Genomic DNA, 144,179 nt, shown 5'->3' on the forward strand with positions numbered 1-144,179 from the left:
CTGCTCCTGGCAATACCACCTGCATCAGAAAGGAAGATGGACATTGAAGAAATACATTATGGAGTTTGCTTCCAATATGGCAAGACTAGCCATTTGGACAAGATACTGCTCTTGTCTGAACTATTTGACTTTATGCTGTATAAACTGGACATGCAGGACCCACAGGAAAGTGACTGCTGATACAAAGTGGACATTGCTACAGGATTCCTGCTTTATGGAAGAGTCTGCCAGACATTCTGCAGGACACAGAGAAAAGTGACTGACAAGCTGCCAATATAGGTGGACAGTTTAACATTTCCTGCTTTGGCAAGGAGTCTGCCAGACACACTATGGCCTATAGGCTGAAGATGGAACATTACAGAAGAACTTCAGGTGACTGACCAAGCAAGTTGTCTCTGTCAATTCTAGAGTTTATATATCATCCTTCTGTGGTCTTTGATAGAGTTGAAGACAGTTATGGTCATAGTTAGGATTAAATATAAGTTACATATAGGACTTTAGACTCACAAAGATAGGATAGATGGTAAAATATTTTCTTTAAATCTTACTGTTAATGGACTGAACATTGTTAACCGTGGTTCTTGTTTGATAACTGTTTTGTTATATATTTTGCTATGTTAAGGTTAAAATCCTTCCTTTTATTTTAGACAGAAAAGAGATGTTGGGAGATGTCATTCTGTAAATATGTTTCTCATATTGGTTAATGAATAAAGCACTGTTAGCCAACAGGAAAGCAAGATAGGCAGGACTAGGAGACAAGGAAGATTTGGGAAGTAGTAGGAAGGAGTTTCAAGATGTAGAACCAACAGGGTAGAACTCCAGGCCCTCTCTCTGATAAGATGAGACCACGTGGAAATACTTAGATTGATAGAAACAGGTTAATATTTAAGACAGAGCTAACCAATAAGAAATGCTAATAACAGGCTAACAGCATTTATATCTAATACAGTGTCTCTGTGTGTTATTTGGGGCTGGCACAGCTGTGAGACCAGGCTGGCCAGAAAACCTACTCGTAACAATACTCCTCAAATTATTGCAAAAAAATAGAAACAGAAGGAACACTGATAAATTCATCTTATGAGACCACAGTCACTCTGATATCCAAACCACAAAAACTCAACAAAGAGAATTACAGATCAATTTCCCTCATTAACATAGATGCAAAAATACTCAATAAAATACTAGAAAATTGAATCTAAGAACATAGCAAAAAGATCATCCATCACAATCAAGTGGACTTCAACCAAGAGATGAAGGAATGATTCAACATACAAAAATCTTTCAGTGTAATATACCATATAAACAAACCCACATGATCATCTACTAGATGCTGAAAAAGCCTTTGACAAAATACAATACCCTTCATGATGAAAGTCTTGGAGATATCAGGGATACAAAGGACATACCTACATATATTAAGGCAATGTACAGCAAGCAGATAGCCAACATCAAATTAAATGGAAACTTTAAGCAATTCCATTAAAATCAGGGACAAAATAAGGCCACTCACTCTCCCCATATCTATCCAATATAGTACTTAGAGTTTTAGCTAGATCAATAAGACAATTTAAGGAGATCAAGGGGATACAAATTAGGAAGGAGGAAGTTATGGTTTAGCTATTTGAAGATAATATGATAGTATACATAAGCAACCCCAAAATTTCCACCAGGTAACTCCTACATCTGATAAACACCTTCATCAAAGTGGCTGCATACAAAACTAAGCTTAAAAAAATCAGTAGCCCTCCTATATACAATCAATAAACAGACTGAGTAATAAATCAGAGAAACAACACCCTTCACAATAGCCACAAATAATATAAAATATCTTGATAAAACTTTTTTGAGTAAGTAGGATTAACACACTATAAATGACAATCTTACCAAAAGCAATCTACATATTCAACACAATCCCAATCAAGATCCCAACACAATTCTTTACAGATCTTGAAAGAACAATACTCAACTTCATATGGGGGGGGACAGGATAGTTAAAACAACCCTGTACAATAAAAGAACTTCTATAGGTATAACCATTCCCAATTTCATTCTGTACTATAGAGGAATAGTAATAAAAACTGCATGGTATTGGCATAAAAACAGACAGGTCAATCAACAGAATCAAATCAAAGATGCAGAAGTAAATCCACATACCTTTAGACACAATTTCTGACAAAGAAGCCCAAATTATACAATGAAAAAAAAAAAAGAAAGCATCTTCAACAAATGGTGCTCATAAAACTGGATGTTGGCATGTAGAAGAATACAAATAGATCCATATCTATCACCCTGCAAAAAACTCAAGTTCAAGTGGAACAAAACCTCAACATAAATCCAGATACACTGAGCCTGACAGAAAAGAAAGTTGTGAATAGTCAGAATGCATTGGCACATGACAACTTCCTGAAGAGAGCATCAATCATGCAAGTTCTAAGATTGACAATTAACAAATGGGACTTCATGAAACTGAAAAGCTTCTCTAAGGCAAAGGACAGCATGGAAGCCCACAGAATGGGAAAAGATCTTCACTAAACCCACATCTAACAGAGAGCCAATATCCAAAACATATAAAGAACTTGAGAAACTAGACATCAAAAAACAATCCAATTTTTTAAAAAATCTAAACAGTATTCTTTACAGAAGAATCTCAAAAGGATGAAAAATCACTTAAAGAAATGTTCAACATTTTTAGCCATCAGGGAAATGCACTGAAATTCCATCTAACCACCTGTCTGAATGGCTAAGATCAAAAGCACAAGTGACAGCTCAGCTGGAAAGGATGTGGAGTAAGGAGAACACTCCTCCATTGCTGGTGGGAGTATAAACTTGTATAGCTACTATGGAAATCAATATGGAAGTTCCTCAGAAAATTGGGAATCAATCTACCTCAAGACCCAGAGTTATACCACTCCGGGGCATACACCCAAAAGTTGCTCTACTAAACTGCAAGGACACTTGCTCAATATGTTCATAGCAACTTTATTCATAATAGCCAGAAACTGGAAACAACCTAAATGTCCCTCAACCAAAGAATGGATAAAGAAAATGTACATTTACACAATGGAATATTACTCAGCTATTAAAAACAATGACATCAGGAAATTTGGAGGCAAATGAGTGGAGCTAGAAAAGATCATCCTGAGTGAGGTAACCCAGACCCAGAAAGAAAAACATGGTATGTACTCACTCATAAGTGGATATTAGCAGTAAAGAACACGCTATAATCCACAGACCCAGAGAAGCTAAGTAATAAGAAGGGTTCAAGGGTGGAATGTATAAATCTCACTGTGGAAGATTAATAAATAGACATTACAGGAGGATGGAGTTGGGAGAAGGTCTGGATGGGAGGTGGGTATGGGAAACAGCAGGGATCAGGTGCAGGGAGGATGGAGGGAGAGAGTACTGGAAGAGGTAACTGGAATCTGGGGCAACTCTGAGATGTACTAGAAACCTGGAGTAATAGAAACTCCCAGGGATCTATGGGGGTGAGTCTAGCTAAAACTCCTAGCAATAGGGCATATTGAGCCTGCATTAGTCATCTCCTGTAACCAGGCAAGATTTCCAGTGGAGGGACTGGAACACCAACCCAGCCACAAAACCTTTAACCTAAAATTTGTCCTGCCTACAAAATGTGCTGAGGGGAAGATGGCACAGAAATTGTGAGAGTGATCAAGCAATGACTGGCTCAGCAGGAGACCTATACCCTGAGAAGAGATGGAATATCCCAGAGACCTAGTATACAACCAAGCACAACTGGCAAAAAAAAAAAAGTTAATGAAATGATTCCTAATGATATTCTGCTATAATAGTAGATTGGTGCCTAGCCTAACTATTATCAGAGATGGTTCACCCAGCAACTGATGGAAACAGATGCAGAGATCCACAGCCAAGCATTAGGCAGACCTTAAGGAATCCTGCAGAAGAGCAGGAAGAAGGATTATAAGAGCCAGTGGAGGGAGGGCAGCATTAAAAAAAAAAAAACAAAACACCACAGAACCAACTAACCTGGGTTCATGGAGGCTCACAGAGACTGAACTAACATCCAAACAGTCTGCATAGAACTGACCTGGGCCTTCTGTATATATGTTACACTTGTGAGACTCCTAACAATGAGAGCAGGGGCTGTCTCTGACTCTGCTCTCTGCTGCCTGCTTTTGGAACCCTTTCCTCCTACCAGGTTGCCTTGTCCAGCCTTAATAGAAGAGGTGACTAGTCTCACTGAAATTTGATATTCCATGGCTGGCTGATGTCCACGGGATGCCTGCCTATACCTGAAGAGAAACAGAAGAGGAGGATTGAATAGAAGTGGGAGCACCAGATGGCAGGGAGGAACTGGAGAGGAGGGAGGGGAAACTTTGGTTGGGATATTTTAAAATATATATTTTTTTTAAAAAAATGAGAGGAAGGACAACAATGAAATTTGATGTGATAATGAGAATTATCTGTGTCTTCTTAGGTGTAGTTACACCATGAGTGTAACTAACAATCTAAGATTGTTTAGATGTGTTCAAAGTAGAAGTATATTCTGCGTATTTCATTTAAAAAAGGGGGGAAGGGAATACTTCCTTAGTCCCTTACACTCTTTAGGCTTTTCCTTTCCCTACTAGCCCCCTCTTTCTTATGTAACCCATTTTCAGACTTCTTGCTTCAAGCTCTAGTATTAACTCCTTTCTATTCTATAATTACATATTCATTATCTGTAGAAAGTGCTTCCAGTCCAAGACTTGATTTTTTTTTGTTTTGTTGTTTGTTTGTTTGTTTGTTTCAAGACATGGTTTCTTTGTGTAGCTTTGGAGCCTGTCTTGGAACTCACTCTTATAGACCAGTCTGGTCTCAAACTCACAGAGATCAGTCTGCCTCTGCCTCCCAAGTGTTGGGACTAAAGGTGTGGACCACCAATGCCCAGCCAAGATTCAATTTTCAAAGGTTTTGTTTTATTCTCTGTCTCTTGGTCTCTGGGTCTCTTGGTCTCAGTCTCTTTCTCTCTCTTCCTCCACCCCCCTCTCTGTGTGTGTGTCTGTGTTTGTGTGTGTGTGCGCGCACGTCTTCCTCCACCCCCCTCTCTGTGTGTGTGTCTGTGTTTGTGTGTGTGTGCGCGCACGTGCGTGTGTGCGTGGGTGTGTTGTATGTCATGAATACAAGAGCTCATAGAGACCAGAAGAGGCAGTAGATCCCTTCAAACTGGAGTTCCAGGAAGTTGTACGCCTCCTGATATTGATGCCAGGAACAAAACTGGGGTCTTCTGGAAAAGCATCAGGCATTGCTAACTTCTGAGCCATCTCCCAGGCCCTGGTCCAAGACTTTAAATGGCACCTGTATGCCAATAATTACTAAAAAAATGACCCTTCTGGAGTATTCAAAATTTATTTGTCTAACATTTCCACTTCATAGCTGCGATGTCTCTAACATTATACATGACCAATAATACTTCAGATTCAGTTTCTTCTGGCTAGAGATGTAACTCATTGGTAGACTGTCTGACTAGCATGTATGAAATCTTGGGTTCTGTCCCTGTATTAGTTACTTTTCTATTGAGGTGATAAAACACTAAGACCAAGGCAACCTACAAAAGTAAAATGTTATTTGGGCTTACAGTTCCAGAGGGATAAGAATACAACATGGCCAGAGGTGGAAGGCATGGTAGGTAGGCAGCAAACTGAGAGCTCACATCTTGAAGAGAAAGTGAACCAGAAATGGTGAAAGTCTTTAAACTAGGAAAGTCTGTCTCCAATGACACACTTATCCCAATAAGACTACACCTTTTAAGCTTCCCCAAACAGTGCCACCAACTTGGAACCAAGTATTTAAATGACCCAGGGCATCTCTCATTCAAACCATCACAACCCCAAATACAGACAAAGAAATTAAAATTCACATTCTCCTCTCATTCTCCTCTAGCAAGTCCTTTTTTTGGAGTCTGTAACTCTTCTACAAAGCCTGACAACCAAAGTTCAATCTTTATGCCCCAAATGGGAGGAGAACCAATTTCCGTACATGTACAATGGCATGTACACTCTCTCTCTCTTTCTCTCTCTCTCTCTCTTTCTTTCTCTCTCAATAAATAAATAATGTAATAAAAATGTAAGACAAAACCAGTGACCCCTGTAAATATAAAGTTACTATAGGCTTCAATGACATGGGAGCTCTTTAGAAGGGTATGATCAGATACTACCACCAAAGTCACATCAGAGATTCAATAATAATAATCAGGTTTAGTTCCATTAAAAGCTAATGTATTTCCCTCACAAAGTAGCCATTGTATTTATCAAAATATTTGGATTTTCTAATAGTCTTTTAAATTAAAGGTATCCCTTCACAACAGAGTCACCTTTCAAGCTGCACTGTAAAAGTCACAGCATGGGTCAGAGCATGAAGACACAGCAAGAATCTCCAACACCAACAGACACATAAAAGAACATGTATCCCTAAGCCCAGCTCATCTAAACTTTTTTTTTTTTTTTTTTTTTTTTTGGTTTTTCAAGACAAGGCTTTTCTGTGTAGCATTGAAGTTTGTCCTGGAGTTCAGGCTGGCCTCAAACTCACAGAGATCCACCTGCCTCTGCCTCCTGAGTGCTTGGGATTAAAGGCGTGCACCACCAGCCAGCTCATTCTAAACTCTTAATCAAATGAAGTCAATTCTTTAAAGTAGTTCAAGACAAAAGAAGTTTCCAGCCAGCCAAAAACAGAAGCTTCTTCCTAAAATAATCTCTAATACACTTAATTTCTTAAATCATTAATAATAAAAAATAGTATAAAATTTTAAAATTAAGTAATCAAATTTAAATTATCTCATTTTCTTACAATCCACCCAGGTCTTCTTCCCCACTGCATCTATCCTTTATCTGCCCTGTGACTAATTCCATTATCTTGTGTCTCCAGCCAACTCTCCTCCCTTTCATGCAGCTATTTCATTTCTACAGCAGTTCAGGAGGGCTTTGTAGCAGGCCAACACTGTCCCCTACTGTTCACACCCTTTACTGTTCCTCTCTCCCCTCCCCCATCTCTGGATTTTCCTTTTTCTTCCATTCTCTTTTCTCATACCCACTCCAAATACTGTTATCTCCAGAAACAGACCTGGTTTATGACTTCTGGGTACTTTCTTTACCTCCTCTTTATAGGTCATATATTAGAACACACAGCAAGTCTCAAAAAATACAGGAAAATTGAGATTACATATTTTATCTGACTGCAGGGAGATAAATTTAGAAATCAACAGCAAAAGAAACTACAAAAAAACATACAAACTAATACAGAGTAAACACTAGTCTAATGAATGGTAAGTGGGACATTATAGAAATCAAGAAGGAAAAGTTTAAAGTTCCTAAAATTGATAATGAAAACACAACATATTCAAATGTATGGAATATAATAAAGATAGTACTAAGAAGGTAGTTTATAGCTCTGTGGTGGTTTGAATGAAAATGCCCCCCATACGTTCCTATATTTAAATGTTTGGTCCACAGCTGGTGGAACTGTTTGGGAAAGATTAGAAGTATGACTTTGTTGGAGGAGGTATGTTAATAAAGTGGACTTTTAAGATTCAAGAGCTCTAGTTACTTCTCTCTCTCTCACACACACACACATACACACACACACACACACACACACACACACACACACACACACACACACACACACAGCCTTGTGGTTGTTACCTCAAAGATATGAGCTCTCAGCTACTACTCCAGAATCTTGCTTGCCTGCCTGCTTCCATGCTCCCCTTCATGACAGTCATGAACTCTAATCCCTTGAAAACTGTAAACACATCTTTTATAAGATGCCTTAGTTATGGTGTTTTGTCACAGCAATAATAAAACTAAAACAGAAGTTGGTACCAGGGAGTGGGCAACAGGCCTCATCAAGCTACTTTTCGGAGGAATATGAAAGACTAGGATTTTTTATTAGGAAAGTGGTAGAACACTGGAAGTGAGGCTTAATGAACCATTCTAATAAAAGTGTAAAAGTGGTGTTGAGACCTATGAAGAATGTGAAGGCCAATTTTAAGAGGTTTTCAGAGAGGAACAGTATTAGCAATTGGACTAGAGACAATTCTTGTCCTAAGGCTAAATTGAAAAGTTTTAGAATAATTTTATTGGCAAAAGAGATCCTTTTCTAAAATTTTTATTTTATCTTACATACCAACCACAGTTTCACCTCCCACCCCTTCTCCCACTCCCCCCACCTACTCCCAACCCACCTCCCATCCACCCTTCTGAAAGGGTAAGGCCTCCCATGGGAAGTCAATAAAGCCCAGCTCATTAAGTGAAGGCAGGACCAAGGCCCTCCCTGTTGCATCAAGGCCAAGCAGGGCAACCCATCATAGAGAAGGGGTTCCAAAAAGCCACCTCATGCACCAGAACAAATCCCCTAAACAGACTAAGCCACACAAATGTCACCCACATGCAGAAGGCCAGTTCCATCCCAAGCAAGATACACAACTATCGGTCTAGAGTTTGTGATCTCCCACAAGCTTGGTCCAGCTGTCTCTATAGATTTTCCCATCATTGTCTTGATGTCCCCTCCCCTTGCTCATATAATCTCTCCTCCCTCTCTTCAACTAGACTCTCAGAGCTCAGCTTGGTGCTTGGCTGTGGACCTCTGCATCTGCTTCCATCAATTACTGGATGTAGGTTCTATGATGACAATTAGGGTACTCCCCAATATGATTACAGCTCAGGCATCCTCTCCACTATTGCTAGGAGTCTTAACTGGAGTCATCTTTGTGGATTCCTGGGAATTTCCCTAGCACCAGGTTTCTCCTAACCCCATAATGGCTCTATCAAGATAATGCTGTCATTGCTCTCCTACTCCATTGCTCCAACTCACCATCCCATTCGCTCATGTTGTCATCCTTCATCCCCTCCCCTCTACTCCCCTTCACCCGTTTACTCAGATCTCCTCTATTTCCACTTCCCAAGACTGTGTCCCTCTTAGGATCTTTCTTGTTACCTAGCTTCTCTGGAGCTGTGGATTGTAGTTTGATTATCCTTAGCTTTACATCTAATATCCACTTATGAGTGAGTACACACCATGTTTGTCTTTCTGAGTCTGGGTTACCTCACTCAGGATGGGTTTTCCTAGTTCCATCCATTTGCCTGCAAATTTCATGATGCCATTGCTTTTACAGCTGAATAATGCCCCATTTGTGTAAATGTACCACATTTTTTTTATCCATTATTCAGTTAAGGGGCATCTAGGTTGTTTCCAGGTTCTGGCTATTACAAATAATGTGATTATGAACACATTTGAGCAAGTGTCCTTGTGGTATAATTGAGCATCCTTTGGGTATATGCCAAGAGGTATCACTGGATCTTGAGATAGATCAATTCCCAATTTTCTGAGAAATTGCCATACTGATTTCCATAGTGGCTGTACAAGTACATTCCCACCAGCAGTAGAGGAGTGTTCCCTTATTCCATATCCTCTCCAACATAAGCTGTCCTCAGTGTTTTTGATCTAAGACATTCTGACAGGTAGAATATGGTATCTCAAAGTTGTTTTTATTTGCATCCCTGATGCCTAAGGATGTGGAGCAATTCTTTAGATGTCTTTCAGCCATTTGAGCTTCTTCTGTTGAGAATTCTCTGTTTAGATCTGTACCCGTTTTTATTGGATTATTTGGTCTTTTGATGACTAGTTTCTTGAGTTCTTTATATATTTTGGAGATCAGCCCTATATCAGATGTGGTAAAGGGCTTTTTCCATTCTGTAGGCTGTTGTTTTGTCTTATTTACCATATCTGGCAAAGGAGATTTCAAGACAGACTAATATTGTCTCTGTTGTTTGGTTATTAACAATCATATTTCTGTAGATTTACAATAAAAAGTTGAGCAAAAAGAAAAAGTTTGAGAAAAAAACAAGCACCAAGAAATTTAATGTTGGAGGCATGTTTGTACTGGAAGATATAAAAAGAAATGGAATGAAGGAGTGGAGTTCTAAAGGCAAGACCCCACCCAGCTAATCCTGTAATTTGTAAAAGTAAAAGGCTTAAGTAATTATCTGTTCCTATAGAGCAATGACAAACCACATTTATGAAAGTATAAATAATGGAGAAGGCTGTAGCTGGAATTTCTTGTCCTACCAGGTCCCACAGCTGCTTCAGCCCCAAATAAACAAACAACGACTTAAATATTAAACTGTTGAGTGATGGCTAGGGCTTTTTATTGGCTAGCTCTGTCTTAATTATTAACCCATAACTACTAATCTAAGTATTTCCACATGGTCTTATCTTATCAGAGAAGGGTTCGGACCTGTTACTCCTTCCTTGGCTACATGGCATCTCCTCAAGGCACCTCTCTCTGCCTATTTTTCACAGAATTGTAATTTCCTAGTCTCACCTATCTTCCTGCCTCTATTGGCCAAACAGTATTTTATTCATCAACCAATAAGAGAAACATATACAGAAGGACATTCTCCATCAGAGAGGGCCAGTTTCCATCACAAACAGGCTGTAGAACTTAGCAGCATAGACTATATGGTTCTGGCTTTAGAACCATGAAGGATACTGAAGTAAAAGGGTTGTGGAATTCTCCTCTGCAATTAAGTAAAGTATCTAAGGTCAGGCAAGTGGAAAATGAGTCCCTGCATAGTGATGGGAGATGTCATTTTGTAAATATGCTTCTCTTATTGTTTAATAAATAAAGCTGTTGGCAAATAGGAAGGCAAGATAGGTGGAACTAGGAGGATTCTGGGAGATGTAGTAGGAGATTCAAGATGTAGAGACTTAAGAGGTCCAGACCCTCTCTCCGGTAAGATAAGACCACATGGAAATACTTAGATTAATAGAAATGGGTTAATATTTAAGACAGAGCTTGCAAATAAGAAACGCTAGTAACCAACAGCTTTATATCTAATACAGTGTCTCTGTGTGTTATTTGGGGCTGATGCAGCTGTGGGACCAGGCTGGAGGGGACAAACTGTAGGTAACAGCATGTAGGCCAAACAAGGTCATTGCATGAAGCTGTAAAATTGAAGCCTGGAATGCACTGCACGCCTCAGAATTTTGGAGGTGCCAGAGCCGTGAGATAATGGCCCACAAGAGCTGCACACAGGGAATGGAACCAATCCAAGAGAGAGACCTATATTGCAGTCAGCAAAGCAGGAATGGAAGGGCTATCTAAACCCTTTGACATCAGGGCTATAGGATTTGGAGTTTGTCCTTCTGGGTTTCAGTCTTGCTATGGTCCAGTATTTCCTCAATGTGCTCCCTTTCCCTCACTTTTCAAAGGGCAATGTATATTCTGTACCACTGTATGTTGGAAGTATGATTTTTGATTTTACAGAGGGTTACAATTAAGAGCTTCCCTTGAGTCTCAGAAGGGACTTTGGATTTTAAACTGTGTTGAGGCTGTTAAAGACAATGGAGTTTTTTAAGTCAGGTTAAATGCATTTTGCATTATGATATGGTCATGAGTCCATGGTGGTTAGAGAGTGGAATGTGGTAGTTTGAATGAGAATGGTCCCATAGACGCATATTTAAATATTTGGTCCAGAGTTGGCAGAACTATTAAGAAAGATTAGAAGGTCTGGCCTCCTTGAAAAGGGTGTCACTGGAGGTGGGCTTGAGGTTTCAAGGGCCCATACCATTCCCAGTTAGCTTTTTTCTCTTTCTACATCATAGTTGTTGCCACAATATATGATATCACAGCAACTGCCCCAGCATAATTCCTGCCTGCCTGCTGCTATATTTCCCATCAGGATGACCATGGACTCTAACTCTCTGAAACTATAAGCAAACCCCCAATAAAGACCGTCTTCTATAAGTTGCCTTGGTCATGGTGTTTTGTCACAGCAATAGAAATGTAACTAAGACATGCTCTAAATACCTACATTCAAAAAACAAAAAAGAACCCACACAGCTGATAACCATCTGTAACTCCAGTTCCAAGGGATCTGATACCCTCTTCTGGCTCCTTGAGCACTCACTGTACATATAAAGCATCCATAAAAACAATGCAATATTTTTTTAAACAGAAAGATCTCAAACAACTGGTGATGAACCTTAAAGCGTCAGAAAAACAAACAGCAATATATAATAGATAAATAATGGAGATTAGGGAAGAAATTAATGAAACAAACAATAAAAAGAATCAATGAAACAAAGAATTGGCCCTTTAAAAAAATTGAAAACCCTTAGCCTAATTAACCAGAAAAGAGAGAAGACCCACATTAATAAAATTAGAGATTGAAAGGGAGATTAACAACAGACACTAAGGAAATTCAGAGAATCATTAAGGGCATACTTTAAAATTTTATATTTCTGCAGTACATTGAGCTCTGTAGACACAGCACCGGGGCAAGTGTGAGCCGGTGACTCTGTACCTCGCGGGCAAAAATCAACTAAACATGGGCAAAAGAGATCCTAAGAAGCCGAGAGGCAAAATGTCCTCATATGCATTCTTTGTGCACACTTGCAGGGAGGAACCCATATGCTTCTGTCAACTTCTCAGAGTTCTCCAAGAAATGCTCAGAAAGGTGGAAGACTATGTCTGCTAAAGAAAAGGGAAAAATTGAAGACATGGCAAAAGCTGACAAGGCTCATTATGAAAGAGAAATGAAACCTACATCCCCTCAATGGGGGGACCAAAAAGAAGTTCAAGAACGCCAATGCACCCAAGAGGCCTTCTTTGGCCTTCTTGATCTGTTCTGAGTATCGCTCAAAAATCAAAGGAGAACACCTGGCTTGTTCATTAGTGATGTTGCAAAGAAACTGGAAGAGATATGGAACAACAATGCTGCAGATGACAAGCAGCCCTATGAAAAGAAGGTTGCCAAGCTGAAAGAGAAGTACAAAAAAGGATATTGCTGCTTACAGAGCTAAAGGGAAACTCAATGTAGTGAAAATGGGGTGGGTGGTCAAGGCAGAAAAGAGCAAGAAAAAGAAGGAAGAGGAAGATGATGAGTAGGAAGAAGAATAAGAAGAAGATGAAGATGATGATGAGTAAGTTGGTTTTAGACAGGTTTTTTGGGGTTTTTTTGTTGTTGTTGTTTTTGTTATTGTTGTTTGGCTGGTTGGGTTTTTTTTTTTTCCTATAAAACATTTAAACCCCCTGTATACCACTCACTCCTTTTAAAGAAAAAAAAATTAACATGTAAGGCTGTGTAAGATTTGTTTTTAAACTGTACAGTGTCTTTTTTTGTTTTGTTTTGTTTTTGTATAGTCAACACACTACCAAATGTATCTTTAGATAGCTCTGTCCTAGTGGTATTTTCAATAGCCACTAACCTTGCCTTGTACAGTCTGGGGATTGTAAATTGGCATGGAAATTTAAAGCAAGTTCTTGTTGGTGCACAGCACAAATTAGTTATATATGGTGATGGTAGTTTTTTGGGGTTTGTTTTGGTTTTTTCTCATCTTCAGTTGTCTCTGATGCAGCTTATACGAAGATAATTGTTCTGTTAACTGAATGCCACTCTGTAATTGCAAAAAAAAATTGCAGCTGTTTTGTTGACATTCTGAATTCTTCTAAGTAAATACAATTTTTTATAAAAAATACAATTTTATATTTCACTAAATTTGAAAATCTAAAACTGAATCAATTTCTAGATGGATGTAACATACCAAATTTAAACACAACATGAAATAAACAAGTTAAGCTTCTATAGAAAATGAGATTATAGCAGTAATTTAAAATCTCACAACAAAAGCCCAAGTCCTGATGCAGTCAGTACAGAATTCCACCAAACCTTCAAAGAACCAAGATAACTCAAATTATTCTGTAAAACAGAAATGGAAAAAAAACATTTTTAAACTTTTTTACAAAGCCAGTATTACCCTAATACCAGATAAAGATCCAACAGCAAACAAAAAGAGTATTATACACCAATCTCTCCAATGAACACTGACACAAAAATTACCAATAAAACACTTTCAAACCAATTCAAGAATACATCCAAAAGAATCATTCGATACTCAGGGCGTTGGTAGCATATGCCTTTAATCCCAGCACTTGGGAGGCAGAGGCAGGAGGATCTCTATAAGTTCGAGGTCAACTCGAGAGTTCCAGAACAGGCTCAAAAGAAATACAAGGAAACACTGTCTCAAAAAAAAAAAAAAAAAAAAAAAAAAAAGGCTCCCTGCCACCCCCCCAAAAAAACAAACATTCGCTACAATCAAGTTGGCTTCATTCTAGAGATCCAGAGTGGTTCAACATACAAACACTAACGCGGTTAAATAAGGATTAGGATAAACAAATAGGCCAAATAGATGTTTATTCAGGGAGAAATAACTTACAACCTAGACAGATGAACACCAGGAAATTCAACCCGATCCTCTCCTGTCCTCTCCTGTCCGAGTCATGCCAGCACGAGGGCCTTTTCTGGCTCTCCCTCCGACCTCCTTCCCCAGGTCACTCCGCCCATGGCTCCACCCCCAATGGGCGTGGTCAGTGCCACAGAACTATCTCACTACAAAACACAAACACAATCCATGCAGAAATCACATTATCATTTCATGTGATGCCAAAAAGGCCTGCGACAAAATCCAACATTCCTCCATGATAAAAAACCCTTGGAAGACTAGGGAAGGAGGAAACATACCTCAACATAATAAAGGCTACCTGTAACAAACAATAACTATCATCATAAAAGGAGAAAAACTAAAAACATTTCCATTAAGATCTGGAATATGATAAGGGTATCCATTTTTACTATTCCTATTCAATATTGTATCTAGCTAGAGTAGTAAGACAAGGAAATAAAAGCCGTACAAACAGAAAAGAGAAAATATTCTTACTTGTAGATAACATGATTCCATACATAAGAGATCTCAAAGATTCCCCCTAGGAAACTCCTAGAGCTCTAGGAGTGAGAGTTCTCTATTGGAACAGAACTGATAGAATTAAAATGTAGTTTATTAGACTGTGGTCTGGGTAGTCTACCAATAATGGAAATACAGAGAATCTGGAAGTAATTCAGTCCATGAGGATGACGTCTTCAATCTAAGTTAAAATCCTGAAGAAGTTGGCAGCAACAGGCTTGCCAGTGAAAGCGAGGGCAAGCAGTTTCTTTCATGTTTCAAATAATCTGATTTAAAAAAAAAATCCCCCTACTGGAGTGCCCAGTATCCTGAGTCCCAGTTAATCACTGACATAGTCAAGATGGAAAGCACGATTAGCCATCACAAACAATTAGGGATCAGGTAAAATAGTGGAAGAGGGGATAGAAACACTGTAAAGGCCTATCACTGGATGCAGATTCACAGATTAAGATACAAGGGAATAGGTTTAATATAGGTTATTAACTTTATTCAGGAAGAAATCATTTACATAAGAAACCAATGACCTGCAAGTTTCCCCTCCAAGGGTCCACACCCAGACTGCTCTCTGTGACCAAGAGAGAGCGCTGGGGTCTGGACCCCAGACCTAACCTAACCCTCCACCAAGTCCGCACCTGTGACCATGCCAAACAGGCGTGATCAGTGCTACAGGTGCAGGCGGGGTGGACATCTCACTACAAGTGTCAGCAAAAAAACACTGTAAGAGCCAGAATGCCAGTTGTGAAATAGTCTTCTAGACATGACAAGGAACCTGCACCAATAAAATTTCAGCAATATGGTCACCTAAACAAGACTGGCATAATGACACCAGGTGAAATCCCAATGTGGATGGGGAAATTTTCACAGGGTCCCACACCTAAATACTGAGCTACAGAAAATCAATGACTGCTGAGAAAGAATCCGTCTCCAGAGATGAGCCACGAACACATTATCCATTCCAAAGTGATCAGCTTTAAACATGTGTATATATGAGCAACACTAAATGGACTCAGAGGTGTGTATGTGCGTGCGTGCGTGCGTGCGTGCGTGCGTGCATGTGTGTGTGTGTGTGTGTGTGTGTGTGTGTGTGTGTGTGTGTGTGTAGCAGTGAAAAAAGGTCATGAATTTGAGAGGGGAACATAAGTTTGAGGGGGAAGAGCAGAGTAGTAATAATCTAAATATAGTACCCAAATGAAATTCTCAAAACAATAAAAACTTTAAGTTAAGCTAAATATCACATTTTAAAGATTTATTTAATCCTCAAAAGTGGCTTATGGGGACTAATTATGAAGTTTTAATTAAAGAGATCAGAAATGCTAACATCATAGCTAAATTATCCAAGTACCTACAGTTACATGAATTGAAGGAACATAACTTCTGTAACTTTACAGAATTTCTAAATTTTTCTCTTGTAGATGGCCTTTAATGGCTGAGCCATCTCTCCAGCCCCTGCCTAGCCTTTCCTACCAAAACAAAGGCCACCCCATATGGGGACTGACTGTATGTTCCATGAGACTATAATTATTTGCACACAGCTCCAAAACTATTTTACTTTCCTCCTTAAAATCCTTCATACCCATTCTCCTCTCAATTGTCAATATTTTCACTCATAGTAAATGGCCCTAACTCCTATATTCTTGTCTTACCTTGGTTTCTATTGCTGTGATAAAGACTATGACCAAAAGCAACACTAGAAGAAAAAGATTTATTTCACCTTATAGTTTGTAGTCCATCATGAAGGCAAATTGAGGAGGCAACTTAAAATAGGAGCCTGCAGGTAGGAACTGAAGCAGAGACTATGAAAGAGTGCTCCTTACTGTCTTGCTCTCCATTGCTTGCTCAGTCTGCTTTCTTACATGACCCTTGAGACCACATGCCCAGGGGTGGCACTGCCCCCAGTGAGCTGGGACCTCCCAGATCAATCATTAATCAAGAAAATGCCCTACAACTTGCCTACAAGCATTCTGATGGAGGACTCTTAACTGAAGTTCCTTTTCCCAGATGCCTCTAGCTTGTGTCAAGTTGACAAAAAAATACTAACCAGGATAATCATTATAGAAACAAGATGTAAAACTAAAAATCCTACAAAATTTCATTCATTTAGCATCACTTTGTGTCATAAATTACTTCCTCTTACCTGTTACTATTGTAGAAATTCTTTCTAATATTCAACCCTTTACCTAACCAATAAATTCTACCCTTCTTGCCTATTGTAAGACAGTCTACAAAAACCTTTGCCTCTGCTAACCCACTTCCCTCTTTAGTAACTTCACCATTTATCATCTTCCTTGAAAGTAGGACCTCTTGAACTTCTTATACTTAGTAGCAAAAGTTGCCGACATTTCTTTTCCATCATTCTCTTCTCAAATTCTTCCAATCACTGAAATTACTGGAAAAATTACCAATGATCTCCCATCAATTTAATTGTATCTCTGAGAAATATTTAATATAATTTATCATTCCCTTCTCTAAAAGTTATAATGATCAAAGACTCTCAAAGAATCCATAAGAAATATTTGTTTGCATCCAAAATATTTTAATAGTAAAGAATGAATTATAAATCTCAATAATGCATTTCTAATAATCAAAAGATCAAGTTGAAAAACTTGGAACTTTAATATCCAATGCAAGTAAAAGCAATGAAATGTAATTATCTGAATATAAAATTCATATAACATATACTTATATCTAAACCAAAAATATAATAACATGAACACAAATTATTTAATAAAGTAATTTTAAAGTCTAAATTTCTGGGTACAGTTTGATTCTCTGGTAAATAATAAAATAGTTAAACATTTAAAGTTATTAGACTCTACAATCAGCACTGATTTCGTGAAATTAAGCAAATAACTTTTCTGCTTCCTTTAGTCTTCTTTTCCTATCAATTTTAGCAATTGTTGCCCAACGGTCCTCTCTCATTTTTCCCACACCTCCAAACGTCACAAAAGATGAAGGAGTTGATAGTGATAAAGGAGTCTAAATACAAAATAAAGTAAAACAATATCTTAGTATTTTTTAAAAAAGAAATCAGCTTTTATATTTTGCTTTCTGAAATAAAATTTATAAGCTACCTGTTTGGGGGTTAGATGAGAATGTGGTGAATTATTACTGTAAAGTCTGTTTGATATCTCTTCCTCTGAAACCATGCTCTACATAAAAACACAAAAATGCAATGTTACAGTTATTAACAATGTTATATTAGTAAATTTTTTTCAACATAACACCTATAAGGAGAATAAGAAGTACAGCAAGTAGAAAAACAGGAGGATTAGCAAAAAGAAGAAGGAGAAGAAGGAGGAGGAGGAGGAGAAGAAAGATGAAGAGAAGATAAAAAGGGAAATAGGGCTTGTAACATTTGCACTTTGAGATATGAAAGTAAAGTACATATTATGCGCAAAACTCTAGAAAGCTATACCAAAAACATGTGGTTGTCTGCTACAAGTCTGTGGATTGGTTGGGGTGTAAGGCTGAACTTGACCAAAAAAATCAATTGCCAGCCAATATTACCTTTGGAAGATAGAGGAATTAAAATAATACTCCAGAGTTACAAAACAGTTATTTCAGTTCTTCCAACATAATTGTTGCCTAGGAGACAGAGAGGTTCCTGGTCCATCCCACTTTACAATGTTCTCAAGGTCATACACAATAATTTTATTTATTTTAATTTTTCCATAGTTTTTCAGTGCTGGGCATTAAAGCTAGGGCAACAATAATAGACAAATACTACCACTAAGCTATAACCTTACCCATAGAACTCTTCTTTTAAAAAATGAAAATGTAATAATTTAAAGTCGTTTTGAGTATCACAGTAGCTAAGAAATTGGCCAAGATCACCCTGCTAGAATTATAACAGAAATTAAAGCATTGGAATGCTTACCTCCAAAGTACAGGCTATTTCTAATCATTCTTACTACATTTGTATGTGTCTGGACTGAATTTTTCACTGGAAGAAATTACATATAATGACTTCCATAGCTATGGTACCAAGCTGTATTCAAATTCTGGTTTCATGCCTTACGGTATGATCTTATAAAAGGAACTTAGTTTCCTCAACTATAAAACAAAAATGACAACATTCTCTACACTTTTACAGAATAAAATTGTAATATACAATTAAAATAATCTATGGAAAACATTTTAAATAGGTCCTAGTTCATAATTTTAATTATTGAGATGTCAATCATTATCTATAAGATTCTGGGACTCCATATGTTTACTTCAGTAACAGGGTTCTAATATTCAACTACTCGGTATTACGAAACAACCAATTAGAGGCTCTTAAGAAATAATAACCTTTAAATATATGATAGTTTTAAGAGGAAATAATGAAACAAGGAGGCAGAAGCAGGTAAATTCTGTTCAAGTTCAAGGCCAGCATGATCTACATAGTGAGTTCTAGTACAGCTAGACAGCTATGTAGAAAGATCCTGTCTCAAAAAAAAAAAAAGAAAAGAAAAAAAGAAATGAAATAATGGATCAGTTGACTTTAACCAGAGTTTTATCACAAAGGATAGATAAAATTTATTGCAAGCTGAAATAGCTCAGTTGGGAGAGCGTTAGACTGAAGATAAAATTTATTGCTCAATTTAGTGTAGTTCTCTTAAATCATTCTACAATTTAATTTTTTAACCTTTATCATCCTTTAAGAAAGTATTTGTATGCATAAATTAAAGTAAATATTCCTATAAAATAGTAGGGGAAGTAGTTTCCTTAAGCATGCTCTCCTTACTACATTACTCCTTAGGATTGACGTAATGTTTCAGTTTCCAATCAATACTATAATATGAATATCAACCATTAGTGGTATAAAATAAAGCAACATATATACATTACGCCTTAGGATTGACATAATGTTACAGTTGCCAATCAATACTGTAATATGAATATCAATCATTAGTGGCATAAAATAAAGCAACATATAACACGAAAGAAATGAGACCCTTAATAACAAATTTGGCTGTAAAACTATTAAAATGTTAATTCTACTTCTATGGTTTTGATTTTGTTGTTTTGGGTGTTTTGTTTTGTTTTGTTTTGCTTTTTCAAAACAGGGTTTCTCGGTGGCTTTGGAGGCTGTCCTGGAAGCAGATCTTTGTAGCCCAGGCTGGTCTCAAACTCACAGAGAATCGTCTGCCTCTGTCTCCCAAGTACTAGGATTAAAGGTGTATGCTACCCGGCTTCCATGTCTATGTTTTAAATGTAGAAAAACTTCATAATATTTTTCTGGAAAATAAGACAATGATTAGTCATCTCATATGCCAAGTATGTGAGATGGTGTGTGTTTTAAGTATCATGTTTTTGGAAATTTAGACAAAAATTGTTTGAACTTTAATGTCTGTCAAATGACATGAAAAGATATGATTCTATGCTGTGACAATTTTGTTGTATTTCATTACCTCAATAATAGATAACTATGCACATATGCTATACATTTATATCAAGAAATAACACAAATAATATGAGCAAGTAAAAATGTTCATATTTTTACCAAGAGATCAGTAGTTTCCGAACTATCTGAATTAACATCAAATTCAAAGACTGTTTTTCTCTTTTTATTACTTCTTCCAGTAGGTGTATATTTGTTTTCTCTTTGATATACTTTCATTTTAGTTGGTGTTTTCACTGTATATTCCTGTGCAAAAATAAAAAACCATATATAAGTGGTTAATATGGCAGGATACACCTGTAATCCCCCCAGGGACTCTTAGGTGTCCATGTAGAGTATATGACAGGGAAAAGTTCCAGTAGAGGAAGAATGGTCATCAGCAATAATACATTTTTTTGAAACTGTGGAAATGTCCATTAGTGTAAATAGTGTTCTTAAAGTTTTCTAAAAGTTAATCTTCTGATAAAGTATTTTACTGATAATTCAAAAGTTGTAAAGTTGCTTATATATAGACTGTTTACTACTGGTTGACTTTGGAAGACTTGCAAGAAGAAGCAAAACTTTAAATAAGCAAACATCTTATGAGCAGGATGCAATTTAACCCATCATTGTTTCAACATTATCATCGATTTTTTTACAGAAAGACAATCATAAAGATATACATATCTAATAGTACAGATACTAATTTGCTGGATAGATCACTATGATGTACCAAAGCTAAAATATTTGTAATTTTTCATGATTCATCCAGCATACTTCAAAATGTTCCCATACATAGCCAATGAAATATTATATGTATTTTACTGCCTTACAATATTTTTGACATAACTTGCTAATTGTAAAATGAACTATTATCTTCAGAATGTTGAATGAACCTACAAAATAATTTACACTTTATTAAAGAATAGTTACATGGGGAGTAACCTTAACAATAATTGGATTATTGACTACTTTCACTCATGTCTCCCACTGTCATTCTTGACAATGGATCCCTCTATAACTTGCAACATCACCTTTCTCCAAATAAGATTACCTAGCTTGTTTTGTAAATTTGTATGAGGCCTTATTTTAAATTATTTGGATAAGAGGCCAAGAACTTGAAAATATCAGGCCCAGACCCCAATTGCCAGTAACAGTATCCTTCACAAATGAAAGAGAACTTAATATATAATGTATTAATGTGAAATATTAATAAATATGTAATATAGTGTAACAAATATGTAATTTCTAGATAAAAAACTTGTCAGTCATGGATTTTTTTCATACTAGAAATACTAAGGTGAGACCCTTCAGTCTAAAATAAAAGGGTGCTAGCTTCAAATCCACAGAAAGAAATTCAAGGTACTAGGGTGACAACGGCTGTATAGGAAACTATAAAAGATAGTATAAATTTTATTTGTAACTTATTTATTTTCCTATATGATTTTAAACACAAATAAAGTAACAATTGCAATGCTATATAATACCTACAATGTATTAACTACCACATGGTTTACCTCAAAATGACATAATAAAAGAGGAGAAAGGGAATAAAACTATATTGGAGCAAATGTTTTCAACACTGTTGAAATTACATTAATACTAATTCAAATTAAATAATTTTAAAGTACCATCAAGCAATGACTCTAAAAACAGTAAAAAAAAAAAAAAAAAAAAGAAAGAAAAAAAAGAAAAAAGAAAAAAACAACTCAAAAAAAAGATTTCACTCTAAAAAAGTACCTACTTAATCTAAAAGGAAGGAGCAATACAAGAAAAAACTAGATGTAAGATTCAGCATAAGCAACAAAATGATGGAAGTACTTTCTACCATCTCAGTAATTAATTCAATGTCAATAATCACTCTAACCAAAGAACAAAGACTAGGATATTAGGCTATGTGGAAAAGATGTGGATTGTATGCTGCTCACAAAAGGCAAACTTTAGGTCTAATAGCAAAGAGATTAACAGTAAAAAGTAGAAAGTGATGAATTGTATTAAGATAAAGAATGGCATTTTTTGCTAAGTTGAGTGAGTAATGCTATTTATCATGCCAGAAATACCCAAATTCAAATGCTAGCTTTGCTACTCAACATTCAGAGTAACCTGCTTTAGCTTCTTTCTTTCTCTTCTTTGGTGGGGGAGATCCTTCTGTTTGTTGTGAATACATGTTTCTCTTATTGGTTGGTGAATAAAGCTGTTTCGGCCAATGGATAGGCAGGACATAGCCAGGCAGGAAGTATAGGCAGGGCTACCAGAGTAGAAAAATTCTGGAAAGAGGAACACAGAGAGGAACCTACAGGCAGATGCCATGTAGCTGCTGGGAAGTTAGGACACTGGCATTCTCCTGTAAGATAAGGTAATGTGGAAATTCATAGATTAATAGTTATGGGTTAATAATTAAAGAGAGAGCTAGCCAGTAAGAAGCCTAAGCCATCAGCCAAACAGTTTATAATTAATATAAGCCTCTGTGTGTTTATTTGGATCTATGGGACCAGGCAAGACAGAAACCTCCATCTACATTTCTTTACTCGTTGAATAAAAACTTCTTAAAGGCTTTTCAAACACCTGAAGGACTTCAGGTACATCTAAAATACATAATATTGTGTTTTGCTGAGCACAAAATAGTTCATCAACAAAATCTGCTATTAAAAAAAAAGAATGTCATTTTTAAGAGCTCAGTCTATCAAAACATGTTATAAGCAGACAAGCAGAGCCCCCCCAAAAAAACCATATGAGCTTATAACCAGGAAAAATAGTGAATTCAAATTTACACTTTTACTAATTAGTAGATCAGCTAAACAGACATTAAGGAAACAATGTCTTAAAGATTCTATAATGCAACAAATGAATATTAAGGAAATTCATAGATGTGCATATAGCACATTAATAAATATCTAATGAGTTAAGAAGAGTTACAAGATCCAGACATGCTGGCACACACCTTCAACACCAGCCCCCAGGAAGTAGATCTGTATTTGAGGATAACCTGGTCTATGGAGCAAGTCCCAGGGCACCAGGGCTATACAGAGAAACCCTGTCTCAAAAAAAACAAAAATTAAAATAAAAAAAAGGAGTTAAAGGAAGCTTGAAGACATATGAAAATCTACAGCATATAGTAAAACCAATGCTTGGAAGAAAAACTGTAGCTATAAATGCCTCCATCAAAAAATTAAGATCAAGAAACCAGGCATGATGGCTCACAACTATACTCCCAGCACTCAGATATTAAGACCAGCTCAGGTTATATATCAAGTAGTCTTGGCTATAATGCAAAATTCTGACTCAATTTAAAAAAAAAAAAAAAAAAAAAGGCAAAGGAAGGACTAGAGGTACAACAATTTAATACATTGGTTACATAACTTGTATCTTAAATAGAAAAGATGAAAAAGCTGTAAAATCTCATTTAATTCGTAAGTAATATATTAACGTAAGCTTTTTGGTTTTAACAAATGTGTTATGATGTGGGGAAACCTAGATGAAAGATACACAGAATTTCTATATATTACCTCAGCAAGTTTCTGAAAACACAAAATAAACTGCAGTTAATTAAAAAGATAACTACATCCACTAGAATGACTAGAATAAAAAGGCTAAGAATCCCAGATGTTGGTGGCACATGCCTTTAATCCCAGCACTGGGGAGGCAGAGGCAGGTGGATTTTTGTGAGTTCAAGGCCAGCCTGGTTTACAAAGCTAGTTCCAGGACAGGCTCCAAAGCCTTGAAAAACCAGAAAAAAAGGGGATGGGGGAGAAGAAGAAAAGGCTAAGAATAGAGTACCATTGGAATGCTCATTAACTCTAGGTATAATGCAAATTACTAAAAACTGAGTGGCAGTATATACTAAAATGCATATATCTCCACAATCTAGCAATTTCATCCCTTTATGCATATATAACTAAAGTGTGTATGTCAGGTACTAGAACCTGAAAACTATCCAATATTCATTAACACAACTGAACAAAAAACAGTAACACAATCACACACTAGAATGTTATATATGCAAAATGCTCTATAACTTTAAGCTACAACATAGATGAACCTAGTAAACATAATATTCAATAAAAGAAATCCAGATAAAGAATATGTGCTACATGAGGAGTTGAGATTAATAACTGATCTTGGAAGGACTAGTGATTAGAGATTTTCTGAAATAACAGTAATACTCTATTTTAATCTAAGTCTTGGTTAGGTTACAAAGTTGTGTTTGGTTTAATTTAAGGTGAATAATTAAGATCTGTATTTTTTCTTAGAAGTATTTAAATGAAGTTTTAAAACTGAAGTTATTCTTTAACATTGTTTCATATTTTAAACAATGTGGTTGTGGATAATTTAATATAAAGAAAGGCTTTTCTAAGCTATATAGTCATGCTGGCTCATTTGTTGTCAATTTGACACAAGCTAGAGTGATCTAGAAAGAGGGAACCTCAATCAAAACAATGCCTCCATAAGCCTGGACTATAGGCAAGTCTTTGCATCAATTTCTTGATTAATGTAAAGTTCAGTCCACTGGGGGAGTGCAACCCTGGGCAGGTGGGCCTGAGTTGTAGAAGAAAAGATGAGCAAGCAATGGGAATCAAGTCACTGATCAGCGTTCCTCCTTGGCTTCTGCTTTAGTTCCTGCCCTGACTTTCCTCCATGACAGACTTTGTCATAACAATAGAAAGAACACTAGAACTAAAGTTGACTAATTCTCATAAGCTGAATAATATTTGTATTTATCAGATTTGGACTGAACATTTTTTTCTTTCTTGCTGGAATGGTCAACAACAACACATATCATAAAGAATATGAAATATATTTGAAGCCAAATCCATCTCTGTGTCTTATTTAAAAATGAAAGAACTGATCCTATGATGAACAAATACTTCTTCCCATTTATTTCAAGGAAATGAAGAAAATAAGACAAAATTTTCAATTTAAAAGAGTGGAAACAGGTTCAGATACTTTGCACCTCAACTTGCAAAAGAAGTGTTCTTGTATAGATCAGTCTTCAATACTGGGTAGGAATGTCTCATTCTCTTAAGTTATAAACCTGGGTAACAAATCTATTTAGTCATCTGTGTATCTAGCTGAGCAGGGGAAAGAAAACGTAAGAGTTGAACAACATATAAAGGAGGGGTTTATCAGAATAAAATTCTGCACTTATACTTAGTGTGGCAAGGTTGTATGAGTTTCCTGCAAATTAAATAAATGTGAGCTAGGTGTTATCGTGGTAAATAAGGATCAGGATAAACAAATAGGCCGAATAGATGTTTATTCAGGGAGAAATAACTTACAACCTAGACAGATGAACATCAGGAAATTCAACCCGATCCTCTCCTGTCCAAGTCACGCCAGCAAGAGAGCTCCTTACTTGGCCCCCTCCGACCTCTTTCCACAGGTCACTTCCGCCCATGGCTCCACCCCCCAATGGGTGTGGTCAGTGCTACAGAAGGACTATCTCACTACAGGGTGTGGTGGAACATGCTTTTAATCCCACTTCAGAGGCAGAGGCAGGAGAATCTCAGTGAGTTCAAGACCAGCCTAGTCTAAATAGCAAGTCAAGGATAGCAAAGACTACAAAGAGACCCAGGTCTCAGAATACCAAAAGAAGTAAACATGCAGAAGGGAGCTAAAATTGAGTCATCTTGCTAATGACAATTACTCTAAGGTACCTGCTAAATAAAAGGCAGAAAAATGATGTACAACAAATAGTAATTTGGGTGATAACTATAGCAGTCCAGAAAGCATCAAATCAGAACCAGATCTCCCATATCAAGACTTTTCATTGAAAAATGACAAGCCAGTTATGGAATCTGCCCAAGATGCCATTAAGTTTGGACAAATAAGACAAAATGATTTTAAAAATGAAACTATTTCATGCTGATACCATAAAAAAATGGTCTTCACAAAAGGGAGGGGTATATATGTATGAATCTATGGCATATAATACCAAAACATTTTTATAAAAAAAATTACTGTTAATTTATTATCAACCAACCTTTACGAATGCTGTAGATAAAATTTTTTTGGCAGATGTCTGCATACAATCTCTGTTTTCTTTGGATTTGCCACTATCCATTGATGAAGAAATCCGAGATTTTTGTGAAGGAGTTGTTTTAGAATCAAATTTCTGACAAGTGGTTTCAGCTGATTCCAGTAAAGATACCTGTATTTTCTACATTAGACAAAAATGAATACACCATATTAGTTTGTTTTTTAAAATAATTTGTCAGTATGAAGTCCGTGTTTGCCTCAAACTCCAAAATACACTTTTCAGGCGCATTCGTCTTTTAATGGGAGGGAAACATGCCAACAGGGAAATTTTCAGAAAAACAAAACCTGAAAGAAATGGGCATTTGCTCCATTTTTGAGAGTAAATATGTTACAAATTTACTCAACTCAATGATTTTTCTCAACTCTTATCTTTGTATTCACATGATAAATTGCTAGCAATTTCTTTCCATATACATTACACATATAACCTAGTAAATGATAAAAATTTCCTAGTAAAACACACACACACACAAGAAAGAGAGAAACGGAGAAAGAGAGAGAGTGCATGTGTGTGAGTGTACTGGGATCAAACCTAGAGCTTTACACAAGCTAGGAAGTCCCCTATGACTGAGTTACATCCTAAGTCCTCAAAGGTAGTAATAATTACTTTAGTGGAATATTATATGAACTCCAAGTACATCATATTCTATTCTATCTCTTTCTTTGCTCATATCATCTCCATTAATACAATTATGGAAAATACTCAACTGACAGAATGAAATACACACAGCTATGCTTATGTACACACACACAGGATTAAAGTACCATATTTCAAAAGTTGGGTATTTGAACTTGGAGAATGAGTTTAAACTAGGCGTATAAGGTGAATGACTAAAAAGTGTTTGCAAAAGGCTGGAGAGTTTGCTCAGCGATTAAGAGCACTGGAGGTAAGAGCACTGGATGTTCTCTTCTAGAGTATCCCAGTCCCATTCCCAGCACCTGCATAGTAGCTCACAACCAATTTTAACTCCAGCTGCAGGGGAGCCAATGCCCTCTTCTGGCCTTCTTGGGAACTATAAGCACATAGTGTGCAGACATGAATGAAGACAGAAAACCCATGGGGTCATACAAATCTGAGTGGCCTGTGATGCTACCCAGTGCTATGGTGATGATGACTGTGCCAGAGCTGCAGCAGAGGGCCAAGTCTGGATTTGTGGCACTACTGCAGCCAGGGTCTGTGCTGAGGCCTGAGGCTCCTGTTTCCATCCAAGTCCAGGGTTTGGGCTGCCACCTAGAGCCACGTTACTGTCCCAGGGCTACACTGCACAATGCCACTTGGGCCATGCCCTTTTGAGTAGCCTGCACTGACACCTGAGGCAATGATGACTTCCAGATCTGGCTGTTGCCAAAGACCATGTCTGGGTCTGTGGTCCTACCACAGCTGGGATCAGTGTTGAAGTCCTAGGCCTGTGACACCACTAGAGATCACATGGAATCCCAGGGTCTGGACCACGACCTTGGTCTCTGGGGGCTGTACTGGCACCAGAGTCATGTCAACCAGTCCTGAGCGGCTGCTGAGGGCCTATCTGAGTCTGTGATCCTGCTGCACCTGGGATGGGGGGGGGGGGCTATGTTTGACGTCTGTGGCCCCTGTTACCACAGGGGGCCATAGGAACCATTCATGATGAAATTAGAGGGTCATGCTGAGCTGGCCCCACCCTTCGATGGCCCTGGAAAAGCTGGCCTTGATTTTCACTGTAGCAAAAGAGCTGGCCCCCACATTCAGGAGAGAAGACCACACCCCTCATAGGCAAGGGAGAGCTGGTCTTGATGGCATGGCATGGAAGTGCTGGCTCTGTCCCTTGCCTGAGGGGCTGACCCCAGTGGACTGGACTGACCAGCTCAAGACCCTGGCCTTGAGTTAGACTACCATAACATCTACCCCATCTAGAACCTGCTGGAGCTTATAAAAGGGACTGATCCTATGAAAGAAGACCCACAGGATCTCCATGACTCAGGGTGGCCACAGTATATCCGAGAGGAGTTTCTGTGAGGATCCATTGATGATGGTGTACCAGAAACCAGAGACCTTGAACCAGATCAATGACTCACTGCAATGAACATTTCCAAGTAGAGCTGATTGTACAAAAGAGTACACTGTAGGACACACACTGAAGCTTCCAATACCACTAGGACAAATGAAGAGGTAATGAAGAGGCAGGAAAGATGAAGAGCAAAGGATTTGTTTGTTTGTTTTCTTTTTCAGGATGTTTAGTTAGTTGGTTTGATTTTTTTTATTCTTTTGGGGGTCAGATGGAGGGATAGGGAGGTGAGCAGAATTGGAGTATAGGATTTGAAATTTCCAAAGAATCAGTAAAGAAATTATATTACATAAAAATAAAAAGTTAAAATTTAACTGACTACAGGTTTGTTAAAATTTAAGTGACTACAGGTAATATTAAAAAAATTAACTAAGAGCACATAATATTCTCTTCTCTGGATATATTATTATCTTACCAGGTAATTACAAGCACATCTCTAGACTTAAATTTGCATATCTAGAAAAATCGAGCTACTAAATGGAAATGATTCGGTTACTGACTCATGTTAATGATCTATCACTTCACAACCATTTTTCCAGCCGGTAGGAATTTTTCTGGACTTTTTATGAGAATTGATTTGGGACACCTATGTATATCAAGTTGTCTTTGAACCTGCAGCATCTTAGCCTCCCAAAAGCAGAAGTAAAGGCCTGGCACTTTTTTTTTCAATTGTATTTATGTATCTTTTTCATACATGTTTCTACCATTAACTGAAAGTTCATGTTTTTTCTGCTCTCTGGATTGAATTCATCAGAGGACATACTTGGACTATTATAGCTTTTCCAGGACAGATTCTCCCCAACTAAATCTCAGAGTGGCAATTTAAAGTCACTGTTCCACCACCTTGTGGCCATGTCAGGGAAATGCCATTTATCTGACTGTTTCAAAGACAACCCTGGCTTTCCCAAACATATCCCTTGAAGAGTACATCTTTCTTCATAATAATGGAAATTATCAAAGAAACATGTATTTCTATAAACACCATAATTTTCTGAATATTGTATTTCAAATGATACAGAACACACACTGATTCTCTGTTATATTTACCTTATATGGCATTTAGTCTATGCCAAAGATTAAATAGTTTATAAATACCATCTCAATCCTCCTAAAAAAATTGAAACTATAAATAAAATAATCTCTTTAGAAATGAGAAAACTAAGGTATGAAGAATTTAAGTAACTTACACAAAGTCAGAAACATTTGATCAATTAGATCGATTAGAATATCATATTAGATATATGATATTCTAGCATGATTTTAAAAAGTATAATTCTCAAAGCCCTAGTTAAATTTCTTCAATTCTATAATGATTATTTTTAGGTTGTGCAGCATAAATAACATGCAGACTCCCCAGATAAAAGATATAGCACTTACTAATCTATCTGATAACACATATAATTGTGTATATTATAAAGTTAAACATGAATCAGCATATCTCTAGGAAAACAACATATATTTTAATTATATGAATAGTCTATATTTACAAAAGAATATCAGTGATTAAATATTTTTTCATCTTTATCATATAGGGCACTGACTACAACCTTGCTGAATAATTTTATTATGATGATAATTTCTCCAGTGATAATCTTTTCAAGTGTCTGGTACAGTTTCTGGGAAAATAAAGCATCAAGTACTCTCAAGAGATCCCTGGAGCACAAAAGGACTTTGCGAACACATCCCCCATGGAGGGATAACTGCCTTAACCTAGAGACAGGAGAGAAGCCCTAGTCCCTACTTCACATGACCTGTCAGACCTACATGACCCCTACTGGATGACATTCCCCTACATATGGAATTGGGGTGGGGGATGGGAGGGTGATTAGAGTGCATGTGAGAGGGCAGAGAGGGTAAAAGGGAGGGAGGAAGGGAGGGAGTGAGGGAGGTTGAGAGGGAGGGAGTGAGGGAGGGAGAGGGAACTGGGATCAACATGTAAAATAATAAATTAAATTTAAAAAAATGCTTTGACTCCAAAATTTAAGTTCAAGGACAAGTTACTGGGGGAAAGGATTTCTATTTTTGTTTCCACAGAAAATGAAAAGCAGTGGATTCCTTCCAGACTAATGTGGTTTGATCAAGCCAGACCACCTGAAACAGAGTACCAGGTGATCCTACATTCAAAACAGCTGGACAAAGCAGCCTGACAGACTACAGCCAGGATTTCTGAATCTTCTTCAAATCCCCCATCACAGCGCCCCTTATCAGCAGGAAGTAGTTTGGAAAGAACGATGCCCAAATTCCCAAAGATTGTCTATAAATGTTTGTTTTCATTTAAATGGACTTGGTTATATAAAATAAATTTAAAAAAAGAGAAATTCAATACTTCCTTTTTCTCTTTCTTTAACTCCAAGGTCACAAAGTTATTCCAAGATTAATCTGTTTCTCATTTCAGTGTAACTATAATAATAGTAATGTTTGTTAGAAGGTGTCACCATTATTTATAAAATAACAGCTTAATCCCAAAACTGGTAAATTAGAGGCTCTGGATTAACTCTTCTTCCCTACAATGGCACTTCCTTCCACTTTAGAGAGTTCTACTAATATAACATTTTTATTACTATTATTTTATTATGTTTGTATGTATGGTGAGATGGCTCAGCAAATAACCTACCAAACTTCATCTGATCCAAAGGACACACATGATGGAAGGAGAACCAGCCAGTGCCCACAAGTTATCCTCTGACCTCCACATTGGCACAGTGGCAAACACACACACACACACACACACACACACACACACACACACACACACCACCACACACAGAATAAATGCTATTAAAAGTTTTTAAATAATTATATTGAAGCTATTTCTAAGTCTCCAAAACAAAACAAAATGAAAAATGTTTTAAATTTTTAACTAATACCTTTAATATAGTAAGAAATAATTTTGGAAATGAAATTGTATGACATTGAGTTATTTTCCTTCTTATGAGTAACAAGAATTATTTCTAAATAAATGTTTGAAAAATGAGTTGGTGCTGAGATAAACCCCAGTGGCAGAACATTTGCCTAACCACAAAAGACCCTGGGTTCAACATCCTGAACTGAAAATAAATTGGTTATAATGAAAACAGAACAACATAAAACTCTTTCTTACCTTGTCTTTTTTATCTTTGAGAACAGCTGTGTTTTCTTTTGCAAGTTTTAGTTTTTCCTGTTAAAAATGGCAAATTATATATACCGATAAATACTATTAATACAAAATAAAGCAAACTTGTAAAAATATTTTCTAATAACCATAAAAGAGTAAATAAAACTCATTTCTATAGAGTCATTATTTGACTTTATCTTTTGATTCTATCTCTTGTATATCTGTGGAATCATTAGTGAGTTTCTTTTACTTGTAAAATGAAATGGATGAACAAAACTATGGAGTAAGGGAATTAGACAAGTAACTAAACAACAAAGAGCTGCAAAGAAAATCCAAATCATGGTCTGTCGTGAGAGATACAATCATCTTTTCCCTCAGATATTAACAAAGTATTAACAATGGTATTTTGAATAACGAACTAACTTTTAACATGAAATAAAGATGATGTATAAAATAATATTCTGAACAGCAAAATGTCATATTCGCATACAAACTTAACAAACATTATCTACCTTTGCATAAAAAGGGTGTGTGTACAGAACAGAAACAGCCAAAAAAAAAAAAAATGAAGACTATGATAAAAGTGTAACAAACTAGGCTATAGTGTTTATTCAGTAGTTAAAATAGAAAACCTAAGTCTTGCTTACAGAATTGAAAATGCACTGTGCTTCTGGCTAGTTTTATGTTAACATGACACAGCTAGAGTCCTTTTAGAAGAGGAAACCTCAACTGAGAAAATGCCCCCACCAGGCTGGCCTGTAGGAAAGCCTATGGTACATTTTCTTAATTGAAGATGTAGAAAGGCTCAGCCCATTGTGAGTGGTGCCATCCTTGGTTGGCGGTTCTGGGGGGTGCATAAGAAAACAGGGTGACCAAAGCCATGGTGAACAAGCCAGTAAGCAGCACCCCCATTACAGCCTCTGCATCAGATCTTGTCTCCAGATTCCTGCTTAAGATCCTGTCCTGACTTCCTTTGATAACAGACTGGGATATGGAAGTGTGAGATGAAATAAACCCTTGCTTATGGTGATAGTCTTTATCACAGCAATGAAAATCTTAACTAAGATATACCAAACATTTTTAATATGACAGTAATATATAAAACAGGCTGATGATAGCTTCCAGGAAGAATAAAGGTCTCAGAGATGTTAAATTGTTCTAGTGCACAGAGCTTTAGACAAACTTGCTCTGCCTGCTATTAATATCTATGCCAGTATCCATCCAAGCTGGATCATTCACCTTGTATACACTATGCTATCTCTCCCACAATATTGCTCCTAACCAAAAGAACTCACTTCATTATGAAAGAATCTGGCAGTAAACAGATTTAATAGTATTTATCTTCATATGTATCATCTACCAGTGGCTAGCCTTCAGTTATACTGACAACTGGGATCTACTCTAAAGATCTAGAATATGTTCTCCAGGGCAAAGCATATTTGTTAAACTAGCAATATTGTATCTATTCTAGGGATACCATGGTTCTTAGAGTAAAGAGAAAGCACTCTCACAGCTACAGTCACAACAACTATGACTTTTTCTAGTACACCCAGCTGACAGAATGTGTTTCAATGGTTTGAACTAGCTCATATACAAAAATATCTTTGGTGGTAGATAATTGATCATGGCTTCTTAGTACTAAAGTGCCTAATAATGTCTAACATGATAAGTAAAATGTGCCTAAAATATGTCTTCGTGAACAAGACTAGCATGAAATGCCAAAATAGAAAAGAACAACCCTGTGTCCAAACTTAAACATCAATTTGCAATGTCTTATGGAAGCATTCTGCAATATCTGCAATAATATCACAAATACATATTGTACCTAACCTACTTTTTGTGTCCTGAAAATAAAGCTTTCAGACTTATGGGTAATCAAATGCAGAACTCTTTGCTAACACTAATACTTAGAGTATATAATGTTGAAACTTTCTTACCAGTGAAGAGTGGAAGTATTATCAGGGTTGGGAGATTAAAAGAATTGAACTGGGTCTCTTTCATGAGAACAGGACCATAAACATGAACTATAATCAATATTTAAATCCTAAGTATACAATCTGAATAAACTACCATACTCTGTTTTAGTTCTGGCCACAGAATAAGGAAAGATGAACTGAAAATCTTGAAACTCTGTTCAAAATAATTTTAAAAAATCAGTACTTCTAAAAGAGAAAATAAACCAGAGAATGTCTCTGTGTGAGCTGGTGAAGGAGAGAGAAATTAATTTTTTCACTTACATGATTCATACAGCAGTGGCCAGATCTGATCTTGAAAAGGTCTACTACTAAAAACCTAGCTACCCCAGGGACCTAAAATCAGGAAATAACCACAGACCAGGAAGCCTCAATTACAGGAGCCAGGTAAGAGAAGGCCCAAAGTGACAGTTGTGGAGAGCAAGAAACCCAGACACTGACAAATCAAAGGATATAAGTGACAGTAGGCTCAGCTTGGGTTAGAAGTGCATAGAGTACCCCAATATTCCAGGTGATGGACAGATCATGACTTTGATTATTTTACACCGGCAGATGGATTGAACTTTGGAGTCACCAATCTGCTATTCACTACTAAATAGACTGAGAACAATGATGTGCCAAAAGTGTACAGGATAATGAGTTGAATCTTTCAAGTCCTTCACCTGTACAAATCTCAAGGCTGTGGCTGCTTCCCACCCCTCCCAATCACTCAAGAAACACCTGCCATCAAAAAAATTAACTACTGCAAGGACTTTGATCTAAAGAGCCTTAGAAGGTTGAAATAGCCTGTCTGGACTATAGATTGCAAAGTTAAATGTGGCCCACAGAGGTTCCTTCATACAGAAAGAAAAAAAACTAACAAAGTGAAGATAACTTTGATGAACTTTAGACATGTCTAATATCCACTTGCTAACAGTCCAATCCAAGATCATTACATCCAGAAAAACTACCTTTTAAAAACTGATATACAAGCCAGATAATGGTGGTACATGTCTTAAATCCCAGCCTTCAGGAGGCAGAGCAGGTAGACCTCTGGAAGTTCAAGACCAACCTGGTCTACACAGCGAGTTCCAAGACAGCCAGAACCACACAGAGCAACTCTATCTCAAAAAAAAAAAAGAAAAGAAAAGAAAAGAAAAACACAACCTGACATATAAAGTATGTGTCAAGACAAGCACAAACTAATGCAATTTATGACCACTGCACTAAAGTAGATCAAGGAACACAATACACATGGGAAAAAAAGACTTTCTCAATTAAAGCATGGGAAAGAATAAACTATATGAGAGGAAAAGATGAGCAAAGGAATCCACCATGCCCATCACAGTAAGCCAGCAAGCAATAATACTAATAAAAGAGAAAAGAAAAAAAGAAAAATCCAATCAACCAACCAACCCCCCCCAAAAAAGCAAAGAAATCACTGGAACAATTTAAAAAAAACTCCCAGTATAGCTTCAATACACCAATAAATAATTATAAATAAATACAGACTTGCAGATTTGATCTAAAAGCCTAGATACAAGTATGTATTGTCTCCAAGACACATATGACTAGTAAAGACACCTAAGAGTCAAAGTTTGAAAAACAATGTACAAAATAAATAGAAACCAAAAGCTAACTGGTATACCTGGTAAAGAATATGTCAATCAAAAATTAGGCAAACAAAGATGAAGGCTGTAACATATTAATAAAAGGACAAATCACCAAAATTATGTAGTGTTATAATTATATCTCCACCAAACACAAGGGTATCCAATTTCAAAAATCAAACAAAACCATAAAAGGTCAACAAATCTTGAAATAACAAGAGTGATTTCAACATCTTGCTTTTTCCCTCATATGGGCCATCTAAAGTAAAAAATCAGAATTTTCAGAGTTAAACTATAACACAAATAGAATTAGCTGATACAAATACAGAACATGCATTCCACAGGAGCCTACTGAACCTACTTAAAATGGATCACAATCTAGGCCACAAATCAACTCTTTAAAAAAAATAATAATTGAAATGACTTTTTGTATTCCATCATGAAAACACATAAAACTAGAAATTTTCATAGCAAGAAAACTACATAAATACATGGAGACTCACCTCTACACTCTAGAAAAAAAAAGTGGGACACCAATGAAATTAGAGAAAATGGTTAGGCCAAATATACAAATCTAATAGACCGTAAGTAATATTATGTGTGTTAAAGTCTTTAGTAAGGTGAGGTTTTATTTGTGTTTATTAAAGAGGAAAAATGAATTCAATCCCAAGCATCTCAAAACAAAATAAAATAAACATAAAACTTTAAGAAAGTTCAGAGTTTAATCAAGCACACAAAAAAGTAAAGACAAAGATTTTTCTACTGAAACTTATAGGATAAAGGTATGTTGTTACTATATGTGAAATGAAATCAACTTACTCATCTATTTAATATATATTAGAAATATACAAATTTCAAAAAACAGAAAAAAATCAAAATCCTAACCTTAAAAACTTGTGAAATAATAAAAGGTATGTGTGTATGAGAATATTTAAATATATTTGTGTGAAATTTTCCACAGAATGAAAAAAGATGAAAGACTTAAGTATGAAACAAAGTTAACAAACTCACTGAGACTTCAAGTTGAAACTATTCTTTACCAGAGTTGCAGAGTTATTAGAACAGATCTTGGGATCATTCAAAATATAAACAGATTTGAATTCTAGGCTATTCTACTTTCTTATGTAATCTTGAATAAACAACCTAACCATTAAAAAAAGAAGACAGTAAATATTGCACGTTAATAATTATTAAACTAGATATAAATGTTCTGCAGACTATCTGACATACAAAAAGTTTAAATAGGGTAATTTGATATTTTTCAGTGTGAGTCACAGCACCTTGCAATCTACAAAATATCACAAGGATATAAGACATTTTTCAATAAAATTCATATTAAATATATAAGCACTTACTACAAAATAGTATTTCCTTTTATGTATGTTTTTCCAGACTTTCTTTTTTTAATTGATTCATTTTTTTCATTTATTTTATATCCGAACTAAAGTTTCCCCTCCCTCCTCTCCTCCCATTCTCCCCATCACTCTTCCCCCCTCCCCCCGCACCCCACCCTGGCCCTGATCCTTGCCCATCCACTCTTCGTCTGTTTCTGTTCAGAAAGAGACAGGCTTCCATGGATGTCAACAAAGCATGGCATATCAAACTTAGGTACAACTAAGCTCCTCCCTTTGTATTAAGGTGCACAAGGCAACCCAGTATATGGATAGGTTCCAAAAGCCAGCCTAAGCATTAGGGACAAGCCCTGATCCCACTACTAGGAGTCCACAAATAGATAAAGCTACACAACTGTCAAACATATGTAGAGTTCCATATCCAATCATTTGGCCAAACTCCAAGAATCCTGTTGAAGAGATGGAGAAAGGACTGTACAAGCCATGGGGTCAAGGTCATCATAAGGGAACCCACAGAAACAACTAACTGGGCTCACAGGCTCTCACAGGCTCTGGACTGACGACTAGGGATCCTGAATGGGACCAACCTAGACCCTCTACATATAGCATTTCCTTTTTTAAGGATTATTTTATTTTTAATTATGGATACATATCCAAATTAGGTATGTGCAGTAGAGTGCAGGTGCTCAGAGACTAGATGCACTGAATTTCCCTCTAGAGTACAGTTATAAACAAGTGTGAGCTACCTCAGTAGGTGTGGGAACTGAACTTGGATACTTTGTAAACAAGTACATGCTCTTAACTTGACAATCATATCTTCAACCCTCGAAATAATATTTCTCAAATACAGCATGTTTCAAAGCATCTCTATTCTTGAAAGTACATATATATTTGTTAAATTAAATGCATTAAATTCTTGAATGGAAAAGTAGACAACAGCAGTATTTTCTTACTAATAATTACCCAGATTTGTCAAATTATTATATACTATGACATTTATAAAATACAATGACCATGGTACAAAAACCCTACAATTATCTTACATGTAATAGAACAAAACCTACTTTTTCTTCTCTTTCTATTTCAAGTTGCTTCTTAAGGGACACAAGTTCATTTCTGATATTAGATAGTTCAATCTCCTAAAGAAAAAGAAAAATGCAAATTTCTCAAGACAATGAAACTATAATCTACTGCTTCAAATAAATTGTGATCTAGAAATTTTAACTCAGAAAATTTCCTTTTAAGATTCATATATGCAGTCAGACAGTGGTAGCACATGCCTTTAACCCCAGCACTCTAGAGGCAGAGGCAGGCAGATCTATGTGAGTTCCAGGATAGCCAAGGCTACAGAGAAACCCTGTTTCAAAAACAAAAAAAAAAAAATAACAATAAAAAACAAAACAAAAAACATACATGTATACATAAAACAAATGCATACATACATGTACTTGTATTTTCTTACTCCACCCCACTCTCCTATCCAAATATCAAAGCTTTAAATTTAGTTTCACTGACTTTTTAACACTTCTGTTCAAAAGACACCTTATGCTACAACATAAAATAAATTGGAAAAAGATTCTACTAGAAAGTATATACTTTTTGATCTAAGAGTGTGATTCTACATATCAAATATCATGATTCTACTTAGTATTATTCTTTTTCCTAAATGCTTTGTTTTAAGAGTTGTTTTTTATTGATATTTGTTTTGTCTTACCAGAGCAGCCTTCACCGATGACTGTTCTTGTTCTCGACTTTTATAAAGTCCTAATTCTGAGTCTCTTTCTTCAACAATTTTATCATATTGGTGCTGTATTAAACAAAGAAGCCATTTTGTGAATATTAAAAAATGGAATAGATTATGTTTTAAAAGATTGACACACTAAATATTAGATATTTGAAGAAAACTAACATGATCAACTTGTGTGAATATGAATTTTCATTTTTCATATACATATTCTAAAAACCTAAACAGTGAAACATAGAAAAGTTCTGGACATAGTCCAATACAAAAACAAGAAATAGTTATTTTAATTGGAACCATTAAATTTCATAATTTAAGTATAGCTGAGTTGGGTGAGCTCACCATGTCCATATAGCTACCACTCAGGAGGCTGGGGCTTGAATATCAAAAGTTCAAAGACAACCTGAGCTATAAAGTGAAAAGTCTTGTTCAATATGAATATAACACCAAGATGTCTTAGAAAAGTCACTGATTCCAAATCTAAAACAGGAAACACAATACAAGCCTTGAAAATTTTTGTCATGACAAAAAAAAAAAAATGCTATCAAAGACTATTCAATTTATGTCAAAAGGACTTGCCTATTAATTCGAAAAGGCTCTCCCTAAACAAAGGCAAAACAACTTTTCAATATGGATTATAAACTGCGCTAGATTGAAACATTCTGAATTTAAATGAGTTTACAATATTTAAATTCTGCATTCAATATCTTATTGATATATTACTTCATAGTAATATTAGATTCTGTTTTTTTTAATTAACAGGTAATGACAACCTACTTCTCCCAAATCTGAAGGAAAATGAAGTATACTCAACAGAAAAATAAAAAAGTACAACAAATATTAAGTCATTCCCCAAGCTGGAAAGCTAGATCAGCCATTAAAGGGTAGGCTCACAACCAAAAATACAAGTCTTTCATCTATTTTTTCTTTTGTTAAGAATTCATCAGCATGATAAGTGTTAGATACATATAGAGAGTATGAGGATTAGTGAGAAATATCATGGGTATGTAGTTAATAAAAGGTGGTAAATGCTATGAGACTGCTAGAATTCAGAAAGCATGATTCCTTCCATTTACTATAAATGAAAAGATATTTACTGGAGGAAGTGGCACCTCAGCTCAGCTTTGAATGGTTAAGATCTTAACTTAGATAAACGGGGCCAATAATAGTCTATCTATAATTAGATACTGTTGTATAGAAAATAACTTCTTTAATAAACCAAAAGACTACCTTGAGTTCATCATTTTAATAGAAATATGCTCTAAGAAATAATTTTTATAGAAGAAAGTTTACTGGGATTTACCATTACAGATTGTCTATTCCATCATAGCAGGGAACATAGAGGCAGGCAAGCATGATGCTTGATCAGTATCTGAGAGCTTACATCCTTATTTGCAAGTAGGCAGCAGTCTAAGTAATAATTTTATTATATTAAGTTACCTTATGTTTTTCCATAAGTGCTACCATTTCAGCTATTTTATGTTGGCATCGTAAATCAATTTCTTTCTGTAACTTTACTGCTTCATCAACTGCTGCTTTGGCTTTCTCAACCTATCAAATTAAAAAAAAAAAGTGTCTTTTTATTCATCGATGCTGGACCTTATACAAATTTTAAAAAAATAAATTCAACTTTTCTTTAAGAAGCATATATTCTACTTACATAAAATATAAAATTTAAACAGCAGAAAATTAGAAACAAAATGAATAAAAATGCATCGTTTGGTTTATTTTAGTATGTTTCGAAAAGTAAAATACTGTATTATAAATACTTCAATGACTTTTTTGGTTTATGTTTTTCAAGACAAGGTTTCTCTGTGTAACTCTGGCTATCCTGGAACTCACTCTGTAGATCAGGATGACCTTAAACTCAGAGATCCACCTGCCTCTCCCTTCTGAGGGCTAGGATTAAAGGAATGCACCACTAACACTCAGCAAAAGTACTGACTTTTTTTTTTTTTTTTTTTTTTTTTTTTAGCGATAATCGACAAACATGTTTAGCACAGTAAGTTCTTAACATTTAAGTTTTTCTACCTCTCCCAAAAGCTTTTCCTCTGATATCTTTTTTACTTCAATTTCTTTCTGATAGTTGTCTGTCATTTCCTGAAATTTTTGTTTGGCACTTTCTAGTTCCAACTCCAATTTGTTGACCTATAAGTAAAGAAAGTAACATTTATTTTAGTAAATTCCATAGATTACTCAAAAATATTCCATACTAATTTGTAGTTTTGTAAACTCTTAAATATTCATGGAAATTATGGCTGAATCATTTTCTTAGATTTTTTTCATATACTGAGTGAGATGTGTTTCATCTTTCACATTCTATCTCGACTCTTAAAATAATTGCCAAGCAATTAATATACACATATTTTTGTTTCAAAACGTTTTACTTAAGAATTACAAGTAATGCTCCATAAAAAATATGTACAAGCTTCCACTGATATGTTTTAGAAAATTCTATCAGCTTGAATTAAAGTTGTAGAAACTGAATTAACTTTCAGCCTTTCTCTCAAAGTGAAGTATGTAAGCATACGATATACATGAACTTGCTACTAAGGCACATGAATAAAAGGGTCTACAGTGTCCTATGAGGTGATAAGGAGCAGTTGCAGGAAGCAAGGCTAATAGAGGAAAATTCACTGCAGTTAACCACCCAGAAAGGATCTCCTAAGCAATAATGCAGTCCTTTGAAAGAGTCTTAGAGTTTGCAGAATAATACTGGCAGTGCCGAAAGGTTCCTTACACATGGATCTAAGTCAACACATTCCGTTTGGTTAATACCAGCTAAGGTACAACTTCTTTTTATGAAATCAAAGCAGAAAAAATGCCTAGGAAAATTAGATCTTTCACCATTGGCAGAACTCAAGTAGTCTTAGGATGGTTCTTTTGCTCAAGTAGTCTTAGGATGGTTCTTTTGTATCTGTTATGAATATATATCCAATCAAAGACTCCTTTCCATCAAGATCCACAAGCACATCCACCAGCGCACGTGGTTTATCATAACCAAAGGGGGTGGGAGCCTTTCTCAAGGATGTGGATTCTTCCCTACTATCTTTGTTTCCAGGTTATTATACACACTTATTTTTTTAATGATTTTCTCCCACCCCCCACCTTTTTTTCTTCTCTTTGTGTTTTAGACATTATCTATGTAGCTCTGGCTATCCTGGAAACTTGCTATGTAGAGCACTCTGACCTTTACTCACAAAGATACACTTGCCTCTGTCTATGCCTATGGGGTGTTGGAAATACTCCAAGACCAGCCTTTCTTAATACTTAAGTTGGTAAGTTTTAATTGGTTTTTATGATAATCAATAACTCTTACACTGAAGCCCCATGCATTCAAATAAAAAAAATATTCTATGTTTTCTATAAAGAATCCTTTTTAGCTTTCTCATATCTTATATATTATATAGGTATACATCAAATATAGTAATATCAAAAAGGCAAAGAACCCTAAATTAACACCTACATCCCAGATTCTCTTTACCTGAGAGTTAAATTTTAACTAAGGAAATGTGTCACAGCAGAAGACAAGAATTCCACCAGGAAGGTATAGGTAGTGTTAGAGTGAACCAGAATGCATTTAATATCCATAAATCAACTATCAACTTTAAGGTACAGATATTACCAATATCAATAATGGTTTTTGCTCATCTTCTTTGGTTTCCCCTTCAACTTCCTCAAAGCATTACAAAAATATTCTTAATATTTATAAGTAAGATTGTTTTAGTGTGTTTTAAACCTTTAAACCTCTTATTATGCTCATCTATTTATATAGAGGGGGTGAGAAGTGTGCCACCACATGCATGTGAAGGTCAGAGGACAACTTGTAGGAGTCAGTTTTCTCTTTGTGCCAGGTGGACCCAAGAATCTAACTCTGGTTGTCAGGTTTAGAGCAATAGCCTCTAGCTACTGGGCCATTTGCCAGCTCAGTAAATACACTTAATACTTTTTTTTTCTAGCTCTGTTTCTTATGTTTCCTCAAATACTGTTTGTTTGTTTGTTTTTAATTTATCCAATATTTTCATGGTACATGTGTTCATCCTCCTGTTTTCTTTCTTTCTTTCTTTTTATTCAATGCCTGCAAATTGTAACACAAGTTCTAGTTGGCATTAATAATAAAAATCCAGAGACAGATATTGGGGTTAAAGCTGAAGATCAGAGAAGCAAAGTGACCAGCCACTACAGAGTTCTCACCTCTACCAATGCTTAGACCAAAGGGGTGATCCTGTCCTCACACTGTATCTCCAGACTGCATCTTTCTCCACCAAACATCAGACTGCTTCTGATTACACTGCTCCTCAGACTGCACTCAGATTGCACTGAGCTCCTGTTTCCTGCCTTATATTCCTCTCTAGTGCTGGGATTAAAGGTGTGGGACCCCAAGTGTTGAGATCATTTTTATGTAAGCTCTGTTCCTCTTTCAGACTGGATCAATTTTATGTAGCTCTGGGTAACCTTGAACTAACAGAATCCATCTGCCTCTATCTCCTGAGTGCTGGGCTTATTAAAGGTATGTGCCACCACTGCCTGGCCTCTATAGCTGAGTAGTGTGGCTAGCTTTGCACTCTGATCTTCAGGCAAGCTTTATTTATTATCTCATAAACAAAATATCATCACACCAAATAGTTATATATATATAAATACAGTTTTTCATTTTCTTTGGTTAATATTCTATTACATAAATATAACACAGATTATTTAATTATTTTAGATCCTTAATCAATTTTATGTTCTTATAAACATCTTATGGTACAAATATGTATAGTAATTTTCTATGATACATATCTAAGATTGAAATAGGTGGATCATGAACATGCTGCATGTTCAACTTTACTATTAAATATTGTCATTATCTTCCTAAGCATTTAACAATTTAAATTACCAGCAGCAGGGCCTCTACAAATGGCTCAGTGGTTAAAGGAACTTACTATGCAAGCATAACAACTTGAGTTTAATCCCCAGAGTTTAATCCCCACCCCTTAATAAAGGTGAAAGGAGAGAACAAACTCCACAAAATTGTTCTCTGACTTAAACATGTGTGCAGTGCCACACATGCATGCACACCATATACACACATGCAATTTTTAAAACCTTTAAAACTAAATTAATCTCTAAAAGCAGAATATAACTCTATTTGTTTCACGGACTCATCAAAAGCTCATAGTATCAAACAAACATGTTAAAAGGTGTTCTACTTCTCTACTGCTGGTGGGAATGAAAACTTGTACAGTCTCTTTGGAAATCAGTATGGCAGGCAGATCCTCAGGAAAATGGAAATCAGTCTACCTCAAGATCCAGCAATTCCACTATTAGGCATATACCCAAAGGATACACATTCATACAAGGACATCTGTTCAACTACGTTCATAGCAGCATTATTTGTAATAGCCAGAACATGGAAGCAACCTAGATGCCCTCAACTGAAGAATGGATATAGAAAATGTGGTACATTTGCACAATGGAGTACTACTCAGAGGGGGAAAAAAAAAACAATGGAATCTTGAAATTTGCAGGCAAATGGATGGAACTAGAAGAAACCATCCTAGGTGAGGTAACCCAGTCACAAAAAGGCAAACATGGTATGTACTCACTCATATATGGATATTAAGACATAGAACAAATGATTACCAGACTACAATCCACACCTCCAGAGAAGCTAGGAAACAAAAAGGACCCTAAAAGAGACAAACATGGTTCCCCAGAGAAGGAGGAAGGGACAAGAAAATTGGGAGTATGGGGGAGTGGAGAGGGAGTTAGGAGAAAGAGAAGGGGAGCAGTGGAGAGGGGAGGAACACGTGAGGAACCAGGAAGATTATTGAGTCAAGAAAAGAATAGAGGAGAGCAAGAAAAGAGATACCTTAATAGAGAGAGCCATTGTACAGGTTTAGAGGAAAATCTGGCACTAGGTATATGTCCAGAGATATACTAGGATGACCCCAACTAAGAATTTAAGTAATAGGGGAGAGACCAGTAATAGGGGAGAGACCACCTTAAATGCCCTTCCTTTATAATGAGATTGATGGCTACCTTATATGCCATCCTAGAGCCTTCATCCAGTAGCTGATGAAGCAGAAGCAGACACCCACAGCTAAGCACTGAGCCAAATTCCTGGAAACCAGTTGTAGAGAAGGAGTGATGAGCAAAGGGGTCAAGACCATGCTGGGGAAACCCACAGAAACAGCTGACCTGAACAAAGGGGAGATCATGGACCCTGGACCGATAGCTTGGAAACCAGCATAGGATGGAACCAGGTCCCCTGCATGTGGGTGAGTTAGGCCTGGGCAGTCTATGGGGCCCCCTGGTAATGGAACAGTATTTATACCTAGTGTACAAATGAACATTGGGAGCCCACTCACCATAGAGGGATACTCTCTCAGCCTAGATGTGACAGACTTTGATGATTTCCCCATAGAAGGCCTCACCCTTTCTATGGAGCATAAGTGGGATTGGATTGGAGTCAGTGTGGGGCATGAGAGAATGGGAGGAATAGGGAACTGGGATTGATATATAAAATAAGATTGTTTCCAATTTAAATTAAAAAAAGAAATTTGTGTTCTAAAGCAATATATGATATTAGAGATAAAGATGTTAGCTTTAAATAACATTCTATCAGTACATAAAACATTTAATGTAACTAACAAGTTCCATCTTAAATAATAAAGTTTCACATTAGTAATAACCAAAAAAGACAAAAAATAAAAACATAAAACCACACAATAATGAGACCTTATAATAAAGACTATGATTAATAATCTTAATGGACTTCTTCACCCAACAATTGCAGAATACACTCTTTCTGAATGTACGAGTTTACAAAACACACAAGTTATCCTCTGACCTCCACATATGCATACATACATGCATATGTGTGCACATGCACACTCATATGTACCCACAGAAATTAATCATGTACTATTTCATATTAATATACTCTTCAGCAAAAGTTATATTTGTTTCCAAACCTTTGTGCTATTTAGTTACACATTATAGACCTTGTAAACTCTACAACCCCTAATTTTTAAAAAATGTTTTGACATTTTAATTACATTTGTCCCTTCCCTCTCCTCAAACCTTCCCATATACCTCTCCCTGCTCTCTTTCAAATTCATGGTCTTTTTTTCCACTGTCATTGCATACATATATGCATACATATATACATACATGCATTTCTAAATATAACCTCTTCAGTCTGTATAATGTTCGTTGTATGTATATTTTCAGGGCTGACCACATTTGGCACTGAACAACCAATTAGTGTTCAGTGTTGTGGGGAAGACTACCTCTCCCACTCCCAGCTTTCCTCGGTTGATTATAGTTCTTTGTGTATGGTTGAGGCCTCAAGGGCTTTTTCCCTATTCAGTTTGGCATGTCCATTTGTGTCATCTTTGTTGAGCTCACATTTGGGTAGTAGTGCTAGTGAGTCTTTATGGGTATATCTTCTGATGCTACTAATAGATACAATCTCACAGCAAATTCCCTGACCCTCTGGTTCTTACGATCTGTCTACTCCCTCTTCCACAGTGTTCCCTAAGCCTTAGGTACTATATAGATGTTATTTATAGATCTTATAAAATCTACAAAACCTAATTTTATAAATTTGAAGCAGCAATATGTATATCTCTTTAAAAATTAAAGGAGGAAAGTAAATTATAAATTTTGTTATATTTTATATATTTAATATTTACCATTTCTAGTTCTTTAGATTCTTCTGACTAATCTATAATTCTGTTTAATGTTACTTTTTCGGCCTCAAGAAATGCTTTCAACATTTCTTGTACCACAGATCTTAATGTTATTTTTTTTCTATGTACAAAATCCTATAATGACAGCTTATTTCTTGCAGCACTATATATATAATATATATATACATATATATATGCCATTTCTTTATTATGTTGTATTCATGAGCCTTATAAAACATCAGTCATCATCATTTGTGTCACAGTTAAATAGTGTGGCATTTTTTTCTTATTGGTCTTTTGCTTATATATTTTGATTTCAGTTTTGTAGGGTTTGTGTGTGCTTTTTTTTAAAGAGAGAATAAAGAACATAAAGTTGGGTGAGTAGGAAAGTGGATAAGATCTAGAAACAATTGGAGGAATAAACATAATCAAAATGAGAAAAAATTAAAGAAAAGGTATATAGATTATATGTTTAATTGCTTTATAATATATGGACAAAGAAAATAACACACACACATATCATGCACACATATATTTTTAAGCTGTTCAAATGATTCTGACCCAGCTAAATCACAATGAGCATTTAATCATACCTACAAGAATTAATCTGTTCAATCCAAAAATATAACATTATCTGAAGGTAATCATTAAACTATAAACAAATAATAATAGTATTTCTAAACCCTCATGTATCCACTAGTATTTAAGAAAACAAAAATAAAAATGTCACATACCTTTATCTCATATGCATTCAGTTGTTTGCTTTCTGCTGAGCTCTTTTTTTTTAAGGCCTTATTCTATGGAAAGTTAATTATGGAAAGTTAATTAGTTACTAAGGTGATTGAGACTTAACAATGAAATGACTTACACCTAAATCACTAGAAACAAAAGCATTGCTCTCTAAAACTACAGTGTAAATATTGGGTTAATTTTGAGGGTATTTATATTATTAAAGAAAACCTACCTCCTGATGAAGCTCTTCAATATACTTGCTTTTATTTTCAGCTTGTTTCCTTAAATTATTACACTGTAAAATTATTTTAAAAATTACATATTACCAATATTCTGATCAAAATAAACAATTTCAAACTAATAAACTATTGGATGACATAAGGCTTGCTTGTTTGTAATTTCAAGTCATTCTATTAATGTAAAAATGTAAATATGATCTGTCTTCATTGCTTGTTATTCTCTCATCCTCATTTCTGAGATTCTAATGTTATTAAATTTGGAAGAAAAGTGTAATATGATATTCTATCTCCTGACAGAATTCCAATTCTTCTTACTGAAATGCCAACTAATCCACTTTTTAATATCTTACTTGGTGGGATTATTTTATCTGAACACATAGAGAACTGAATTAAAATATATTAGTCCAAGGAACATCTTAAGTACCAGAAAAACAGCACAGATTTCTAAGAGGCCCTCAAATTTCAGATATATAAACTGTTCTAATCCCCATTAGAGTAAAAAACTCTCACAAGAAAAAAAAATTCAGTCTCATTCATTAGCACCAAATATTGTTAAATATTTTTTCTTGTAATACTCATACATGGCCATAGTTAATATTCTGCACACAAATTAATTTTATGTAGCATTGCTATTTCTGTTTACAAGTGATTTTTTTTTTATTTTTTGAGACAGGGTTTCCCTGTGGAGCCCTAGCTGCCCTGGAACTTGCTCTGTAGACAAGGCTGGCCTCTACCTCCCAAGTGCTGGTATTAAAGGTGTATGCCACCACCACTTGGCACAAATGATACTTTTCTTAATTAGTGTCTCACTGGGCACCCAAGCTCACCTCAAACCATCATCTTCCCATCTTAGTTTCCTGTAAACTGGCATTACAGAGACGTACCACCATACCTGGCTACAAGCAGTTTATCTAAAATTTTTCATGTTCCAAGCCTGATTGAGAACTATTTCAAAAGGAAAAAACATCTGCATAAAAAAAAAACAAAAAGCATTTATCTGATTATCACTGATTTGTCTCATTAGCACCAGACTTGGCAACATATGCCTTTAATACAGGGCACTAGGGAGAGAGAGTCAGGCCCATCTCTGTAAGCTCAAGGCCCGCTTGCTATGTAATAAACTCCAGGCCAGCCAAGCCTACATTGCTAAGACTCTGTCTCAATAAATAAATAAATAAATATATATATAAATTAACAAACAAAATCCACAATGACAGATGAAACTATCTTTACATAAAACTTTTTATTTAGTAAAAAAGTCAAGCATTGTTATTTTGACAGAAGGGCTACTTAGATCCTCATGATATGCTTCTTAATAAATCTAGAACTATTTTATTTACCAGTTGAAATCAATTTTCTTCCTCTGAATAAAAAACAAATGATTATTCATTACAGGTCAGAACTTCAGACAGTGAATTATACTTTCCAGAGGATTATTCATTATATGAAAATAGATTAAGTAAAAGACAAGATGTATACTAAGATGAGAGAAAGGGAAACCCAGGTAAATAAAAACCACTTAAAATAAAGAGGGCAGGAATTTTTCTGCAGCTCAATTTTAGAAATGAGCAAAATAGCTGAATGATTTCTAGAAGCAACTTGTCATTTTAAGATTATTCACAATGAATATAGCTACTTCTGCATGAAATTTTAAAGAAAAAAGAGAAAGCTAAAGTAAGAAAAAGAGAAAGCTAAAGTAAGGAGTTTAATAAAATTTTGGTCTTAAAAGGCATATTCAACACTGGTGAATTCAGAGTCTCTTCTAAGAAATATCAGTAAAAACATTATTATTCCACAAAGCCTTCTGGAGGAGAATAATAGTAAGGCAAGTCCTTCAAAATCCAGTCATATGTTTTCACAAAGTTCTTATTCCCAAACATTTTTCATAATTTGATAATACCTTATTTTCTAGTATCTTCATTTGCCTTTCTTTCTTTAAAACTTCACATTCAATGCTTCGAGCCTAAAAAAAAAATCATATTTGAAGTGTCATTAGAATTTCATTTTTATGTATTTTAGAAATGAAATTATAATTTTATATATTAACAAAATACTTATCAGCTCATCTGGTTTATTTCATTGTCTTTTTATAAAAGAATACACCTTTATGAGATGTTAACTGTCTTGATTTAATATTTCACTATATGTGCAATGTGTGTGTGTGTGTGTGTGTGTGTTTGAGGCATTTCTCTATGTAGCCTGGCTGTCCTGGAACTGGCTCAACCAGGATAGCCTCAAACTCACAGAGATCCATCAGGCTCTGTCTCCTGAGTGATGGGATTAAAGGCATGTACCACCACTGCCTGGCATAAATTATATTTCACACAAATCTTTATGTCTCAAATATATCTTTTTGTTTTCTTTTTTCTTCTTTTTTTATTTAATTTTATATAACAAAGTCCAATTAAATGAAAACAAATATTTATACACAATATTTGGGAATTTGGGCGTCGTTCTTTCCAAACTACTTCCTGCTGGTAAGGGGCGCTGTCTTGGGGGATTCGAAGAAGATTCAGATATCCTGGCTGTAGTCTGTAGGGCTGTTTTGTCCAGCTGTTTTGAATGTAGGATCAGTTTGTACTCTGTTTCAGGCGGTCTGTCTCAAATATATCTAACAAAAGCATTTATATGAAGCTTGTAACAACTCAGTAAAATATAAAGGATATGTATTATTACTTCTATTTTAAGAAAAGAGAAAGCTGCAGCTCAGATAGGTAAAGTATGTACAAAGTAACTAAACTAAGGCAGTGGACTATTGAAAACTATATGTCAAGCAAACTATCTAAAATACTTGTAATTTGAACTTTTGGAAAATGTTTTAATGGTAAAGTCCAACCACAGAAAATAGAAATAAGATATATTCATCATACATTTAATTTCATACCTACTTAATAATATTTCCTTTTTAAAAAGATTTTTTCCTATTACTTTTAATTACATATATGTGTGTATGTGTTTTTGTGGGCCTGTGCACATATATGCAGGCACCCATGGAGTTCTGAGGACCATGTCAGATCCCCTAGGGCTAGAATTATAAGCAGCTGTGAATTTTCCAATGTGGGTACTATAGAACTAGGGTCCTCAGTAAGAGCACTGCTTGCTCTTAAATGCTGAGTCATCTCTCCAGTCCCCTTATCACTAATATATTCTACACTAGCAAAAAAAGATTATACTTTAAATTCTTTATGTTCACGTGTATGTCTGTGTGTGTGTGTGTGTGTTTTATGTGCATGCTTGTGTACATGTACATTTAAGACAGAATTGCTCACTCAACTTGAAGCTTATCAATTGGATTAGGCTGGTTAGCCAATGAGTTCCAGAAATTCCCACATTCCCAGAGCTGGATTTCACTTTGTACCACTGTGCTCAGCTTTTATGTAGATGCTAGGAATCTGAATTCAAGTCCCCATATTTGCATGTTAAGCATTTTACTAACTTGAACCATCTCCCCAGTCCCCATGCTTAAATTGCAGTTAAGTAAAATAACACATAGAAAGAACCTTGAATATGTCTGCTCTATCATATACCCTCAAAAAATGTCAACTTATCTTTAAGCTATTCTAACAGTCTTTAAGATTTCTAACAGGTAGTTGATCTCACTATCCATGAAGGGCATATATGGTAGCCTTTCCGGAAGCTCAAATTGTTAGTTGGTGGCAGTCTTGTAGTTCTCTAGACCTAACTTATCCATGGAGCCCTCATTTAATGCCTGTTGGAAACAGGAGCAAACACCCATACCTAAACACTAAGTCGAACTAGAACCCAGATGCAGATGGAGAGGAAAAGACCAGGCGGCAGAAACAAATGGAGACAGCTGACCTGAACAAGGAGGAGATAATGGGCCATCAGACTGATAGCTGGGAAGCCAGCATGGGACTGACTCAGGGCCCCCTGAATATGGGTCTCAGCCAGAAGGACTGAGCAGTCTAAGGGACCTCAGACAGTGAAGCCAGGATGTATCCCTAGTGCACAAACAGACCTTGCTAAAACATCCCCCATGGAGGGATAACTGCCTTAACCTAGAGACAGGAGAGAAGCCCTAGTCCCTACTTCACATGACCTGTAAGATCTACATGACCCCAACTGGATGACATTCCCCTACATAGGAATTGGGGTAGGGGATGGAAGGGGAGGGTGGTTAGAGTGCATATGAGAGGGCAGAGAGGGTAAAAGGGAGGGAGGAAGGGAGGGAAGGAGGGAGAGAGAACTGGGATCAACATGTAAAATAATAAATTTTTTTAAAAAATGCTTTGACTCCAAAATTTAAGTTCAAGGACAAGTTACTGGGGAAAAGGATGTCTAATTTTGTTTCCACAGAAAATGAAAAGCAGTGGATTCCTTCCAGACTAATGTGGTTTGATCAAGCCAGACCACCTGAAACAGAGTACCAGGTGCTCCTACATTCAAAACAGCTGGACAAAGCAGCCTTACAGACTACAGCCAGGATTTCTGCAACTTCTTAGAATGCCCCATGACAGCGCCCCTTACCAGCAGGAAGTAGTTTGGAAAGAACGACGCCCAAATTCCCAAAGATTGTCTATAAATGTTTGTTTTCATTTAAATGGACTTGGTTATATAAAATAAATAAAAAAAAAGTAAAAAAAAAAAAAAGATTTCTCACAGGTAAATGTAACAATTCGCAAGTCAAAACTCTTCACTATTCTTGAACCCCTAAATACAAGTTACTGAGGTTTTAAATGTATTTCTTACCCCCATCTCTCCACTCTTCTCTCTACCCATCTTCATCTTTACCCATTCTCCATACTGTACTACCTTAACATCCATCTTTTAGCCACAATAAATTTTAATTGCTTAAATTTGTCATAGTCTTTGATACTTACAGGGTTTCCCAAATTTATGTTTTCTTTTAATTTGGAATATTCTTCTTCTGCATGTTAAACTCTATCTTCTACTAATTTCTGATAACTTAAGCCAATTGAGTATTTTTTCTTCTTCTAGGAAGCATGCCCAGACTTATTAAGTTTTGATTAAATACTGTTCTGTGTAGTAGAATCTGTACAGAGGATCAACATTTACAACCTTCCAGTGCCCTTTCTTCAATGGACTCCTTTATTGTAAAATCTATTCAGATTATCCACTAGCCACAATGACCAACTTAGAAATAAGTAAATAAGCTGAACAAGACCAGACCACAGTCTTCCTTTTTTTTTTTTTCAGTAATTTTAAGATACTTTTTAGCAGCCTGCCAAATGATTCTACTGCCTTTCAACTCTCCTCATTTCATTCTCAAGTATTAAAACATTTTGCCACCCCAACAAAACTTCAAACCACTTCTGCCCACCAAAGTAAATGAAATCTAAACTCGGCACCTGGAACAATAACTGGGGACATAGTTGGTGTTAGATAATACTTGTTGAATACTAAAGAAGCCTTCATAATCAAGCATGATATTTCAACTTTGGCACAATTTCCTTCCACTCACTCTTTATGCACTATACTGTGTAATCATGTGACATACTTTATACTGTCATAGTTTTGTGACATTTTACCTCAATTTATTGAAAGCATATTCAAGGTACAACACAATCTTTTTATTCCATTAAGTATTATCACAATGTGAGCTTTTAACTTTGCCTAGGAATGCAAGTTAAAATTAAATACTAAATATTTGGAGCTAGATAGATGCTCTTCCAAAGGACCTGGGTTCTCAGCACTTATTGGCATCTCGCAACCATCTGTAACTTGAGTTCCAGGAGGTCTCTGGCCTCCATGGGCACCAAACATAAGCAAGGTGCACATTCACACAGGCAACTACCCATATACATAATAACAGAATAAAACCTAAATGAACATTTTCAAGTATGTTTAGAATTATATGACTATTTCTTACAAATATATATCACAAGTAAAACAGCCCAACTTAAACCATATCATTTAAAGATTTTGTGTTTTGCTTGTATGTATATGCACCACATGTGTTCAGTGTCCACAGAACTCAAAAGATGGTATCAGATCACACATAACAGTTATGATATCAGATCTCAGACAGTTATGAGTCATATCGGTGCTAAGAACTGAACCTGGTGGTCTTTGACAAGAGCAGCAAGTGCTTTTAATGGCTGACTCATCTCCCTGGCCTCCTTTAACCTATATTTAAATGTTAATGGCTTAGTACCTAGAACACTAGTTATTTAGTCACCTTATGGTCTGTATTGTTTTTATGATTTAAATTTTTGAATCCAATCTATTATTAAAAATATAACATACATTTTCTTCACTCTTGTCCAATTTACATTTAACTTCATCTCCTTGCTGTATGAACTCTTTTCTTACTGATTCCAATTCATCCCTAAAAGAGAAAATAAAGACTAACATTAATCCAAATCACATTTTGTTTACAAGCAGGTTTTCCCGCCAGCCTGGTTCCACAGCTGCACCAGCCCCAAATAACCCACAGAGACTACAGAGACGCTGTATTAGATATAAAGCTGTTGGCCTGTTACTAGTGTTTCTTATTGACTAGCTCTGTCTTAACTATTAACCCATTTGTATTAATCTAAGTATTTCCATGTGGTCTTATCTTACCAGAGAGAGGATCCGGAGTTCTCTCTCAGTACTACATTTTGAATCTCCTCCTCCTACCTCTCCCTGAATTCTCCTTGTCTCCTAGTCCTGCTTATCTTGCTTTACTATTGGCCAACAGTGCTTTATTCATTAACCAATAAGAGAAACATATTTACAGAATGACATCTCCCATCAACATTTTCATCTCTGAAGATTTTTTAGTGATTGCATATTAACTTTTTAGGTTTGAGTTCTCATTGTGACTGGTAATTTCTCATGCATGGCTATTAATAGGTACATTTCCATTCCCACTATACTACTTATCTTTAAATTATATGCATGCTTGTCATCATTTTCCTACTTTTAAAAAACCATAGGAGTACTTCATTTTTATCTTGTCATCATTCTAACACATATATAATATAATGTTATACAAATAAATTGAAAACATAAGTACAATTTATTTTGATGCTATTTGAATACACATATTATCATTATACATGCCCAGAGAATTTCCAGAAACATAAAGAACAGTGATGAAAAGGCAAAAGAAAGATACTATTCTTCCCTGTTATGTTCCTTTGTCCCTTGGAATTTTGTATTATATTCATGTATTACTCCTTTAAAAGTATTTTCATTAAAATCTTGTATATTACTGATGAAAATATTGGTGATTATCTCAGCATGCACTTGAAGGTATTTTTCTAATTATAGTTTCCCTTTGTACTATTACTACATTCACTTGAAGATATTTTTCTAATTACAGTTTCCCTTTGTACCACTACTACATTGGCAATATAATCAGTGATTTGATCTTACAAAAACTGGATCCAGGATATATTTTTCTTAAAATTTTTCACGTGTATTTATTTTTTACTTATTGAGAGAAAGAGACAAAGAAAGAAAATATATGTTTTCAATAATACATGTATGGAGGTCAGAAGACAACTTATAAACATCATTAATTTTTCCTTCCACAACATGGATTCCAGAGATTGGACATAGAACATCAGGTTCAGCATTGAGTATCTTTACCACTAAGATATATTTCCAGCTTTATTCTTTAAATGAGTACAAATTTTTAACCAGTATGTTCACTGTTCATAAATAATTTACACTTAAAGGCCCATAAGGCCATGATACATGTAGATGTTCAAACCATATTACTCAGATAATTTGAATTGTATTTTTAAAACAGCCTCTTGAACTAAATAAAGAGATATCTCAGCAGATGAGGTGCTTCCCTTGCAAGCATAAGCACCTGAGTTTCAGCCCCAGAAACTACATAAAAAAGCAGGGATTATTGGGGCATGTTTGTAATCCCAACACTGGAGAGGGAGAGACAAGGCAGAACCATGAGGATTGATTGTTAACCAGCCTAATCTATTTGGTGAGTTTCAGACTAGTAAGATACCATGTCTTCTTTAAAAGGGAGGGAAAGGGTGTATGTAGTACCTGAAGAATGACATCTAAGGCTGTTCCCTGGCCTCCATACACTCACATAGTATACATATATGTGCACACACAGAGTCTCTTGATGTAGGTGTGATAGCAAACATCTGTAATTCCAACACTTGAGAGTCTAAAACAGGAAGTCCCATCCTGGGCTATGTGTTAAGACCCCATCTCAAAAACTAAGTGAATAAATTTAAACATTTTTAAAATCATAGAAAAAAATCATCAGCTTCTCTTTAAAATTTGTTTTAATATTTTAACCAAAAAAAGTATAGTGGTTTAATCATACATATCTTTACATATCAGCTGCTTCTGAAGGAAGCTGAGCAAAAAAGGGCAAAATCAATCATGGGTATGGCAAAAGATGATTTCTAAGTCTGGAAAATAGTTAACAGCTAATAATGTATTAAGTGCTTTCTGTATCAAGCACTATACTCAACACTACTCACAATACCTCATGTAGTCCCCCAAACAATTCTATGTTTTCAAAAGCACATTCCTTGACCAAACATAAGATACCAAAATTTCAATGTAAATAAGAACACACACACACAATATTTGGAAATCATCCAAGTTACCAACAGATTAAAAAGAAATGTAAAATACACACACACACACACACACACACACACACACACACACGATTTAGAAAATAATAGTAAAACTGCATTATCAAGTCAGGCATGGAGTTCGTATTTCCAACAGCCAGGCAACAGAGACAAGGAAGATCACTACAAGTTAAAGTCCAGCCTGGTTTACATAGGTCCTTTCCGTTGGACCTATGTACTATCTAGCTATGGATTCTTGGCCTTGGTAATGGTGCCAGATATGGGTTATCTTGTGGGAAAATCCTTAAATTCAATAAAAATGTGGTTGGTTACTCCCATAATATTCATGTCACTATTATACCAGTGGGTAATGACCAGTGTAAGCTGGTCATTTCTGTAGCTCACAGAGTTCACAGATATGCAAGACTGTTAACACCTTTCATTCTTCTATAATATACATAATACTTTCCAGTACTATGAAATTTAGCCAATGGGGATAAAGCTTCCAGGTCTACCAGCTTAATTTCTCCATGTTCTATGACTCAAGTATGTGTTGTCCTCAGTAAATAGTGTCTTGCAATAAAGTTCTGAAAGGTAACAATTGCAATAACTGCCTATAATGTTCGGTGGTCTATGGAATCCCACTGGCCAACATTTTCAAAAGTATCACCCCATTTCTTACAGTGGCTTTTTATTTACTAGCCTGTAGTATCTAGTATGGCCATGTCCCTTTCATCATAGTGTAACTATTTAAACTCTTTTTATATGTATATGTATTTTAGGAAGCTTCTATAATAAAAGGTTCCCATATGAGTTTATTAAAGGACCTTAGTGTTAGTTAGCCTTCCTTTTACTCCCTCCTCTATGCTGTCCTCCCATCCTTATCCTGCTTAACCCTTTATGTCCCATTTTCCCCTTTCCCTCTTATCACTTCATTCTATCATCCTGCCCCAGGAACTCCCCCTTACCCCAATCCATGGCTCCTGACTGCTATGGGTATTCCAAGTGAAATACACATATTTAAAGATTCAAAGCTATCAACCACATATGGTAGAAAGCATCATGCACTTGTCTTCCTGGGTATGGTTTACCTCACTCAGGATGATTTTTTCCAGCTCCATTCATTTACAAATGAATTTCATAGTTTCCTTTTTCTCCAGCTGAATAATATTCTATTGTGGAAATGTATCACATTTTCATTATCCATTCAGTTGATGGGCACCCAGTTTCTGTTCTACTATTACTCTGATAAACAGACTTTTAAACTAACTCTACTGACTGATTTGCTAGACCCATAGTTAAGTACAGCTCTCAACCCCGTTAGAAAAGCTTCTCTTTGTAGTAGATGGATGTTAACACGGAGACCCCCATAACTCATCAATGTGTAGAGAATAAGAGGCTGCAGAGTGCTTAGTCCTAAATGTGATATCTGTATCACACACCCTCTCCCAAGGCTCAGTGATCATTGTGGAAGGAGTAGAAAGAAAGTAAGAGCTAGAGATGGTGGATGAATACAGGAAAAGTGTCTTCCAGACACAACAGGGCAGTTGCACATATGAACTCAGAGTGATTCTGATAGCGTACATAAAACCTATGGAAGCTCAAGCTGAACAAAATTCCAGCAAGGACAGGAAAGATGGGCACAAAGACCTGATGGGAGATGTCATTCTGTAAATGTTTCTTTTATTGGTTAATGAATAAAGCCCTGTTAGCCAACAGGAAAGCAAGACAGGCAGGACTAGGAGACAAAGAGGATTCTGGGAGATGTGGTGGGAAGAGGCAAGATGTAGAGACTTGCAAGAAGAGGTCCAGACCCTCTCTCTGGTAAGATAAGACCAAGCTGAAACACTTAGATTAATAGAAATGGGTCAACATTTAAGACAGAGCTAGCCAATAAGAAACGCTAGTAACAGGCCAACAGCTTTATATCTAATACAACGTCTCTGTGTGTTATTTGGGGCTGACAAAGCTCTGGGACCAGGCTGGCGGGAAAACTGCTCATAACAAAATGGCACCCAAGGTGGGTACTAAGAACTTCCACTTAAAACTTAACAAAAGCTTAAAAAAGAACTTTAAAAACAAAATAACAGAGACAAACAAGTCTTCTTGGTAGCAGCATTTTTCTCAATTGGGCTCTTTTTGCTAGAGACAAGCAGCAGGATTTTAGAGGCTCCTTTAAGGAGTGAACCCTGCTAAGAACTTCATGGTGTATACCAGGGCTGGCAGTGGCAGTGACCACATCTCCAAACCAGCAACATGCTGCTGGATGGCAGCATAGACCAAGGCAGTGAGCACAGGTCTCAATCCTGGCAGTAAAAGTACCTTGGATAGACCAGATAAAACAGCTTTGGCTTTAATTTTAGCAATGATGTTTAGCAGATAAAAGACTCATGGCCAGAAACAGATAAAGATTTACAGTAAAGACAGATTCAGATTAAGAAAAACCTCTAAAGGTTTACAGTATGTTTTAAAATATACATAGGCGTGGCAGAGAAAAATAAACAGGATAAAGTGGTTTTGAAAAAAATAGAAAGAAAGAAAGTAGCTGAGTGTGGTGGCACACACCTTTAATACCAGCACTCAGGAGACAGAAGCAAGCAGATCTCTGTGATTTCAAAGCAAACCTGGTATACAAAGTTAATTCCAGGATAGGCAAAAGTTACACGGAGAAAACCAGTCTCAAAAAAGAAAAAGTAGAAGAAATAGAGTAATAAAAATGTCACATGAAAATGTAAAATACACAGAGAGCCTGGATACTGTATGCTATTGAGTTGTCTTTGTATTGTTTGACTGCTGAGGAAATAACAACTGTTAAAAGAAATGTTGCTGGATTGATCCAATTTGTATGTTTTTAAAATGCTTTGATTTCAAAATTTAAATAAGTCTAAGGACAGATTACTGGGGAACTTGGATTCCTTCCATGCTAACATGGTTTGATCAAGCTAGACCCCTGAAGCAGTGTCCCAAGTTATCCAACATTAAAACAGCTGGGACCACGACAGCCAGGATTTCTGCATCTTCTTAGGATCCCCAAGGCAGCAACCCCTTCCAGCAGGAACCAGTTTGGAAAGAATGACACCCAAATTCCCTAATATTGTTTATAAATGTTTGTTTTCATTTAAATGGGGTTGGTTATAAATAGTTAATGACCACAACCAATCTCTTTTTAAAGGTAAAAGGGAGACTATGGTATAGAAATGATAACTTGTTTTGGAATGGATTTCCATTTATTGATACAATTTAAGCTCAATTTTGTGATATGTATATTTCTCCTCTTGTTTAGGTATTGTGTTTATATAGCTCATTTAAAAATGTAATGTAGCTTTTGTCCCCCATCGCCAGGCCTCGGCTAGAGGTTAAGTCTGGGCAGAATTCAGGTGGACACTCCCCTACACACTTCCCCAGGAATTCCCTGGGTTGGCCCCGGATCCCCCTGCCCCTGTGTCCTGTCCTCATCTAGAGCGCTCTTGGAGCTCTGATACACCCCCACCCATCCCCACCAAGAGTCTGCCCTCCCCCTACCCTGCCCACTGTCCCACTGCTCTGGTTCAGCACTGAGACAGAGGGTGGAGCCAACAATACAGACACCTTTGGGGAACTTCCAGGAGCAGGAGCAAACTGTCTCTATTTGCAGATGATATGATAGTTTACATAAGCGAATATGATAGTTTACATAAGCGACCCAATAAACTCTACCAGGGAACTCCTACAACTGATAAACACCTTCAGCAAACTAGCAGAATACAAGAGAAACTCAAAAAAATCACTAGGCCTCTTTTTTCCGAAGACAAAGAGTCAGAGAAAGAAATCAGAGAAACATCACCCTTTACAATAGCCACAAAGCAACAGAAAGTATCCTGGGGTAACGATAACCAAACAAGTGAAAGACCTATATAATAAGAACTTTGTGGCTCTAAAGAAAGAAATTAAAGAAGACACCAGAAAATGGAAAGATCTCCCATGCTCTTGGATATGTAGGATAAACACAGTAAAAATGGCAATCTTGCCAAAAGCAATCTACAGATTCTATGCAATCCCCATTAAGACCCCACCACATTCTTCACTGACCTTGAAAGGGTAATAATCAACTTTATATGGAAAAACAAAAGATCCAGGATAGCCAAAACAACCCAGTACAATAAAAGAACTTCAGGAGGCATCACCATCCTTGACTTTAAGCTCTACTACAGAGTTATAGTTCTGAAAACAGCCAGGTATTGACACAGAAATAGACAAGTAGACCAATGCAATCAAATCGAAAATCCTGATATAAACCCACACACCTATGAACACCTGATTTTCAACAAAACAGCTAAAAGAATACAATGCGGGGAGGACAGCATCTTCAACAAATGGTGCTGGCACAACTGGATGATGGTGTGTAGAAGACTGCAGATAGACCCATGTCTGTCGCCATGCACAAAACTCAAGTCCAAATGGATCAAAGACCTCAACATCAATCCAGCCACACTGAACCTCTTAGAAGAGAAAGTAGGAGGTACACTTGAACAAAATGGTATAGGAGACTGCTTCCTGAACATAACTCCAGTAGCACAGACACTGAGATCAACAATTGATTAATGGGACCTCTTCAAACTTAGAAGCTTCTGTAAGGCAAAGGACACAGTGGACAAGACCAAACAGCAGCCCACAGACTGGGAAAATATTGTCACCAATCCTACATCTGACAAAATCTCCAAAATATACAAAATATACAAAAAACTCAAGAAACTAGTCAACAAACAACCCTATTAAAAAATGGGGTACAGAACTGAAGAAAGAATTCTTAATAGAGGAAATCATAAAGGCTGGAAGACACTTAAAGTGCTCCACATCCTTAGCTATCAGGGAAATGCAAATCAAAACAACTTTGTGATACCATCTTACTCCTGCCAGAATGGGTAAAATTAGAAATACCAATGACAACTCATGCTGGAGAGGATGTGGAGAAAGTGGAACGCTCCTCCACTGCTTGTGGGAGTGCAAACTCATACAGCCATTTTGGAGATCAGCATTTGGAGATTAGGTTCCTCAGGAAAATGGGAATTAGTTTACCACAGGACCCGGCAATCCCCCTCTTAGGCATATACCCAAATGATCCACATACATACAACAAAGACATGTGCTCAACTATGTTCATAGCAATATTGTCTGTAATAGCAAGAATCTGGAAGCAACCTAGATGCCCTTCAACTGAAGAATGGATAAAGAAGATGTGGCACATCTACAAAATGGAATACTACTCTGCAGAAAAAAAAAATAATGGAATCTTGAAATTCGCAGGCAAGTGGATGGCACTTGAAGAAACCATTCTGAATGAGGTAACCCAGTCACAAAAAGAGGAACATGGTACATACATACTCATATATGGATTTTAGACATAGAGCAAAGCCTATAATTCACACCACCAGATAAACTAGGATACAAGGAGGATTCTAAGAGATTCATATAAGATCCTTCACAGAAGGGGAAAGGGACAAGATCTCCTGAGCATTTGGGGGGGGAGCAGTGAGTGGAGAGGGAACTAGGATAAAGAGAAGGGGAAGAGAGGAAAGCACATGGGACTAGGAAGATTGAGTCAGGGGAGGAATAGATGAAGAGAGAGAGAGAAAGAGAGAGAGAGAGAGCACATAAAAGAGGGAGCCATTATGGTTTTGAAAAGAAAACTGAACCTAGAGAAATGTCCAGAGGCCTACAGGACTGATCCCAACTAACAATTTGAGCAACAGTGGAAAGGCTACCATAAATGCTCTTCCCTGATAATGAGATCAATGACTAACTTATCCACCATCATGGAGCCCTCATCTAGTAGCTGATGGAAGCAGAAGCAAACACCCACAACTAAACACTGAGCTGAACTGGAATCCAGATGCAGAGAGGGAGGACAAGACCAGGCTGCAGAAACACATAGAGACAACTGACCTGAACAAGGAGGGGCTAATGGGCCTCAGACTGATAGCCCGGGAATCCAACCTGGGACTGACTCAGACCCCCTGAACATGGGTCTCAGCTAGAAGGCCTGAGCAGTCTAAGGAACCACAGACATTGAACCAGGATATTTTAAAACTTCTATTTTAAAAAGTCCCAAATTAAAAGAAGACAAGTTATAAAATATTTTAATGATTAAGTCAAAAGTAAATAATAAAACTCTTAAAAGATTAAAGAGAATAGATATTTCCAGGTAATTTTACAAAAAAAAAAACAATTCTTATAGGTGAATTTTGAAAAATTCCAAAACATATACAAAATGCAATAACTGCAAATCATGAGATGTTACTTATGTTTCAAATTATTGATAAATTAGTGATGATACCAAATAATAATTGAGACATTTTTAGACCAGAGCTTTTAACATGATCTTGGTTGAATTTGCATTTTACAATTAATAAAAACTACTGCAAAACAGTTAATTACCAAGTCAATGGAATCATTATTTCTATGATCTTATTAATAAATTCAAACTAAAAAGTATTCTCTCATATTTAAAATAAAGAGAAAATGCATGTGTTCCTTATTTACTTCAGTATGATTTGAATAGTGAAACACTGGAAATGCAAACATCCAAAAATAAAAAGTTAATACTATTACATATACAAATAAATTATTTGAAAAACATCAAGAAACATGAATAATGCTTAAAATTATTAAATGGAAAACTTTTCATTTAAATAATACAAAATTATATGATTATGATTAAGAGTTAAATATATCATTAAAACAGAGTTAACTTAAATATTTTTAGAAATAATTTAAAATTTTTATAAATTGTATAGATATAGTTAGCATAATTTTTTAAGCTTTAAAGAATTAGATTTATGATGCTTTAATTTTCATATAATTTACTGTTTAAATACTAACTATAATTTTGTTTTTAATTATTTAAATATAAATTACTATTATTTTATTTTTAGGCAGGATTTAAAAACATTAATATAAACATAGTATTTTCACCATAAAATATTCAACAATAGAAAAAAATTCTAAAATCCTTTTTGAAACAGAGACAAACTCATTACTCTTGCCTTAAGTGCGTTTCTTTTTCTTCCAAATTTTCTATTTGTTTCAACATCCTTTCTTCTTGCTTTTTGCTATTCTAAGAAGATAATCAACAATGCTTATATTAATAATTTTGCTTCAACAAAAATATAACTAAAATATTTAAAACCCCCATCTGTCAGTACAAATTTTGTTTCATTACACAAAAAGAACACAAGTGTGCTCTTTATTGTTTTTTGTTGTCCTGACACAAATTGGAGTATATGGGAAGACAGAACCTCAAAAAACTGCCTCCATCACACTGTAGGCAAGTCTATTAGACATTTTCTTCAATAATGATTAATATGGGAGGGCCCAAACCACTAATGATGGTGCCACTCCTAGGCAGGTGGTCCTGGGTTCTATTTTAAAAAAACAAAAACAGGCTGTACAAACCCTAAGGAGCAAGCCAGGATTCCACTCCCCTCCATGGTCTCTGCCTTATCAGTTTCTGCCTCAAGGTTCTTGCCTTGAGTTTCTGCCCTGACTTCCCTTCATGATGGACTAAGCTTGAGATACATAAACCAAACAAACCTCCTTCTCCCAACCCCAAACTGCTTTTTGTCATAGGGTTTTTCTCACAGCAATAGGAAGCAATACAGTGAGCTATTTAAATTTTACAATTCTGCTTTATAGACTTGTATTACCAGCAATCCTAATAATGTGTAGCAGCTAATAAAATAAGTTTGATTTCCCAGTGGTACTTGGAAACTTGTATCCTTTATTCATAATGTTTCACTTACATTGCCTATTAAACTCATAATTCATCTTTCAAGAACAAAATTAATGTTGTCCTCTGACAACTTCTCTTCCATAAAGGCAGAAATGAACTTCTAAACTCCATTAACACTTTATATGTCATTATCAATATATATGAAATACTATTTTACTTAACATATTTAAAAACTTACTATTTTATATTCAAATGTTCTAGGAGAAAAATGTCAAGATTATTCATTATTACCTTTCATATAAATCTATAACTAGATAGAATGTTACTAAATACAAACTGTTACTGCTTAAAATTATATTAACTTCATATATTGGTAGTCTCTATTTTCTGTTGTTCATTATTACCATATCAAAGTATAGTACAGTTTTTCTTTGAAAAAATACCAGCTTTAAGATATTCCAAATTTTAAGCTAAAAGAGTACTCAAGAGATAATTGTATTTTAAAGTCCCTCTAATTTTGAAGATAAGAAAGCAAAGTCACTGATAACTCTGTCAACTTACAATGATATCTTCTTGAAATTTCTTGAGTTCTAGGGCCATATCATTTTTTTCTTGTGCCAGTTTATTGTTCTCAAGGGAAAGCTTGCCACAGCTTGCAGTTAATTCAGCATTCTTAAGTCTATTTTTAAAAAAGCATATACAGAAATAAATATGAAATATGATGATATATAAGATTTAATTAAAAATAATCTTAGGGGAAAGAAAAGACAGGATTTAAATAAGGTACTATTGGCCATTAATTCTTGAAGCAAGGTTATAGTTTAATGCTACCTACTTCATTACATTTGTTTGTTCAAATATATTACAGTTGTTTTCATATTAACACTTCATTATGTCACACATTATATTTGTTATTCCCTATACACTAATTTTTTCACAAAATATGAAGGGCACATCATTTTCTTCACATAATTGTTTTGCTTCTGATAGTTTGATTCAAATTTTTGAAATTTTGATTGGAATAGTCCTTGAAGGCAGAAACATCATGAGTATCAGCCTAGCCTTTGTCCTCTTCCACCAGCCCTTGGCTAGAAGTGAGTCTGGGCCCAATTCGGGCAGCCTCTCCCCTACACCCTCCCCCAGGAACTCCCTGGGTTGACCTTGGACCTCCCTGCTCCTGTGTCCTGTCCCCATTGAGAGCACTCTTGGAGCTCTGATACACCCCCCACCCACCCTCAACAAGAGCCTGCCCTCCCCCTATCCTGTGCCCTACCCTGCCCACTGTCCCACTGCTCTGGTTCAGCACTGGGACAGAGGGTGGAGGCAACAGTCCACACAACTTCGGGGAACTTCTTGGAGCAGCTCTGAACACAGGAAACCTGCCTATCCACGCGGGACCACCCGTAATTTCCACCTGCTTTGTCTCCAACCCCACTGCTGGTCCTCTACTGGAGTCCGGGGCCCCTCCCAGAGATCCGCCTATCTCTGCGGGACCACTCTGAGTTCCTGCCTGCAGGATCCTTGACCCCAATTGCAGGGCCTCTGCTAAAGAAGCCTCAGCGGGAGAGTACCAGGCCCAGGCTAGATCTGCCTATAGGCAAAAGGAACATCCAGAGTCCCGGCATTCGGGATCTTTGACCCCCATCGCCAGTCTTCTGCTGGAGTCTGATCGCTGACCCCAGCCCCTGACCCCTGCCTGTGGAGAGACCTCTGAGAGAGCTTGGACCACACAGAGCTACAGATATCAAACCTCTGACCCACATAAGCTCACCGGGAAAGTACCATAGAGAGAGGGAGAGACCCCACCAACACCTACTGGAAGAAGCTATGGGAAGACAGCAATACAAGAAAACACCTAACAACAGAAAGAAAAGCATGACACCACCAGAATCTAGGGAATCTACACCAACTAGACCGGAACACAACCTCAAAGCAGATGAAGCAGAAGAGAACGACTTAAAAATTACTGTCATAAAAATGATAGAGGCCCTCAAAGAAGATGTGAGAAAATCCCTTAAAGAAATGGAAGAAAAATTCTTATTTGATTCCAGATCCAATAAAATTGGCAACCAAGATTTTAAAAAAAAAGAAGAAGAAATGGAAGAAAAAACAAACAAAAAAATTGGAAGAAATGAACAAATTTCTTAAGGAAAGAAAAGAAAGTACAGAAAACCAAGAAAAAACACTTAAGGAGGTAAAGGAAACGGTTCAAGACTTTAAAACTGAAATAGAGAAAATAAAGGCAACACAAACCAAAGGAATGCTGGAAATAGAAAAACTGGGCAAAAGATCGGGAACTACAGACACAAGCATAACCAACAGAAGATGGAAGAGAATCTCAGGCGCGGAAGATAAACTAGAGGAAATAGATTCATCGACCAAAGAAAACCATAAATCCAACAAATCCTTAACACAAAACATCCAGGAAATGTGGGACACCATGAAAAGGCCAAACCTAAGAATAATAGGCATAGAGGAAGGTGAGGAAGCCCAGCTCAAAGATGCTTAAAACATATTCAACAAAATCATTGAGGAAAATTTTCCAAATCTGAAGGACATGCCCATGAAAGTACAAGAAGCATACCGAACCCCAAATAAGCTGGACCAAAGGAAAAAGACCCCCTCAACATATAATAATCAAAACACCTAACATACAGAATAAAGAAAGAATATTAAGAGCAGCGAAAGAAAAAGGACAGGTAACATATAATTACACCTGACTTCTCCATGGAAACCCTCAAGGCCAGAAGGTCCTGGATAGATGTTCTACAAGTACTAAGAGACCATAGATGCCAGCCCAGGCTACTATACCTAGCAAAACTCTCAATCACTATAGATGGAGAAAACAAAATATTTAATGACAACCAGATTTTCCCAATATGTATCTACAATTCCAGCACTACAGAAAGTATTAAAAGGAAAACTCCTACCCAAGGTTAACTACACCCACAATGATGTAGGCAACAGATAATCTCACTACACCAGAAACCAAGGGTAAAGCAGGACAAATATATTCACAATACCACTGACAACAACAAATCTAAAACAAACAAGCATAAATCAATGGTCCTTACTCACCGTCAACATTAATGGTCTTAACTCACCTATAAAAAGACACAGGCTAACAGAATGGATACAAAGACAGAATCCATCCTTTTTCTGCATACAAGAAACATATCTAAGCTTCAAAGATAGACATTACCTCAGGGTAAAGCGTTGGGAAAAGATCTTCCAATCAAATGGACCTAAGAAGCAAGCAGGTGTGGCTATCCTAATATCTAACAAGTTAGACTTCAAACCAAAATTAATCAAAAGACATGAAGATGGTCATTTCGTATTCCTCGCAGGAGAAATCCATCAACACAAAGTCTGAGTTCTGAACATCTATGCCCCTAATACAAATGCACCCACATTCATAAAAGGAACGCTACTAAAACTCAAAGCTCACATAAAACCTCACACACTTATAGTGGGAGACTTCAACACACCACTCTCACCACTAGACAGGACCACCAATCAGAAACTCAATAAAGAAACAAAAGAACTAACAGAAGTTATGTCTCAAAACTGGGTTTAACAGACATCTATAGAACATTCCATCCAAACACAAAAGAATATACCTTCTTCTCTGCTCCACATGGAACCTTCTCTAAAATTGACCACATACTATGTGGCATAACAAACCTCAACAGATACAAGAGAATTGGACTAGCCCAGACCACCATGCCTTAAAATTGGAACTCAACAAGAACACAAATCACAGAAAACCTGCAAACTCATGGAAACTGAACAATGTCAAAGAAGAAATAAAGAAAGAAATTAAGGACTTTCTAATATTCAACGAGAATGAGGACACAACATACCCGAACTTATGGGACACCTTGAAAGCAGTGCTACAAGGAAGTTCATTGCACTAAGTGCCCATATGAAGAAAACAGAGGATAGTCACGTAAGAGAATTAACAGCACAACTAAAAGCCTTAGAACAAAAAGAAGCAAACTCACCCTGGAGGAGTAGACACCAGGAAATAATCAACTTGAGGGCTGAAATCAACAAAATAGAAACCAGGAAAACAATACAAAAAAAAAAAAATCAATGCAACAAAGAGTCTATCAACAAGATAGACAAACCTTTATCCAAACTAACGAAAAAGCAAACAGAGAACATGCAAATTAACAAAATCAGAAATGCAAAGGGGAACATAACAACAGACACAGAGGAAATCCAGACAATTTTCAGGTCATAATTTGAAAACATATATTCCACAAAAATTGAAAATTCAAAGGAAATAGACAAATTTCTGGATAACTATCACTTACCAAAATTAAATCAAGAACAAACAACTTAAAATAGACCTGTAACCTGCAACGAAATAGAAGCAGTCATCGAAAGCCTTCCAGCCAAAAAAAAGCCCAGAGACAGATGGCTTCAGTGCAGAATTCTACCAGAAATTCAAGGAAGAACTAATACCAATACTCCTCAAATTGTTCCACACAATAGAAACAGAAGGTTCATTGCCAAACTCCTTTTACATGGCCACAATAACCTTGGTACCCAAGCCTCACAAAGACACAACTAAGAAAGAAAACTACAGACCAATATCCCTGATGAACATCGATGCAAAAATACTCAATAAAAAATACTACCAAACCAAATCCAAGAATACATCAGAGAAATCATCCACCATGACCAAGTAGGCTTCATCCCTGGATTACAGGGATGGTTTAACACACGAAAATCTATCAACGTGATCCACCATATAAACAAACTGAAAAAGAAAAACCATATGATCATCTCCCTAGATGCTGAAAAAGCCTTCGACAAAATTCAACACCCTTTCATGATAAAGGTCTTGGAGAGATCAAGGATAACAGGAACATACCTAAACATAATAAAAGCAATATAAAGCAAACCAACAGCCAACATCAAACTGAATGGAGAGAAACTTAAGGCGATTCCTCTAAAATCAGGAACAAGACAAGGCTGCCCTCTCTCTCTCTCTCTCTCTCTCTCTCCATGTCTCTTCAATATCATACTTGAAGTTCTAGCTAAAGCTATGGGAAAACAAAAGGAGATCAAGGGGATCCAAATTGGAAAGGAAGAAGTCAAACTGTCTCTATTCACAAATGATATGATAGTTTACATAAGCGACCCAATAAACTCTACCAGGGAACTCCTACAACTGATAAACACCTTCAGCAAACTAGCAGAATACAAGAGAAACTCAAAAAAAAAAAATCACTAGATCTCTTTTTTCTGAAGACAAAGAGTCAGAGAAAGAAATCAGAGAAACATCACCCTTTACAATAGCCACAAAGCAACAGAAAGTATCCTGGGGTAACGATAACCAAACAAGTGAAAGACCTATATAATAAGAACTTTGTGGCTCTAAAGAAAGAAATTAAAGAAGATACCAGAAAATGGAAAGATCTCCCATGCTCTTGGTTAGGTAGGATAAACATAATAAAAATGGCAATCTTGCCAAAAGCAATCTACGGATTCTATGCAATCCCCATTAAAATCCCACTACAATTCTTCACTGAACCTGAAAGGATAATAATCAACTTTATATGGAAAAACACAAGACCCGGGATAGCCAAAACAACCCTATACAATAAAAGAACTTCAGGAGGCATCACCATTCCTGACTTTAAGCTCTACTACAGAGCTATAGTTCTGAAAACAGCCTGGAATTGGCACAAAAATAGACAGGTAAACCAATGGAATCGAATTGAAAAATCCTGATATTAACCCACACACCTATGAACACCTGATTTTCGACAAAACAGCTAAAAGAATACAATGAGGGGAGGACAGTGGGAGATGCGATTCTGTAAATATGTTTCTCAACTGGTTGATGAGTAAAGCACTGTTGGCCAGTAGGAAAGCAAGATAGGCGGGACTAGGAGACAAGGAGGATTGGAGGAAGTAGTAAGGAGTCAAGATGGAAGACAGAGAGAGTAGAACGCCGGCAGCCTCTCTCTCTCTCTGGTAAGATAAGACCACATGGAGATTAATAGAAATGGGTTAATACTTAAGACAGAGCTAGCTGATAAGAAACAAGTACCTGGCCAACAGCATTATATCAAATACAGAGTCTCAGTGTGTTAATTGGGGCTGGCGCAGCGGTGGGACAAGACCGGCGGCAGGAGGAAGAAACCTTACTCCTTACAGGACAGCATCTTCAACAAATGGTGCTGGCACAACTGGATGATGGTGTGTAGAAGACTGCAGATAAGACCCATGTCTGTCGCCATGCACAAAACTCAAGTCCAAATGGATCAAAGACCTCAACATCAATCCAGCCACACTGAACCTCTTAGAAGAGAAAGTAGGAGGTACACTTGAACAAAATGGTATAGGAGACTGCTTCCTGAACATAACTCCAGTAGCACAGACACTGAGATCAACAATTGATAAATGGGACCTCTTCAAACTTAGAAGCTTCTGTAAGGCAAAGGACACAGTGGACAAGACCAAACAGCAGCCCACAGACTGGGAAAATATTGTCACCAATCCTACATCCGACAAAATCTCCAAAATATACAAAATATACAAAAAACTCAAGAAACTAGTCAACAAACAACCCTATTAAAAAATGGGGTACAGAACTGAAGAAAGAATTCTTAATAGAGGAAATCATAAAGGCTGGAAGACACTTAAAGTGCTCCACATCCTTAGCTATCAGGGAAATGCAAATCAAAACAACTTTGTGATACCATCTTACTCCTGCCAGAATGGGTAAAATTAGAAATACCAATGACAACTCATGCTGGAGAGGATGTGGAGAAAGTGGAACACTCCTCCACTGCTTGTGGGAGTGCAAACTCATACAGCCATTTTGGAGATCAGCATTTGGAGATTAGGTTCCTCAGGAAAATGGGAATTAGTTTACCACAGGACCCGGCAATCCCCCTCTTAGGCATATACCCAAATGATCCACATACATACAACAAAGACATGTGCTCAACTATGTTCATAGCAATATTGTCTGTAATAGCAAGAACCTGGAAGCAACCTAGATGCCCCTCAACTGAAGAATGGATAAAGAAGATGTGGCACATCTACAAAATGGAATACTACTCTGCAGGAAAAAAAAATAATGGAATCTTGAAATTCGCAGGCAAGTGGATGGCACTTGAAGAAACCATTCTGAATGAGGTAACCCAGTCACAAAAAGAGGAACACAGTATGTACTCACTCATGTATGGTTTTTAGACATAGATCAAAGGATCACCAGCCTATAATTCACACCACCAGAGGAACTAGGATAAAAGGTGTATTCTAAGAGATTCATATAAAGTCCCTCACAGAAGGTGAAGAGACAAGTCCCCCAGGGCACAGGAGAAGTGGGGGGGGGGGAGAGCAGTGAATGGAGAGAGAAGTAGGAGAAAGAGAGGGGGAGGAAAGGAAAACACGTGCAACTAGGAAGATTGAGTCAGGGTCGGAATAGAAGACGGGAGAGGGGGGAGAGAGAACATAAAAGAGGGAGCTAATAGTGGTTTGAAGAGAAAACTGAATCCTAAGAAAGGTCTAGAGACCTACAAGACTTCCGCCAAGTAACAATTTGAGCATCCATGGAAAGGCTACCATAAATGCCCTTCCCGGATAGTGAGATCAACAACTAACTTATCCATGGAGCCCTCATCTAATACCTGTTGGAAATAGAAACAAACACCCATACCTAAACACTGAGTCTAACTAGAACCCAGATGCAGATGGAGAGGACGAGACCAGGCAGCAGAAACACATACAGACAGCTGACCTGAACAAGGAGGAGCTAACGGGCCCTCAGACTGATAGCTGGGAAGCCAGCATGGGACTGACTCAGGCCCCCCTGAATATGGGTCTCAGCCAGAAGGACTGTGCAGTCTAAGGGACCTCAGACAGTGGAACCAGGATGTATCCCTGGTGCACAAAAGAACCTTGCGAACACATCCCCCATGGAGGGAAACTGCCTTAACCTAGAGACAGGAGAGAAGTCCTAGTCCCTAATTCAAATGACCTGTCAGATCTACATGACCCCAACTGGATGGCATTGCCCTACATGTGGAATTGTGGTGGGGGGATCGGAGGGGAGGGTGGTCAGGGTGCATGTGAGGGGGCAATGTAGTGCCTGGTACCACTATCTATCTACTGCTTCCTCCTATTTAATATTATTGAAAATTCAGTAGAGAAAATAAAGGGTTTTTCCTAAGTAATCAGTGATTAAAGAGCAAATATACCAAGGGCAACATAAATTAATACTAAAATATAAATAACCACTCCATTGTTAAAGGGATTTTTTGATAAAATGAATATTACCTAGGTCTCCTTAAAAAAAAAAAAAAAAAAAAAAAAAAAAACACTGTTGAAAGAATATCAGAAGGAGGGAATAAAGCTACAAGAAAATGACTAGGCTGTAGATTGGCCTGGGACTTATGATGTAACTCGGGCTGGCCTCAAACACCCAGCTATCTTCCTTCCTCAGCCTCCCAAGTGTTAGGATTCCAAGCATGAGGCATCACATCTAATACTGTACTTAGCATTTTTAATCTATACCTGAGAAGCAATCAAAAGGGAAAAATTGTGTTTACCACCAACAAGTACTTGAGTTTACCTCTTTCTCGGTGATAATTATTATCAAACTAAACTTGCTGAAATCACCCCATTGAATACTTCATTTAGGTATTATTAGAAATAAATTTATATATTGAATTTTATCAACACAAACTTATGAAATAATTTATCAAGATAAAAAAGCAGAACCACAAATAATTTTCTGTATGGGAAACTAAATGCCTCCACAAAATTAATGTCAGACCTTCTGTATCTAGAAATTCCATATTATCCAATTAAAGATTGAAACTACTCAGGAAAATATATCTGAACTGAGCATATAAACTTCTTCCTTGCCATTATTTCCTGAATACAGTAAAACAAACATTTGAATAGCATTTACATTATATTCAGTACTGTAAGTAGTACAAAGGTAAGTTAAAACTTCTCTTGCAAGAATCTGCATAGTTTATACACAAATACTCTGCTCAGTTTGCATATAGGACTTGACTACAGATTTGTATATTTCCTGGGTTTCTAGAACAAATCACCAAGAGATAACTATATACTGACATGAAGTTATTTAACTTTATTTACTCTTTTATATAAATGATAAAAACTTTCTTTAGCAATGAAATATGTAAAATCATTTCTTTTCTGACACAAGATCTTACTATAATGCTCAGTCCTTGAATTCATAATTTTCTTGCTTCAGCTTCCAGAGTGTAGAGATTACATTTGTGCACTACCATACCTAGCTTTCATTTTTATCTTTAATTAGGACTAAAACTAAATTTCAAACCCATTGATATAATAAATTACTTATTTTATTATAAAACTTAGGAATTAAACTATACATAGTTATGGGGAAAACGTACTTCTCTTCTTCAAGCTTTGTTTTCAGTTCTTCAACCTGCTTTGAATAATGCTGATCACTTGTTTTAGTGACAGTTAATTGTTCTTCTAAATCATAGACCACTCTCTGCAAAATAAATGTATGTATTTATGACAAATTATCTACCATTTGTGTTTTTTTTTTTCATGTAAAAGATATAATTAGGCTGGGCGTGGTGATACAATCCCAGCACTTAGGAAGCAGAGGCAAGCAGATTTCTGTAAGTTCAAAGCCAGCCTGGTCTACATAGTGAGTTCCAGGAAAGCCACAGCTACAGAGTAAGACCTTGTCCCAAAATAAATAAATAAATAAATAAATAAATAAATAAATAAATAAATAAGGTTGCTCTAAGTAATTAAGTAATACATTTGGGGAAAATCTGACAGGATATTTAAAAAATATTTTTGAGACAGTCTCATTCAGCACAGGCTGGTCTCAAACTCAATATATAAATGAGGTTGGCCATGAACCTTTGTGTTTTGTTTTATTTTGTTTTAGGACAGGGTTTCTCTGTGTGGCTCTGACTGTACTAGAACTCACTTTGTAGACCAGACTGGCCTCAAACTCAGAGAGATCCACCTGCTTCTGCCTCCATAGTGCTGAAATTAAATGTGTGTACCACCACTGCCTGGAGACCTTGAACTCTTGATTCTCCTACCTCTTCTTCCAAAGTACTAGGGTTATAGATAGATACAAATACCATGTCCAGCCAAGTATTTTAAATTTAAGTAGATAATGTAATAATCATTTTAGTTTTTTAAATTAGCAATGACAAATTCATTACAAGTAAATTCTAGTATGATATCCTAAAGCTCAGACAGAAAAATTATTCTTACACATAATTTTTAAACATTTTAATCTACCAAGTAATTAACTCCAATTAAAATTTTATATTAGTTTTGCTTCTTGTTAATTTGTCTGTTTTCCTGTACAGACTCTCACCATATAGCACTGGCTAGCCTGGAACTCTCTATTCAAATCAGGCTAGCCTCAAACTCACATAGATCTACCTGTCTCTACTTATGAAGTAATAGGACTAAAGGAGTGTGCCACTACACCTGGCCTAAAATTTTATATTAGTAAGGAAAAACATATTAGTGAAGTCAGGAATTATCTTAGAAACTAAGATGTTCTTACTATTACAAAAAGAAGTTCCAATTCTTTTACAGCTTAAATATAAGCATTATAAATAGTATCAAAGAATCCAGCTTAATAATATGGCTAAATTTACATGTATCAAGAAATACTAAAAACATCAAGAAACAGAATTATTATAAACCACAGCACACCAGGCAGTGGTAGTGCACGGCTTTAATCCCAGCACTCAGAAGGCAGAGGCAGGCAGATCTCTGTGAATTCGAGACCAGCCTGGTCTACAAGAGCTATTTCCACGACAGCCTCCAAAGCCACAGAGAAACCCTATCTTGAAAACCCAAACAACTAAAAACTAAAATAATAATAATAAAAAAAATAAACCACAGCACACATAAGCTAGAGTCTTAAATGTTGACCTTTCTCTCCCACATTATAATATGAAGGTTCCCTATTTAAATTAATAATTAACATGTTAAATATAGCAGAAACACATACTTTTAAAAAGAAATTTGTGAAAAATCCTTGAGAAAACAAATTACTACATCATAACCTATTTTATAAAGCTATATTCTCTTAACAAAATACTGGAAACAAACATATCCTTAACAAACCTCTCTGGTTTGCAAAAGGAGAGTTAGTTCTTGTTCTTTCTCTTGTAATTCTTCAGCAAGCTTCTCAACTTGTTTCTTTTCATCTAAAAGTTTTTGGTCTTCTGCCTATTTAAAAACAGTAGAGAAGAAATAAAAGCATAACTATCAAACTACATACATATAGAAAATAATTAAACTTCCCAAAGAGTAAAAGAAAGAACTACAGTGTATTTCCTTGACTAAAATTGCTTAAACAGAGAAAATCAAGACAGGTGTAGTGGCTTGATTCCAGGACTAGGAAGGAAGAAGCAGGCAGATTTCTGCCAAGATTGTATACAAAACAAGTTCTAGAACTCTAGAACAGCCAGGGCTGTTTTTGTTACACAAAGAAACCCTGTTTCCAAAAAAAAAAAAAAAAAAAAAAAAAAAAAAAAAGATAAAAATTTTAATTGACAGAGCCCTAAAATAAAAGGAATAAATTGCTTATTTAAAACCTGAGTGTTGACCCTGTGCCCTACCCCACCTACGGTCCTGCCACTCTGGTTGAGCACTGGGACAGAGGGTGGAGCCAACAGTCCACCCTACTTCGGAGACCTCTCGGAGCAACTTCGAACAAAGGAGACCTGACTATCCACGTGGGACCACCTGTAATTTCCACTGGCTTGGTCCCTGACCCCGCCTCCAGTCCTCTGCTGGAGTCCCAGGCCCCTCCCAGAGATCCGCCTATCTCTGCGGGTCCACTAGGAGTTCCTGCAGGAAAGATCCTTGACCCCCCAAATCCGGGCCCCTGCCAAAGAACAAGGTCTCTCAGCTGGAGAGCGCCAGTTTCCAGTGAGATCCCACTACCCTGCAAAACCTTCTCAAGTTCAAGCTCAGCCCTTGTCCTCTTCTGCCGGTCATTGGCCAGAGCTATTGGCCAAAGCTATTGGCCAGAGGACCACTGTGAGTACCTGCTGGCATCTTCTTCTGGATCCTCATCCTTGACCCCATCCCTGGATCCCTGTCTGCAGAGAAACCTCCTAGAGAGCTTGGACCACACAGAGCTACAGACATTGAATCTTTGATCCACATAAGCCCATCTGGGAAGGACCATAGAGAGAGGGAAGAGACACCACCAACACCTACTGGAAGAAACTATGGGAAGAAGGCAATACAAGAGAACACCTAACAACAGAAAGACAAACATGACACCACCAGAATCTAAGGAATCTACACCAACTAGAATGGAACACAACAACAAAGCAGAGGAAGCAGAAGGGTACGACTTAAAAATCACCATCATAAAAATGATAGAGGCCCTCAAAGAAGATATGAGAAAATCCCTTAAAGAAATGGAGGAAAAAACAAACAAAAAAGTGGAAGAAATGAACAAATTCCTTAAGGAAAGTACAGAAAGCCAAGAAAAAACAATTAACCAGGTGAAGGAAACGGTTCAAGATTTGAAAACCGAAATTGAGAAAATAAAGGCAACACAAATGGAAGGAAAGCTGGAAATTGAAAAGCTGGGCAAAAAATCGGAAACCACAGACACAAGCATAACCAATAGAATTCAAGAGATGGAAGAGAGAATCTCAGGCGCAGAAGATAAACTAGAAGAAATAGATTCATCGACCAAAGAAAACCATAAATCCAACAAATCCTTAACACACAACATCCAGGAAATGTGGGACACCATGAAAAGGCCAAACCTAAGAATAATAGGCATAGAGGAAGGTGAGGAAGCCCAGCTCAAAGGTGCTGAAAACATATTCAACAAAATCATCGAGGAAAACTTTCCAAATCTGAAGAAGGACATGCCCATGAAAGTACAAGAAGCATACCGAACCCCAAATAAGCTAGACCAAAGAAAAAAGACCCCTCGACATATAATAATCAAAACACCTAGCATACAGAATAAAGAAAGAATATTAAGAGCAGCGAAGGAAAAAGGACAGGTAACATATAAAGGCAGACCTATCAAAATTACACTTGACTTCTCCATGGAAACACTCAAGGCCAGAAGGTCCTGGATAGATGTTCTAAAAGTATTAAGAGAACACGGATGCCAGCCTAGGCTACTATATCCAGCAAAACTCTCAGTCAATATAAATGGAGAGAACAAGATATTCAATGACAAAACCAGATTTTCCCAATATGTATCTACAAATCCAGCCCTACAGAAAGTATTGGAAGGAAAATTCCAACCCAAGGAAGGTAACTACGCCCACAAAAATGTAGGCAACAGATAATCCCACTACACCAGAAACCTAGGGTGAAGCAGAACAAATATATTCACAATACCACTGACAACAACAAATCTAAACCAAACAAGCATCAACAATCAATGGTCCTTACTCACCCTCAACATTAATGGTCTTAACTCACCTATAAAAAGACACAGGCTAACAGAATGGATACGAAGACAGAATCCATCCTTCTGCTGCATACAAGAAACACATCTTAGCTCCAAAGATAGACATTACCTCAGGGTAAAGGGTTGGGAAAAGATTTTCCAATCAAATGGAAATAAGAAGCAAGCAGGCGTAGCTATCCTAATATCTAACAAGCTAGACTTCAAACCAAAACTAGTCAAAAGAGATGAAGACGGTCATTTCATATTCATCTCAGGAGAAATCCATCAACACAAAGTCTCAATTCTGAACATCTATGCCCCTAATACAAAGTCACCCACATTCGTAAAAGAAACACTACTAAAACTCAAAGCTCATATAAAACCTCACACTTCAATACACCACTCTCAACACTAGACAGGACCACAAATCAGAAACTCAACAAAGAAACAAAAGAATTAACAGAAGTTATGTCTCAACTGGGGCTAACAGACATCTATAGAACATTCCATCCAAAGACAAAAGAATATACCTTCTTCTCTGCTCCACATGGAACCTTCTCTAAAATCGACCACATACTAGGAGACATAACAAACCTCAACAGATACAAGAGAATAGGAATAGTCCCCTGTATCTTATCGGACCACCATGCTTTAAAATTGGAATTCAACAACACACAAATAGCAGAAAACCTGCAAACTCATGGAAACTTAACAATGTGCAATTGCACCACTCCTGGGTCAAAGAAGAAATAAAGAAATTAAAGACTTTCTAATATTCAACGAGAATGAGGATACAACATACCCGAACTTATGGGACACCTTGAAAGCAGTGCTACGAGGGAAGTTCATTGCACTAAGTGCCCATATGAAGAAAACAGAGGATAGTCACATAAATGAATTAACAGCCCAACTGAAAACCTTAGAACAGAGAGAAGCGAATTCACCCCGCAGGAGCAGACGCCAGGAAATAATCAACTTGAGAGCTGAAATCAACAAAATAGAAACCAGGAAAACAATACAAAAAATCAATGCAACAAAGAGTTGGTTTTTTGAGAAAATCAACAAGATAAATAAACCTTTATCCAAATTAACGAAAAAGCAGAGACAGAACATGCAAATTAACAAAATCAGAAACGAAATGGGGAACATAACAACAGACACAGAGGAAATCCAGACAATTTTCAGGTCATACTTCGAAAATCTGTATTCCACAAAAATTGAAAATTCAAAGGAAATGAACAAGTTTCTGGATAACTATCACCAAAATTAAATCAAGAACAGATAAACAACTTAAATAGACCTATAACCCGAAATGAAATAGAAGCAGTCATCGAAAGCCTTCCAACGAAAAAAAGTCCAGGGCCAGATGGATTCAGTGCAGAATTCTACCAGACATTCAAGGAAGAACTAATACCACTACTCCTCAAACTGTTCCACAAGATAGAAACAGAAGGTTTATTGCCAATCTCTTTTTATGAGGCCACAATAACTTTGGTACCCAAACCTCACAAAGACACAACTAAGAAAGAAAACTACAGACCAATATCCCTGATGAACATCGATGCAAAAATACTCAATAAAATAATGGCAAACCGAATTCAAAAATACATCAGAGAAATCATCCACCATGATCAAGTAGGCTTCATACCTGGATTGCAGGGATGGTTTAACATACGAAAATCTATCAACGTGATCCACCATATAAACAAACTGAAAAAGAAAAACCATATGATTATCTCCCTAGATGCGGAAAAAGCCTTCGATAAAATTCAACACCCTTTCATGATAAAGGTATTAGAGAGGTCAGGGATAACAGGAACATAACTAAACATAATAAGAGCAATATACAGCAAACCAACAGCCAACATCAAACTGAATGGAGAGAAAATTAAGCCAATTCCTCTAAAATCAGGAACAAGACAAGGCTGTCCTCTCTCTTCCTATCTCTTCAATATCGTACTAGAAGTTCTAGCTAATGCTATAAGACAACAAAAGGAGATCAAGGGCATCCAAATAGGAAAGGAAGAAGTCAAACTGTCTCTATTTGCAGATGATATGATAGTTTACATAAGCGACCCAATAAACTCTACCAGGGAACTCCTACAGCTGATAAACACCTTCAGCAAACTAGCAGGATACAAGATAAACTCAAAAAAATCAGTAGCCCTATTTTTTTCAGACGACAAAGAGGCAGAGAAAGAAATCAGAGAAACATCACCCTTTACAATAGCCACAAGCAACATAAAGTATCTTGGTGTAACGCTTACCAAACAAGTAAAAGATCTATATAATAAGAACTTTGTGACTCTAAAGAAAGAAATTAAAGAAGATACCAGAAAATGGAAAGACCTCCCATGCTCTTGGTTAGGTAGGATAAACATAGTAAAAATGGCAATCTTACCAAAAGCAATCTACAGATTCAATGCAATCCCCATTAAAATCCCACCACAATTCTTCACCGACCTTGAAAGGATAATAATCAACTTTATATGGAAAAACAAAAGACCCAGGATAGCCAAAACAACCCTATACAATAAAAGAACTTCAGGAGGCATCACCATTCCTGACTTTAAGCTCTACTACAGAGCTATAGTTCTGAAAACAGCCTGGTATTGGCATAAAAATAGACAGGTAGACCAATGGAATCGAATTGAAAATCCTGATATTAATCCACACACCTATGAACACCTGATTTTCAACAAAACAGCTAAAATTATACAATGGGGCAAAGACAGCATCTTCAACAAATGGTGCTGGCACAATTGGATGAGGGTGTGTAGAAGACTGCAGATAGACCCATGTCTGTCGCCATGCACAAAACTCAAGTCCAAATGGATCAAGGACCTCAACATCAATCCAGCCACATTGAACCTCTTAGAAGAGAAAGTAGGAGGTACCCTTGAACAAATTGGTATAGGAGACTGCTTCTTGAACATAACTCCAGGGGCACAGACACTGAAAGAAACAATTAATAAATGGGACCTCTTCAAACTTAGAAGCTTCTGTAAGGCAAAGGACACAGTTGACAAGACCAAACGGCAGCACTGACTGGGAAAAGATTTTCACTAATCCTATATCCGACAAAGGGCTGATCTCCAAAATATACAAAGAACTCAAGAAACTAGTCAACAAAACACCAAATAACCCTATTTAAAAATGGGGTACAGAACTGAAGAAAGAATTCTCAATGGAGGAAATTAAAAAGGCTGAAAGACACTTAAGAAAATGCTCCACATCCTTAGCTATCAGGGAAATGCAAATCTGAGATACCATCTTACCCCTGCCAGAATGGCTAAAATTAGAAACACCAGTGATGACTTATGTTGGAGAGGATGTGGAGAAAGTGGAACACTCCTCCACTGTTGGTGGGAGTGCAAACTCATACAGCCATTTTGGAGATCAGTATGGCGGTTCCTCAGGAAAATGGGAATTAGTTTACCACAGGACCCGGCAATCCCCCCCTCTTAGGCATATACCCAAAGGATTCACATCAATGCAACAAAGACATCTGTTCAACTATGTTCATAGCAGCACTATTTGTAATAGCAAGAACCTGGAAGCAACCTAGATGCCCTTCAATTGAAGAATGGTTAATGAAGATGTGGCACATCTACACAATGGAATACTACTCTGCAGAAAAAAATAATGGTATCTTGAAATTCGCAGGCAAGTGGATGGCACTTGAAGAAACCATCCTGAATGAGGTAAACCAGTCACAAAAAGAGAAACACAGTATGTACTCACTCATATATGGATTTTAGAACTAGATCAAATGATCACCAGCCTATAATTCACATCACCAGAGGAACTAGGATATAAGTTGTATTCTAAGAGATTCATATAAAGTCCCTCACAGAACTGGGAAGGGACAAGTCCCCCAGACCTCAGGTAAAGTGGGGGAGGACAGCTAATGGAGAGAGAAGTAGGAGTAAATGAGAGGGAGGAGAGGAAGGCATGTGCGACCAGGAGGATTGAGCCTGGTTAGGAATGGAAAATAGGAAAGAGAGAGAGAGAGACAGAGACAGAGAGAGAGAACATAAAAGAGGGAGCCAATATTGATTTGAAGATAAAGTTGAACACAAAGAAAGGTCGAGGGAACTACAAGACTGCTCCCAACTAACAATCTCAGCTTCCGTGGAAAGGCTATCATAAATGCCCTTCCCGGAGAGTGAGATCAACAACTAACTTCTCCATGGAGTCCTCAACTAATGCCTGTTGAAAACAGGAGCAAACACCCATACATAAACACTGAGTCGAACTAGAACCCAGAAGCAGATGGAGAGGACAAGACCATGCGGTAGAAGTACATAGAGACAGCTTACCTGAACAAGGAGGAGCTAAGGGCCACTAGACTGATAGCTGGGAAGCCAACAGGGGACTGACTCGGACCCCCCTGAATATGGGTCTCAGCCAGAAGGTCTGAGCAGTCTAAGAGACCTCAGACAGTGGAGCCAGGATGTATCCCTGGTGCACAAAAGGACTTTGCAAACATATCCCCCATGGAGGGATAACTGCCTTATTCTAGAGATAGGAGAGAAGCCCTAGTCCCTACTTCACAGGACCTGTCAGATCTACATGACCCCAACTGGATGGCATTCCCCTACATATGGTATTGTGGTGGGGGGTTGGGAGGGGAGGGTGTTTAGAGTGCATGGGAGAGGGTAGAGAGGGCAAAAGGGAGGGAATGAGGGAGGGAGGGCTGGAAAGAAGGGAGGGAGGGAGGGAGGGAGGGAGAGGGAACTGGGATCAACATGTAAAATAATAAATTTAAAAAAAAAAAAAAAAACGCTTTGACTCCAAAATTTAAGTTGAAGAACAAGTTACTGGGGAAAAGTATTTCTATTTTTGTTTCCACAGAAAATGAAAAGATGTGGATTCCTTCCAGACTAATGTGGTTTGATCACACCAGACCGCCTGAAACAGAGTACAAGCTGATCCTACATTCCAAACAGCTGGACAAAACAGCCCTACAGACTACAGCTAGGATATCTGAATCTTCTTCGAATCCCCCAAGACAGCGCCCCTTACCAGCAGGAAGTAGTTTGGAAAGAACGACGCCCAAATTCCCAAATATTGTGTATAAATGTTTGTTTTCATTTAATTGGACTTTGTTATATAAAATTAAATAAAAAAAATAATACACAAAAAAAAAAATAAAACCTGAGTGTTTTGGGTTTTTGTAGTTGCTGCTGTTGTTGTTGTTGTTTTTATGGTAAAACAGTAAGTTAGAAATCGCCTCCATGGAACAGGGTAAATGAGAAAGGTTAGTCTAAGGAAAGTCGGGCTCTGTTCTAAGGAGGGGATAATTGGAAGAGCAATGGAAATCACAAAGGGGGTGACAGGATGGCTGAAAAACAAGAAAACAGAAAGGCTAACCAGCAAACAGAAATGGGCAATGCACTGCTCCAGCTGAGTCTCCAGCACTGAAAGAAGAAACAAAACCATCACCCAAAAGGTAAGTCACCCAAAGGGTAAGATGGCCCTAGAGAAAACAAACTGCCAGTCCCACACAGAGCAAGTCCACAATGCTTGCTAAGACATGGATCCAGTTTTAAATCTGATAAGACAGTGACTATGAAGAGGACATCCATTTTGTCACTCCTTTTATCTAAGATGCTGTCCCTGGGTGCCATCTTGAGAATTAGATTATTGGGGTCTGAAAACAAGGCATAATTACAAATTCCAAAAGCCTGGCAATAGCCTGCCCAAAGCTCTTAGATATGAAACAACAGTCATGCAGGAGAATAGCATTTTAAAAAGTTCAGACATTTTAAGAAATTCAGGGGAGGTAGGGGGTGAAGCAATGAAGAGCACAATGGGATTTAGCCAAGCCTTGCATGGGGAGGGGGGATCATATTACTTGAGAATAACATGGAGATTGATGGCTTGAATCTGAAGTTAGTGAATGGCTGAACTTTTGGGGTCACCTACCTACTAAGTGGTTCACTATTAGGACTAAGAACTCTGAAGCTTGGTTAAGGTAATCTGGCTTACCTTTTGGGTGATGCTATTCTTTTATCTAACCTTTCAATTTCCACAGCCACCTCCCTCCTACATAGTATTGTATATTGTGTGAGACTGAAAACACTGAGACTGATCCTATAGTACAGATCTCAATGATCTATTTGCTTCAGATACTCTCCAATGCACTCAGGAGATACCACATTTATTAGACTACAGTGTGTACAAACGATTGTCAAGAGTCCCTTAAAACATTTAGAAACTGCCCTACCCACAGCTGCAAAACTAAGTCTGGCCAGCAGATTCTTGATACATAAAAAAGAAAAATTCCTAAAGTGAAGGCAATTTACTATACATATGACCCTAAGCAGGGTCCAGGTTCAGCACCAGTCTAAAGATTAGAAAAGACAAAAGACTCCAACGTCAACTGACAAACTAATCTACCTAGAAGAATTCAGCACTAAAAACCTGGAGTAAATTCAATTGATTATTTTGTCTTTTGTTTAAGTTTTTATTTTTTTTGAGTTGAAGATATTTGAAATTTATCTTTATCAGACAGACGTCAGGTATTTTGTTTGGTTTTTTGTATGCTTGTTGTTTTGTCCACTATTTTCTCTTTTCTTCTTTCTTTCTATTCTACTATTAAGTATTTTAAAGCACACTTTTAAAAATGTAAGATAGGCCTTTAAAACCTTTTGTTTTGTCAGGTGGTAGTAGCAGCACATGCCTCAGAGGCAGATGGATCTCTACGCATTCAAGGCCAGCCTGGTCTACAAAGTGAGTTCTAGGACAGCCTGAGCTGTTATACAGAGAAACCTTGTCTCAACAACACAAAAAAACTTTTGTTTTTACTTTTTATTCTTCTTACATTCATCAATGTTTTACCATACTTTTTCTTTATTGTACAAGTAGATTTTAATACTTCTTTTCTCTACCATTTCCTTGAAAGATTCTAGTTTGCAGAACAAGGATGTAGGAAAGGGGCAGAAGAATAATTCTTGCAAGTAGAATATAGAAAATCATAAAGAATGGACATTGACATGGGAGGAAACATCAGGAATTATGAGAACAAGAAAGGTTAGTATGGTGATGGGGCTGGTGGTTATATGCTAGGTTGATCTTGTTAAATAGGACTAGTTACAGACAAGAGAAAGCCAGAGTATGAAAAAAGTTTCTCACAGGTCTTGGCTCATAGGAAATAGGCCCCCAACCCTGGAACAAATGATTCCATATGAACAGCCCTGTCTGGGTCACTCTTGGCCAATGGACAGTCTGGGGACTTTCCAAGTCATTCTATGGTTTATCCTTTGAGTAAGAACAGGTCATACCTGGGTGATCTCTCAAACATAAGATCATACTTTGTAATTATTCACCTTGAGTCCCATGCATGTATGCTGATTTGTGGTCTTCTCTATAAAAAGAACCTGGACCCTTTGAGGGGTGTGCAGCTTTCCCCAAGATTGCTGTCACTCGAGAGCACTCGTTCAATAAACACCTCTTATTTGTTGCATCTCCTGGTTTTGGTGTTTGTGCCGCGGGGCTCTCCCACAGGCCCATCAGGACCCCAGAATTAGGGTCCAACATCCTAATATTTCTCATTTCTTTTTCTGTTCTTTTAATCTTACTCCTTTTTCGCCCTTCTTTTGTTCCCATCCTTTATTCTATGTATTTATTGTTTATTATTTTTATTGCTACCCTTATTATATTTAACTTTATAGCTAACTCTGTATTACTTGTGCTATTTTATATTCTATGGCCACAGAATACTAAAGACAAAACACTTAATAAGTAAAAGTTCAAAACTTCAATACAATACTGGCAAATCAAATTCATATGAATTAAAGGAATCATGCACCAAAGCTGAGTTGGTTTCATTCCAGGAATACAAGAATGGTTCAACATATGCAAATCAATAAATAATATAGCACATAAAAAGAATCAAGGATAAAAATCACATGATCTTTCCAATAGATACAGAAAAGGGCTGTGGTAAAATTAAACATCCATTCATGATAATATCACTGAATAAATTAGGTATAGAAGGATAATACCTCAGTGTAGCAAATCTATATTTGACAAGTCCATAGCCATTATCACACTGAAAAAAAACTGAAAATATTTTCAGTAAGATCTAGAAAACATGTGTGTCCATTGTTCACTAGACCTTTATGGTATAACATAATATGCATATTTGCTCTTATTTTAAGTGTGCTATCAACATGTTTAAATAATATAAACATCCTAACCTATAAAAATAGATATAGAAAAGAAGCTTTATTCATAAGCAAATGTAAAATTTTTATATTTTAGCAGAAAATTAGTATGAAACACAGTTTGAAAATACAGGCCAGTAATTTCAAAATTACTTTAAATTGCTGGGTAGTAATAAGAAAGAATATGTGCTTACCAATATTTTTTTCAATTCTTCAAGTTCCACTTCTTTGTTATTTTTAAATTTAGTCATCTCATCTGAAATAAAAAAAAATGTGTTAGCTGGATTAAAAGGTAGAAAAGAAGAAATAAGAATAATGCTATTTGAAAAGAAGAATTAACTCATATCTGGCACCATTATCAGACCAAGAACTCAGGATATTCAGCTTAGGAACAAACTACTATTATGTTGCTAAATGAACACATACCCCTAAAAAAGAGACAGATTAACACACAAAGGAAGTTTACAGGGAGTCTAAAACAACTATGCAAAATTAATAATGGATAAATACTAACAGTTGTGTTTCTAGGCTAATTCATAGCCAAATGAATCCAAAGTTCATGAATCAAAATAAGCAATGTATCTACATAAAATGATTTCGAATGGTGTCACTCTGTACCTTTACTTTCAGCTCATTACTACCTAAATCTGGCTTCTCTCCAAATTTAAAATAACTGATCTCCCCTCAAGCTAGTTCTCATCATTTTTCTTTGAATTTCAACACCCCCACTTCTTCCGTGATTTTATCTGTTCTAAAACATACCAACTCTGTACAAAGAAATCTTTATTTTCTCCTATACCACCAAGCACCCCATATGAATATTAAAAAAAAAAAAGATATCTGATTAACCTCTGTTCTTTTAAGCTACTATTTTTTATGTTATCTTTCAAATCCCTGCTTGCTAACTACACATTTAACTCCATGTAAAACTAATGCCTTCTTCCATGATGTTAATAAAGATGTTGAAACTACTACTAATTTCCAGCTGTCACCTAAATTGTATCTGACATATTATTTTTGTTCATTTTTAAAGAGTTTTAATTATTGGAAATATAACAGAATTACTAAATGTTCCTCAGACTTCTCTTTGTTTAAAAAAAAAAAAAAAAAAAAACTTAGCCAGGCACATGCTTTTAATCCCAGAACTCAGGAGGCAGAGGCTGGCAGATTTCAGTGAGTTCCAGGCCAGCCTATCTACTTGCAGGACAGGCTCCAAAACAGTACCAAGAAACCCTGTCTCAAAAAAAAAAAAAAAAAAAAAACTATATTATTAATCCAGGAATAGAATAATGTTGGGTCCTTATGTAATTTTTAATTTGCACTCCCATACATAGTATTTTCAACAATTTATCATCCTCTACAACTACCCAAAGCCTCTCTATACTTTAAAATCTATCTTTAACATTTACCACCTCTCCTAATTCTTTTGCTTCCTTTTGGTATCAACATTAACATTCAATAAGAAACCTAAGCATTTGCCTCAAAAATACAATAAATATGTAAAAAAATGTGCATTTATATTTTATACAAAGCTGTGATATAAATATGTATTATGTTAATCACCATAAATATAACAAAATTGGAAGTTCTCATATTTTCACTTCTTACTCTAACATAATCTTGCTCACCCCCCATTCTGAATACTATTACCCTATTGATTTTATGTGTTTAATCTTTCTGTCATAGTAACTAAAGATTTCTCAAGAACATGGTATTTTACTTTCATCTTCCCACAAAACAAGTAGCATTGCTTCACAGTTCTTAAATTCCTTATCCAAACTTCTCACAATACTTTGGCATGAGAAAATATTAAAATTACAATGTGATATATAATAGCTATTTAATGGTAAACTGAATTATTATAAATTCACATTAAAGATGATTTAAGTACTAAAATTACTCCATAATCTACAACATTTCTAAAGAAAGTAGGTAAGTGCAATGATTTAAAAATAACTCTTTATATTCTGAAGGACTTTTTTAATTAGATAAGAAATTTGTCGTCAAGCTGGGTGTGGTTGTACATGCCTTTAATCCCAGCACTCTGAAGGCAGATGGATCTCTGATTTAGTAGGTCAGCCTGGACTACACAGAGAATCCCTGTCTCTTAAAACCAAACAAAAAGATGTAAATGGGCATGTAAAGGTTCCTCTGGTGAACCATTCCTTTGTAGAAAGTTGAAATCTACTAAAAGGTTATGATTCATGGAATATCTGTTTGCTGTAGAAATGTAATACAGTTAGAAAAGATGTTGGCAATTTCAGACCCACTGACATAAATGAACAAAATTTGGTAATATAAATTAATGACTTGCATGCTTTTTCTTTACCCTGACTCATTCCTTACTGGTAGGATCAATCTTTTCAGTATTTGGGTTCTGGTTCAGTGAGCCAGAAAAGTAACTTTGTAGTATCAGAATGTCATCTAACTGTATATTTACTTTATTGTAAATAATGGTGAACAGTGGTCCATAAATAGTTTTATATTCCTTTATGTGGAAAAAAAAAGAAATTTGTCTTTAACCATTGTATTTTGGTTCTGGATGGATGGATGGACGGTTGGTTGCTTGGTTGATGTTTCGTTTATTGAGACAGGTTCTCTCTACATAGCCCTGGCTATCCTGGAACTCGGTATGTAGACCAGGCTAGTTTGAACACAAAGAGGTTCACCTGCCTCTCTCTGCCTCTCAAATGTTGGGATTAAAGATATGTGCCACCATACCTGGCTGTTTTTAACAATTATGCTATGAAGTAAAATTAAGAATAAAATGGTTTGGACATTACAATGTAATCAAACATTATTCTATAGTGGAAAATTAATGTTGCAAAAGGAAAGGCATATACATGATTCAAAAATTCAACCAAACCTTTTGGATATGATAGTATAGTATAGGATATTTTCTTCAATAGTGTAAACAGTAATAAAGTACTCATGATCCAATATACACACCATCACCTACACTCCTCTGAACACTAATTAAACTCACTGAGTCACACAGACAGACAGACACACAGACAGACAGACACACACACACACACACACACACACACACACACAGACACACACACACACACACACCATGAAACTAGAAACAGGACTAGTTGGGAAGAGTAGAAAGACTGTCAGGAATGGACTAGCACAACAAAGGTAAATATGATCAAAACTTATGATGCAGTAAAATATCATGCTGGTTATGTATAATTAATATATGCTTATAAAAATATTTTTTCAGAAAGAGACACAACCAAAAAGATGAACTACTTACTAAATATTAAGCAAGCATTTAAAATACAAGGCAATATTAATTGTACTTACTTAAATTGTACAAGTAATTCATTCAACTAAAAATACAAATATTCAAACTAGTAGTAAAGTTTATAGAAAATTATAAAAATAATCTAAGCAAATACCTGTCAATTCAGGAATATTAATCTACTAAAAATGCTTTTTAACTGAAATTCAGAAAAAACTTGCTTTTCTTTTAGTTGTCAACACTTGCAGATAGGCTAAAAAATATGAAGCATAGACTTACAATTAGCTAACTACATGATCATAAATTCACAAAAAAAATGTATAATTGTTTTGCCTGTATAATTTCTTGAATATTAACAATACTATATGATAATATAGAATTGTTTTTCCTAAAAATATTTAATAATCAAATACACTACACAGTGAAGTCTACAAAAATCAGACATGATCCAGGTGTGATGCTGTAATCCCAGCATTTGGAAAGCTGAGGCAGGAAGACTGTTTCAAGTTCAAGCCTAGCCCAGTCAGAATTACATAGCTACACTCTCAAAAACCAAACAAATAAATAAACAAATCTAATCAGTGACACATTCCTGTAATCCAAGTATTCATGCCTTTGAATCCTAAAATAAGGAGAATACAAACATCTCAGGTTTCTAGACAGCGATAAACTGCATAAAGAGATTTAAGTCTTCCTAAAATATAAATATTCTATATTATTATTTTCCCCTAATTTTTAAATTTATTTTTATTTTATATACATTTTATTTGAACACCATATAGGGAAACCAAACCTAGGTCCTCTGCAAGAGCAGTAAATGTTTGAACTGCTTGTTAACAGCTTAACAAATTTAACAAAAGCCCCAATTTTGTTTTTATAATTAGTTATCAATGTGTTATCAAAGTACACTATTGTTTAAGTCTTACCCAGTTCACTTGATTTCTTCTGCAGCTCCAGGGTAAGTAGTTTCAGTTGGTCTTCATTTTTTTCCAATCTTACAAGATATATTATTTTAAAGTTTAAATTATTATTTAGTCAGAATTCATTTAAGAACTAAAACCAGCACAATGTAGCAATGATATATCTAATAGATTTATTCAGTTATTAAACATTATTGAATATTAATCTGCATAAAACAGCTTCAAATGAAAATTATATAATAAGTATATCTACCTAATACTTTAAGGCTTATAATCTGTATCTTAACAGCAGGGCAGTGATGGAATGACCCTTTAATCCCAGCACTTGGGAAGCAGAGGGAGGTGGATCTCTATGAGTTCAAGGCCAACTTGATCTAGAGTTCCAGAGCAGCCAGAGCTACATAGAGAAACTCTGTCTCAAAAACAAAAATAAAATTTTAAAAATATATATTAACTATTGACAATAATCAAATTTATGCATTAGTGGATATGTAATTAAATGCATATCTATTATAATAAATTCTTTCTTTAAAAAATACAAATAAAAAACATACATCATTTTATTGGCTTCTCTGATCTTCCATTTCCTTAAACCATAAATCTAGGGTAACTGCTGGGCCAGAGAAATGACTCAACTGATAAGAGGGCTTGCTATCAAACCTAACAACCTAAATTCAATGCCTAGGAGAGAACCTACTCCTACATATTGTCCTCTGATCACCACATACAGGCATACATAATACATACATATATACACGTATATACATACACATACAATACATATACATATATATATAGTACTAAATTTGGGGCTGGAAAGATGGCTCCGTGTTTTAAGAACACTTGCTGCTCTTCCAGAGAACCAGAGTTTGATTCCTAGTACCCTCATGTGGGCTCACAACTCTAACTCCAGGTCAACGCCCTCTTCTGGCCCCAGGAAGCACTTCATTCATGTGATATACAGACATGCAGGCAAAACACCCATATACATACAATTTTTTAAAAACTTAATGTAGTAAATAAAAAGTTTACTAAGGTAACTGAAACAGATGACTCTATAGTAATTCACAATTTTACTATTTGAAAATTGCCTTGACAGGTTAATCAGAAATATACATTAGACTTAGAAAAGCTACATTTTCTCCTTACTATGTACAATAGTAGAAAATTGTAGACCCAGGATATAAATTGGGAGAAAAATTCATCCCTCTACTCTGACAAATTTGATTAAGCACAATGCTAACAAAATGATTATCTAGGCCTCAACATATTTTTATATAAAAATTGCATAAAGAAAAAAAAGAGCTAGTCAATATTTTAAGTAAAATGCTATTTAGTGTTAAAGGCAAATGAGTAATTTACTTCATAAGAAGTAATATTTGCTCTATCCCAAGATAGTTACTAAGTTTGTACATAGTAAGTAAGGTTATAGACCTCAGTAAAAAAAAAAAATCTTCAACCTGAACATTATTCCTATGAAGCTAATCCACATGCAGTGGTTCTCAACGTGTGGGTCAAACCCCTGTGACAACCCTCTAGTTCCAAAACTACTATTACTATAATAAATACTACAAAAAAATACTATTACTATAATACTTCACAACTTTAGAAAAATTACAGTTATAAAGTGACAACAAAAACAATTTTATAGTTGGGGGGTCACCAAAAAGGGTCACATCATTAGGAAGTTTGAGACCCACTGATTCACGGTATTAATAAATAAGTCTTATTACTTCTCTATATAGCTTGACCCCATTGCAAAGCATGCATGGGAAAAAATTCAAGAAAATACCTGACTTTAAATGGTACTGAATGTTTTTTAAAAAATCAATTTTATATCTTCACTTATTTTTTTTAAACAGGAAATGTTTCACCTTTGCTGTTCTGTTCTCAATAATTCCTCCAAGGTACATGTAGTAGCTTTAAGTTCAGTAACCACAAATGAGTGATCAGTTTTAGCTTTGTTAAATTCTTCCATTTGAGCTTCTTTTTCTTCAGTGAGCTGATAAATTGTTTTTGTTGCTATCTGCAAATCTTCTTCTAAAGCCTTCTGAGTGTTCTAAGTGAAATAATGCATAAAACAGAAAGAAAAATGCAAAGGCCTAAAATATTTAAAAGGCTTAAGTCATCTGCTTCTATAAAATTTGGTTGCCCTTTTGCCCTCCATACTTCCTCCCTTTCCATTGTCCCTCATTAGCATACTGGAATAATCCACCCACTACCAAATTTCAAATCAACATTATCTATACCTCTGATCCCTCCATAGAGTTTTTCCAGACAGGTTAGTCCACACAGTTCTCTCTGTTATGACGATTTATGAGCTTCAGTTACTCTATTAGTACTTTTATTAGAAGCCTTTTATTAGAAGCATTCTTATAGTAGGATTATTTCTTCCCTATTCAACTCTCTGAGTCATTATATATTTTAGTCATATCCAATTAAAATGTTAACTGATTATGTAATACACACTATACACTAGTTAGAAGTATCATCGTACCATACTCCTTTGCAGTGACATTTTAATATCTTCAAGTTCTGATGTTAAATGATCCTTCTTTTCATTTAAATCTTTGAAGTTTTCATCTTGTAATTCTAAAAGATAAAATTATAGGCATTGTTTGAGAGAAAATGGCTTTGAAGGAAACTAATTACTATAGCAATTACTCTTTCCCTCTACTGGAAAATAGTCCAAAAAAAACAATACAAATATACACACTAAATTTGATAAGATTTTTCCCAAAAACTCAAAAATGACCATTTATAACCATTTTCAGTATCTTCACTTATAATTAGAATAAGAGACATATAACCCAGCTTCAACAGAAAGACTGACAGACCACTCCATGTTTGTTTGTTTTGCTTTGTTTGTTTTTTGTTTGTTTGTTTGTACTGCTGTAAAGGGTCTCTTTAGAAAAAGATCTTTGAATTTAACTTTTTTATGTAAATGGATGAGGAGTTTTTCTGTCCCAACCACTTGCTCCAAATAATAATACAAAAGCTTGTATTAATTACAAAATGTTCAGCTTATAGCCCAGGCTTACTACTAACCATGGACAAGTATATCATGTGGTCACTAAAAATAATAATAGAAATCTTACTGATAATCAAAAAACATGAGGAAAAAAAATGACAAGTTAAAACAGTATTTATGTACCATGAATATAAAGGATATACAAAAAGTACTTTTTCATTTATATTCCAGTGGTAAATTATTCATGATTTTATTTTAACAATTTCCTATCTTCACTTCTAACTTCTAACCACAAATATTAAATATTAGCGGGCTATGTTATGTAAGAACCTTTTGATTCCACTTAATAACTAATATTTACTAAATTTGAAGTCTCACTTACTAGTTTATGTGCCTTAGATGTGTTTTAAATCTCATATAAACACTAAGGGAAAAAGTTCATCATCTTTTCTGGATTCAAATTATACTATTGTTTCTTTTTTAATTTCTTACTACATTTATTCATTTATTTGCTTGTGTGTGTGTGTGTGTGTGTGTGTGTGTGTGTGTTGTGTGTGTGTGTGTATGTGTCTGTCTGTCTGTGTGGGGGCATGCATATGTCACAGCATACATGTGGTAAAACTTACAGGACTGGGTCCTCCCTCCTTCCACCATGTGGATCCTGGGGACCAAATTCAGGTCATCAAGCTTGGCATATATGCTTTTAGCTGCTGAGCCATTTTCACTATCTACTACTGTCTTTTCTTATTAGCTACCAGAATATTTAACTATTTTGACTCTACTATTTTCACCCACTTAAGAAATTATATCAATTAATGACATCTTAAAGACTTGCTGTTATAATTAAACAAATAATACAACTTAAAATGTTCAACCACAATGTGCAATATATAATCAATAAGTGCTATTATGATGATAATAATGATGGTATATGCTAGAAAATGAGGTTAAATATGTTAACCCACCAGGGACACCGATAAAAAATGACAAGTACTGATGAGTACTTACTAGAAGTTACAGAAGTATTTATTATATAGGGGCTGGGAGAAGGATCAGTAGTTAAGAACACTCGTTGCTCTTGTAGAGAATCCAGATTCAATTCCCAGCACCTATGTGGTAGCAATGTTGCTTTTCAATTTGACTACAACTGTAATTAACTAAACTGGGCAGATGTTTTTTATATTACCTGAAGTGGAAAAACTCACCCTAAATTCAGATTATTTGAGATGCAAAGACTCATCTTAAATCTGAATCATCTAAGGTCAGAAATTGGTGGTCTGAATTATAGGCTTATATATGTGATTCTTAGTCACCAGGGAGTGGCACTATTTAAAGGATTAGGATTAAAAGGAAGTGTGTCACTGGGGATGGGCTTTAAAGTTTAAAAAGCCCAGAATCTCTCAGGGTACAGTTCTCAGCCACTGCTTCAGCACGTGCCTTCATGCCACTATGAACCCTGCCACGACAATAATGAACTAACCCTAAAACTATAAGAAAATTTCCAGTTAAATGCTTCTTCTAAAAAGAAAAAAAAAAGTTGCCTTGATAATGGTGTCTCTTCACGTCAATAAAGTAGTGACTGAGACACTAAATTTGAGCCACACCTTCTGGTAACAGCCCACATAAAAAGACATGGAGTAAGGAAGTTTTTGTTTTTCCCACTATCAAGTTCATCTATTATGCCACTGAGTATTACTTCCTTAGTATTAGAAACTACTTCAGGATTCCAATGTAGACTAAAGACCAGGTAAGACATCCAGCCTATTGCCTATGAATTTTACAGGAAAACCTGTAAAATGCATTAATTGTCTTCTCCTATAGTTACTACTAGAACTTCTATCATCAAATATTTTTGTTATTGTTGTTACTGGAGTTAGCTTTTCCCCTGAAAATAAATCCAAGTGAAGAAAACTCAACTGGAAGAGTCTTGTAGAACAAAACAAACAAAAACAGTGAGGAAAGGGAAAAAAAGTGGAGATTACATTCATTCATTTCGACAAATATCCAAAACTCAACAAAAGAACACAAAAATCAGATGGCTATCAGCTGAAATACCTGCACAAGTGTAGTGAGATAGTCCTTCTGTGGCACTGACCACGCCCATTGGGGGTGGAGCCATGGGCGGAAGTGACCTGTGGAAGGAGGTCGGAGAGAGAGCCAGGAAAAGCTCTCTTGCTAGCATGACTCAGGAGAGGATGGGGTTGAATTTCCTGGTGTTCATCTGTCTAGGTTGTAAGCTATTTCTCCCTGAATAAACATCTATTCAGCCTATTTGTTTATCCTGATCCTTATTTAACTGTAATATACAAGCATACAACTTTTCAATACAGGAAAACAAAAATAATGAAATATGACTAAAATATCACAAAACATATCCCAGTTCTACTTTTAAAAAGGATAATGACCATATGGATTACTTAAATAAGCAGATAAATGAAGTAAGTAGTCAATCAATTCAGGACCTAGAAAGAAAACTATATACTGGATAAAAATGTCAATAACTTGAAAGAAAAATATTAAAAACATAAGGGGAAAATTAAATAAAGTTGAGAAGCATAAAAAGAACCAAAAAGAAATGTTAGGATTCAGGCATTATGCTGGTCTGGCCCCTGTCACCTGGCAGAATGCACTCAGCCAGTACCCTAGCCAGCCCAGTGTCCTATGGCTGCTATGTCACTATGTAGTCTGCACACAGGTGCAAAGTTCCCTTTTAAGAGGCAAAATCCACCCACTTCTGCTCTCTTTCCCAATGGTCCTCTGAAAGGGCAGACAGGACTTCCCTCTTTCCCTTTCTTTCTTTTCTCTCCCCCCTCTCCCTTTTCTTTCTCCACTCCCTTCCCTTTCCCAATAAAACTTCCCCCTTAAGCTCTGTCTGCCTGGCATGTTTGTCCCTCACCCTCCATGGGATTCACCATAGTTCTACTTTGTGCCATATTATAACAAGAAATACTAGAAAATAATACATCAGTCAAATGAAAAACATAATGGAAAGGACCACCAACAGATGAGAACAAGCAGAAGGAATTTCAGGGATGGAGAATGAAACAAGAGAAGACAATATACAGATACATATAAAGAAAAAACAGTGAATGTTACCAAAACATTTAAGAACTGTAAGATAATATTCAACAGGTCAAATTAAAATTCATAAAAATACAAGAGAGAGTTGACACAATTTATCCAGTGAAAATCTCAAAATTTTTAATTTAAAAATTGAGGTGAAGAAATAGAACATTTCAAGACAAGCATAAATAAGGCAATTCATGACAACTAAGCCAGCACTGCAGAAAAGTCCTTAAAGAAACACTATGCACAGCAAAAGAAAAAAATACTCTCACCCATAAAGAAACAGGAATAAGTATATTTTGTGAAAGAAACAGGAAGGAACCAATCATGTTCTAACATAACAAGCCACAAAACCCCTAATACTAACAGGGGAAGAAGAAAAGCATCAAATCAGAACAATCAAAAAAACATAGTAGAAATAGCAAATTTCTTTAAATAATAACTTTAAATGCAAATGACCTTAAGTTGCTAGTTAAAAGATGCAGAGTAACTGTATAAAGTAAAACAAATTGGATCATGAAACTATTATTCCCAAGAAATATACCTAGCAAAAACACATACATACCTAGTAAAAGATATCCAAAACTTGGAAATCAATCAACCAAGCAAATAACATGACACGCTGTTACAATTCTCTTATCTAATAAAGTAGACTTCAAAATTATTAGAAGAAATCATCACTATATACTAATAAAGGGAACAATTCATCAAGAAAATACAATAGCTGGGTATAATGGTACAGGTCATTAATACCAGCACTGAGGATGCAGAGGCTGGTAGTTGTCTATGAGTTCAAGGATAGCCTGGTCTACATACCAAGTTACAGGTAAGTCAAGCAAGGCAACAGAGTGAGATACTATGTTAAAAAAATAATAAAAAGATAAACTATATTATAAATATTTATGAATTAAGTATTGTGTATTTTAAGTTCTTAAGACAAACTTAGAAAGACCTAAAAAGTTCACATATGTCCTAATACAATAATAAAGGGAGTCTTTAATAATTCACTCTCATATTTAAACAGGTCTCCCTCTCAGGCTCAGCATGATGGTTCAAAGGGTAAATATGCTTGCCACCAAGCCTGAAGACCTTAGTTCAATACTGGAAATCCACATGGTAGAAAGGATTTAAAGATATCTACAGAATGTATTCCATCAAACTGATAGAGAATACACATTCTTTCAATAGTGCATGAAAACTTGTCAGACCACAGAGGAATACATTTAGAAATCAACATAGCAAGAAACTACACAAACAACTGGAGCCCAAACTAAACACTTTTGAGTGAACAATTAGTACTTTAAGAAATCAATAGTGAATTTTTTTAACTCCTAAAAGTGAATAAGAACTATAGCACAACCTACCAGAACCTCTAGGATAAAGCCAAGGCAATCTTAGAAGGAATGTTTACAGCTATACCTACTAGAAAAGGAAACCAAAATCAAATGAAGAAAATGGCAAGAAATAATAAAGGTTAGGGCAAAAAAAGTAATAAAATAGAGACTTAAAGAATGATATAATGACAAAAATCAACAAACCCCTAGCCACACTAACCAAAGACGACTCAAATTAATAAAATTAAAAATGAAAGAAAGAACTCTTATAACAGACTCAAATGAAATCCAAGACATTAGACAATACTTTGAAAATTTATATACCAAAAAGCTAAACAGCAGTAATAAATAGATAATTTATAAATTTATATGACCTATTAAAATTAAATCCTGGCTAGCCTGGTACTCATTGTATAGTACAGGCTGATCTCAAACTCCCATAGATCAACCTGCCTCTGCTTCCCAATTGCTGGGATTAAAAGGCATGCTCCACCATGCCAAGCTCAGAATATATAAACTATTTTTTAAAGACCTATAACAAGCAATAATACCAAAGCAGTAACAGCCATCCCAACAAATAAAATTCCAGAACAAGGAGGATTCACTCCTGAACTCTTCCAAAATTTTATGGAAAACCTAGTGCAAATCTTCTCAAACTATCCCACAAAAAAGAAAAAGAAGACTTGTTCCATTCTACAAGGCCAGTATTGTTCTAACATCAAAACTAGAAACAAACATTTTATTAGAAAAAGAGAGTGGGAAGGAAAGAGGAAGGAAAAAAGGAAGGGAGGGAAGGAAAACTACAGACAAATTTATCTGATGATCACAGTACAAAAATTCTCTACACCGGATGTTGGTGGCACACACCCTTAGTCCCAGCTCTCAGGAGACAGAGGAAGATGGATCTCTGTGAGTTGGGGGCCAGCCTGTTCAGAGCTAGTTACAAGACAGGCTCCAAAGCAATACAGAAAAACCCTGTCTCAAAAAAACGAAAAAAAAAAGACCTACAAGGATGACCCCAACTGACAATCTGAGTAATAGTGGAGAGACTACCTTAAATGCCCTTCCCTGATAATGAGATTGATAATTAACTTATATGCCATCCTTAGAACCTTCATGTTCTAGCTGATGGAAACAGGAGCCGACACCCACGGCTAAACACTGAGCTGAACTCCTGGAATCCAGTTGCAGAGAGGGAGAAGTGATGAGCAAAGGGGTCAAGACCAGACTGGAAATAGCTGACCTGAACAAGGGGGAGCTCATGGACCCCCCCCCAGACTGATAGCTGGGAAACCAGCATAGAACCAACCCAGAACCCCTGAACATGGGCCTCAGTTAGAAGACCTGGGAAGTCTATGGGACCTCTGACAGTGGAACCCTGGTGCACAAACTGACTTAGGGAACCCATTCTCCCATGGAGGGATACTCCCTTAACCTAGAGACACAGTGGGGAGGGCCTAGGTCCTACCCCAAATAACTTGACAGATTTTGATGATCCCTCCTTGAAGGCCTCACCCTCCCTGGAGAGTGGATAGGGGATGGATAGGGAATCAATGTGGGACATGGGAGGATGGGAGGGAGAGGGAACTGGGATCGATATGTAAAATAAGAAAAAAAATTTTAAATTCTTCACAAAATGCTTGCAAATCAAATTCAAGAACACACTAAGAAAACCATACATCATAACCAAGCTGATGTTATACAAGTTGATGCAAAGTTGGCTCAAGCTATGCAAATAAATAAATATACCATACAAATAAGACTTACAGAGAAAATACATGATCATCTCAATATGTGCAGAAAAGGTATCTGACAGAGTTCAACATTTCATGAAAAAATAGATGAAAAAATATGTCAACATAATAAAGGCTATAAATGACAAGCCTATAACCATCATTATACTAAAAATAAGAGTATTTCCTCTAAAATCTGAAATGAGGCATTCTCATAACTCTTATTCAATACAGTACTTGAAATGTTAGCTAAAATAGTAACATAACAGGAAGATATAAAGGAAATACAAATAGGAAAAGAGGAAGTCAAATCATCCATAGTTGCAAACAACATATTTCTATATTTAAAATACTCTATTTACTATACCAGAAAACTCTTAGGCCTGAGAAACATTTTTAATACGTTGCAGAAAACAAAAGTCAATGTTAAAAACTCAGTAGTTTTCATTACACCAATAATAAACTTGAAAGAAATATTAAGAAGAATATCCTATTCATAAAGGATTCAAAAAAGTAAATTCCTAGAAATAAACCTAATAAAGAATAAGAATATAAAATAACTCTAAAGTGAAAACTTTACTAGATTATAGAAAAACCTCCAGGCTGGAGATATGGCTCAGCAGTTAAGTGTACTACCTACTCTTCCATAGCACGCCCATGACAGCTCACAGCTGTCTGTAACTCCAGTTCCAGGGGATCTCATACCTTCACACCAATGCACATAAAACAAAATATATTATTTTTTAAAAAAAGAAAATCTTCCACACTCCACAACTGACAGAATATTGTGAAAATAGCTATATAACCAAAAGTAAACTATAGCCTGAATGCAGTACACATCAAAATTCCAATGACATTTTTCAAAGAACTAGAAAAACATAATCCTAAAATCCATGTGGATATACAAAATACTGTAAATACTGTAAAGCAAATACAGCAATGCCTCAAATTATACTGATCCAAAAGCAGGCATGTAGAACAATGGAACAAAATATAGAACACAGAAATAAGCATACAACTATATCTACCTAATATCTTTATAAAAGTATAAAAACATACAATGGGAAATAAACACAGCCTATATTATATGTATTTGAAGAACTCTAAATCCTACCACACAGATACTTGCATATCAGTGTTCATTGCTGCTCTAATCACAATAGCAAGGAAATGAAATCAGCCTAGATGCTCATTGTAAAAGTTTCAGGAAAATGGATGCATCTGAATTGAGTTAACCCAGATTCAAAAAGACAAACATTTCATGTATGTGCTCATATATGGACAATAGCTTTTAATTCTTATATATGTGTATAAATGAGAGTGGGTGTGAGTGTGGGTCAAAAAACTAGGAAGGGAACCACAGGAAGAAGGGTAAAAAAAAATTTTAAAGAGGAAAACAAAATATATGGGACATGAAAGTAAAAAGGGAGTAAGTAGGTAAGAGAGTTACAATTTAGGGGGTAAAGATGATGGGAGAGATTCAATCCCAAATAATAGGGTTTATAAATACCATTATAAACCCTATTATTTGTATATTAATTAAAAAGAAACAAAAAAGTAAAGACAATTAAAAATAAAAAAAATGTTGCTGGATGGTGGTGGTGCACATTTTAATCCCAGCACTCAGGAGGTAGAGGCAGATCTCTGTGAGTTCCGGTCCAGCCTCGTCTACAGAGTTTCAGAGTTCAGCTTTTGCTCTTGCTTTTGTTCCTGCCTTGACTTCCCTCAAAGATGAACTGAGACCTGAAAGTGTACATCAAATAAACCCTTTCCTCCCCAACTTCCTTTAGGTTATGTTGTTTATCACAGCAACAAGGATGCAAACTACATCTATCATAAAGAAATGATAATTGAAAGTGATCAATATGCAATAAGTACATTAATCAAACTGCACATTGTACATCATAAATACAGGAAATAAAATGTATTGTCCAAAAACAATAATAAATCAATGTCTTTTCAGAGCATGTTGTTGAAACTGAAGGTTAAAAGTATGAAAAGGGGAAAAGAAGGGCATATGTGCTTTGATAAAGATCCCCAAGTGGCTGCACGGTGGTGGCACATGCCTTTAATCCAGGAGGCAGAGTCAGGCAATCTCTGAATTCCAGGCCAGCCTGATCTACAGAGTGAGTACCAGGACAGCCAGGGTTATAGAGAGAAACACTGGAGGTGGGGGGGAGGGTCCCCAAGTGATTCTATTATGCCTTCCTTCAACTGCTCCAAACCAAGTTGAAGATCACAGCACTTAGAAAATACCATTAAAAAAAAATTTGACAAAAACCAAAAATTTAGAAAAGTAATATATTAAGACATGGTTATATTTTTATATACTTACTTGTTTTTTCCTCTAATTGATTAACTTTATCTCTGGATTCATCTAGCAGAAATGTTAAATCTTTCATTTTATTGTCTTTCTCAGTTCTTTGGATCAATAGTAGTGATAGCTAAAATAAATTTAAAAAAACACTATAGATATAAAGAGTTAAAATTATCACCTTAGCACTTATTATCACCTATAATTATTTTATATACTTATTTTATATGCTTTTCTATAGCTCTACATGTCATTTAATACATGCTTATAAAAAATATTGAATGAGTAAACTTATATACTCAATATTAAACTACTCATTTCAAACTTTTAGAGAAAGTAACATTCACTCAATAAATATTATTGAACACTAGAAACTATAAGTATTAAATATATAGAAATGAGAAAACTCACCTTTAAGAAACTCAACACACAAACAACTACACCTGGGCATCACCAATAATAGAACAAAATGTTTTCTAAATTAAGAAAGAAGAATCTATCTTTTATTAGTATTGATATTAGGGCTTTTGTTTTGTTTTTGTTTTTCAGACAGATGTAGCACTATGTAGCCATTACTGTACTGGAACTCTATAGCGTCTAACTCATAGAATCCACTTACCTCTACCTCCCATATGCTGGGACTAAAGGCATGTGCCATCAAACCTGGCTAAGAAAGGAGCATCTAAATCAGTCTCATGTAAAGTAATAAAATAGTTTTGATATACAGAAATTAATCAGGCAAGCCAGGCATGGTAACACAGGCCTTTAATGCCAGCATTTGGGAAGCAGAAGGAGAATCTCTGTGAGTTCAAGTCCAGCCCAGTTTACACAGCAAGCTCCAGAACAGTCAGCATTACATAGACCCTGTCTCTAAAGAAAAAAAACAATCAGACAAATGTGGAGAAATGGTTGTTCTAAGCTGATTTAGGAAGACAAACTATTGAAAAATCTTTATTTAGATAACAGGTAGTATTCAAATGGCTGCAGTTAAAGCAGAAGTTAAAGTTTCTAACTAGAAAAAAAAAACAACTTCCCTATTTTTATCACCAACTCACCTAAAAAACAGCAAGAAAAATAACAAAAACAAACTTTTTCATTACAAAGTCACAAGACAACTATAATCCAAGGTATGAATATATAAAGAAGGAAAGGAAAGCCATTGGGAGAAATGAAAAATGGTTTAACTTAGAAAGGGAGAAACTAAATAATGAGAAGCAAGATAACTTAATCCAAAGAGTTCTTAATTTTTTTAAAAAACTAGAGGACACAGAGACTTACTTCATTAGATGGACATTAAACCAAAGACTAAGTACAAAGGGAAAAAATCAGCTTCTTCACTCTGGACTCTACCACCTACCAGCTAATGTCATCAGAGAACTAACCCTGCTCCACCTTTGCAAATGGGCATCCAAACTTTAAAAGATAGAGCTAGCTACTTAGCATACCCAAGACCCTGGGTTCAAGCTCCAGAACCTCAAAAAAAAAAAGATCACCTCTAAAATGGATATTGCAGAGATAAGAAAAAAGGTATAAAAGATAGAATGGAAAAGTCAGCATAAAAATAAGGACACTCAGCTGACCTTTCCTACCCTGTCAAGCTCTGTTCCATAACGTCATCTGTCTTATTTCTAACCCCAGAAAAGAATTTACAATGTCTGAAGAATTCTTACAAACAATGGTATTAACAAATCCATAGGAAAAACACTAGCAGGCCAATGACTTAGCAAGGAGGTCCAGCAATCTAAAGGCTCAAACATGGTACCAAGAATTCTAAAATGATCCTCTTTAGCATTTTAGTCCATCTTTACATTTTTGTGGAATAAGCACAATCTTTTTGGGTTTTTTGTTTTGGTTTAGTTTGGTTTGGTTTGGTTTGGTTTGGTTTGGTTTAGTTTTTCAAGACAGGGTTTCTCTGTATTGCTTTGGATCCTATCCTGGATCCAACTAAGGAACTAACTATGAAGACCAGGCTGATATCGAACTCACAGAGATCCACCTGCCTCTACCTCCCAAGTGCTAGGATTAATGGTGTGCGTCACCAACGCCCAGCAAAATAAGCACAATCTTAAAAGAAAACTTCCTTCTTCTGGAAATCTGGTTTAAAAATAAAGTTAAAATATGAGAAGACTGTTTAAAAAAGACTCTCACACAACATAAACATAGCTTACAACTGAAATATCTTTTAATCACAATTTAAAACTCTAAGCATTCCTTTCTGTACTTCTAATTTTTATTTTTTAAATATATACCCTCCTTAACTATGACTGCAAGATATCTTCTGGAAAGCAAGAGAAGGTGGGAGGAAATAAAAGAGGTCTCTCTATGAAGCTCTGGCTGTCCTGGAACTTGATATGTAGACTAGGCTGGCCTTGAATTCACAGAGTTCTGCCTGCCTTTACTTCCTAAATATGAAGACTAAAGGAGTGCACCACTATGCTCAGCCAGGATCCCTTATTATATATTACTTTCTATTCGTCATGAAAAAGATAGCAATACAAACCTAAAATTGACGTTCTTGCAAACATCAGAGAATACAGACTTACCATTTCAAGTCTTTCACTATGTAAATTATTAATAGAAAGAAGCAACAGAATGTTTTAGTTTTCTTTAAACGGTGTTATAGAGACTAAATTTCAAAACAAACTGCAAAATGTGCAGTTATCAATGATCATCTTTACATTAAGTATTTTTTGTTTGAACAAAATATCTCATATTTTTGCAGCAATGTAAACTGATATAAACATGTTAGATTCAAAACATGATTCAAAAACACTGAAGGCTGACCTAGTAACTGTATAACTGGAGTTATGAAAATTAAGCAAAAGGCGAAATATTTGAATAAACAGTATTAAAATATATAAATTATCTTATGTCAGAAAACACAACGATTTTGATATTATAGGTATTACATAAAGTAGCAAATATAAAGAATGTAGCATAAATCTTAGTAGGATTTAAATGAACCTATTATAAAATTTAAGTGATGAATATGCTAATTTACCTATTATCACTACTCAATGTGGATATAAACCAAAACATCACATTTTATGTCATAAATAAACATTATATATTGATCAAAAATTATGAGTTCATTTTTAAAAGAATATAAATAGCTGGGGTTTTTTTTTTTAACCTGATTTTCCTTGTCGTTTACTTCCTTCTTATATTCTTCTTCAAGGTGTTGGATTTTTTCATTATCTTCCTTTACTTTAAAAATAGAATAAATAAACCTTGTCTTAACACACTGTATAACTTTTCCATGGCCAACAAAATTTAAAAATTTCATTTCCTTGTCTATCTCAAAATTACTTCTAGTACACTAAAATTGGTATTTTCTTTCTGCCAATTCTGTTTAGTAAAACAGTGACATATATAATATCAAAGTTATAGTTTAAAATCCTATAGCTCTTATAACAGCACTTACATAAAACTTTATTCTTTATTGTTACATAAAGTATCAAATCTTAGATATATATATCTTAATAATTTACCAAGAAATACATAAGGCAAAACTATGCCTCTAAAAAAATCTAAATATGTTATAATAAATATATCATAGAAAAGGTGGTTTCAAAACCAAGAGAAATTTTAACATATATATTAATTTCCTACCACAATCAACAAGATTTTGAGAGGCTTACAAAAGCAAAGATATGAAATATAAAATAGTTGAGGGCATCAAATTAAAGGGGTATAAATACTAATAGATTCTAATAAAACATAAATAGCAGAAAAGCAAAATGAAAAGTTAAAAAGGAAGCCTACACTTAAAATGCATTTCCAGTCTGGCATTCTCAGCTTGCACACGAAGTTCCTCAAAAGCTAGTATCATTTTCTAGAATACAAAGTTTAACTTTTAAAATGAGACCTTTTTAAAACTTTTAAAATGTTAGTAAGTTTTACTACATAATCATTGGCTATAAATCATACAACTTTGAAAACTGCACACACTGTAACAGAATGTACTGAAGAGATATATGCTATATCTATAATGAAGCCAGTTTGATACCTTAGCTGACAAAGGTATCCGCTAACAAAACTTTCAGCCTGAGTTTGATCCTTGGAATCCATATGGTAGAAAGAACTAACCAGCTCCAACCTCTACAGGCACTCTGTGGCTGGCACACCCACACATAGACATACTATTTTAAGTTTTAATTACTCTAAGAGATCCATAAAATAAAAATGCCTCCAACCTATAAGCCCCTTACCTAAAGACAGATAATTCCTGAAATGCTGGAGGCTATTATTTATGGAACAAAATTAGCCATGTTATTTTTCAATCCCCTAAACAACCCACCCAAATTCTAAAGCCTGACCTTCACTCCTGGAACTCCAGAACCAAGGGGCCTCATAAGAACTCAAAATTATATTCCAATCACATGATAGTACACATTTACTCAACTTAATAAATTTGCTTTACAAAAATCAAATTATTGTATTCATCCACTAAATATTTACTGAGTGCCTATTATGTGTCAGGAACTATTTTAGGCACTTAGGACATTAACACAAAGCCTACTGTCCTGGAAATTTTATACTGAATATGAGAAAGAATGTACATACATATAAAATAAAAATGTGTGTATCACACAACTGTCATGAAGTTTTAAATAGTCTTCATAAAAGTTAAATGAAATAGGGAAATAGAGAACAACTGAATAATGATGTTTTAGTACAGCTAGAGGGGAAAAGCAGTGTTCATAAGCACACATAAGAGCTTGAACACACAGGTTCTGGAAAGAACAGTCAAAATCAGAAAGTATCTTACAAAGCTAAGAAACAAAAAAGGATTATAGCATAAAAACAAAGCAGTGAATGGCAGAAGACAAAGGTAAGCATGAGCAAAATACAGGTTAGTAATACTCAACTTTTTTTTCTTCAAATCAACAATTATATGTCACAATTTTCTGATCTCTGACACAGAGCAGCCAATAAATATTTAATGCTGCTAGCATGTTAATTTAAAAGGTTTTACAGAATTGGAGAGGTGGCTTTACAGTGCAATCACTTGTCATCTAGAAAGAGAGTTTGAATCCCTATAACCTATATAAATTCTAAGTGAGTGCTGGCCTGCCTGTAATTCCAGTCTTGGAAGGCAGAGACAGGCGATCCCTGAAGCAAGCTGACTAGGGAGATTAGCCATATCAGCAAACTTTGGGTTTGATTGAGACACCCATTTCAAATGATAAGGTAGAAGAGCACAGAAGGGAAATTCCTAAGATCAACCTTAAACTTCTATATATACATGAATAGACATGCACCCATACTCATGTACACATACATATACACACACATGTGAACACCACACATACATATATAGGAAAGAAAGAGAAGGGGGAAAGCTCCTATAAAACAGCAGGGTGTTACACACATGTACTCTCAGCATTCAGAACACTGAGGCCTGAGGATGGTGAGCCTTGACTACATAGTGAGACTATGTCTCACATCCCCCCCTCCAAAAAAGGTTGCTATATAAAAAACATTAGTATTCATAGTTAAATAATGATCTTTTATTAATTACAGTTAAGAAGACTCTGTAGCTATCAATTCTTAGAAATTCTTTTACTTAAAATTAAAATAATCATATTTTTACTAACACTTACCTCAATGTTATTATTTAGATCCACATAAACTTGTCTGGTTTCTTCCCGTTCATATTCATCTGTAATTATCATTAAAAACTTCAAAATTAAATGTTAAAAGGTATCAACAAGATACTTATCTCAGGAAAACATTAAAACACTTAAAATTCTGATAGGAGATGCTACAGAGTTCCTGCTTCATGAAAGAGTCTGCCAGACAGTCTGCAGGACACAGAAAAAAGTGACTGACAAACTGCCAATACAAGAAGACAGTTTAAAGTTTCCTGCTTTGCTGAAGAGTCTGCCAGACACACTATGGTCTATGGGCTGAAGATGGAAGATTACAAAAGAACTTTGAGTGATCAGGCAGTGAGATGTCTCTGTCATTTCTAGAGTTTATATACTATCCTTCTGTGGTCTTTGAAGGAGTTGAAGACAGTTATGGTTATAGTTTTCCTTAGTTAGGATTAAAGATAAGTTACATATATGACTTTAGACTCACAAATATAGGATAGATGATAGAATAGTTTCTTTTAATCTTGCTAAATGTTAATGGACTAAATATTGTTAACTGTGATTCTTATTTGATAACTGTTGTGTTATATATTTTGCTATGTTAAGGTTAAAACCCTTTTTATTTTAGACAGAAAAGAGGAGATGATGGGAGATGCCATTCTGTAAATGTTTCTCATACGGGCTAATGAATAAAGCACTGTTGGCCAATAGGAAAGGAAGATAGGAGGGACTAGGAGAGAAGGAGGAAGAGGAAGTAGTGGGGAGGGATCAAGATGGAGAGTCTGGAGAAAGCAGTATGCCGGCCGGCTCCCAGGTAAGAGAAATACATAGATTAGCAGAAATGGGTTAATACTTAAGACAGAGCTAGCTGATAAGAAACTAGCACCTGGCCAATAGCATTGTATCAAATACAGAGTCTCTGTGTGTTATTTGGGGCTGGTGCAGCGGTGGGACAAGACCAGGAGGCAGGCGGAAAAACCATACTCTTTACAAAATTCTGTTGAGTATATAATTTAGTCTAAGTTTTGGTCTGTTATGCAAGAAGCTTGAAAGTTCCATAAGAAAGAAGGTAAATTTCTTTGACCCAAAAAAGAAGAAAGGTCACAGAATAAAATACTATCTTCAAACATGGATAGGCAAAAATCACAACTGATAATTTATCTGAGCAGAAAGGCAAGAACAGAAAACTCTGGAAACCAGAGCCAGCATTTTAAAAATCAGGACAGAGAGGGAGAACAAGGAAAAAGATATAGAGATAATCTTGATTAAGGGAAACATTATGGGAATAGAAAGAAACTTGGCACTAGGGAAATTCCTAGGAATCCACAAAGATGACCCCAGCTAAGACCCTAAGCAATAGTGGAGAGGGTGCCTGAACTGGCATTCCCCTGTAATCAGACTGATGACTACCTTAATTGTCATCATAGAACCTTCATCCAACAACTGATGGAAGCAGATCTATAGCAAAGTACTGAGTCAAGCTCCCTGAGTCCAGTCAAAGAGAAGGAGGAACACTAACATGAGCAAAAGGGTCAAGACAATGATGGGGATACCTACAGAAGCAGCTGACCTGAGTTAGTGGGAGCTCACTGACTCTGCACTGATACCAGGGAACCTACATAGGACCAAACTAGGCCCTCTGAAAGTTGATTGACAATTGCTTAGCTTTGGCAGTCTGTCTGTGGGGCCACTGGCAGTGGGAACAGGATTTATCCCAAGTGCTTGAACTGGCTTTTTGGAGCCCATTCTCTTTGGAGGAATACCTTGCTCAGCCTAGATATGGGGGGGGGGTCTTGGTCCTGCCCCAAAGTGTTGTGCCAGACTTTTTTGACTCCCCATGGGAAGCCTTACCCTCTCTAAGTAGTGGATAGAGGGTGGGGTGGAGGAAAAGTAGGGGAAGCAAGAAGAGGGGAAGGACTGGGAACTGGGATTATATTTATGTAAAATGAGAAAAGATTGTTTAAAAATAAATAAAAATTAAAAAAGCAAAAGCACATGAACTATAATTGGCATTGGTCACTCAATATGAACAAATCCAAGACAAAAACTTCAAAGGGATAGTCATGGTAGGCACAACATCCTTACGAGTTCTCAAAATTTTCCTAGGTTCAGATCTCACATTCTAACAAGAGGAAATGAAGAGAGACTATTTGAAATACACTAAAGGCATCCTGTTCTTAATAGAGTTTCCCGTAGGAGAAAACTATTTAACCAGGGCAAAATCATAAACTGACTGACTTGGGGAAGGAAAAAGAACTGATTCCAGCTCTCCATACAGAAGAATAAAATATACTAATCACTCTAGACTACCATATAGGAGAAGAAAAGGAAGGAAAAGTGAGGAAAGGGGGCAAGGAATAGAAAGGGAGAGGGAAGAGAAAGAAGGTAAGAAGAGAAAGGAGGAGGGGGAAGGGGAAGAGAGTGAAGCAAAGAGAAGAGAAGATGAGAGGGAGGAAAACGGAAAATACCAAACTCTAGCACACTCTAGCCATTTTGTATCTTGTCCCATATAAAGGGAAGGGAAACGTCTTAAAAAGTTCTTAACTCATAGGCAAGGGTTTGCTGAAAGATTGAGGACTAATCAATCACAGGTCTACAGAATATTTCCAGAACCTCTTCCTTTCCTCTATTCAATACAACTGTAACCTGAAGACCAATTGATGTAAGTTCTATGTCCAACTGTAAAGTAGTAATGCACAAGGACAAAAAAAAAGACAAACAAAAAAAAACACAGAGTAAACATCAGAACAAGGTCTAGAAAGGACAGAGATGACAGAAATTACCCATACACATAAAAAACAGTAAATGTAATAAAAAACTTTAATGAAAAACCAAAAGAAAGCTTCAGAAAGAAACAACAGATTAAAACTGTGAGGAAGTTATAAAAGATGAAATATATGCATAAGGAAACACTAAAAGAAAAGGAAACAAAAGCAAGTTAAGAATTTCTCCAAATTAATGTCAGACACTAAACCACATATCCTTAAGATTTGAGAACAAAAACAAGATAAACACCAAAAGAGAAAAAAGGGAAAAAATTACATCTAATTCTATCATGTTCAAACTATATGAAACCAAAGACAAAGAAACTAAAGGGGAAAAAATACCAATGAAGAAACAAAATAAGAATTAGAAATAAAGGTTAATGAAAGCATTTGCAAGGTTTGGGATCAGAAGACTGAGACCCAAAGATGGTCAGCCTGAACTAAATGGTGAATCAGAGCTATTAACTCCTGTAAGTTGTCCTCTGACCTCCACAAATGTGCCACAGCAAATGCATACATGCACACACACACACACATAGTAAATGTGATTTAAAATTTTTTAACTATTTGTAAACAAAATGAATTTATTGTCATAGTCAAGCTTTAAAAATTCTTCTTTAGAGAGAAGGAAATAACACAGGTAAGAAATTCAGATCTACATAAAAACAAACACCAAAGAAGGAATACATGAATGTAAAAAATTTTTAAATTGTTCAGTACTAGGATCGAACTCAGGGCCTTAATTATGGTAGGCAAACATTTTACCACTAAGCTATATTTCCAGTCCTTCACTTTTTAAAGAAAGGTCTCACTATGTAGCTAAGGCTGCCTCTACCTCCCAAGTCCTGCAAAATTATGGAAGTTACCACCATGCCAGTCTTTGCTATTCTTAATTGATGCAATGCATGTGTGTTTTACAGAGTAAATGAATGAGAGGTAAGTGAATGTGGAGGCTTAGAACAGTACTACATACTATATATGTACTACATGATTTTATAAACATTGTCCCTACACTAAATGTTTTAGATTTTTTTCTTTGATAATAAATTAAGTGAAGCTTGTTGAAGGTATTTTATTTTATAAATTTTAACTTTTTATAAGACTCAAAAGAAAATATTGCACAGCCATATAAAAGTATTTTCTTTACATGCTTATTTACTTTTGTTCTTGGTCCTTTGAAACAGACTCTCACTATATAGCCCAGGCTGGCCTCAAACTTGAAATCTTTCAGCCTTTGCCTCCCAAAATTTAGGATTAAAAGCATATATCACCATGCCTAGTGTTTTATTTCTTTCTTTCTTTTAGACCTTTCTGCTTAAAAATCAAGATATGTACACACAATTTTATCTGAGGCATACACAGTATCGAGATAATAAACATCACTGTATTCTACTTCCACTCCTTGTTCCATTGGAAGGTTTTCAGAAGTAGGAATACACATGGAGCTATCATCTCCTATGATAACAATGCCTTCTTTTATTCTAGAATACCTCTGAAGGACCTACTTGAGGCCATTTTAAGTTTTAAAATTAACTTTTTTTATGTAGAAACCTAAAATATAGACTACAAAATGTAAAAAGCAGTAATATTTTTTATTATTAAATATTATATAATTAATGTGTTACATACTGTCATACAACTGGCAGTGCTACAGGCTTTGTTTACAGCAGCATTATTTCCTATTATGGACATGGATTTATATCTTGTTCTTGATTCAATGCCACAGTAATTCAAGAAAGCAAAGGCTACTGTTAAAATCACATTTGAAGTGAATATTAACTGCAAATATGTACACTTATTACCTTTCAAAAACAGAAAGCTAAAGTACTACTTAAATAAAATATAAGGTCTGAGACATAAAATTCAATTAAATCAAAATTAATTCCAAAAACTGAAAAGGCAATTCTCCTCCTGTCTCCACCATTAAATGAGTAATAAATTGATACAACCACATAAAATAAAAAAGATACCTCCCCGTTGGTGGCACACACCTTTAGTCCCAGCTCTCGTGAGGTAGAGGCAGGCAGATCTCTGTGAGTTCAAGGCCAGGCTGGTCTACAGAGCTAGTTCCAGGACAGGTTCAAAAGCAATACAGAGAAACCCTATCTGAAAAACCAAAGGAAGAGGAGGAAGAGAAGAAGGAGGAGAAAGGAGGAAGGAGGAGGAGGAAGAAGGAGGAGAAGGATACATACATTTGTTTGTCTTTTCTGCAGATCTAGCACAGGTTTCCTTAAGCAGATTACACAAATGTCTTGTAGCATTATTCCTGAAAAAAAAATACATAAAACTACATACATACAGTCACAATTTCAGAGAAATTTGTAAAGCATTATATTTTGTATATACCATCTATTACACAGTAACAATTATATCAAGAAAAAGTAAAAACTATTGACAAAATCATTTAATAACTGCTTCTCTCTAAGTGACAACTCCTTCCCAGTCTCTAGCAAGTTACTATTACTATTAATACCCTCTCAGAAAAAAAAAATGGTTCAGATTTGTATAGGAGAAATAATTAAATTTTTCATTTACTAATTACTCCTAAACTTTTCTTGATGCCTGTTCTAATTTGAATTCTATTACTGTGCTATACTATGACTAAAAGCAACTTGGAAAAGGGTTGATTTACATGTCCTAATCACAGTCAATCACTGAGGTAAATCGAATCAGATAAGGAACCCAAACAAGAGCAAAGGCAGGAATCATAGAGCAGTGCTGATTATTGGTTTGCTCATTGTTTGCTCAAACAGCCCCAAGCATCTGCCCAGAGCAGCACTGCCCAGAGTGACAAAGGCCCTCCCACAGCAGTAATCAATGATAAAAATGTACCACAGACTTGATCACTGACCAAAAGTAAGGTAATTCTCTCAGCAGCTATCCATTGTGTGAATTAAGATCTCTACTTGTATTAATGTATTAATAATATAAAGAACAAGTTGGTTCAATTTTCCAATATACAGTTTTTGATACAAATTATTACATTGATTTCCTCACACAAAAAAAAAAGGCATTTGAGAGGACTAAACAGTTCCAAATTGGGCTGACTCTATTTTGCATGTGTTGTTCCTAGTGTAATAATGACACAGAAAGATGGGCAATATGCAAAGGTAGTTCTAGATAGCAAATTTTTAGGCATCTTTTCTGATTTCAGGAAATGATTCCTCCTGACACCTAACATTTTAGAAAGTGAGAGGTTATTCATCATTAGCTAGCATGCTTAATCTAAAAGGATAGAATGGGTATATTTCCTTTTTCCACAGCACTGATGCCATGTCCTGATTGATGGCTTGGTCCTGTAACCTAACTGAAGTAGCAAAGGAATGAAGAAAGGACACATAGACACATATACAGAAAAACTAGCATCAGGTGGACTGCACTCACTCTGATGGAGCAATATCAACTATGCAACAACTGGAAACCTCAATGAATTTATTATGTACAACACAGAAGGAGGAGCTAGCTTGTCTTAGTAGGACTCTGAGGAGGAACAGACTTGGGTTTTGATTATCCAGTAGGAAGAAGCAGAAGTTACTAGTATTTAAACAATGATCAATCATTCATAAACATTCTTACTTGCATACAGTCAACATTCTCTTTCAAACCAGAGGAAAGCTTTGCCATCCCCTCACACTTCCCCTGGAAAGACTTTACAACCCCCAATGGTCTGAGGCTGTGCCCATGTCAAACAATATATATTCACTCAGGACTTCTATCTACTCCCACCACAACTATTCAGGGCTTAATCCGACTCCCCACACACTAACGCAGAAATTATTGTTATGTTACATAACACAAAGAAAATACTCAACAAATAAAAACTATTTTAATAATAAATTTGGAAGTAAAATCATTAAATTACTACTTACTCCTTTATTAAATCTTTATTTTCTTGAATTTCTTCTTCTAATTTCAAGCTTACTTTTTCGTTTTCAAACTAATTTTAAAATATAAAATGTTAATCACATTTAGTTTTAAAAAATCAGTGAGTGTAATCATTAAGCAGGTTTTCTTTACTAGCACATTATATAAATTCTATAAGATCTTTCTTTTCACATAAGAAAGTTTTGTCATAACTTATGAATTATCCATAAAAATATGGGTTTATTTGGAAGATGGGATGTTGGGAATTATTAGTTTGGGATGTGTTAACTTGTGTATGCTGTAGAACATTTTGTTTAGTGATGCAAAAATGTGTTGCATTTTTTATGTTGCATTTGTTTAATTCTGTGAAGCTGTGTTATGTTGCCTGTCTAAATCACCTGATTATTAAAAGAGCTGAATGGCCAAGAGAAAGGCAGGAAAAAGGATAGGTGGAGCTCTGAGGCAGATAAAATAAGTAGAAGGAGAAAAAGAGGGATCAGAAGGAGGAGCAAGATAAGGAGGACGACTCTGGGGGCCAGTCACCCAGCTACACAGCGAGTCATGCAGTAAGAAGTAAAGAAAGATAAAAGCCTAGAGGTAAAAGATAGACCAATTTAAGAAGAGCTGACAAGAAACAAGCCAAGCTAAGACCAGGCTACAGAAACCCAGAGAGACAGCTGACCTGAACAAAGGGGAGCTCATGAACCCCCAAACTAATAGCTGGGAAACCAGCATGGGACCGACTCAGATGCCCTGAACATGAGTCTCAGAAGGCCTGGGCAGTCTAAGGGACCTCTGACAGTGGAAACAGGATGTATTCCTGATGCACGAAAAGACTTTGGGAGCACATTCCCCATGGAAGGATACTCCCTTATCCTGGAGACAGAAGGGAGGGCCTAGTCCCTACTCCAAATGATTTGACAGATTATGATGATCCCTCCTGAAAGGCCTCACCCTCCCTGTGGAGTAGGTGGGGAATGGGATGGGAGGGGGATTGGGGGACATGGGAGGATAAGAGGGAGAGGGAACTGGGAACAATATGTAAAATAGGAGAAAATAATTTTAAAAAATGTCACATAAACAAAATTAATCCAATTTGCTTTGAATTAATATTCTATTCCCAACAGTATTGTGTGCCATACTTTTATCTTTTTTCTTTTATTTTTGATTCAAATAATATTTATTTGCCATATTTGTAATTCAAAACTTCATTATACCTGCAGTTCCTGAATGGCTTTTCGCTGGACTTCAATTATCTTTCTGTTTTCTTGCAACTTATTTTCTTTCTGCTTCAGTTCAGATTCTATGCTCACTTTCCACTTTTTGATCTTTTCAGCCTCTTTATACAGCTTTGAATATAGTCTGCTCATTGGCTCTGAATTCTATTTAAGTGAATTTCCAGAAGTTAATTGTCTAAGATTTTAATATAATCAACTACAGTTACCTACTCAAATACATATATATTAATGGTGACATTGTGTATTCAATTTATACTCTAACAGTATTAACTCTGATTTCATAGTATCAAGACAGCATATGCTACTTCATTAAAATTACTGAATAAAATCAAAACTAAAACATGAAAAAGTTAGAATCAATGAATCAGACTGGATAAAAGCTGAAATACATTACTCCACAAGAAATTATAAATGCTAACAATTATCTTAAAGCACTTTGATTAGAGAAATAATTTGAAGATTAAGAGTGTGATATTTAAAATGACAATAAAAATACAATGTAATTTTCAATAAGCTTAAGATTTTATTTAGATTTCTTGCCTTTTTTTTAATCCATATAATATTATAAATGCCAAAGGAATTTGGGTTTACTTTTCATTTTGGAGCTGGGGACTCGGGGCATCTCATGTGCTAAGCAAATAATACAACTCTAATGTGAAGTTATCTTCAAGCTTCATTAAAAAAAATAAACTGAGCTGGGCATTGGTGGCACACGCCTTTAATCCCAGTACTCTGGAGGCAGAAGCAGGCAGACCTCTGTGAGTTCGAGGCCAGCCCGGTCTACAGAGCTAGTTCCAGGACAGCCAGGACTGTTATATAGAGAAACCTTGTCTCTGAAAACCATAAATAAACAGATAGGTAGGTAAGTAGGTAGATAGAATAGATAAATAGATATGATAGATAGATAGAATAGGTAAAACTATTTGTTTACTGATAACCTCTTATCAAAATATAAACTGGTTCCAATTTTTTCATTCTATGACACAAAGTTTAGCAATAGATATATAATACTCATCAAGCCACTTCATTTCCATAAATTTAGAAGACATGCTACAAGAATGATTTTTATAACTAATATAAAAACTATGCCATATCCTACAAATAAATTTCTTAAACAATAAAATATCCAGGTAACAATTTCATTAAAAGATTACTTTTGTAAAATACTGGCTTTTTCACATATTACATCCATCTCCACTCCTCTAGTCTTAATTTATTTAAAATTAAATTTCCCCAAAAGAACTGGTTGCTTTTACCCAGAAAGATACAAAAGCTATTAGCACTTCAAATACTTTAAGAGGGAAAAAAAATATTTGGAATGGGGATGCAACTTTGTGGTACAGCAATTACCAAAAATGCAGGAGGCTCTGGTTTAGTCTCCAGAACCACCAAAAGAAAGATTTCAAAGAATACATTTTAAAATAGAAACCAAATATTAATACTTTAAAAGGTGTATTCAAATAATGAAATTCCAATAATAAGGAAATATCTGACCTCAAAATCAGAGTCGTTTAGTCCTTCCTGATAGTGGCAGCTGACAGAATTAGCAACCTAAAAAATTAATATTTCTGTAACATTGTATTTTTAGAACTAATGACAGTTATACACAATACCATATGGCCAGCAAGCTAGCTCCATAAGTAATGGCACTGACCATAATAATGATAGTCTGATCCGAACCCTGGGTCTACAAACTGTCTGACCTCCATACACCATGGTATATGCACACGCTCATAATACAAATACACACAAGCACATATGTGCATAAATTAATGTAATAAAAATTAAAGTGCACAATACTACTAATCCCACAACTACCAATTTTTTCTTCTTCAAAAATTCAATGTCTAACAGATTGTATATACAAACTTTCACTAACCTGTTCAAGCATTGGCAAAATAGTAAGTTTTTGTAAAGCAGGATCTGGAAAAAAAAAACTGGTATTAAAAACAAGAACATGTTTTATATTATTTTATCTAGTTGAATGTTAAGAATATCAATGTAATACTAATACGGTATTTTTCAGTAACTAATGAAAGCTAATATATTGTTTGTCCAATCTTACCTGTATCAATGTTTTCCCGACTTTTTGAGAGACTGGACATTGTAAATGGAACACCAAAATCACCTTCCGTACATTTGTTGACAGACTAGAAATACAAAGAGGTTCCTTAAATATTCTGTTCAATACCACTTTGATACCTAACAGTAGAATACACAATAGAACCCCTATCTACTTAAAGAAGCCACTATAAGTATAAATCTTTTGATGTTTAGTGGTTAAAATATCAAATGCTTCCGCTATGCAAAGTAAAAATTTTAATTACATATTTCTCCTAGTAAAAATGTACCTAAGCTATAAATTACATAACAGAAGCTTTGTAGATATTTTGGAATACTACTAATTTTAATAGTATATAGTTTCCTTCAATCTCTCTTCAATCAAATTGAGATGCATCTTCACTGAATCAAATTTCAGTAACATATTTTGGCTATAGCAGAAATTTTCTGCAGCATGTAAAATTAAAATATTAACTACATCATCTTTACTTCCATATTCCATTTGAGAAAATTAAATAATATAAAAAGCTGTTTCACCTGAGAAGTCTGGTGTAATTCTTTTCAATAAGAATTTTACTAATAAATGTATTTCTCCCTCATCCTATCTACCAGGAAGCTTAGTCACAATATTAATTACTAACCACATATAGTCATTTATCTAAATAGTCTTAATTTTCCTTGGTAAAATTCCTGATTGTTCTCGTATTTTTACTTTTAAATTGCCTCAAATCCTGTGAGACCTTTTCTTCAGTGGTACAACCACTGGTTAAGTACTCTTGCTGCAGTAAGCAACACTAATGAAACACACTGGGTCAACGTCACACTCTCTCTCTCTCTCTCTCTCTCACACACACACACACACACACACACACACATACACACACACACAAAGAAACAAACTAGAAGGGGGACGATTAGGGAAGAGGAAAGGAGATTTAAAAAGAGAGTGGGAGATTTAAAAAAAAGGACAACAGTTCTTAAAAACACTGCTCAATATCACTTTGATACTCAACAGTGCTAATATACATTATTTATGAATATATAACTCCTTAAAGCCACTGTAACTATAAATCTTTTGATGTACACGCAGTTTTTAAATTGTACATACATAAAAATATCACAATGAAACCCATTATTGCCAAGTGTTGGTAGCACACGCCTTTAATCCCAGCACTCAGGAGACAGGGGCAGATGGATCTCTTGAGTTTGAGTCCAGCCTGGTCTACAGAGCTATTTTCAGGTCAGGCTCCAAAGCAATACTGAAAAAGCCTGTCTAGAAAAACAAAAATAAATGAATAAATATATAAGAACCCATTATTACCTACAATTAAGGTATTATTAAGGTTAATAAAACGTTAGAAAGTTTCATTTAACCAGAAAGATAATTTAAATAAGCAAATACTATTTATGCAGAGTGTTACAGCAGCAATTCTTTTATTAGATTTCAAATATTCGTGCGTGCACATGTGTTTGTTTCATGCCTGCAGAGGTGATGTCAAGTCTCCTTAGAGCTGGAAATGCTAGGAGCTGTATGTGCTCTTGGGCGCCAAGCCATCAGCCCAGCAGTGATTTTTTTTTTTTTTTTTTACATGAATCTTGTAAGCATACAGTAAGGTCTGTTATTCCATGGAAGTAAAGCTATTCAAAAAAAAAAAAATCTTGGTTATATCAGCTATTAATATAACATACAAAACGAGAGAGCACGCTTTTCTTTCTAGCCTTTATTTATTGTGTGTCTATTGGCCTCGCCTATGTGCTGTGGGTATGGAGGACAGCTTGCAGGGTTTGCTTCTCTTGACCACGTGGGCTCCAGGGATGGAACTCTGGTCTTCCCCGCCTAGCCGAGCCATCTCTCCTGGGGGCAGGCTGCGTGTGCAAACTCACCTTGAAGTGGCTGGCGTCCCCTCCCGCGGTTTGAGGTTTCACAGCGGACACCTGGCTGCTGCTCAGTCTCGGCGGGACGAACAACGTGAAGGGCTTCTGCTTCTCCATGGCGCCCTCCTAGGCCTCGAGGGGAGGGGAGGAGTGCACGGGGCATGGTGAGTAAGGCTGCTGCGAAGCCGGCTGGGTACCTCGGAGGGGTCCCGCCCCCGTGTCGCCCCCCACGGTCCCACCAACTCCCCACTCGGGCTGCCACGCGGCCTCGGGCCTGGCCGGAACCTCGAAGGCCGCCGTGACAGCCCCGAGGCCCCCGGGCCCCGCTAGGCCGCGAAGCCACGCGCCTGGACACGCGCGAGCGAGCGAGCGGGCGGGCGGCGCGTGGGGGCTCACGGCCCACGCAGCCCTCCACAGCCTCACCGTCCGCGGGCTCCCTGCCTCGTGAGCCAGCGCTTCTCTATGAAAACATGGAACAGAGCGGCGAGCTTCGGCCTCAGAACCTCCGAGAAGCCGGAGAACGCCGGCCCGTGCGCGGGGCAGCGCAGGACTGGACAGCGGGTCGTTAACGGCGGCGGCGAAATATAACGGTCGGTCAGCTCCGCAGCTGGCCGGGATCCCGCGATGCACATCTCGCGAGACTTTCCTTCCCGCGGGGGCCCGGGGTTCTGATTCTCCACCAACTCTGGTCTGTGAGCAGCTCGTGTTGTCAGAGAACACTGGGAAAGCCCTCGTGGAGTAAGACAAATGAGCTGAGGAGCTCACAGCCTAAGCATGCCAACCATCACCTTGCCATGTAGTCATTTAAGGGGGGGGTCATTCCTTTTTTTTTTTTTTAGAGGGCTGATTACGTTCTGGTTTGTGTATGCACACGTGTGTGCGTGCACGTGCACCACGTGCATGCTGTGTCCTGGGCGGCCATACCTGCGCATAGGATGCCCTGGAACTGGAGTTAACAGGTGGCTGCTGTCGGCTGCCATGTGGGTCCTGGGAACCCAACATGGGTTCTCCGCTGTGACTACATAATCAATACCCCTGACAAGCCACAAGCTGGACAAAGCAGTAGAGCCCCAGAAAGTAGGGTGCAGGCATATGAGGACTGGGGGTGGGGGGGAAGGCAAGAACGAAGACTGGAGATAAAAAAGGAGGAGGCTCAAAGTGATGTATGTGGGATGCGATGTTAGACTTTACAAAGGAGCCTCATGAGAAAGTTTTAGCAGACCAAGGCTGGCTTGGTCAGGATGGGAAAAAAAATCATGCTATGAAGAATGCTTCAGATTTATGTAGTGGAACCTTTTTCATAGCATGGACAAGATGTACGGACCCAGATGATCACAGTGTCAGTGGAGATAACATCAGCTGGAAAATACATTTAGTATGTCAAATCAGCGTGTTTTAACTTAAGTAAAAGGTATATCAAAGGGGCAAGTTTGGATACCTAGATGTATCATTATTAAAGTGCTGAGACAGACGAAGCTGTCCCGAAGATACAGGTAACCTTTTTCTTGAGCTGGCTATATTTTCATGCCTGCAGCTTTCCTAAGCAGATGCCTCACAGTCTTGGCATCTCCAACATGCTAACGTCTCCATCATATTTTAGGCTTCACCTTCACAGCTTCATATGATGGCCTCCGGGGGCCTGCCTCCTTGCCCGTAATCAGACCACCCTACCACTCATTTCCTGGCCTCTGTGGTCAGTACAAGTTTTCAGGACCCCTTACTCTTGCATCTAACCTGCCTGCAAAATCAGCACCCCTGGCCAAGTTCTCTTGCCATCTGGAGACATAGGCTGGTCCCCAGCAGCCTATATGTATCTTTAAGTCCAAATCTAGGAAAACACTTCTTTAGGAGAATGTTTTCAGATAGGAACCCATGCAGTGAACCCCTTTAGATACATTCTCAGTTCACGTTCTCCTTTCCAAATGAATTTGGGTTTTTTGCAAGCTAGAGTCTTCAATGGGTGAGCCATTGTTCCCAAGCCACCCCTCCTACTGTCCCAGTGAAAAACAGAAGGCTCCTTCTAAACTGCAAGTAATATTTTTAACAATTATACACTCCTGTCTGCACCTTTAAGCTTTATCAAGATCCTTTCCAAAGGGGGGGGGGGGAAAACCTGCACATTTTTCGTATCTTTTTGCTCAATTGCTGCAAGCATTGCTAAAAGCAATAAGTAGCAACTATGTCACAGCCTAATGCATGCTTATGTCGAAATGATTTCTACTAATTTGTCCATTCTTTTTCTAGTTAAACCTCAATTTCTCAAGATATGGGATTGATGTGGCCAGGTTTTTTTGCCCAAATGTAACAGAAGTGTTCTCTAATCCAATTTCTGGTAGTCTTTGTTTCCCTCTGAAACCTTGTGAGCCTGGACTTCACTGTCCACACTGTGGTTCTTCACACTTAATCTCTCCTTACAGCAGTCCAGGGTTTCTCTAGCCAACAACCCCACACTTTTCCCTATTCCTCCCACAAACTCTTTGCAAAGGACTACTAACCACGTTAGATTTGCTGTAGATTTCTTGTTTGTATATCCCACTTCTCAGAACCAATTTTCATCTCTTGTTCTTGTGATCAAACACCAATAGTAACTGATTCACAGTCGGTCACGGTGAGAAAGCCTGGGAGCAGAGCAGGAGGCAGTGGCTCCTGTGGATCACGTGGTACCCACGGTCTAGAGTTCCCTGAGGTGCCTTGATGGCTATTTTTAGTTGCTTTTTGCTCTATTTCTTTTCTTTTTCCCTTCTTTCCTTCTCTTTCCCCAACAGTGACCTTGTGATAGCAGTGCATTCTATAAATATGTTCACAGGGGTTAAGTGCTTCTTTTTACATCCTATACTACTGTGTGTATGCTATAAATGTAAGCGTGCTGTTTGGATGATTTACATTTAGAAAACAGTTGCAGAAGCTGTCATCGTACATCCACATAGAGACCATTTAACCTTCATCTATCTGTTCTGAAAGGAAGAGAAGTGGAACTGTTTAAAACACTGATTCCCAGAGCATTTCAGCTTTGCCTCCTCGGTTTTATATTCATTTCAACAAGTTCACCAAGCCTGACAGTTTCATCAAAGAGCTAGGCCACTCATTAGCACTTTTCAGACCTTCCTTTTAAAATTCAGCTATGAAGTCAAGCTGCACTGGGTATTCTCAGGGTATTGCAGAGTACTGAAATGTATTCCTTTATCTATAGCTAATATTTTCTTCAGTGGAATAAACTTAGCGGTGTAAGTCAGAGGAAATCCAGAGTGAATGTGGATTATTGACAGGAGTACAGCCATGTCAAGGACCAGTGCCTCAAACCCATGTTAATAGCAAAGCTTTCCTCTGGTCCACATGTGAATGTTGACTGTGTGTGTGAAAACTGCCATCTGTAGCTTCCTCCTCCAGGAAAACCACAATTTGAGAATGCCCAGCTACAGGGACCTTCAACCAAGACTAACTAACCTGGCTCCTTATGCAATGCACAATAAATGTGCTAAGTTTCTAGGTTGTTGTATAGTTGCTGCCCTCCATCAGAAGCCTACTTGTGTTGATTTGAATGAGCATGGCCCCAGCTCTCTCCTATACTTGACTGTTTGATCCCTACTTGATGGGCCATTTGAGGATTCAATGGGGCCTTATTGGAAGGGATGTGTCACTGAGAATGGGCTTTGAGATTTCCAAAGCCTGTGCCAGGCCCAGTAGCCCACCTCTTTACTTCCCTACCTACAACTTGGAGATCTGAATGTCAGCTCTCAGCCACTGCTCCAGTACCATGCCTACCTGCCTGGTGTCATGCTCCCTGCCACGATCGTAATGGACTCACTCTTTGAAAGCATAAGCAAGCCTGCCTCCAATTAAATGCTTTCATAAGCTTCCTTGATTATAGTGTCTCTTCACAGCAATAGAAAACTGACTAAGACACCAACCAATCCCAGCTTTTCTGAACTGTGTCGTTGTGTCATTTCTTCATTCACTCATCACCCCAGTCAGGCTTCCAGAACCAAGCCATGAAGGATATGACAGGATAGGGGTGGGGTGAGAAGGTTCTGATGATAAAGGCTCTTGTGTCTAAGCTTGACAATCTGTGGAACACACGTAAAGGTAGAAGGAGACAACACACTCCACAGAGCCGCCCTCTGATGTCCACAAATGTGCTTTGGCATGTACACACACACACACACACACACACACACACACACACACACACCAAATGTTGGCAAGAGTGGTGATGGGAAAGAAATCTTTATCTTAATATACTGTTGAGAAGAAGTAGTCACTGTGGAAGTCACTATATAATTTTCTTCAAATCTAAAAATAAACCTACCATATAGTCCATACCATTTCTGGGAATACACCTGAATCAAGAGCCACATAAGGTCACAATACCTACATAGTCATGTTTATTACATTCACAGTGGCCAAGACATGGGATCAAACTTAAGAGGAATGAAGCTGCCATTTGCAGAAAAATAGATGGACATCTTCATGTTAAGGGAAATAAACCAGACTCAGACTAGGATTAGACGTTTGCTTCATGTGTGAATCTATTAAGACACGGAAGTAGAGGGGACTACCCAGGGGACAAGAGGGGCATCAGCAGTATGTGGAAAGTACAGAGTATGGGGTAAATAACTAAAATATCTTATGAAATTTTCATAATGAAACTCACTATTTTATATAATTAGCATATACTTATTAAAAAATACAAAGCAGATACAATTTGAAAAGCCCTTGTTCCTCTTTAATCATGAAATACTGTGACAAGAGAGCTTTAAGCATCAGCTTCTTATTCCATCAGCGTGTCCTTAAGTGAGGCATATGCACTGCCTTATCCTAATACAACTAATCTTTGTTCACATTTATACATTAGATATTGTCAGCTAAATGAGAAAAAAACTTTCTTTAGGTAAGGGCTCATGAAAAAGCCATGGACATCAGTTCTTCTTCTCTTTCTTCTGAGATGAGGTCTTACTATACAGCCCAGAATGGCCTTAAACTCATCCTGCCTGCATTGCCCAAGCATGGGGATTGTGCCACCACATGGCTCCACTGGGAAGAATCCTAGGGTGTTTCTCTTGTGAGAGTCCAAAATTCCACAAAATCTGATGAGACTTAGGATCTCCATTTTATGGCACTGTATGATAACACAATGGTTTTCTTTAAAGTTTTCAAATCAGTAATCCAGTTTTGACTTTGAAATTTTAAGACAACCGCAACATTCTAAATTTTCAGTTAAATGAGTTCAAATTCCATTTCTCAGAGAGTATCGTAACTAGTCTGGGGTCCTTCGTTTTCCAGGTGCTGAGGATTTCCGAGTGTCTATGACTCAGGGTTCTCAGTTCAGTAAGCCTCCCTATGAGGCGAGCAAAATGCTGTGGTTCCTCTGGATGATGCAGTTTCGAATACTTGAATAAAAGCTGTAGAACTGGTTCTTGTAGGTTTTCTACATGCTGCTTATTTTTAAGGCATGGACGATCTAAAAAACATATTTATCTTATGTTAATTTAACATGGTGGAAATAATGAATTCATTTAAAACGATAGTTATTAAATAATATAAATCACAAGTACTTACAGAACCCTAATACACATTAGATTTGCTAATCAAATTGTCTTTGTTCATTGTTTTATTTAATCTTGATGCTATTCTAATGTACTACATTCTACTTTTACCACATTTTTTCAGATTAGCTCTCTGAAATGTAGGGAGTTAAGTAATTTCCATAAGGTCACATGGGAAGGAAAGGGTCAGTGAGTAATATTGGGAATGTAACAGCCATGAAGGGCTTTCCTGAAACTTTAAAAGAGCAAGTAATGTTTCTACAGTCAACAGGGAGAAAAGGGCAAAAACGTTTTAGGTTGCTACCATAAAATATAAGCAACTGGGAAGTTCTGAAAGCTTCAACAGCCTTAATTCATCAAGTCACTTTGCTAACTATGCAGCAAGGAAGCTCACAGGCAAAATTGCCTCCCTTTATTGTATTTATATTCTTAACATAGAATGGGTGGAGAGGGGAGAGACAAACATCTTAAAAAGCAAAAATAGAAGGCTGGAGAGACCACGAAGCAGTTAAGAGCTCTGGCCACTCTTCCTGAACACTGGGTTTCGATTTCCACACCCACATGGAGGCTCTATCCATCTATAACTCCAATTCTAGGAGCTCTGACACCTTCTTCTGGACCCACAGGCACTGCACATATGGAATACGTATGCAGACAAGGGAAACACACACATCAATAAAGCTAAATAAATAAAAAAACATTTTTAAAAAAGCAAAAATAAAATAGTGATGTAGTATAGATTAAAAAAATAAACAAGGAAACAGATAGGACTCTGGGGTAGAGGGCTGGTGGCTCTTTTGCAAAGACTGATTAGGAATATAGCATCATTTAACAGAAACCCAAAATGGTGAAGGAGAAAAAAAACTAAATAAATAAAATAGCAAAAATGTAAAAGAGAGCATCATGTAAGCCTCTAAGCAAAAAGAAGAAAAGATGCATTAAGAATAGTAGAGCCTGTAACATGAGCTTGCAGTGCTCAATGGATTTCTAGGTCAAAATCAATGTGGCCAGGTAAGGATGAAAAAGGAGCAATAGAGACTAAAAAAAAAAAAAAAACTTTGGCTTTAATGTATGCAAAATAGGAAGCCACCAACAGGTGGAAACAGAGGAATGACATGATCTGACTTACATTTTCACAGAATCCTCCTCAGTGTTAATAAGGAGAATATCTATAGAGCATAAAATCAGAAAATCTAGTTAGTTAGATAAGTGGATTCAAGTACACTGCTCGGGCTAGAAACAGTGGGAAGCAAACCAGGCAGTGGTGGCACACACCTTTAACCCCAGAATTCAAGATGCAGAGGCAGATGGATCTCTGAGTTTCAAGGCCAGCCTGGTGTACAGAACAAGTTCCAGGACAGTCAGGGCTGCACAAAGAAACCCCATCTCAAAAAATAAATAAATAAATAAATAAATAAATAAATAAATAAATAAATAAGGGAAGGAGGGGGGGGAGGAAGGAAGGAAGGAAGAAAGGAAGAAAGAAAGGAAGGAAGGAAGGAAGGAAGGAAGGAAGGAAGGAAGGAAGAGGTAAGTACTAGATATATTTTAGGGTTGAGCCAACAGATTTGGTGCATATGTGATATTAGTATACGAGAAAGAAAAGTTAAGAGTTTTTTAAATTTGCACGTGCAATTTGGAAGATGAAGATATAGTTTAGTACAGGTGAAGAAAAATATAATAAAGTCTCAGGAGTTCAGCTTTGGGCTTTTAAACTTGATATACCTGCTCAATCACATGGAAATCTGGAGGGGGCTATTTAACAAGCTCTGGGGATATACATCAAGTTGGTATCAGATACACACAGGCTTTTAATGCCAAGAGATAGGATGAAGTCATGAAGGAAGTAAGTGCAAAAGAAAACAGGGCCTTGTCACAACCATCTGTAACTCCAGTCCCAAGGGATCTGACATCTGAGCTCAGCAGCCAAGGCATGCCGGTAGTGCACCAGATGCAGGCAAAAAACGAACATAAAATAATGAGTTAATTTAAAAGAAGACTGAGTCTTAGAACAACTTAAACATTTCTCGTGAGAAATGAAGAGTACAGAATAAAGGAGACACAGGAAGAATTGCCAATAAACAGGAGAAAACCAAGAGAGAATGATGTTCCTGAGAGTCAGTGACACAAAAAAAGGTCTCAAGGCCAGTGGGATGGCTCACCGGGCCTGACTATCTTGAGTCCAACCCCCAGGACCAACATGGTGAAAAAGGGAACCAACTCCCATAGATTGTTCTCCAACCTCCACATATGTGACATGTACGTATACACTCTCTCTCTCTCTCTCTCTCTCTCTCTCTCTCTCTAAATAAGTAAATAAATATTTTTAAATGTCTATCAAAAGAAAAATACCTATATGAATTAGTGGTCAGGTTGTTTGGTTTGGAGTGGAAACTTCTTGAGAGTATCATGCTTTTGCAGTTTTTTGCACAATTGTAGTCCTGTTTGTGGTGCTGAATATTAGCAAAGTTGGAGGCAAGTTGTTAGTTGGACTGCAGTTTACAAGGAGAACCTAACTTTTTCCAGGTGACAGTGAGTAAGAATGCCAAGATTATGAAAGGGTAAATTGTTGGGAACAAAAATATCAGCCCTGAAAAAGGCTTATCTTCCTCCACCCTTTTCACTGCACAGTGCCTTACAGAGCTTCTTACTTATTTTGAAGCATAATACTGGAAAGTGGAAAATGAAATGTAGCTGCACTAGAGCCTATGTGATTGAACTTTCAATGAGTATACCTAGTGAGCCTTCATGTACCCTGATGTCATGGAAAGTTAGAATGAAAAAGAACACAAGTATGTCCTGATCAAATAAGGTAGGGCAGTGATATCCTAGGACTTGAAGCAGTAAGTTACCCATGCTAATTAACATCTCACTTTGACCTCAAGCCAATATGTAATGCAAGCTACAACTATGAGTTGATACAAAAAGCATGAAGATTCCTCCCAACACACCATAGCTGCAAAATTCCACCCAAAGGCTCACAGGAAACAGGACATCCTCTTGTTCTCTTTTAAGCACTTATGAGCTTCTCTACCAAATATAGATGGCTCAAATAAGATAAGGACTGAGAATTGGCCAGTGGGATCAGCAATGCCAAGACCCTGAAGCTATTGACAGGTGTGGTGGACTGGAGAAGACAGAGTGAAATCGAATGTAAACGATTCAAGTGAAAGAGGTATAAAAAGGAGATTAGACTATAGCTAAATCCCTAAGAAACTTTCTCTTGAATGTGGGAAAGTACATCCAAGGGCAAGAAAGCATTTTTAAAGATGTAAGAAACTACAACACAGTGGTGAGCTTAAAGGAGTACTCATAAAGCAAACTGTGATGGAATGAAACCGGTACCTCCAACCTCAGTGAGTTTAATAACTAAGAACATGATTTCCCATGCAGATGTCCCCCTTCCTGCTGGCAGTGTTTACCTGAGAAAAGCACTGTTGTTGCTGTAAGCAGAGCGTATTCCGTATCCGTTATATGGAGCTCACTCATTCTTCTGTAGAAGTAAGACAGTGAGGCAACAAATTCCTCAGTAATACCTAAGAAGATTAATACAAGTGTATTTTCATCACCATGTAGCACAGCAGCAATCACATCGAGGATCTTTTTTTTCTGTCTCAAACTAGTATAAGAAAAATTAAATGGAGGTGGGGCTCAAGAAGGCTGCCTTCGTGATGGCCAGCAAGGACAGTTCCCTTTGCTGTGCCCTTGAAGGCCATGCCTGAACCTCAGTAGTGGGCTCACTAGGTGTGCTACTGAGAAAGACCAGAACAATAGCAGGGTGTCACCATGTGGACCAAACAGGAGGCTGTGGGGCCGAAAGCCTTTAGCCTGCAGAAGCCCCTCTCTGGGTGTTTCCACGGTAAGGCTCATCTTCTACCTATAAAAGTGGTTGATACTGTCATGTTGGCTGCATATGACAACATCAGCATCCCAGGGAACTTTGAAAAGCACCCCAAAGACTGATTCAGAGGCCCCAAATAGCTTCCCACCTAAATAGGGAAACAATTGCAGTGATATAGCCAAAAGAAAATGGTTACAAATAGAATGCTTACTGGTTACCTGCCTAACGTTAATAAATACATCAGCTGTGTCTACAAATGCTTTCCCCGCCATGGAAGCTCACTTAGCAGAGAAAACTGTGAACTGTGAAAAAGAAAAAAAAAAAAAGCCCATGGCATTCTCCTTGTAATAAAATGGACAGAAGAGGAGGAAAGGAAGCATGGTCATGCAGTATAATACTTTACATTGCATAATGTTACCAGTTAGAGTAGCAGAAGAACGGCCTTCCTTGAAAAAGTTTTCCAAAGAATAAACGTCACTGCTCTGATTATGCAGCTCCAGTGAATGAGCTGAGGGCTTTGGTGGTCTTATAATGTCTAGCAGAAGAAAGAAAATACAAACTCTGAATTTTTTACCCTAATCATTATATAGATAGTAAATTAAATATCTTTTCAGAATCCAACATAACCATTATGTGAAAAACAATCCCCTAAAATAATACCTTTATCGTTTTTGGTCCTGGAACATAAAACCAGATTGATAGCTCATGTTTTGTAGAAAGAGTGTGTACAAGACCCTCCAAAATGAGTTTTCCATGATGATCTAAAGAATGACCTTCTTAAACACACCCTCCACACATCACTCTGGAGTATCGGAGGCTGTGGAGGCTCTTAAGCAAACACTATCCAAGCAATCATGAGCTGGGTCATCAAGGGGGCCTCCCCTTTAGCAACCTTACTGACTAGTATATGCAGGGAAGAACAACCAATAAATAAGTTTTAAAGGTTAGCGCTACAGCAAGTGCAGTTAGTGAAGGAAGTAGTCATTGCTGGCAAAAATGTTGTGTTGGTTATTTGTTTTTGTTTTTGCTTTGTTTTTTTCACTTTTCTTCTTCCCACATCTTCAACCAACAGAAAGTAATGGTTTGAATTATCGCATGCACACACTAGAACAATGGTGGGTTTCCTGCTCTATTCAAAGGGTAATTGTTTTTTTTAAAAAAAAAAACATGCTTCTGAGCCAGGCAGTGGTGGCACATGCCTTTAATCCCAGCACTCTGGAGGCAGAGGCAGGCAGATCTTTGTGATTTTGAGGCCAGCCTGGTCTACAAGAGCTAGTTCCAGGACAGGCTCCAAAGCAATAGAGAAACCCTGTCTTGAAAAACAAAACAAACAAACAAACAAAAAAAACCCATGCTTTTATTTTTTATGGAAGTGAGGTAACTGGATACTAGGTTCAACACTAGCCTAACTAGCACTTTATCCCATTGCAGAGGTGTTTCACAATTAACCACAATTAAGTAGCCCATAGAGCAAGCATTCAGCCTTCACCCAGAACTCCACTGTCTTAAAATCACCATTGCCTTAGTGGGTTTTTTGTTTTGTTTTGGTTTTTGGTTTTTTTGTTTGTTTGTTTGTTTGTTTTTTTGGTTTGGTTTTTCGAGACAGGGTTTCTCTGTGGCTTTGAAAGTTGTCCTTTTGTAGACCAGGCTGGCCTCGAACTCACAGAGATCCACCTGCCTCTGCCTCCCCAGTGCTGGGATTAAAGGCATGCGCCGCCGCCACCACCCGGCCTGTCTTAATGTTTAAACCCTTGTAAATGTCCTCCTCTTTAGACGAGCCTGGCTTAGGGGCACAGAAGCCCCCTCCCAAGCTAAGGAGTTCTGGGCAGTTGACAGCTGCTAGGGGAAGAAGAGTCCAGTTTCTTTCTTTAGGGGTCTGGTCCCTCCAAGTTGACAGGCTCCCATGGATGAGCCCATACCCGTGTGCATATGAGTAGAACTACTTAGAGTCACTGGGTTGTTTTTAAGAAGAGTGGGAGAGGACATGAAATTCGGAAAGATGTGGGGAATTCTGGGGTAGTTCGTGGAGGAGGAAGTGAGATGAGAATGATCAAAAATACTTTGAATACATGTATGAAATTCTCACAAGAATAAAAAGACTACAATTTTAAAAAGAATGACTTTGTTGAGAGAAAATGCTAGATGAATATATTAGAAGACTATACATAGCTATCATGAGACATTTGTTCCTACATGAACTGGTTAGTAGAGTTCTTGCTTAACATGCACAAGGTCCCATCCCCGGCACCTCATAAAGCAGACTTAGAGGAATGCATCTGTACTCTCATCCATTGGCAGGTGGGAGCAGGAGCACCAGGGGTTCAAGATGCTCCTCAGCTACATGAGTTCTAGGAGGGTAGGTTACGCGCACGCATGCATGTGTGTGTGCGTGCCTGTGTGTGTAATATATAATTTGCTGCCAAGTCCAACATGGCTATGTTAAAGTTACATGAAATCATTTTTTCTTTTTACCTCCAGAGGTTGATTCTTTCCCACTGTAAAGATGGGCTACATGAAGAAACATTACTTCAGTTTTTGACTCCCTCTGTAGTGCATTCTGATCCTCACTGGTTAAATTTTCAAATCCTTTAAAAAAAAAAAAAAAAGCAAGAAGAAACAAGATAATTAAAGAATAATGCTCATAAATTAAATGTTTAAAAAATATTTCGTTACTTATCATTCCTAAATGCTTTTTGGGAATAACCATAGCATACAAGTTCAAATCTGAATAAATTATTGATTCTACATGGTAATATTTTAGAGCACTTTTATCAGAACTAGATGACGCTTTTCTTATGGCAAGAACAAATTCACGCACAGTTGCTTTAGCCTTGAAGAACGTAATATTACAATGAGTTATTGTACCTGCAAATATATAATCAAACTGTGTTATATATAACTAAGTTTTAGTCCAGTGTGGCTTGTTTTCTTTGTTTTCTGTTTCATCAAAAAACAAAAACTACATCATTATAATAATTTGTAAATATTTAAATTGTCACCCAATTGATTAATTTAAGTAGATAAAATAAGTATTTTTTTTTTAGTTAGAAGAAGCATTATTACAAAAAAAAAAATAAATAAAGGTTTTCTATTGAACCCAGAGCCCCACACACATTGAACAACTGCTCTGCCACTGAGCTGTATATCCAGTCCCACATTAGAGGTTTTTGTTTTGCTATACTACCCCTTTTCCTTAAATATGGAGAAATGGAGGCTGGAGAGATGACTCAGCAGGTAAGAGTATTTGTTGTTCTTGCAGAGGACCTGGGTTTGGTTCCCAGCACCCACATGGTAATTCACAACCAGTTCCAAGGAATCCCACACTCTCTCCTGGCCTCCATGATATGGTGTGTACATGGTATTCTTGCAGGCAAAACATTCATAACACAACAAATAAGAATAAATAAATCTTAAAAAATAATGAACACAATTTTACCTGGCAGTCCCTTGGTAAAATTCATCAGCCCATGAATATTTAGAACTGCTGCTTCTGAGAGTCTCAGAAAACTTAGTTCAGTGTTGGAATACTCCTGCAGCTAATCCATAAAAAGAAATAAAAATGATAAATAGAATTTTCTTTCATATAACTACTAAAGTTTTAGCCATTTTTGCTATCATTACAAGTTCTTTCTTGCCTGTAATAGATACATACAAGTGGACTCGCTTCCCCTAAAGGAATCATGAATTTTTGATGAGCAGTCACTATGGTATTCATAAGATGATGTTCCTCTTGAGTTAGTGCCATGCTTTCCTGAACCTATAAGGAAACAGAGGGGCACCTGTAATGTGTGCCTATTACACACGTTGTCAATAAAGAAACCAGAGATGTATAGAAGAAAGGTCTTGCCCCTTTTCCAGATCTGGTGGTGGATGATACAAGCTTGCTGTCTGTGCCTTCATCTTCCCCTTGGATGTCAGAATAAAGGGCAACCTTCCGCTTGAAGTTCTTTCGAAGTCTCTTTGACTTACACTGGATCTCTGTGAGCAAACCTGTGGTGTTACAAAATTCACACAAAGTATTTTTGTCTCAGAAAAAAACATGTAGGATTTTATGGAAATGCTCTTAAATGAGTAAATGATCATAGACTTCTCATGTGCATTAACTAACTGTCCTATATTCCTTTCCCTTCATAGCTATGTTATCTGCTTGAAATACAGTTACACCAGACAAAAACTAAGAACCAATTTTTCATTTCCAAATTTAGATTTTTACATAAGAAATTTACATATTAATTGCATCTTAGAAGTGAGATAGATTTTCATTTTATGGAGTAGTAGATCTACCTTATCTATAACTTTTATCAATGGTTTGATGTAAGGAAGACTACCTTAGGATTTTCCAAATTTTTCCTATAAGCCAGACAAAACAATTAGTTACTTTTCAAATGTGGATAATGTTTATTTGAGGATTGTTTTGTCTATTTGTTTTTAAAGATTTATTTTTAATTCTTTATATGTGTGGGTATGCACACATGAGAACAGATGCCAGAAGTGTCACATCCTCTTGAGCTGGAATTACAGTTGATTGTGAGCCACACAGTATGGGTGCTGGGACCTGAACTCAGGTCTTCTGCAAGAGCAGTGATTGTTCTTAATTGCTAAACTGTTTCTCCAGCCTTGGGATTATTGTTTTTATAGAAGGCTTAATCTTCCATTAGTGTTTTACTGGGGCAACAGCAGCTACCATAAATCACTACTAAAATTGTGCAAGTATTAATTAGTACACCTGTCATTTTCATAAGTGTATAAAACATACCTATTAAATAAAAGAGAATGAAGAACCGAAGAAGTATAGAACAAAAAACCTTCAAACCCTTCCATATTATTATTTGTCAGAGAACAAGAATACCCAAAAATATGAAAACATTTTAAACATATCATGAATTGGACATGGTAGTACACACCTGTAACCCCAACTATTCAAGAGACTATGACAAGAGGATCACATGTTGAATGCCAGCCTTGGAAACTGACCCTGCCTTCAATTTTTTAAAAAGTAGAAGAGGAGGCTATGGATGTGGCTTAATGGTACATTGTCAAGAATGTGGGAGTGCCACATTCCCTCAATGCCACAAGAAGGGAAAAGGAGGAGGAGGAAGAGTCAAAGAGAAGGGGAAAGGAGGAGAAGGAGAATGGGGAGAAAGAGGAACAGAGGAGAAAGAAGGGGAAGAGGAGAAGAGGAAAATGGATGCTCCAATACCAAACACATGGCAGTACTGGAACAATTGGGTAAATGTTGTATGAAGAGCTACAGCAATAGTGGCAGGATATGAAAGAATGGGAATAACATGTGAATAAGTCTTATGCTCACCAATCACAACAACTACACTCATCAATTCTCTTGTGCTTCATCTTGCCATAATTCCTTTAAGTTAAAGTGAAGGAGGTTAATTTTATTATAGAATCCCTCAGAAGACTCTGAGTTCCCTTTCACACACATTTCTGACACAGATTAAAAGGCAACTTTTGGGCCAGGTGTGGCAGCATACTTTTTTAATCCTAGAACTTGGAGGGCAGAGGCAGGGGGATCTCTATGAGTTTGAAGCCAGTCTGACATACTTAATAAGTTCCAGGCCAGCTACTAATGAAGTCCTGTCTATAAACTAAATTAATAAAAGACAACATTTTCAAAGGTTTCTTTGGACTGAACTGTGTCTCCAAACCTCATATATAAAGCATTAATCTCTAATGTGATGATACTTGGAGACAGATCCTGACACCCAAGTGTTAACTATTAGTGGGCTGTGCCTACCTGGATATCAGGGAGGCTTTTGACAACTACTGACTTTAAATTTTGCACTTTTTCTATTCAGTATATAATTTTACATTAAGTAACATAAACATACAAGATCTTTTAAAATTGTTTAGATTTATTTTGTTTTATGTGTGTGTGTATTGCTTGCGTGTATGTATGCACACTGTTTGCATGCCTGGTCCCTGCAGAGGTCAGAAGAGGGCATTGAAATCTCTGTAATTGGAATTATGGATGATTGTGAACTGCCATGCAGAAACTAGGAACTGGGCCCTCTGCAAAAGCAACAAGTGCTTTAACTGCTGAGCCAACTCCCCAGTGCCAAACGACCTTTCTAATTAAGATGAAACTATGACCAATTCCAAAATTAGAGCAATACAGTACAGAGCAACATTTATGGAAATCACTACTTAAATTTAAAATGCCACCCATGTTGAGAAATTAATGTACATATATGTGTGGTGTGCACATGCCCATATATAAACAAATATGACAATGTTCAAAATAAATATGCTTTACATTCAAAAATGCTTTACATTCTCAGTAAGTGTATTATTTTTAAATTCAATGTTATTGTAAAGAGTAGAGTGTGAAAGCAGTCCCCCCCCCCACATTAATACAAATCATTCAGCCAAGTTTCCCACATTTGTGGAAATCACAGGGTCAGCACATCCCAGTGCAGTGGTGGGCCTTGCTCTGGGAAAACCACCGCCATTATCATGATGTCTCCCTTGCCAGGTAAGTAAAACTGGAAAAAGTTAACTCGCCCTCAGAAAAACAAAACCAAGTCACAACACAAAGGCACTTACATTCTGCCAGCATCCCCACTGCCTTACACTTTTTTAGTCTGCACTCTTGGCATTTTCTACGCATATACATATCCATTTCACAGTGGCCACCATTCTTGCAACTGTACACAGCATTTTTGGTGATGCTACGTCGGAAAAAACCTAACAACAAAAGTTTTCAAAGTTTAATACTGATATTTTAGCTACGTCTCTGTTTATTAACATTTTACATTTATAGTAATCAAGTTAAGTAGATTCTTTCAATAAAATGAGGGGGTTTTTCTCCCAATAATTTTTTAAATATACATTAAGCTGGAAAATTATTAAATTCTTTCTAGTTGGTATACTCAGTCAATTCTGACAATGTTCCTAACATCTGAAGATTAAACTAAATACCCTTACCACATTAAGGCAACTCTCTATCTTACTATAGGTAAATTACCTATAAGAATTTTTTAAATTACATTCTACAGAATATCAAGATCGCACAACGCATCGCTCAAGGTTCCTTTGAGAGAATACGAGGTCACCTAACACAAAAAGATCAGAAAAGCCTCTCTTTTCTTATATTTTTGGTTGTGAATCTAGCCTTTAAAGGCTGAGCCATCTCTCCAGCGCTAGCCTCTCTTTTCTAAGACCCTCACAATTTGATTTCAGCCCACAAGGGAAGGAGTGCCCCTCTAAACTGCCCCTCCCCCTTCTGAATCACTAACTCCGGTGAGAAAGTACTTTCTTCCCTTTCTTCCTTCACTCCTATTATACAGGGTAATCCCTGCCCTTTCCTGCTCTCTCCAGTGAGTTGGCCAACCTTAGTCAACGCCCCTTTTAAAGAGGGATGGAGTTTCACTATTTCAGTTCAACAAATGAAAAGCTTAGCTTCCGTTTTCTAAAACTGCCTCAGGTCGGTTTCAACAGTGAGATGCTGATTTTGAAAGCAGGCCATCCCTTGTCCAGCTACCCTACTCAGGATGCTGTTACCTCATTTCCTATACTCTCCATTTGGCTATTCTTTTGCAAGTGTTGAGTTGCAAAATTTAGAGGTAAAATTTAACTCTGAACGAACACGTTTATTTATGCTATATTGATTGGCCTGTTTTCTGTTGTTTGTGTTCTGAATGTGCTAGGATCAAATCCAAAACTAGATGCTAAGTGCTCTAAGGCCTGTGTGCATTCCCATCCCTACATTTATTGGTTGTGCTGGACTGCTTCAAAACTCACTCTGCAAACACTGGTCTTTGCTTCCAGACTTTCAGTTTGCTCTCTCTCCCCCCCCCCCCTCTCTCTCTCTCTCTCTCTTTCTCTCTCCCTCCCTCCCTCTCTCTCCCTCTCTCTCTCTCTCTCTCCCTCTCCCTCTCTCTCTCTCTCTCCCTCTCTCTCTCTCCCTCTCTCTTTTGTTCTCTCTCTCAAGATTTATTTTTTATGTTTACAGTTCTGCCTGCATGTATCCCTGAAGGCCAGAAGAGGGCACCAGATGCCTTTATAGATGGTTGTGACCACAATTTGATTGAAGGGAATTGAACTTAGGACCTCTGGAAGAGCAGCCATTGTTCTTAAGCCTCTGAGCCATCTCTCTAGCCCTTGTTCTCTTTCTTTACAAAACATTTTTAAAAATCTTTTGACTTAGAATCAAAGAAATCATTTGTTTCAGATTTTCTCCAATTTTGTAAATTATTTCAACCACATGAAAAAATGTCATGGTTAACATTCTGATCTCAATGAAAACTCATGCTTTGTTACAGTATTGAATTCTAGGAATAGGGAAAACTTTTGCTTGTATGTATTGAGTTTTATACTTAAATGTGAAAGACATCTTCAAAAATGAAGAGAGAAACCTGGTAGTGAATGCCCTTAATATCAGCACTTAGAAGATAGAAGCAGATGGATGTCTGAGAGTTCAAAGACAGCCTGGTTGAGTTCCAGGACAGTCAGGGCTGCCTAGAGAGACCTTGTCTCAAAAAATAAAATTAAATTAAAATAAAATAAAAATAAAAACAAGAAGGGAAAAAAAGAGGAAGACAAAGTGGAAGGGGAAGAGAAAGGAATTAACCCTAAGACCTGGCATAGTACTGCATGCTTTTAGTTCCAGCACTAAGAAGGCAGAAGCAAGCAGATCTCTGTGGGTTCAAAGCCAAAATGGTCTACATAGTGAGTTCTAGGCCAGCCAGAGCTACACATTGAGACCATGTTTCAAAAAAAGAAAAGAAAAGAAAAGAAAGAAAACAGAAAGGAAGAAAAAAAGGGAGGGAGGGAAAGAGGGAACTAGTCTTAAACTTAACACTTTATTCTCCTTCCTTGGATCACAGATTGATCCCTTTAAACTTGCTTCTCCCTGGTTTTGTTTCTCGTGTTTTACACTTGATCTTAGCCTAATCCAAGAAGTGATATATTCCTCGAGTTTTATGAAGCATGTTTTATGTGTGTAGGTGTTCTGCCTGTATGTGTGACCAGGGGTATGCAGGGCTGTTTGTTTTGTTGTGACTTAACCTTTACCTTTGCAGCCTTCACAGGTGAGTGCATTGTAGTGATATCCTGATGCCTTATCACCACAGACCACGCACAGCTCATCTTGTCCCTTCCAGCGTAAAGAACAAGTTGGTCTGGACCTTTGTATCCCAGGGCATCCATCTTCCTCATCGTGAACAACCATGCGAGTGGACTGACTCCATTCACGGGCATCAAGTCCACACCAACCACCACCACTGTACTGTGGATCCAAGCCGTATGTGTTGAAATGACTTTGAAAAGATGGCGGCTGTAAAGCTGGAGGAAACTGAGCAGTAGAATACTGACAATAGGGTGCTTCTTGGAAATCAGCGTCACACAGTTGATAATGGATTTGTTCTGGCAAAATATCTAGTTTTAATATCACAAAAAAAGAATAAATCATAAAAAGTCAAATGTTCATTTGTTTTCAAACTTCAGAATGTTTTATACTCAACAGAAATTTACTTCAACATTACATCTTAGGGCTTGACGCCCAGAATAATAGGAACACAGTAAATGGAACTACAATATCTAATAAATGCTATCACCCCAGAAGTGACAGAGATAGATGAGGAGCCAGTAGAAAGGGCATTCGTTGCTAGTAGTGCTAGTCTCTCTCCTTAAGAGGAAATCTTTCCCAGAGTCTTGAGTTTATTTCCCCTATCTTTTGCATTTCCTTTGTTATGGTTATTGTCACAACACAGAAGTGGGAAGTCTGTCCCTCTTGGAAACAAGTCTTCTAGTAAGCAAGTACCCAAGCAAAAAACACTGCGGGCACCCTAAGAAGATATTCAGCACTTCACACACAGGCCCAGAGGCAGGCTGACCACAGCCACGCCCCATAAGTTGTGTGTTACCTAGGCCATTGCCTGGATTCCTTATATAGAAATGTTCTTGGGACTTTGCAAACACCTGCCCACCCAAGCTGCACAGAAACAGTGCCTCTTGACCTAATTGGTGATGTCAACCTTGGACCCACTCCCCAGAGGCACAAAAACTCCTTCTCCCAACTTCCCACTAAGTGACCTTAAATGGACACCCATGCATAATAAGACCTTGTCTCACAAATAAATAAATAAAACATTTTTAATTAAAATAAAAGAATGTCCTTTTTTCTCCTTAAGCCTGCTGAACTTTGTTTCAGACCCTGTTGTTCTTTTGTTTTGATTAGCGCCTAAGAAACACAAACATGAGACTCAGCGCCCAGGTGGAGTTTATTAGAGGGGAGAGAAAGGGAGGGGGGAGAACAAGGGAAGAGAGAGGGGGGAGCAAGAAAGGAGAGGAGGGGGAAAGAGAGGGATAGCAAGAGGAGAGCAAGAGAGGAAGAGAGCCGAAGAGAAGGGAGAAAAAGGGGATAGCTGGTGGCCAACCGAAATCAGGGGAGAGGGAGAGGGGTGTGCGGGCGCTTGCTTTAAAGGGGGGACTTGCTCATGCCTCCCTGTGCAGCCAGGTAAAGCATCACATAGTGATGGCATGGCCATGAGCATCCCACACATCGTGGGGGGGGGGTCGGCAGACTGCTAGTTTCCAACAGACCCCACCATGCAGTCAGCTCTGCCTAAAGAACAATCCAATTCCATCCACCTACTGAACTACACCTGTCTCTAATCCTGTTATAGCTGTTTTTAGTATAATCAGGTCACAAACTATATAAATTAGCCAATTAACTCATCCCAAAAGGAAAAAAATTAATTTCAAATAGAACAAAACAACAGCAGATAACCTTTTGTGTGAACTTCTCATTTATTGCATCTCAGCTCTTTTAACATTTGTAGCCTGGTTTAAGTTACTAGCTTCTCTTTGTTGTATATATTGAGACCAGCTTATCTACCTTGAAGAGTTACTGTAAAACAAAATGAAATATGATAGTTAAAAGCACATTTTAATGGGGCTGGGAAGGTGGCTCATTAGACTAGAGTGCTCATTGCACAGCATGAAGGCCGGATGGGTCTCAGGACCCACTTACAGCTAGACTGGAGATGTGCATCTGTAGTCCCAGCACACCTTCAGCAGGATGAGAGAGGGACATAGAATGGCAATAGCCAAAAAAGAGACCCTATCTCAAACAAGATGGAAAGGGAGGAAAGATAATCAAGATTGGCCTTTGACCTCTACATTTATGCTGTATCATGAATATAACTGTATGTATGTATGTGCTTGAGCATACACACATGCATGTGCATGTGCACACATACACACACACACACACACACACACACACACACGATTTTTTTAAAAGCACATTTTGGGGTCCTCAAAATGGCTCTGCCCATAAAAACACCAACCACATAAGCCAGATGACTTCAGCTCAATATCCAGAGCCCACCTAATGTCCGATGCAATGGTGTGCATTTGTAATCTCAACACTCCTACAAAGAGATGAGAGTCATAGAATCCTAGAATTTCAGAGGTCAAGTAGCCTAGAGTACAAAGCTTGGCAAAGAAAATAAGTAAAAATTTAAAATACATATAAACTATAAGATGGCACACAGCATAATATTGTCATGATCATCAGAATTTCCAAGAGCCAACTTACTCCCTGCTTTCAGGAAAACTACTGGACTTAATTCAAAATATTAGCTCCAAAAGAACCCAGTGATACTTGGTTACTCTGTGTCTGTAGCTGGTAATGTATTCTCCTGGTGCTGAGTCATTAAACTTACCTTCAAAATTCAACCATCAAGATCAGCAAGCAGGACACTTTTTATTCACATAAAATCACTCACAAAAGTCATTTGCAACCCTATAGCATCCAACACCAGTTCAGTGTTGAATACTGTCAAATAAATAGCCTAACACAAGAAAAATGTTTCTGGGTAATAAATGTTCAGTAGTAAAGCCCTCCCATAGCACCACAAGACCTGGGTCCAATTGCTGGCACCACAAACCAGGAAAAGAAAAGAATCAGTAAAACCGTTACCTATTTTTTTTTTTTTTTAAGAGAAAGGGGCCATTGCTGCTGACTGTCCAAAGTAAATAATTAGCCCTTTCTCACCCTGTGGAAAGAAAAGTTTAAACTGTATGTAAGATTACATCTATATCACAGCTTTAGTCTGTATGTAGAAAATTTCTAGTGTCACTTGCATTCTCTTTTCATTTCTTTTTGTTTTGAAAATTTATATTAAGATTAAAATGTCAAACATAACTGGGTTCCAGTAACTAAGAGCCCTTATAGCTCTTGCAGAGAATCAGGGGTTCAGTTCCTAGCACCCGCATGGTAGCCCACAACTGCCTGTAAATCCAGTTCCAGGGGACCTGTAACCTTCTTACTTTCTCAGGCACCTACACTCATATGTACACAAAAGATTCATAGTCACACGCAGATATATACATAAAATAGAAAATAAGTAAATAAGTCTTGACAATTTTATGCAAGCTCTGGAAATGGGGCTCAGCCATTAAAAGAGTCTGCTCCACAGAGGACTCAGTTCCCAACATCCACATGGCAGCTCACAACCACTGTAACTCCAGCTGTAAGCAGATCCAGTGTCTATGGCTTCTGTGGGAACCTGTGTTCACATGCAAATAACCACACACACACACACACACACACACACACACAATTAAAAATAATACAAATAAATCTTTAAAGTAAAACAATTAATCAACCATGACTACTATAAGTCTCACGTACAATTTAACATTAAAGTTTGCCACTGAGTCGAACTAGAACCCAGATGGAGAGGACAAGACCAGGCTGCAGAAACACATAGAGACAGCTGACCTGAACAAGGAGGAGCTAACGGGCCCCCAGACTGATAGCTGGGAAGCCAGCATGGGACTGACTTAGGCCCCCCTGAATATGGGTCTCAGCCAGAAGGATTGAGCATTCTAAGGGACCTCAGACAGTGAAGCCAGGATGTATTCCTGGTGCACAAAAGGACCCTGCGAACACATCCCCCATGGAGGGATAACTGCCTTGACCTAGAGACAGGAGAGAAGCCCTAGTCCCTACTTCACATGACCTGTCAGATCTACATGACCCCAACTGGATGGCATTCCCCTACATATGGAATTGGGGTGGGGGGATGGGAGGGGAGGGTGGTTAGGGTGCATGTGAGAGGGCAGAGAGGGTAAAAGTGAGGGAAGAAGGGAGGAAGGGAGGGAGGGAGGGAAGGAAGGAGGAAGAGGGAACTGGGATCGACATGTAAAATAATAAATTAAATAAAAAAAGAATTCTTGTTTAATAAACTAAAAAAAAAAACATTAAAGTTTGCCTCTATTTGTCGTTAAAACTAACTTCAATGTTTGCAAATTAATTTTAATTGAATACAGTTTTTACATTTGTTTATTTTGTGTGTGAGAGAATTGCGCATTAATGTATGTCTGTGCACTTCCTGTGTGCCTGGTGCCTGAAGAAATCAGAGAAGGGCACTGAAGTCTCTGGAATTGGTATCTAGTCCTCTGGAAAAGCAGCCAGTGCTTTTCTGCTTAGATGAGCTGCTAAGGCATCTCTTCATACACACACACACACACACACACACACACACACACACACACACTTTATTAACAGTTGTACTGCAGTTTTTTATTACATACCATAATACTGTGTGGGTTCAGCAAGACAGTACCCATCAGATGCAGTGACATAGGTATTTGCCATTCTCTGGTCCAGGATCCACAATTTTGTTTTCTTCAGCAATGCTAGACACTTTCAGAATAAAACCTGAGGTGGCGGAGAACTGCAACAGATTACTTATGATTTTATTAAATTGCCATGTAAAGCCAGCCATGGTAGTACATGTCTATAATTTCAACACTCTAGAAACTGACACAGGGTAATCTTCCTTCCAGGACTACATAGTAAGTTCAAGACCAGCCTGAGAAATATAGCAAGACTGTCCAACAAACAACAGAAGTTACAATTTTTTAATAAGAATTTTAAATGGATTAGATGGCTCTAGGGGCAGAGAAGCTTGCAACAGAACCCTGGCAGCCTGAGTTCAATTCCCAGAACCCATGTAAAGTTGGGAGAAGGGAACCAACTCCACCAAGTTGTCATCAGCCTTCCACCTGTGCTCTGTGGTACATGTACATGTACCCACATACATTACATGTATGCCAGTGAAAAAATAGTAAAATTTGCAGAATTTATACATGAGACTTATGCTTCTATTTTAATCAAGAAATTTTTCACATCCTCAGACACAAAATTATTTAATTTCACTAGTTTCTTATTGTCTAACCTTTAAATGACTTAATAAATTTGGCAATAATCATTAGAAGCATACCAAATTTGACGTTACAACTCAAACGCTGTCTCAGCGCTTATTTATAGATGATTTATTATACTTCTCTGAACCTTGGCTTCCTCGGTTGAGTAACAACACTCTCCACAAAAGTATTGGGAGAAGCAGATTAGTGCATGTAAAACTCAGCACAACTCTTAACAATAACTCATTCCCCAAAACGGTTGTTCTAGGAGACTGGAGAGATGGCTCAGCAGTTAAGAACACTTGCTGCTCTTGCATAGAACAGAGTTTGGGGTCCGGTTCAGAGCGCCTGCAATATCAGTCCCAGGCAGTCCAACACCTTCTTTGTGCCTCCATAGGTACACACACACACACACACACACACACACACACACACACACACACACACACTCACAGAGAGAGAGAGAGAGCATTGTAATTTTTTGTTGTGACTCAGGCAGGTATAGTGGCACATGCCTTTAAACCTAGCCTTCAGGAAGCAAGGGGCAGATAGATCTCTCTGAGTTTGAAGTTGACATGGTCTAGTAAAGAGATCCAGGCTAGCCAGACTTACATTGTAAGACCTTGTCTCAAAGCAAATAAATAAATCTTTTTTTTTTAATTATTCTAAGCCAGGCAGTGGTGTCATAAGCCTTTAATCTAGCACTCTGGAAGCAGAGGCAGGTGGATCTTTGAGTTTGCAGCCAGCCTGGTCAACAGAGCAAGTTCCAGGACAGCCAGGCCAACACAGAGAAACCCTGTCTCAAAAAAAAAAAAAAAAAAAAAAAAAATTACTCTAATTGTTTCCAGATCTCTGTGTTGTAAATTAAGGTGGAATTCAAAAATAGACTTTTTCATTAATACAAAGGAAGTTAAAGAGTGGGAAACAATAGCTTTCATGATATTTTATAATCATCTAAATACTTGGTAAATACATTTTCTCCAGCACTCTGACAAGGTAAATATTAAAGCATTAATTTTGCACTGCTTGAATAATGACAACATCAGATTTACTTTTAATAGGAAGACACAAAAGGTGAAAGTTATGAGGAAAAATTATCAAAATCTAAGACTATTCCTTATGGGTAATTTGTTAGTTTTTGTTATTTCCTGAGAAGGAACTCCAAAAAGGATGTCTTTAAATAGCACTAAACAGGAAACCACAGTTTTGAAGCTGGAAGTCATTTGGAGGGGAGAAGGTCACCTTAGAGGCTGTCATATTTTGTAGCTTTATCCCATCCTTACAAGATATGGGCTGGCACAGTGGCGCATTCCTCAGGAAGCTGAAGCAGGAGGCATGAGAGTTTGAGGCCAGCTTGGGATACATGGGGAGACCTTGAGTCAAAAAGAAGGAAAAATGTTATCCCAAAAGAAAACAGCAAGAAGAAAATGGATTGATGGGAGATGTCATTCTGTATATGTTTCTCATACTGGTTAATAAATAAAGCACTGTTGGCCAATAGGAAAGGAAGATAGGAGGGACTAGGAGACAAGGAGGAAGAGGAAGTAGTAAGGAGGGGTCAGCATGGAGAGACCGGGGAGACCAGACGCTTGCCTCACTCCCCGGTAAGGAGACCACATGGAAATACGCAGAAATGGGTTAATACTTAAGACAGAGATAGCGATTAGAAACTAGCACCTGGCCAATAGCATTGTACCAAATACAGAGTCTATGTGTGTTATTTGGGGCTGGCGCGGCAGCAGGACAAGACCAGGCGGCAGGCGGAAAAACCGTACTCGTTACAATGGATTTTGTTGTTTTACATGGATTTTGGAAGGTTTTCTTTGATTTGTTTCTTTTGTTTTTTGAAATTAAGTTTCCTGTAACCAAGCTGGCCTTGAGGTACTGATCACTGTGCCACCATGCCCAGCAAAAATGTGAATCTTTTAAACATTTATTTATTATGTATACAGTGTTCCCCTTGCATACCAGAAGAGGGCGCCAGATCTCATTATAGATGGTTGTGAGCCACCATGTGGTTGCTGGGAACTGAACTCAGGATCTCTGGAAGAGCAGCCAGTGCTCTTAATCTCTTGAGTCATCTCTATAGCCCCAAAATAGAATTTTTAAATCATGCCAATAATGCATTTGATGAAGCACTTCTGAGAATCTGAAAATATTTTTTAAACTTTTCTTTGGTGCGTTTTCATATGAGTTCTGTAACCAAGATTTCTCCCACCATGAAGATAATTCCAATAGTGATATGCCTGAAAGTTGTATCCTGTTTCACCTTGAGGATGTAGGTGCCTTTAAAATCTCACAAGCCTGCCCTCCCTCCACCCAGTCCTCTACTAGTACAGCAACAGTCGTTTATGGTATTATGAAGTAGGAGCGATGCCTGTGGATAAGTATTACTCCCTTGGGGAGTAATAAACCAATACTACCAAGGTGTGTGACTGCTTTTCCACTACTAAAAGTCAGCTGACTCCCCTTATATACAAAAAGAATTCTGAGTTGGATGTGGAGGCATACTCCTGTAATCCCAGCCCTTGGATAGTGGAGGAAGGAAGCCAGCCTCAGCTACACAGTGAATTCAAAGCCAGCCACAGTTACATAGTGAGTTCAAGGCCAGGTGAGGCTATATGAAACCCTAAGTCTCAAAAAAAAATTGCTGTTGAACTAATTTATATAGTAATTTTAGCAATATCATCTGTTTCTTTCTAAGCTTCTCTTTTAAGTCTCAGTCAGATATTGGAACAATGCAATTGAAGATGGAATATTGAAGTTGTTATTCACTTTACTTTAAACTAAACTTCATATAACATGGCATTAAATAACTGAAACAGATTGAAAATTAAAAATCAATCAGCACTGTTTACAAAAGACTCTCCCGGATAAGAGATCACTTGACAAGTCATACTGAGCAAAAGTGGTGACAGTCTGACCACACAAAACTACCTTATAATGCCACTGTCGAGGTTCATGTTATAAATGACAGCATTCTAAAACCACATTCTTCTAACACTGGCTTTAAAAAAGACCTTCAAATACTGGCTACATCAGATTTGTTCCCATCAGATCTGGACCAGTTATAAACCAGGATGTATGGGAGATGTATACATAAATTTTACCCTCTTGCAGAGAAGCCCTTCAAAATATGAAATGCATATTTGTTTTATGTG

At 36.8% G+C, this 144,179-nt stretch overlaps 2 protein-coding genes and 1 non-coding gene across 3 annotated transcripts; all 3 read right to left on the reverse strand.

Moving 5' to 3' along the window:
- Positions 1-17,505: 17,505 nt before the first annotated feature.
- Positions 17,506-118,018, reverse strand: Sycp1 (synaptonemal complex protein 1). Its single transcript, XM_051199129.1, has 33 exons — positions 117,880-118,018; positions 117,466-117,588; positions 115,586-115,670; positions 115,400-115,443; positions 115,015-115,071; positions 113,500-113,664; positions 112,288-112,355; positions 110,611-110,684; positions 105,660-105,718; positions 103,819-103,888; positions 103,187-103,260; positions 100,075-100,183; positions 91,133-91,227; positions 90,510-90,694; positions 88,642-88,709; positions 84,657-84,718; positions 73,978-74,082; positions 72,255-72,358; positions 63,400-63,517; positions 62,153-62,223; positions 52,831-52,912; positions 48,503-48,565; positions 46,596-46,658; positions 46,366-46,428; positions 39,981-40,097; positions 39,390-39,500; positions 37,923-38,015; positions 37,273-37,347; positions 31,301-31,357; positions 26,103-26,279; positions 20,246-20,389; positions 17,829-17,906; positions 17,506-17,733 (listed from the first exon to the last, which is right to left on the reverse strand). Exons 2-33 carry the CDS (start codon positions 117,571-117,573, stop codon positions 17,596-17,598), a joined length of 2,982 nt encoding a protein of 993 aa, XP_051055086.1. The 5' UTR covers positions 117,574-117,588; positions 117,880-118,018; the 3' UTR covers positions 17,506-17,595.
- Positions 118,019-122,656: 4,638 nt separating this feature from the next.
- On the reverse strand, positions 122,657-140,524 carry LOC127232799 (bile acid receptor). Its single transcript, XM_051199064.1, has 10 exons — positions 140,404-140,524; positions 135,871-136,233; positions 133,402-133,542; positions 130,688-130,830; positions 130,493-130,597; positions 130,277-130,376; positions 129,313-129,426; positions 127,259-127,375; positions 126,422-126,535; positions 122,657-122,914 (listed from the first exon to the last, which is right to left on the reverse strand). Exons 1-10 carry the CDS (start codon positions 140,465-140,467, stop codon positions 122,667-122,669), a joined length of 1,509 nt encoding a protein of 502 aa, XP_051055021.1. The 5' UTR covers positions 140,468-140,524; the 3' UTR covers positions 122,657-122,666.
- On the reverse strand, positions 133,177-133,338 carry LOC127233144 (U1 spliceosomal RNA). Its single transcript, XR_007835449.1, has one exon. It is a non-coding gene; the product is annotated as a U1 spliceosomal RNA (small nuclear RNA).
- Positions 140,525-144,179: the final 3,655 nt, after the last annotated feature.

Source organism: Phodopus roborovskii, unplaced genomic scaffold, assembly GCF_943737965.1.
Source record: "Phodopus roborovskii unplaced genomic scaffold, PHOROB, whole genome shotgun sequence".
Classification (NCBI taxonomy): Eukaryota; Metazoa; Chordata; class Mammalia; order Rodentia; family Cricetidae; genus Phodopus; species Phodopus roborovskii.

Coding starts and splice junctions, on each gene's coding strand:
- Sycp1 (XM_051199129.1), bottom strand. CDS start 117,573: ATGGAGAAGCAGAAGCCCTTCACGTTGTTCGTCCCGCCGAGACTGAGC. Junction 103,261..103,818: donor ACTGGAAATGCATTTTAAGT/GTAGGCTTCCTT, acceptor CTATTTTTAAAG/TAAAGGAAGATAATGAAAAA. Junction 26,280..31,300: donor TCAAAGATAAAAAAGACAAG/GTAAGAAAGAGT, acceptor TGTCTAATGTAG/AAAATACAGGTATCTTTACT.
- LOC127232799 (XM_051199064.1), bottom strand. CDS start 140,467: ATGGCAAATACCTATGTCACTGCATCTGATGGGTACTGTCTTGCTGAA. Junction 130,831..133,401: donor AGTGGGGATGCTGGCAGAAT/GTAAGTGCCTTT, acceptor GTAACACCACAG/GTTTGCTCACAGAGATCCAG. Junction 126,536..127,258: donor TTCTTCTGCTACTCTAACTG/GTAACATTATGC, acceptor TAATCTTCTTAG/GTATTACTGAGGAATTTGTT.